At 42.1% G+C, this 107748-nt stretch overlaps 7 protein-coding genes across 13 annotated transcripts in view; 3 read left to right on the top strand and 4 right to left on the bottom strand.

The window, feature by feature from the left end:
* The window catches only part of necab1 (N-terminal EF-hand calcium binding protein 1), a 25700-nt gene extending 17905 nt beyond the window's left edge, over window positions 1-7795 (bottom strand). The window contains exons 1-5 of one of the 3 annotated variants that reach the window (XR_007034955.1): window positions 7653-7794; window positions 5250-5274; window positions 3161-3269; window positions 592-617; window positions 174-271 (exon numbers count right to left, since the gene is read on the bottom strand). Coding sequence is in view for 2 of the 3 variants with exons in the window: in XM_035183027.2 (XP_035038918.1) it covers window positions 174-271; window positions 592-617; window positions 3161-3269; window positions 5250-5274; window positions 7653-7739 (345 nt within the window). In the remaining variant the exon portion in view is untranslated. Of the gene's footprint in view, window positions 1-173; window positions 272-591; window positions 618-3160; window positions 3270-5249; window positions 5275-7652 lie in introns of all 3 variants that reach the window. The other 2 variants (XM_035183027.2, XM_035183028.2) reach the window with 2 other exon arrangements.
* A 3291-nt stretch (window positions 7796-11086) lies between these two features.
* Window positions 11087-22976, top strand: tmem64 (transmembrane protein 64). Its single transcript, XM_035183266.2, has 3 exons — window positions 11087-12550; window positions 18828-18983; window positions 19895-22976. The coding sequence occupies exons 1-3, from the start codon at window positions 11837-11839 to the stop codon at window positions 20084-20086; spliced, it is 1062 nt and encodes a 353-aa protein (XP_035039157.1). The 5' UTR covers window positions 11087-11836; the 3' UTR covers window positions 20087-22976.
* Window positions 22977-27700: 4724 nt separating this feature from the next.
* Window positions 27701-30332, bottom strand: tdp2b (tyrosyl-DNA phosphodiesterase 2b). The gene is made up of 7 exons (XM_035183753.2): window positions 30019-30332; window positions 29803-29927; window positions 29180-29329; window positions 28889-28980; window positions 28536-28654; window positions 28275-28445; window positions 27701-28194 (listed from the first exon to the last, which is right to left on the bottom strand). Exons 1-7 carry the CDS (start codon window positions 30163-30165, stop codon window positions 27913-27915), a joined length of 1086 nt encoding a protein of 361 aa, XP_035039644.1. The 5' UTR covers window positions 30166-30332; the 3' UTR covers window positions 27701-27912.
* Window positions 30333-30453: 121 nt separating this feature from the next.
* On the top strand, window positions 30454-31975 carry acot13 (acyl-CoA thioesterase 13). The gene is made up of 3 exons (XM_035183757.1): window positions 30454-30624; window positions 30788-30972; window positions 31533-31975. Exons 1-3 carry the CDS (start codon window positions 30541-30543, stop codon window positions 31690-31692), a joined length of 429 nt encoding a protein of 142 aa, XP_035039648.1. The 5' UTR covers window positions 30454-30540; the 3' UTR covers window positions 31693-31975.
* A 1-nt stretch (window position 31976) lies between these two features.
* c17h6orf62 (chromosome 17 C6orf62 homolog) lies at window positions 31977-36339 on the bottom strand. The gene is made up of 5 exons (XM_035183755.2): window positions 34680-36339; window positions 34349-34525; window positions 34136-34261; window positions 33451-33585; window positions 31977-33336 (listed from the first exon to the last, which is right to left on the bottom strand). Exons 1-5 carry the CDS (start codon window positions 34806-34808, stop codon window positions 33211-33213), a joined length of 693 nt encoding a protein of 230 aa, XP_035039646.1. The 5' UTR covers window positions 34809-36339; the 3' UTR covers window positions 31977-33210.
* Window positions 36340-36412: 73 nt separating this feature from the next.
* On the top strand, window positions 36413-40135 carry gmnn (geminin DNA replication inhibitor). The gene is made up of 7 exons (XM_035183754.2): window positions 36413-36560; window positions 36856-36929; window positions 37992-38093; window positions 38244-38397; window positions 38486-38568; window positions 38944-39054; window positions 39320-40135. The coding sequence occupies exons 2-7, from the start codon at window positions 36873-36875 to the stop codon at window positions 39488-39490; spliced, it is 678 nt and encodes a 225-aa protein (XP_035039645.2). The 5' UTR covers window positions 36413-36560; window positions 36856-36872; the 3' UTR covers window positions 39491-40135.
* Window positions 40136-40637: 502 nt separating this feature from the next.
* ripor2 (RHO family interacting cell polarization regulator 2) lies at window positions 40638-102793 on the bottom strand. 5 transcript variants are annotated; one of them, XM_035183749.2, is made up of 23 exons: window positions 102649-102793; window positions 65276-65396; window positions 61610-61765; window positions 61179-61257; window positions 60600-60623; window positions 60194-60247; window positions 51821-51970; window positions 50631-50694; window positions 50215-50258; window positions 49839-49964; window positions 49153-49301; window positions 48511-48640; window positions 47983-48126; window positions 46899-47642; window positions 46176-46360; window positions 45479-45641; window positions 45219-45351; window positions 44942-45103; window positions 44589-44762; window positions 43776-43978; window positions 43592-43675; window positions 43380-43470; window positions 40638-43088 (listed from the first exon to the last, which is right to left on the bottom strand). In XM_035183749.2, the coding sequence occupies exons 1-23, from the start codon at window positions 102707-102709 to the stop codon at window positions 42988-42990; spliced, it is 3342 nt and encodes a 1113-aa protein (XP_035039640.2). In that variant the 5' UTR covers window positions 102710-102793; the 3' UTR covers window positions 40638-42987. The 5 variants fall into 5 exon arrangements, with proteins under 5 accessions (XP_035039640.2, XP_035039641.1, XP_035039637.1 ...); XM_035183750.2 differs by having other exon boundaries at window positions 102645-102783; XM_035183746.2 differs by lacking the exon at window positions 102649-102793 and adding an exon at window positions 96868-97237.
* Window positions 102794-107748: the final 4955 nt, after the last annotated feature.

Raw genomic sequence — 107748 nt, 5'->3', positions numbered from 1 at the left:
AGAGACACACACACACACACACACACACACACACACACACACACACACACACAGGCACACACAATGCTGACAGGGTGTCCAATGTCCACCAAAGATAAATATCCATAACTACTTAAAGAATCTGTACCCTAATGACGTTGGTTCATCAGATTCTCTGCTTGTTCAAACCTTACCTTCTTGGTTTTGTCCATGGCCTTCAGTATGGATTTATTCAGGTCTTCTAAGGCGCCGAGGACGTTCTCATATTCACCGAGGTGCTGGGAGAAATACTCTTCACAGCGGCAGGACGGAAAAAAAGAGAGAAAGATTTTGTGAGTTAAGGAAGTCGGACAGGGCTTTAGGTGCTGTGTTGAAGCAGCATTAGTGTGACACCTCAGTGACACAGCCTGCAGGGGTTTGGTCACAGAGCATGTGACCACGTCTAACATGGTTCTTTCCTTATGCCGGGAAAATGTCAAATAGCATTTGAGTCTACGGGGCTGCCGACTGCAAGGTACAGCCACATAGATCAAGCAGAACAGAACAGCTTCCTATTCATAAAATTCAAAGTTTTTTTTATTATTATTTTATTTAGATACAGAGTCAACTTACCACAGAGTTCATCAGTGTCCACATTGCTGAAAGACAAAACATGAGAGATATTTAGATTAAAAAGGATTTATTAAACTACAACGGCCACTACAACTAAAACCATCTGAATCTGGATCTGGATTTTTTTTTCATCGAGATCCATGAATTATTCTCAGAGAAATCAAGGGAAATGTAAAAAAAAAAACATGTTAAGTAAATAGAAAAACTAAATCCTGAATTTCCCTCCTCATTCGGATCCACACCAAAATATACGTGGTACATCCCTGAACTATACCTCATCTTTCCTCCAAATTTTGTGGTAATCAGTTGTGTAGTTTTTGTGTAACGCCAATGAAAACATCCCCTCTTTGACAGAAGTAAAAACAGATGTATCCAAGGTTAACGGAGGCAACAGACTAATCTTTCTTCCCCCTGCAATTTTCTCTGTAGACTGTGATTTGGTAAATCAGTAAGTGATGACGAATGGGAGCAAGTAAAAATATGTCAGAAGAAATTAAGTTACATTTTCTGCCCTCAGAGGTGTGAGCCAGAGGCCAGACACCGAATTGTTCAACAGAAACCCCTGAGAATTTTTTTGCTGTTGTGATGAAGGTCTGTGTATGAGTGTGCTTCAGGGAGGAGGTCTCTCTGTGTGTGTGTGTGTGTGTGTGTGTGTGTGTGTGTGTGTGTGTGTGTGTGTGTGTGTGTCTGTGTGTCTGTGTGTGTGTGACTCTGGTGAATTACACTGGCTTTAACTCTATTCCACACAAGCTGCAGCTGTCGTTCACAAGAGGGTAAAGTGCTGCAGGGATCAATTGGTCCAAACAGGAGAAAACACTTAGAGCCACACGATGAGAAACCAGAACAGAAGAGGTAAAGCACAGGTTGGATATTAAACTGAGACTATGAAACTCTGACTTTTGTGTTGAAGGAAACTTGCATGTTTTGACATTATAAGATACATTATTTACTAATGGACCAAACATGGGTTAGAGATGCTTGCAAACTACACTAAACAGTAGCTACTACACATATTTAATTACTACACTAACGACACAAAGCTGTATTTGGCCTGAAAAGGTAAATAAAATGTAAAAACTGACTGTAGGTAAAATATAAATACATTCACAAGGCGTTTGCCTCTGAATTCTATCCAAGGCTTTTATCCAGAATCACATATCTCTCCATGACTTTGGAGACTTTATGTGTTTTCCCTGACAGTGATGCAGAGGTGAATTGAACACACTCAGAGTTTGACAGTTTGATTGAGAAATTGAAGAACGAGATTCTCAGGTTGTGTTGAATAAATATTCAAGTTTCTAACACCTTCAAGATATCTCCTCAACTAATGACAGAATTCTCATCTTCCTCTGCCATTTAATGAAAATAGCGCTAACATATCATGGTTTCAAATGTTCAGTCCTGCTCTGTCATTCTTCTAAATGTTGTTGGCTTTGCTGAAATGTATCCATTCTATATGTACCTGCGAGAGATTTTTTTCCAGAATAACAGACTATTCGTTTAATTTCTGTGGCCCCTCAGCTGATTTGTGTTGACCTGATCTAATCTCCCTGCCTCCTCTGTGTGGCTGTGAACAGGATCCAGCTGCTTAGTATCAAAGAGAGTCTTGAAGACTGACTACAGAACAAGGCTACACAAAGGGGCGCGATCAATATTCACACACACTTAATGGGACCTTGGATTCGAGTCAGATCTAATGCAAAGCACTGATGGTGCGAATTTGAAATTCCTCTTTGAGCCTCTTGATCAGAAGAGTAGGGACATGGAAATTAAAGTCACGTATTCTATAATTGATAAAGTGGGTATTAATAAAATATTATGCTTGCAAAGTAAAAATATTATGAAGAAAGAATCCAGTCTGGGCCACAGACCTGCTGCTGATGTAAATATAACCTACATCAACCACCACTTGATAAAATATCAAAATGTTGGGGAGTTAATAAGCAATAATAATAGTTTTAATATAAGTCTGTCTGAAATTCTTACGTGTAAGATCTAAAAATGTGCGACAGGTTGACAGGTGAACAGAGACATTTATTTGACATGAGTCTCCTGTGTCCTGCAGAGGGACAGACACACAGTCCACTGCCCACAATGCTTCACTTCACATCTTCTCATCACTGTCATCACTTCAACAATACTGAGCTTATGAATAAATAGAAAAGTCTCATCAGAGTGTAAGGCCCAGTTTCCTTTAAATATTTAATAATCAAGAGTCACTTTTGGGATGTTTGGGATTTTTCACATTATATTCTCTACAAGCATCCAACAGGATTTCTTATAACACTTAAGCCTGGTGAGTTTGTCCAGTTTGGTTTGAAAACATGTCAAGACTATTCTCATAGCAGACAAAAACTGAGCTGTGACGGACTCTAAGTAAATTATTATATTTAACAAATCTCTCTTTGGTTGGAGACAAATGAAGTCGTCACAGTGTTGACCTGAAATTTCAATCCATCAAAACAATGTTTCACTGTTTATGTAAGAGACACGGAAGCACATACACATATTATTGACCCCTCCTCCCTCACCCTTATCCCCAGATGAAGCACCACATCAACTGACTTACTCTGTGTTATGGGTATCGATCGTGTGGAAGAGCTCCTTCAGTTCGTCAGCTGTCAGGACTCCATCAGAGAAGTAGGACTTGAATTCGTCAAAGGAAAGCTTCCCATCGTCTGGGGACGGAGCAGAAAATGCAGCGTGTCAACAAGGTGTCAGGGCAGCTCAGTCAGGACGGCAGCAGCCGGTGAGGCCAAGTGACCAGTTTCTAAAATGTTCCTCATATGTATCACAGACAAATCCAGAAATGACAGGAACTGGAAGTCGGTAGCACGGACAAACTGGTACGATAACATATCGTTAGGAATGTTCAGTGAAGCTCCCGGCTCCACGAGTGTGTTTCCCATGTGTGATGTGAGGCGGTGATCTTTAAATTGTCACCGTTGACCTGCTCGGGAGGTGGTGCTCAGTATGAATGTCATGTCACTGTTGATGATGTGAGCATGAGCCCCTTTTGAAGGCTGTACAAAGGCACACACACACACACACGCAGACACACACATACACACACAGAGAGAGAGACACACACATAAATGGAAATAGAACGGTGACTCACAGTGAGCTCAGAAATAGTCTTGGAACAAACCTGACATATAAATATTGTTGTTTGCAAAACACGTAGAAAACAAAGATGTGTGATGGTTGTTTATTTTCCTGCGTGATGAGACCTGAAATCACTCACAGCGTGGGATATTTGAATTATGAAGCACGTCATGTCATGTGAATAATGAATTCTGTACGGCTATTTTTGGTCATTTATATCAACTATGTTCATAATCTGTGCTACTAGTGGGAGGACAGCTGTGTGACGTGTAATGGTGTCCGTTAACGTGCCAGTTTAAACCTAATCCCTGTTGCTGATCTCAGCAGGATAAATAGACTATATGTATTTCTATACAGGATCTAAAACCATAGCAGTGCAGTGGATGCAGTAAAACAAATAACTAGTTCTAATTTACGATTCCAGTTTTTATTCTATATTTCATTAAATAAAATGTAAATAAATCTTTTTCTCCAAGTATTTTGGCTTCATGTCAGGACAGTGGGAGAAAGTGGAGATACTAAATAATAAATATGAAGCTACAGCTCACATCTGGTTAACTTTCCTGAGCACAAGGACTTTAACAGGGGGAAATAGCAAACCTGGCTCTGTCTGGAGGTAAGAAAACCATCATCCACCAGCACCTCTGACAGCATCTCTGAACAGGAGGTGCTTTAGACACGTCTTTTACTCGTCTGTCTCATGCACACCTGACAGAACAGATACGCTTCTACTTTAACCATCCAGCTGTCAACATGATCCATCTCTTCTTCTTATGATCTAACTCTGGGAAAGCATGTTTCCCAAAATGTCAAATTATTCTCCTTTCTGCAGCAAAGAAATACGAAATGAATCCAGAATTTATTTTCATTTCAATGATGTATAATAGTTAATGTATTAGTTATCTCAATAAGTAGGTCGACTGCATGCGCCATTAGAACATTTGTGAATTATTAAAAATGTTATCACTGGAATTCAAAGGATTTTTATTTCATTCAACATTTCATAGTCTGAGTTATCTTCATAAATCAGACTTAGTAAATTAAAATGCAAGGCCTGTGTGCCATAAAAGCTGCAGATCCACAGTGTTATTTGACTTCCTCTCAGATTCTCTTCATCTGAGTATTTAGGTTGACAGGTTGGAGCAGGATGAATGGGTAGAAACTTGAATTCAGACTCCTGCTGTCTCTAGTTATCAACAAATATATTTATTTTTGTATGTTTACACTGCACAAGCAGAAGATAGCGAAGGTGAAACAACAGCAGAATCTGTGTTGAGCCTCCAGCTCTAAAACCTTGAAGTTGTTAAGTGTGGACTGCAGTGATAAAAGTGTCTAACTAGTAAAGACTCTTGAAGTCCGTCTTCATTTACACACTGATTGTGAGCCTCTGTGGGCATGGTCAGTTTCCTGTTTCCATGGAAACGGAAAGCGTATGGCCAGAGAGCCCTGATCAGAATTTCATTGAGGAACTTGTACATCTGATTTCACACACCAGAGTGAGGGCGTCGAAGGAAAACGCCAGAGACGCATGAGGGTGTTTGTGTGATATTTACCGTTTTTATCAGCTCGCCGTAAAATCTGTAACGAGAGGGAGAAGAAAGAGGACTGTCAGGTTTCCCATCATCAAAGTTCAGATAAGTGTGTGTTTGTGAGTGTGTGTAAGTGGGGATCATCGATCACACTCTCAGTGGGTCATTAAATTATTGATAGCGCTGCCCCACAGTCCAGACGAGATGAAAGTAAGAGTGGCAATGACCACATCAGCTTGAAAAGGTTCGAGCCACCGACCTCAAAATAGCATCTTCTCATCTCGTGTTGGCACTGAAGCAGAATCTGAGCAGAGTGTATTTACACATCATCCCCGCAGGCGGAATCTGACTATAATCCTCTATGTGCAAGATCTAAAATGTAAAATTGAAACCAAACACAAAGTGGTTCCCTCCTTGGACTCGGTCGACATGAGGATAAAGAAGCAAATTTAAAACTACACCCCCTGTTCTTTAGTACTCGGCTGATTCTCTAAATCTTTCCTGCCAATCACTTAATTTCTGTCCAACATCCTTACAGACCTGCTGCCTCTCTGTTCTCACTCATCTTTTATCCACATCTAACTCCCATCAGCAGTCAGTCGAATTCAGCACTGCTTCATTTATCTGTACGAGGCCACAGTGCAGAGCGGCTGTGTGAGGAGTGAATGAAGGCAGAGGAAAGAAGACACTGTAAACTGCAACGTGGAAACAATCAATTCTCATGTCTATGTCCCAAATCGAAACCGTCTTCATTCGTCTAGAACTGTGACGATCAATAGCTTAGTTGATCAACAAGTCTAATCAGCAGCGTTTTTCATGGTCACTGAAGTCAATTTTAAAGCAAAGATTACCAAGTATTTGATGATTCCAACTTTATTACTGTTATATATATTTTTTGTGTAGATTCAGGACTTTTTTCACTTTCTTTAACATTGTGAGATTGGGGCTGTTTTTCAACTTCCTCCTGGATTTACAATTGAGAATAATTCATGGATCTTATTGGACATAAAACCAGGCATGTTTAGGGGACAGATCTCTACAAGTGTGTAGAGCAGAGCTTAATACAAATCTGGATCTATCACATTTAATGTGGTTTCATAAGGGGACTGTTGGGTCTTGGCAGAGGTATGTGCTCTACTCTATTCATTTGGATATGATTTAATTCATGAGATTGTCTGAGGCTTGATGAGAATATGAATATTATTCACTGTGTCGCTGATGAGCTGCAGATTAATCAACAATGGAAATAAATGTTGTTTACAGCCCTCCAGCTCTCCAATTACTCATCTATACATCTACTTGCTCATGTACGTGTCACATTGATGATTCAGATAATAATAACACCGTCACTGCTTCGAACCCTGTACCGATTTGGTCTCATTTTCTTGTCTCATCCTGTTTAATCTTTTACATCCAATGAGAACAATTAATTAAACAAACCCAGAATAGGAATGGGTTTTTCCCCCCTCGAGTACATCCGCTAATGAAGTGGAACTCTGGCACCGAAACACCATCAAAATGATAAAGACACGGAGACACAACCTGTGGCAGGAGTAAAGACTATTTAGAGCCAGTGTGCAGAAACTCATACAGAGAGAAGTCAATAGATAACAGAATCCAGGCCGTCGACCAGCTCGTCTCTTAACATGACGGGGGTGTCACTCCCTGTCAGTCAGTTCCACATACGTCAACATCAGTGAGACGTTTGATGTGATCTATATATACGACTTCCTGCTCTCATATAAATCTCCCATGTGAGCATCCACCCGAGCCACAAACAGGTTCATAGTGAAGACACGGAATTTAATGACATAGAGCGGAGAAATGTGGGTTTAATATAATTAGGTGGCAGATAGGAACAAAGCAGTGCAATGAAACGGGGAGAGAGAGAGAGAGAGAGAGAGAGAGAGAGAGAGAGAGAGAGAGAATCACTTGAAGAAGATCACAAACTATAGTGATACATACATGGCATTAGATTTTAATAAATAAATCCACAACACGTTAAGGGAATATGAAAGTTTTAGCATTAGAGATTTAAAAAAGTCAACAATTACAGTAACTTGGTATTTGCTCCTGAACAACGACATATAAATGGATGACCAGGCTTTGAGAGCAAGAGGCTAAATTAAAGGTCAGGCTTGTCAAATTCATTCATCCCATAGGGAACTGTCTGTACCCTGCATACACAACAGGGTTCCACATGAACTCAGGTGATACAAAACCTCCAAGAAATAAATCACTGAAAGTTAAGCAAAAATGCATATTTTTCTCCAAATACAAAGAAAAATGCTTTCATGATAGTTTTACATTAATTTTTGTCCTGCTTTGATAAGCTGCGGATTATCACAAAATCTAAATGTAAGCAGCAGTAGTGAATATTAAAGTCATTATTTTTTCTCTAAGGATCATTAAACATGTTTTACTCACATCAATGAAAATCGACATCCCCTTCTTCAGCTCCAGCTGAGCGCAGGGCTCCTCGCACACAGACTGAACCTCCTCTGAACAATCCATCACCACAGATCAGGCTCCAGTAGTGAACTGCAGGGGAATGCGAGCGTCTCAGCCTCTTATCTGATCGCTGCCACCGGTCAGACACAGACACAGCGACCCCTAGCTGCTGTCAAACCAACAGCAATCACACACACACACACCCCACTCCCCAAGTATAGTCCCACCATTTAACCCTTAACTTCATGTATGTGATCATGGAAAATGGCTGTAATGTTGTCCCTTTAAATGTTAAACATGGTCTCATTATTCTGAGATCTGTCATTTTGCACTGGGCTCACGCAAACTGCCACTTCTCTCAACTAACTCTGAGATTCATGTGCTTTTATTTTGACAATATATTACCAGACTGCCTGACATATAAGCGACAGCCTGTTTCTGTTTTGTATTTGTCATTTGTCTGTTGATGTTGTGATGAGTCCAAACCTGTCCACCCCAGCATCCATCACTGAAATATGTTCTAATATTTCCCCAAATTTGAGTCACAAAAATAGTAAAATACAAAGAAAAGGAGGATGCATAGGCTCCTTTTCTTTGTATTTGATTATTTTTTATTATATTTTATACATTCACGTGTTCTCTTGTCTACCTCGTTTTGACTTTCTGCCGCTGCAACAAGTATCTTGTCTTAAAGATGTGATCTGGATAATTTTTTTTAAGTAAAAGAAAAAGACTTATAGCCATATGATAGTCTCTTAAAGGGATAGTTCTCCAAAAAAATGAAAATTCACTCAGTATCTACTCACCACTATGCCGATGGAGAGGTGGGTGAAGTGTTTGAGTCCACAAAACACTTTTGGAGTTTCAGGGGTAAATAGTGTTGCAGCCAAATCCAACACAATTGAAGTCAATGGCGACCACTCTTCAAACGTGTAAAAACAACAGAAAAAAAACATTAAATGCCTGCATACTGCTCCTGTTGTGTAATCCAAGTGTCCGTAAGCCCCGACATTCACATTCGACTCAAAACTGCGTCATTTACACCATGTTTTTAGGCTAAATCTCCCCTGTTATACTCTTCCTATTTAGTGCTGCAGTTCTCGTGAGAACTCGTGAGTTACTCATTCACAACTGCTGCAACTCGTCTCATGAGAACTCGCAATAGTCGAATTTAAATGTCAGGGCTTTCATAAAATGTTACGACAAAGCTGTGTGTATGATATTAATTAATATTTCAGTCCTCTGAGATTTTTTTGGAGCCTAATATGTAAACGCATTTAATCCTTTTCATTTCAGGAACACTTTAAGGAGGGAAACCAACAATACCCAACAGTGAAGATAAACGGAACTACGTGTTATTTTAACTGTTTTGCGAGTTGAAGAAGGAACTCTGGCATAATGTTAAATGTTTTTCTATTTTCAAAATGTCAATTTACCTCTGGAAAACACTGGAAACTGGAAAGTGTTAAAATCAACTCTGTGGGAGTTAATTAAACACTGCACTGGACTTGCTGTGTAGGATTCTCATTGACAACAAATGGTAAAACATATGTGGGAAAATTCACATTTTTACTTTGTAAATTGAATATCAAAATATATTCAAATAGAAACACAAATTAATCATTTCAGCTCATGTTGGTGTGGCCCAAATTTATGTTGAAAAAGTTTTTATTTTTATGAATCAACCCTGATAATTAATGTGACTATATATTAAATGTTTCCACATCGGTGCAGAGCAGCCATCATATAAATTAAAGACAACAAGATACTGGCTATTTGTAAAAACCTGTGTAACAGTTCCCTCTAGTGGATTGTTATGAGAGCACACAAAAATACTAATATCCAACATGAAGCTAAAGAAAATCGTTTTTAATGTGCGTAGATTGAAGGATATATTATCATCAACAGTCCAGGTCGTTAGTGAGAACGTTTTTCAGTGACAAACACTCATAATAGTGCTGCACAAAGTTTTTTTGGGGACTACTACCTTCCTTCACCCACAGCTGGGCGAGCCAGGGGCTGAGCAGTGGTAGCTGCATGAATGCACCGATTGTCTGCTTCACTCCCCTCATTATGAATTTATTTATGCCAAGCAAGGAGATTCTCTTCAGGCTACTGTAATATGCTCACAGAACCAGGCTACAGGAGAAGATCTATACGAGAAGATCAATATAAAATGCATCGGTTACTGGCAATTAATTTGAATATATACTGTGCGCTACATTGTTTTTAAATAAGACTTACCTGAATAAATAATGTCTATACAATTTTATTTAAAATGCTTGCACTTTAAAAAACAAAACAAGTTTTAAGGTAATTTATTTTTATGTATGCCTATACATTTAAATGAAAATGTATTTTTTTCCACTATATGACTGCAGTTGCTAGTTACATTGCAAGTAAAGATTATTATAATATATAATTGATTTAGGCTATAATTATCATTCTAATATAACATGGAGCCTGTTAAACAACACAACAAGATAAAAAGTCCATAAATTGAGCTTCAAGCCAAGTTACTGTAAAATGTACGGTCATGCTTTGGTAAAATGTTCTAATCCATATCGCACACATGACATTGTATTGACAAGTGGCAGCTAAAAAAAGAAAATCCTTAACATTCTTCATGAAGGGAGGATTCATTGGAGATTATTGTTGTATCTGACTGTGCTAGTTTCAGCTGTGTGCTCCACATAAACTGACAACAGAGTGTAGGGAAAATTCATGAGAAATCTGACAGACACTATTCTGCCTAATGAGTAACATCTGCCTAACTTTTAAAATAATTTTGTCGGTGATACTTTTGTTTTGTTGTGAGTATATGTACAGTGTGATATCTCTACATCTTACTTATGACTTGATTTGATTTGATTTGTTTATTTATTTCGAACCCTTAAAAAAAACATAAAATATATATGTAGAAAAGAAAACAAAGAAAGAACAAAACAACAATAAATAATAAACAGACTTTCAACGAGAGACGTACATGATGTCGAAAAGAAGTAGGGAGAAGCAACAGTACTTGTCCGGCCCTAACCTTAATCTAATGTGAATACCACTGTCACCATTATGCTGATTTAAGCATAATTTCTGAAAATATTTCCTCCTCTTAATTAACACAACTCATTATTGGCTCCTGAGCAACTGGATACAACCTCATTGTTAATTGATCATTTCTCAATAGCTGCTCTAAATACTTAAAGTGAAACAGTAAGAAGCTGACGTGATTGATCGCAGCATCACATGGTTGTGTAGTAGTTGTGTTTGCTTATGTGGCTGATGTGTGTTGTTCACAGACTTGATCCAAAACAAACAGGGTCTGTGGTGAACTCTCGCGATGGACCGCCGGGATCGCTGTGATTGGAGGAGGGGGGCGCGGCGGCGTGTCACGTGGCCCCGGGTTTACTTGGCATTCTGGGACACAAACAGTGGTCGAGGAGCCCGATCAGCGGCTTCCAGCGCGGAGGAGAGACGGCGAGAAGGAGCCACGACAGCCCGCCACCGGAGACCCGAGCAAGTGCGTCCTCACACCCGACCCCGCCGCTCTGTTGTCCGGGTGCACAGGAGCTGCAAGGTCCCGCTCGAGTCCGTGCATTGCAGCCGTGGAGTTTATCCACACGGAGAGCTAGTTAGCTAACGGGAGTAAGTTAGCCTCGCTGGGATTCATGCTAGTGGCTTGACGTTAGCTCCGTGTGGCTGCTGCTGCTGCTGCTGCTGCTGGAAAAAGTTTGTGTTTGTTTTGCTCCTGGTCTCAGTCCGGGGACGTGTCGGATTTGTTTGCCCTCGCAGCTCGTGTCCTGCTGTCCTGACCCCCGCCTCCATCATCTGTCCTGAAGCCGAGGAGGAGGAGGAGAGGAGGGGGGACAACAACTCTGAACATGGCGAGTTTCTCAGACAGAGGTGTTAAAAGTGGCTCTTTCAAGTGGTCGGACCGGCACGTAGCCCCGCGGGTGGACCCCAGATAAACACGGTTAAAGCGGACACCTCGTGTGATGGCCAAGGACAGTGACGGATTTCACGTGTGTGTCTCATTGCACAGTTGCAGAGTGAAGCCATCTCCAACATAAAGTTTGTGAAGACTGACTGAAACCTTTAACATCACAGCTGTCTCCAGGTGGGACCCTTCATCTGCTGCCCCCGGAGCTCCTCTGAGGGCCAACATGTCAGTGTCAGGGGCCACGACCGTGCAGCTGCTCACCAAGCTTGTGAAGCATGCAGTGGGCAAGGCTCAGATCCAGCTCAACCGCTGGCTGCAGAGGACTGCCACAGAGGACTGTGACAAAATCGACATCCTGATCTGCAGCGCCTTCGATGAGAGAGGAGCCGGAGTGGGGAAGTCGGACGGTGACCCGGAGGTGACCGGTGACCCTGGGGGGATGAGCTTCGCCGGTGGTGGGGGAGACTTCAGACACCCCTGCTGCATCACCACCTTCTGCTTCAAGGGGGCCCTGCTGGCGTGCATCCTGACCGCCGTGTGCTTCTCCTCGGTCGCCCTCGTGCGCCAATACCTCAAGGACCTCCTGCTCTGGGTGGAGAGCCTGGACAGCCTCGTCGGGGCCTTTCTCTTCATAGTTGGTTTGATTATTGTGTCGTTCCCATGCGGATGGGGATACATTGTTCTTAATGTGGCAGCTGGCTACCTCTACGGCTTTGTGCTGGGCATGGGACTGGTCATGGTGGGAGTGTTAATAGGGACCTTTGTGGCACACCTGGTCTGCAAGCGCTTACTGACTGACTGGGTGCTGAACAAGGTTGGGAACAGTGAACAGCTCAGTGCTGTCATACGAGTGGTGGAGGGAGGAAGTGGACTGAAAGTTGTGGCCTTAGCGAGACTCACCCCCATTCCCTTTGGGCTTCAAAATGCAGTTTTCTCGGTGAGTATGAAAAAACACCACAGTCAGCTGTTTCCTTTTCCCTTCAGAAGGACATTAGACAGTCTTTGCAGTGTCCATTATAAACTCATCCACTCACAGCAGTGGACCCGCCACGAGCAGAGCTCATTAACCTACTGGAGGACGGCTCAACAAATCACTCCCAGTCAAGATTCTGGATTTGATTTTAAAGAGAAATAATTTTCTTGCGGTTAGGCCAACCTGCCTCACAGGAAATCCGATGTAGCCAGAAGCGGGGTTACATGTGATACTTCCTGTATTGCCCGCAGAGGAAGGAACCCCATTTCACTTGTCGGCAGAGGAAGTGTTTCGATTAAAAATGAATCTATTGTCGCCTAAGGACATGAATTATTTTTTCAGTTTGAAGTATTGCTGTTTTATTGCATAATTTGGGTTTGCATATTTAGAGCAATTTTAGTTCAAAACTTGATGATTTTTACATAATCTTAAATGGTCAGCATTTTATTTTCATTCAAGTAAATTTGACCATGTGAACTACAGCAAACTGCAATTTTGTAGTTTCATTTATTTTTAATGGCTTGACTAATTAAAAAAATACACAAATCCGCCACAAAGTTAAAACTGTTTCTTTATATTGTTGCTGATTGGTGTAAAGCGGAGCAGTTCCAGGGTATCGCTCTCGGCTACATTTAACCTGAGGCCCTTGACATTCATGTGTGTCATGAATAATGTATACTGGCTGATTACCCTTCACAGTCAACTCATTGATACCTCACCTCTCACATGGAGTTGGAATTCCCATCATATATTTGTCTTATGTTAGCTTGTCCCATTAACAACAGTAAGAAGCTTGTTAAAGACTAAATAATGAAATAAAAAGACAAAAATTCACAAGAAAATAGGTGAAATAGCTTCTACAATGTTTTGGCTACGAACTCATAAAACCTGTACATTATTGTACATGACATATCTACATACATGTATATACAAATATTAGATCTGACAGGGCTTTCATGTCAGTCTAGATAAATACTCGCAGTTAAAATATGAGGCTGGTCAAATTTAACTTTCATCCAAAACTTTAAAATCACGACAATTTAACTAACATGGAAATGTGTCCAAGGATCAACTTGGTCAAAAAGTACAAAGTTCTGTTTATTTGAGTTAAGTTGGACTCTATCCTACGTAAATACCACACAGAACACACATTTTACAACCACTGACATGTCTGACAGCAACTGGATTAAAAGTCATCATCAAATTAATGATTTCTCAGGTTAATGGATTAATGATTTCTTCTCTTTATTTGAGGTTACATTTCTTTTACGCTGAGCTTCAGTTTTCTACATAATTCCATTGTCTATGCAAAAATGTTTGATGGGAAGGGATTTAAAATAGTGTGGAAGGAAAGCAGTTGCACAAACATGCAGAAGTGTGTGCAAAGTGGGGAACTTGAAAGGCATTCATAGCTCAAAGCGTGGAGGAGTTGATGCACAGGCCCGAGGCAGGAAAAGGAGATGACGTAAGTGTGCTTCACAAGCATAGTAATTGCATGCTGCAAAACCAGTTTTCTGGGGTGACTGATTTGTTAAGACATTTCTCGGCAGCTTGGAGATTCATTGGCTGCTCAGCTTTGGCTTTTGACAGCTCTGCACACACTCCCATAACCACGAGACAATAAACATTCCTTGAGTTGCATCATTTCTGCAATTTTTTATTTAATTCCAGTATATTTTAAATCCATAGTATCTAGAGGTTTTACTTTACTCCGTTATCTTGTTCCGTCCTCATCCACATACATTAGGAAGCAAAATATTATAAATATTTGTCTGTGTAAAGCAACCTAAAGCAACAATATCCCAGACAGTGTTGAGTGGCACAGACAGAAATTTGAAATAAATGTTTGTGATGCCCGCGGCCATCATGTTGACGTACCGCCCCAGAAGTACGCAGTAGTCCTTACTGCATTATTACTTCTACTACTTGATTACTTAATACACATGAGTCAGACTTCATCTATCTTCAAGAGCCCAACTACACACGTGTTAAGTTTAGGGACTGCATTTAGTATAAGTGTGAAATTATGATGGTGACATAATCTGTACACAAACACTCTGACTAGCTGCTAATTTACCGCCTCTGTGGTACATCCTGCTGTCTCCAGGATGCCATTATACCATGAGGACATGTCTGACTCTCAGACGCACGAGGTGGAAACAACATCAGCGCTGCTCTCGTACATTGTCTGTTTTACGTGATTATTACAGGCTTTGCACTGGAGTGGAGATGTTTTCTATTTTTGTTGATCAGTAATTGTGAATCACATTTGTGTGAGGAGAGATGACGCACCAAATTAATTGTGGTAAACAAACCACTAGCTTGATTAGCTGCCTTTTGCAAAATGTTTTTTGTCTTGTATTGTTATTAAGAGGGAATATAATGAATAAATATATTCCATACAGTACCACTCAAATTATATGTTAAAATCCAGTATTAGATATAATTGTTGGTGCATCACATGTTAATGGAACTGGATGTTCAGAATGATGATGATTAATAGTAGAGTGCTAACATGCAGTTTATGGGGTGAATAATAATATAAGAAATAGCCTTGGTTTTTTAAATTTACATTGAACATCACATGACAACACCTCAGATAAGTGAAAATAGTCATTTGGCAGCAGTGATATGAGATCATCCCAGAATCAGCTGACTGTGGGTGCAAGCAGCACCACAGGCACTTTGCCGTACGAGTACATTGTCTGAGTCACTGCTATCTGAGAAGCATCTTGGATTCCAATGCTACATGCATTAAATAGAAAGTCAAAGAAACTTGTTAAAAAAAGCATTTTCCCCCACAAGTTGTTTTTGGGCCACTGGGGATAGAACTGTGAATTAAATTTAGGATCATATTGCAGTTCCAAGATTGAAATACAAATGAATGATTCCTCTGTATTATTTCCACAGTGTGGGCAGCAGTTAAACTGTAAAAGAGATTTATTTTTTGGAAACAGGACTAACACGTCTAGCAGAGTTTTTTCCTTGCCTGAATGACTTAAACAGGCTCTGTTTGTCTTTGGTTTTTACCGCAGGCTCCGTGTTGGAACATAGCTCTGAGAGCAAAGGTTAAAATATCTATATAGTGTGACTCAGGGCTGAACATTGATCTTTCTGTTCCACTCTGTAAAAGTGTAAATGACTTGTCAAAGGAACAGACACGTTATGTAGCGCTGCCCAGCTGTTATCACCCTCACTGGCGTGATAGGTGCCACTCAATCACTCAGACTGTTAATTACAAGCTAATTTACTGTCTTATACAAATTGCTTTTGAGCTTTTCATGGTAATTATCTCCAGGGAAAAGCAAACACACACTTCATGGGAAATGATCCCAACTTCCAAAGTTTCTTGTTTGAATTTGTCATATTTCCGCTGGTGATTTGAAACTTGTGTGTGCACTTTGTCTGAGTTTGACTCATTGTGGAGTTTATAGATATGAAGGCATATCAAATGTTTGGTTCTTTTGTTGTGAGTCGATTAACTAATGTTGCTTTAAAATATCACGCATCAAATCCTGATTTCCACACCACATTTTGTGAAGATATTTTTTGGGCATTGTTGCCTTTTATAGATAGTGTAAGCGTGGAATAGGGAGAGTCTTGCGTCTATATAAGTGTGAAGTTAATCTAACAACAGCCTCAACACCACAGGATGTTTAGCCTGATACTGATAAGTTTAAAAAATAAAATATCATTTCACATTACACTTTTCAGAAGGTTCCTTTAAATATGTCATTTGCTACCAGGAAATGTCACATGCAGGATACTTTATAGTTAAAATAAACTTCTTGCTGTGTCCTTTCTGTTCCTCAATTTCCTGTAATGTATTGACCGTCATATACTCAGATACACGTGTCTCTGCAACAAACTGGTGTTTATTTTATTATACTAGATTGTTTATAACTAAACCGAAGATGGCTTATGTTGAAGAAACTCAACTTTTGAGCTGGAGTGGTAAACAGTAGAATGGTGCCCTCGCCAGAGAGTTTATTCAACTCCAGCAAGTTAATAATTTAAATCCCTCACTCTACCTGCCTCCTCTGCCACATTATCACTTCCTGGCTCAGAGGGTTCAGTTCGCACACCTTGTAATCCATCTCACCTGGAGTTTAATTATTTCGCCGAGCTGATATTGTATCTTTATGGTCTTAATTCCCCCACTATAATTGGTGAAACTAATCGTGGGCGAGTACTGGCTCAAAGTAGAGTTATGTGTTGTCTCTCTCTCTCTCTGCCCTTGGTGAGCACTTTCACGGTGAGGCCGTATTTCACTGTGCCCCCCACTTCCCTTTGCTGAAGTGGTCGATGCTACATTATGGCAGGTAACCTAAAACGACACAGATACTGCAGCAGTTAGCAAAACAAAGGGACAGCTCAGGAAAAAATATTTGTGAATCCTGTGAGGATGAGGTCTAAATATTCAGATCCCCACATGTATTTTATAAAACTGTAATTGGATAATAAAGGATGATTTTTATCTCATTGCAGCGTTATAACCTTTATGACTGCAGAGCCAACCTGGCTCCATTGCTCTACTGTTATAATAATGAGCTAACGAAGCAGTTGGGGAATTTATCATGTGATGAATTGCTTCGTAACTCCAGTCAAACATGTTTGTGCAGATTTACAAACTCCCTGTGTGTCTCGATTTAAAAAAAAAAAGGGGAAATGGCATCACAATAGCAAACCTGAAATTTACTAAGCAGTCAAGATACCCTACTTACTGTTTTGTTTACAAGCACAAACTTAGAGCTGCATCACTGCTGCTCTGAGTAAATCAGGTCAAGCCAAGGATGGGCTGTTTTTGCCCTTGTTTTTGCAGATTATCTTGAAACAGTGTTCAGAAACGAGCAGGAGGTTCAGTGGGAATTCTCTTGCGTGGTTATACAAATACCAACTCCTAGCCTTCCCATGCCGCAGCTGCTCCATGTCTTGGGTGGGATGAGACCTCAGAGGACATGTGTTTCACGACTCAAGGGTTGACGGCTCAGAGAAAGAGAATGCATTCCTTCTTTTTTTTTTTTTCTTGTGCATTTCTCACAGGCTCACATGCCGGGCCAAGAGATTGGCTGAAGGCGTTTTGACTGTGTTGACACAAAGTGTGGACACGTCAGTGTTAACGTTTCAAGTAGAAGTGACGGCTACATGATCACATTGGGGTTTAAAAATGCTTGTAGAGGAAAAACAACTAAAGATTAACCAGGTTTTGCTAATGTCAGTGTCCTGTGAGCTGTAAGTCAAGGTCTTATCAGTGCGTGTTGTGATAACAGGAGTGGAGGTTGGGTTTTATCACTGCGAGGAGACACTTGGATTGGATCTAGCATGAATGTTTTCTTGTCCTTTTGCCTCCGACATGCTGCTATCAGCCACAGCCTAGTCACAGTGCCAAGGTCACATCCTCACACAGCCGGCACAAACACGCATCAGCTTATGTCATCAGTTAATCAAGGGATCAAGGGTGACAGCGACGTATGCACTTGTTTGTATGTAGGTGGCTGTTTGGAGATATGAGATGATACGCTGAGCTGGATGTGTGACAGCTTGTCTTAGGGAATTAAACCAGAATCTGAGGATCTGTGTTTCAGATTGTTTGTGGTTAATTTGGCTGAAAATGAATGATTTTGTCACACAATTGTGTCAAATGGTTTAAAACGATTGTCACTGTCATCAGGAATACAAATATAATGCACCCAAGGAGTAGAGGCTGCCAAACATAAGTTAAAGATGAGGATGACCTGAACTAAGCCTGTGTTAACTCATTTACCCGGGATTCATTGCAGTAGTTAGCTCCGCCGAAGAGGTTATATCTTCGTCTGTGTTAGTTAGCAGGTGTGTGTCTGTGTGTGTATGTGTGTATGTATCTGCAGTTTGGTGCAGATCCAAATAAAAATCAATATCTAGTAATTTTAAATGTGTTTTTATAAATGAAAGTAGAAAGGTCCACAGTGGAGGACATGCCTCCCCCAACAGTCCCCTTAAATTCAATCAAGCTGCACCAGATTGCTCACACTCATAAACATCAGTTCCCTGAATGTGCCAGATTCTTTTATCATCAAGATCCATGAATTATTCCCTCCGAAATCCATGAAAATGTCAAAATGCTCGCAAAAGTCCTCAACCCTGATCCTAAATATGAATGTGTAATAGCTGACTGTCATGTTTGCATGTCAATCAAAGTGCTTAAATCATGTGATTTTATCTCAATTGTAAACCTGTTTGTTATCGCTGCTTCCGTCTCAAGATCACAGATGTGTCCTTGCCAAACTACCTGGTGGCTTCCTCTGTGGGTCTGTTGCCCACCCAGCTCCTCAACTCCTACCTGGGCACCACGCTCCGCACCATGGAGGACGTCATCGCTGAGCAGAGCATCAGCGGCTACTTTGTGTTCACCCTGCAGGTGAGTTGTTGCAGATAGAGTAAAGATAACAATATGCTGTAATACCTGTTCGACCGTTCTAAGAACAACATGTGAGCAGCATTGTTGTGTCAAACTGGTATGCTGTCACCGGGAAAAGATAAGGTGTTGATTGATCGGTGTATTTTCTTTGCTTCCTAATATACATAGATCATGTCAACCAATCCTCTCACACTGTGTCCCACTGTGCAAAACCCAGTGCAAAAGTTTCCTCCTTAAATATTTAGTTTACGTAAACTGCCAGAGTGCGAATTTTAAACACTATTAACTTGTGCAAACTATACCCACAATTCTATCTGGTTCCAAAGGTCAAGTTGTCACTGCATCCCCACCACCTGCTCAGCTTCATTTAACCCCCACAAGTGTTCAGGGAACAGGGAGGCTTCTCTGTGACGTTCAAAGGTCAAGGGTCTGCTCAAGGTATCAGTGTCTCATGCAGAACTGAACATGACATGACTTGTCCTCGGTCAATAGATTTTGAAAATTGAAAGGAAGGTTGCATGCTCAGTTTTTAACAGCTGATGATGTCACTGTAAACAACTAGTTTTCACATTTCGGGAAATACGCCTTTGTGGAACATTACCATCCCAGTGTCCTCTGGCTGCCTGCCAACTGCTCGCAGCTGAGAAATAGACCGGAACATAACCCCCTATTTATGGTAAATTAAGAATGTTACTCCTCAGTTTTTGTGCAGTTTAAACAAACAAGACACGAGGTCTCAGTGATTGAGCTTTAGAGAAGCTGGTAGCAAGAGAAGTGAATCTAATATTTTTGTCCTTATACCACAGGGATATTTATTGATGGAGCAAAATATTTGAAACACCTCAGAACATGAGGCAGGCCAGTTCACCACACCACACTGTGCTCAAAACATGAATTCCTGTCTTGTGCAGATTGTCATCAGCATCGGCCTGATGTTCTACGTCGTACACCGGGCTCAGGTAGAGCTCAACGCCGCCCTCGCCGCGTGCCAGATGGAGCTGAAGTCGTCCCACATGAACGGGTCCTCCACCAATCACAGCAGCTTCAGCTACTGCAGCAAGAGGGCGACAGCTGGAAGTGGAAACTGCGTTAATGTGGTGTGACCCTCAATTAACTACATGAGGTGGTAGCTCCTATGACTGAGCTGTAAGACGACAGATCTGAAGGGAGCCGTCTGAGACACGGCCCAAAACCCTGTTGGTGGTGGAGTGGTACATCTTCACCCATGTGAAGAAAACTCAAGTGTACGTATTCAGTCGGTACATCTTTTTTTTTTTGTATTGGGACCACGCGCCTTTGAAGAAAAGCTGTTGATGAAAATAGATTCAAGGTATATTATTGTGGGAATTTATTTTTAATTTGTATTATTTTCATCAAGGTACTTAACATTTACTGTTACAGGAGATGTCAATGAAATTAGGATTTTAAGAGAAATCAGCAGTGGCTGAATGAGTGAGTGAGTCATGTGAAAAAAAAAAAAACTGTTGGCATTAACTGCCTGCTAAAACTATGAATGTGCAATCTGGAGCTTTCTAGAGAACCAAGGAATTGTTTTCAGTGTCAAAAGAATGCCAACCTATGCACCTTTAACTCATACTACATCTGTTTTCATTTAATTTCAGGATATTTTAGGATTTGTCGACGTCCCGTGTTAATTTAGAATGATGTAAATAATAAGGGCATTAATAATATTTTTGTAAAAATTTGGCTTTTTAGTCCAGTTAATTTTGAAGTGTCTTATTTTTGGACTACGGCGCGGGGCGAGGAGCAGTGAGTCCTACAGGCCTCTCTGACTTGCTTATGACCACATCAGCTGAATTGGCCTCCCCCTGCCCGCAGATCATTTTAGCACTTCTGCAGTTTTGAGAAGCAGCAGCTGGAGAGGGGAGCAGAATTCACAGCAGGAAACTCAGGAACGGGTCTGGCAGGAAAGTGGAAATGCACAGTGCGAGCAGCTCCTCAGCAGCACAGCCACATGCTCGGCTGCAGAAACTGAGCATGTGGCTGTGCTTTCTTTTGAAAGGTTATGACTACCTTGGTTTTACATTCGCTTTTTTAAAATTTAATACATAGTTTTTGCTTAAGATAGTTTTGACAATGCTGTGCAATACATCAGTGATGAAGTGTGAATGTCATATATTACAGTGCTGAAACCAAACTAATCAGAGATGAAATGTCATGCATGACAAAATAACACACAGCTGTTTTTTGGGGGTTTTACTTACATAAGAGGAGTAAGCTTGATGAGATAAAGAGGCTGTTATTTTCTATGTGCCATAATTTGATAAAGTTTATTAGACATTGTAACACTGGCTCCACCTGAGCTGAGGCTGTGTGACTTATGACTTTATTTTATTACTTAATAATGTTGAAAATGATAGAAATGACCTGTGAAGAATCCTAATGTTTATTCTCTTGATGACACATCAACATACTCTCATCGTGCATATTCGTATGCACAGTCCACGACAACATTATTTTCATAAAGATAAGTTAAAGTGGGAAGGGGTTTGTTTGGTCAGGAGATGGAACATGGGTCTCAGAAGCTGACAATCAAACACTAAAGTGATGAATGTGATGATACTTTTTTATTTTTACATCAATTATTGTGATGCTGCTCCCCAGTCAAAATTTGATTGAGGAATATAAAGGGCTCCTATATGAAATATCCATTTTTATGTCCCTACATCGGTTCAAAATTCTTTTTTGTTTTGAATTTTTATGTTATGCATGTTGTTGTTTTTTTTTAAGTCAGAGTTAATGTTTGCCCACATTCCATGCTGTCGGTCTGAAAAGATGTCAAGTTATTCTCATGCTATATGTTGGTTGAAAGGGCCCCTTCCTGTCTGAATTTAGCAATAATGTTTGAAAGTCAAGAGCAAAAAAAAAAAATTTTTAATCAGATAGAAGTCCTACCAATAAGATCTTCAGCCAATTGTTGAGGAGTTGCCGTTCGCATCCAAAGTTCCAGACATATTTGTCAACTGCATTTGATTCGTTGGTCGATTCACGTTCCTCTGTAAGATTGAGTTTCAACATTCCCACGTTCCAATGTTCGACCTGCCTTTTACCTCCTCCTGCCTCTGACGGACATCTCTGCGTTGACTAAGACGTGGAAGTGAGACGCCACCTCTGAGATCAGAACAGCCTGTTCAGCTTCTCAACGCTTTGTTCGGAGAGTCACTTAGCCCGCTGATCACTTAATAATTGCGATCAACCTCCCACTCCTGTTACATGAAAATCTTGCTAATTGCACCTGAGCATTTTTCCAGCGTCCTACTTGAATTGAACGTTTACGGAGAGAGAGAGACGAGAGCATGTTTTTATGGCTGCGGGCTTCGTGAAATATACTCTCGTCTCCTCACTTTTAAAGGCATGGAAATTAGTTTAAATGGGAAAATATAAATGCACAAGGTTTTCATCTGACAGCAGTGGACTGTACCTACTCTCCAAATAAAGTGTGAATCGTGCAGCTGTTCCGCTCAGAAGTGGGAGAGAAGTGGACGTTACACCGTGTTTGATTCGAAAATATAAAAACGGGAAACTTGATCGGCCACCGCGGGCACGCTTCATAATATTTCAGCTTCTCGACCAGAAAAAAGATTTTGGAAAAACGAGCAGTTTTTACAGCAGAGGCTTTGGTTCTTTCTAGGTGGGCTCTATTTAACTTAGATCTAGTTATGCAACAACTGATTCCTGAGGGAAGTATATTTCATAGGCACCCACACAAGACCCTGAATCTGGGTCTGGGACGTAACTGCACACCTGTCCTCTTACAGGGGACTACAGTATGAGATCATGAACTTTAAAGGGTCCCGTTTGGTGCTATGAAATGCAATACTTCCCCATCTGTATCAAGTGCATTACACATATACTGTATTTTGTAATAGAGAGAATTTTACAGTGTATAAATATTGATATTTATCGCTGTACGATGCTTGTTCAGTGTTATTTATGAGAGAGAAAATAAAACCTGTCAGGCTTTGTTACAAAGTGTTTGGTCACGTTCTGTTTTTGTTTTTTTGCACCCATAAATAACATACTTTTCTACTATCAGGTCTGTTCTTAAAGGGGAATGCAAGTAATTTTACAAGTGGACTGAAGTTGACGTGAGACAATAAGTAACACTCAGCCTTCAAGGCTTAAAGAGACACGAGCTAAAAGTGTTTCAGACAGAAGCTGAAAGAGGAGCTGCAGCAATGGACACTGAGGGAAAGGGATGTTTTCTGAACATAGGAGCAAGTTAAACTTTTCAAGTAATAACCCACATTTAAATTATGAACATGAATATGAGCATAATAAGTCTCCTCTTAATGTTAAAGAATTACATTCTGCATCCTTTTTGACCATTCTTCCCCAAACCTCATGGATGACTAAATCTCCAGCTGAGGATACCTTATGTAATACTGAGTAAACCCATGTTCTTGCTAGCCTTTACTAGCATCTTTGTTATTTAAGATGGAAAAAGCCGCAAAACATAATTACCTCTGTGGGAAACTCAATCTTCCTTACACAAGTTAAGTTTCAGCTCGTCAGTATCTTTAAGCTGCCACACATTTCATAATCCTTTCCCCCTCACACCATAACCTCACCCCCAAATCCCAGCATACCTGGCTCCATCCCTCGTCCTTTCAAAGTGATGAGAAGACAAAATATTCTTGCTTAGAAGGTTTTTCCCTTACCTTGCAAACCTCTAAATAACTGTCAGCCCTCAAATATTCAGCAGAAGCAGCGGCGGCCGCACTGTAAAGCCAGAAATAACACTGGCTTCTGGGATAGTTTGTCGCCACGATTTTGAGTGAAGTTGTGATGGATGTGGCGGGGGTGATATAGAGTGGAGCGGCACTTACGCCTGCCCTTGCCCTTGCCTTTGACAAGCTATCTGTGCAGGGGGAGGTGGGAGTGTGTGTGGAGTGCTCCCCCCCCCAACACACACACACACAGTCATGTCTTCATGACTTCAGATGACATTACATAGACTTACATTGATTTCCTGGAGACATACTTGCATTTACCAAAGTGACTACTTGCCTAACCCTAATTACAACCCTAACCCTAACTAGGGCTACGTTGTCGCACTGAACGGGACCGAGCACACGCAACTCGGGACCAAATATGTCCGAGATACAGAACCTCATGTTTTGATGGCGTGTAATCAAACTTTGATGCCACGCCACGGTCACACCGTGTGATGAAATCATATATACCGAGGTAGTTTATATATCTTTATATCTTCTGTTTTTTTAGTTACTTTTTAGTTACTTTTGCACTTTTAGTTACTTTTTAGTTACTTTTGCACTTTTAGTTACTTTTGTACTTTTAGTTACTTTTCGTTACTTTGTTACTTTTCGTTACTTTTCGTTACTTTTCGTTAGTTTTAGTAAGTTTTCGTTACTTTTAGTTACTTCACGTTACGTTACGTTACGTTACGTTACGTTCGTTACCATACTTGACTTGAGGGCTCTGACTTGTTTCAAATTAAATTGCCTCAAAACGGTGACAACATTTAAATAAGTAGTCAAAAATTTCCAAATAGAATCTTCTTTTAACTGTTTCCCACAATCAAATACTGATGACTCTAATCCATCAATGTATCAAAGATGAGGCAGTAGAATATATGTCCTTACAAATTCTACTAATATCATCATATCATACCTATTATCTAATAGCAACAAGTAAAGTACATTTTTGTGTTTATATTAATTTGGTGAACTTTTTCAATGTGGACTTCTGATGTAGTTGTTGGGATGAGACAGAAGATATGATACATAAACATGTATTTATGATATATAGAGTGCTGTACCTGGACTGGCTGTAGACACCGGGGCAGTAGAAGAGAGCCGTCATAATACATTTTATTTAAAGGCACCTTTCACAGAACTCAAGGTCACCTTACAAGGCAGAGGTAAAAACACATCAAAAAGCGATGTATCAAAAAGATCACTAAAATTAACAAAGAAAAAGATGGGTTTTGAGACGGGATTTGAAAATGGAGAGAGAAACCCTAAACCCTAAACCTAACCTTGAGACATGTCCTCACCTAAAATGTAATAATTTACGTTATGAGGACTTGATTTTACCCAGAATGTAATTGTGAAAACAACATGAGCAATACCTTACAGACACACACACAATCTATCTGTCAAACAGTAACAGCTCAGACACCCCTTCCGTTTTATTGCATTGTCTGTTGAGCTGCAGCACAGATTCCGCCGCTGCTCTTTGCACAACACAGTCAGGCTGGGGTCATATCTGTGTCCAATCCATCATCATCCAACCCCGCCTCAAAGGACAAAGGGCCTCCCGCAGCCTCGCCGCCAGCGCACAGATACGTCCACGCACAGCCAAGAACATTCATTTTGACAGGCCTCAAATAAAAGCCTCAGCTCTCACTGAGGGCTACGCTTTTGGAAGGAAAGATCCAAAAATACATCTGTGAGGCTGTTGGTGCTTGAAAACCCATCTGAGAGGGAAATAATATATTTCATAAAAACAGGGTGAGTGAGACTATCTTGGAATACGTCCATTTAGCCGTCCAGAGGGAAACTTGTGGTGTGGATGTTTAAGGATTTGTGGAGGAGGGGGATGTGGATTGGCCTCTGGCACAGGGATCCAGCTCAAGACAGACGGATTGATCACATGACCACTTTCTTGGCCCAGACAGCTGTCGCCTCCATCTGCACCATCTCTGACCTGCTGCTGTGGAGTGAAACTGCTCAGTAAAAATAGTCGTGCACCTCTGGAGGAGCCTGGGAAGTTAAATGACTCTGATTTCTGCTGCTCGTCAAATCAACTTTTCAAACAGTCCATCAATAACACCTCAAATATTTCTAATGCAAAAGTAATACACTACTAATGACGATTTATTGCATACATTAATGCAGGATGTGTTTTTGTTGCTCACCACTGACAAATTATAATCAATGTAAGTTCATCTGATTGATGATCAGTTAATTACTTCAAATTTACAGATAGCCATTATAAAAAGACAATTTCGACCCATGCGTTTGATCATCCTCTAAAATCAAACTGGTGATCAGATATAAACGTCTGCATGTTGCTGTATGAAAAAAAAAACAGCTTCACACCTACATATTTTTTCTGTGGGTTAACATATATAAACTGATTGTCCATCCATTCATAAAGCCTTAACTTACCATGTAAACTCACAGTGCAAAATAATGTCCTTATTGTGCACATTTTAAGGGGACAAAATACAGAAATGAAGAAATATATCATGTTTTAATATGGGGTATAGGTTATGCATGAATACATATTGGGACAGTAATGCAGTCACAGATGCAGAAGTCATGAAAGTCCATTATTCTCTGCTGGTGTTTCTGAGAACTCTAAGGCATGATTTTATGTAGCAGCAGAAATATCTATAGATAAGGTGCAAAAGCTATTGTTATTTTTAAAACCGTCATATATGAGGCTGATGATATCAAGAGAAATATTTTCAAGCTGTGTCAGGTGGCCCAGTGCCTCCTGAACTCCAGAGAAGCATACACAGGAAGATGCCTTGAAAAGAAAGGGATGCTTACTCTTCAGATTGACATATTGCAACTCATTCAAGCTCTGCAGTTTCGTTCCATGTGTCCTTGCTGATCTGGAACCAGGGAGGGGGGGGGGCAGATAAGGGAGGGAGGGAGGGAGGGAGGGACTTTTGTGATGACGCCTGCTCCCACAGAACAGTCACATCTGTGTCCTCTCCTAAGGTCAGCTCTTCTTCACTCTGTGTAACTGTGCTGTAAAAACAAACAAACACGGTGCCGTCTACACGCAAAACAAACATAAAAACACCCTCTCAGACTTTAGGGGGTGTTCCAGAGAGGAGGGAGAACTGTTGACAGTGATGGCAGGGACAGTGAGGGGGAGGTTACATGTGGTTTGATGTATAACTCAGTTCTTCATAGATTGTCAAAATGTACGATATGGATTATAGGTGCTATTGAATAATTGCATAGAATAATCCTTCGAATTGGGTCTTTTTTCAAATCCGATATTTCCTGTTACGTAAGAAAATTGGTGGATATTACAAACAAATGAAGAGGTACAAAAGTTCAATTTATCAGGCTCAGGCTTATCTTTGTTTTTTATTTATTTTGTAGTTTGGCCTTTTTAAAAATGGCACTTTTCCAGCAAAAAAAACACCATGTAGGTGTGTGTATGTGTCTCTATATAAAATCTCTTATATATTATATATATAAATAAATAACTCTGTACTGCCCTCTAGTGGTGTTGATGCCAATATTACAGTGCTGCCAGTTTATATTACAATATAGATGTTGACATCAGTCATATTCACTCCTAAAATGTGACAGAAGCTTCCTGCTGCTACTAACTTTATTTTAAAATACAGACTATTTGATGAGTTGTAACAACAAAAATGTCACATGAATAATCATTTTCAGGCCAAACCTATAAAGTCCCTAAGGTGAATGGAAACTTTAACATTAATGGGCAAGCTGCAACTGTTGATGACGAGCATGTGATGTGAAGAAAAGCTCCAGAAAATTACATTTTGTAGAGGATTTGGATAAACAGGTGGATCCTGGATTTCCTTTCTTTGACATGGAAAGATGGGGCATTAGTCTTGCTGGAGGTAGAAACACTGAGCCCCCTTCTAGCGGACCTTGTGGTTGGATTGCACTGTCAAGGGTAAAGGCTGTCAATTTCATACTGAATAAAAAAGTTAATCTCAAATCACTGCAAACTTGTTTTTACATTTATTGGTCCTTTCTGCATTTATTTGCCCATTTTAAGTTCAGAAGATAAAACAATTCAAATCAAGCCATGAAATAATCAGGCAACCAGAGGTGAGAAAATTAAAGGAGAAACTGATTCTGTGTTTTCAACCCAGAGGCAATGCTGTGTCACTTTGAACAAAGCCAACTGGACAATGCACGTTTTAGCAATTTGTGCATTTCTACCCAGCAGAGAAGCTGCAGTAGATTCCCCAGTGATCACTAATGAAGCGTCCACAGTCCAGCTTCTCCAGGCCCACCAGGGCCATGTGGTCGGGGGCAAGACGTGGGACTCCATCCTTTGTTGCTGGGCGGAAGTAAACCCGGTCGAAGCGGCAACGGCTGATATAGGGAACAGTCTTGTTGTTGTTGGCTTTGGTGTCCCACGTGTAGCGGCAGTGCTCCTGTTTGCCCAGTCGCTCCCACACATCACACACACTGGAGGGCAGGCCCACCTTGGCCACCTGAGATGAAGCCGAGGACAAGGATTACTAAAGAAGTAAATAAAGGTGATTGCATGTGACTGGAGGGACAAATGACTAACCTCTGTGTCCCTCAGGTTTGTGTCCCCTCCAAACAGGACGGTGACATCGTCCGGTGCCTCCCTCATCCTCTGCATCACCACCCGCAGCTGCTTCATCCGCTCCGCTGAGTGGGCCTTACAGCTCTCAAAGTGAGACGTCATCAGACACAGCTTCTGGCCTTTGAAATCCACCTGATTTTCAAGGAAAAATATGTTTTTAAAAAAAAATTGGAGGTTAACAGAATTTTATCATTTGTAGTATTTGGACGACTGTGCACGAACTTGAGCTACAAGCAGATTCCTCATCATCTGCGTGGTGGGGTAAGTTACTGTCTCGCTCTCCACCAGTTTGACTCGTGACTTCTTCAGCATCATACCAGTAAAGTAACCTTCTTCACCACCTGGTCAGCACAAGGGAAGAGAAAGTGCAGCTTAAATGATCAAGTTTGTCCGCAGGTTATCTAATGTTTTTTCCCCCCAGTATAAAGACGTGTGGTTGATGCTGGGTATGTAGAAACTTTTACAGAATCCTGCACTAATTATCTGAGACATGGATCCTGCTGTTTTAAACTAAGTACCCTACACTGATCATCTGGTAATAAGAGCAAGTTCCTACATCATTGAAAATAATGTACCTTCAATGATCAGATAGCTGACGGCCCGTTTCTTCAAGTACTGGACGTAGGGAGGAATGAGCTCCTGTAGGAGAACCACATCAGGAGTGTATCTGCATGAAAAGAAAATTCAAAAGCTATCTGAGTTGATTATGTATCGCTGAGTCATACATTGCATCTCCAGGGATACGGCTCTGCGGCTGACCTTTGATATCAACACAATTATATAAGAACGCTTAACTGCCCCCCTCCAAACAATTTGAATATGAAGTGATGCCAATTAAATGTCAAAGTAAAGAAACACAGGCTCACAAGACTAAGAAGGAACACAGGCCTCTGGCGCGCTCCCCAAGGTTGTCTGTGTCCAGTCCGTCCACGTTCCAGGAGATCACTGACAGTTTACCATCATCTTCCTCGGACGGTTTGCGTGAGGAGGCTGGGCTGTCCTTGGTCAAATCTATGCTGCAGATTTTTCGGAGAGTGTTAGTTCCACAGTATGTCTGACAGCAGGTTTTAAATAAAAGGAATACAAATTTACAAAACAGCAGATATGGGCTTTTTACATATAGGCAAATACAAATACGACAGAAAGTACTACAAAGACAATTAGAATAGAAGACAGAAAATGAATCAAAACCAAAATAGGGAATATAACTGTCACGTTTTTCCTCCTTTGGTTCTTTTTTTAATTCGATAAACTTAATAATAATAAAAAGCCAGTTAAGTTCTGCAACTTCACAACAGAATCAAAGTCATTATTGTACAAATCAAAATATAGAATTACTTCTTTACTGTTGATTCCACTGTTATTGTTAGTTTTACACACATATGTCTATTTAATGAGACATTCAGGGACGTAATTCTCTGCTATGTTTAACTAAAGATGGTGGAACTAGGTGTGCAGAGATATACATGTCAGAAATGAGTGGGCTTACCATGGTTCTGCAGGTTTTCCTTCTACCTTCTTCCTCTTGGTTCCAGGACAGGAGTCTCTCTCTGGGAAATCTTCTTCCTCGAATATTCGCTCCATGTCCGCCTCAAAGAACGAGTTCAGCGCTTTCTGAGGGAGGAGATGAGAATAAATAGCCTCGATGAAATGAACTAGAGGCTAAAGTCCTCTGTTGATGGTGCAGCTAAGCTAACCACTGTACCTCCATCTCCCAGCCATTTATAGACAGGTAGGACTGCGCCGCGGCGCTGTCAGTTCCCGTTATGGCGGCAAATTCCTCGCAGAGACGACTCCTGCTTTCCTCCACGTTAGAAACGGACGGTTTGTCCGAGTCAGAAGCAGACGCCATGTTGCGTCGTTACCAATTTTAATCACAGAGGAAAAGTAAATATCATGCTGCTTGTTTCCTCTACCAGTTCTGTCAGGTGCACCCGCGAAAAGCGTCCGGGTCACGCTGCTAAATAGCTAGCTAAAGCAAACAAAAACTAGAACCTGGCAAATAACTACAACTTTACACTACGTGAATATTTACTAATAAATATTTCTACACATCGCCGTAGTTGATGCGCAGTTTATTTTAAATTTAAGCTAGCTAGCACATTAGCTTCAACTGGTCCAAACAAGAAGGGGCTCACGTTTCACCCGGACGGTGTATGGAACGCTGCAGTTTCCGGTTGGAAGTAAACAGAAGTTTGACATTGGCTGAATTTACCAGGAGTTAAATATGGCTTCACTGTCTTTAAACTCGATAAGACAATTAATGAGAGCAATGGTGGACACTCCGGGTTTCGACAAAGTGTTGAGCAAGGTAACGACGCACACTTCGCTTTAATGTCTTTCCTTCAGATGTGAGCATGTGAACCAAACCTGCTGCTCGCTGATTCCTGTTCTTCCAGTCTCTCTCTCTCTCTCTCTCTGTCTGTCTGTCTGTCTGTCTCTCACACACTTCGCTTCACGTGTGTTTTCCTCAGGTGGATATTTTGTCCGCCAGCCCTGGTAAGATGGTGTGCGAGATGCGGGTAGAGGAGGAGCACACCAACCGGGGCGGGACGCTGCACGGCGGGCTGACAGCCACCCTGGTCGATGTCATCTCCACCATGGCGATCATGCACAGTGAGAGGGGAGCACCGGGGGTCAGCGTGGACATGAACATAACGTGAGTCCATCGGTAAAAGCCATGATTAATCCCCTTTAAACCACGGTATCACCAGTGGGTTAACATACAGCGTCCATGGATGGATTTCTTGTCACCTGTAATTTACTTATTGGTTCTTAGAAATTCAAACTTTACCCAAAAATGTCATCCTGTAAATAAAATCCACACTGTGAAAAAGGTTTAACTGCTATTTGAAAGCCTTCTTCACACTGAATGTATTGATTCTAAAAAATACTATAATCTACATACGAAATACCCACCATGTGCAGAGTATTAATTCTAGTATTAACACTAATTATCATTCCTAAAAGCCCAGGAATAAAAGCTTATGATACGTCCTTAATTGTATCTACAGCTTTGTGCTTCGGTTTCTTATCTTCCATGTTTTCCCTGACCCCAGTAACCTGAAGATATGTGTGGTCTTGGCTTGTCATAAAACGTGTGATGTTGAATTTACCTCCCGGCTTGTATGTTCGCATTGTTGACCTTTACCTTCAGCTTCTTGACCCACCCATGTTGTTAAAGATTAACTTAATTAACTACGGCTCACTGTCTTACAGATACATGAATGGTGCCAAGATAGGAGAGGACGTCGTCATTACTGCTCAGGTTCTTAAGCAAGGACGGACGCTGGCGTTTGCCACCGTAGACCTCATCAACAAGGCCACTGGGAAGCCCATTGCACAAGGAAGACACACCAAGCACCTTGGCAGCAGCTAAACAGGCCCCAGTCTGAGCCATTTGTAATAATCACATTATCATATATGTACTGTCAAAACACGGGACTCAGAGTGAACTGTTTGCCTGTAAATAGTTTGAAAAAGTCACTAACTGTGTATAAAAAACAAGTGGTGAGTGAACTCCCTAATACCACCCACAGCTGGTTACAACTGTTGCTTATCTGTTATCAACAGTTACAGAGGAACCTTTAATATTGTGGTCGATTATGACGTTCTTACTGTATTCTTGATTCATGCACATGCAATAAAAGAAGTGGACAAGAGTTATGCTTTCAGAATTTGCACTGTATTGGGATATGCTCAGCAGTATTGATTTGAGATTCATCAACAGAAAAAAAAACAAAAGTTACACGCCTTATAATCTTTGAACTGAACACACTGAATCAACAATGAGCAAAATTATACGTGCTATGTACTTATTCTTTGACAAGCAAGCCTGCAAAACCCAATTTAAATGTGCATGGCAGGAAACATATTAATTTTACTAGGTCAAATTAAACTAAGATTCGTTAGCTTTCAGCAACTTTTGTTAGGTATGTTAAACATTAAATCTTACATCACATCTCAGTTTCTCACCAACCCACATCCCAAATAAAACAAAATGTTAAGTATCAGATTTCAGTAGCTTGAATAGTGCATGATCGGCCAGCTTGAACGTTGACAATGACCTTCATGTTTCACCTTTGTGTACAATGCCTTTCAAGTAACTTGAGATTTTAGCAAAGGCCTGCCTAGCGTGTTTCAGAGAAAAGCAAATGACACCAAAACATCTTTTTAAAGTCCAGCGGAAAAAAAGAACTAAGGCAGTTTATAAGAAGCAATTCCTACACCATATGATTTGACAAATATTGTTCATCTTGTTATCTTTGTGTATACAGGTGATTTAACACCAGTTCACACCTGTCCTTGGTCAAAAGATTGTGTAAAGTTGTTCTAGAAACCCCAATGACATTACAAACAAGCTTTAACAATCCTTTCTTATGACAACAAGGATATAAAACACGTCCATCTGAGAACCACCGTGAAGACCTGGGTATTGTTTGTTCCTGTTCTGATGCAACATAAAGAGTTCCTTCAATGACCGGTGCTGTTGACAGTGCGGCTCCAAGCGAACAACCAACCACTCAAAATCAATGTTCGTGCAGGTTCAAATAAACAAGAATGGATGAGTGAGTAGGAAGGGAATAAAGAGGGAGGAAAAACCAAACCAAAACGAAACAAAAAAAAATGGGGCAACCAACAAAAATGATGGCAGAGAGAAGAGGGGAAACGTTGGGACATGAGGGAGAAAAACAAGGATGGGAACTGAATCAGCCTCAGGCCAGGGAGGGGAGAACGAGTAGGTAACAAAAAAAGGGAAAAAAGGAGAGATCCAAGCACAAGTTCAAATCTTTTAAAAGGAAACGGGTGGAGATGAGTACATCAATTTGCTTCTGAAGGCTTAGGCAGGAGGAAGGGGAGGGGCTTTTCCCTATGTGGCTGGGTGGAGCTGGAAGCCTTAATCAGGCATGTATGGGCGGAGGTGATCCTCGATGTCTCCCACACCCCAGCAGGTCAGCTGGTCCTGGGGCAAGTACAGGCAGAGGCTGCACAACTTGAAAACTGTGGCCTTGGTTTTAGCAGTCTGCAACAGAGGTCGACAGAGAATGTTTGTGGTCAAGTGAGTTTGAAAGCGGTCCCAGGTTTCAGCCTTTTAAACCGGTTACATCTCAATTTCAATTTCAATTGACTCACTCACCTGTAAGTGCTGTCTATCCATGAAGAGAAATACAGACTGAGTTGGGTTGTTCATGACCATTCCAGCCTTGTCTTTCCGCCCCAGAGCATGCAAGCACTGCTTCTCATAGTCTCCATGATGAAATTCAAACTTGGCCTGTAGGTCGGAGGACAAAACGTGCAACAAAAAGAAAATACCGTTACGGCCAGATGAAGGCTGGTTGACCAGATATCAAATTAATCTGATGAAGCAATTTTTTGTTTTTGCACAATGTGTATTGGGTCTGATGTCAAAACACAAGTTATTTAAACAGACGGAACAAGGTTTTCAGTCCAAGAATAAGTGGATTAATGGTACTGCCACTCAATAGCTAACTTGTAGGACTGGTTTTTCAAAATATGTATCAAGATGACCACCTTGTCAGCTGTGCTGTTCTTTTGTTATCCTTGCTCAACCATTTTGTGCATGAAGGTTTAAATAAATAAAAAACTCAGTCAGTTGTTTTTGGGGCAGTTTGCTGACAGAAAAGTCTGATGGAAATTGATAAATGTCTGGACCAGTATAGGAAGAGAAAAAAATATGTATTGCCCTCACTACACAGCCTTAATCCAATAATACAACTTCATTGAGAACAACTGTTACATAAGAATCAAATCACAACAGACTTCAGACATCTGGGTAATCTGACAAAATGCCAAGTTCTGACCTGAACAGGCCTAAAGGGTTCGTCATCAGCCCCTTTCCATCTGGAAAACAGCAGACAGACAATCTTCTCAATGTCGTTGCGAGGCCAAAGGATGAAGTCCATCTCCTGTGTGCATCCTATCACATCCTGTGACGACATGGTAAAGACATACAATGTTATAACACGACTCAATTTAACTTCCAAGTATCCCACCCTGAGATGGCTCAGTCTTACCCTTCGCATTGACTGGTATCGGGGTGCGTGTAGTTGCACAACATCTTTTTGCAGGAGTTCTATTGAACTCTCGAGAGAGTAGTTGGAATCCCGCACACCTCGTAGGATGTTTTCCTCATAGTTGTTGGTCATCACTGGCACAACTTCAGCTACCTCAAAGAGGGCAGACTTCTTCTTCTGTAACGACAAAAAAACCCCCACAAACATTGAATATATTGTTTTGGCTTTGCCCAATGACAAAGACCAAGTTCCAAAGAGACATTTAAACATGTCATGAGCAAGTCTGAGGTTAGTTCAAGAATTACTGTAGGCTTCCACTTTGCCAACAAACCTTTTCCTTGAAAACGAAGGCTATATAAATCTTGAAGTCAAACTGATCAGCCAACGATTCCCTTTTCTTCCGAAGTTGAGCTCGAAGTCGATTTCTTGTTTGATTTCTTCGTGAAGTTGGGTCCCCCATGGTGAGATTTGGATGGCGATGCTCTCGTCTTGCGCAGAATATTTTGGCTACACTCTCTACTTTTGTATCTATACGTTGGATAAAGGATGGAGTTCGCTACCCTTTGCAGAAACAACCCATCAAACAACTCTTAGGTTTGATCTGTGAAATACCCAGTAACTACTAACTGAAAAAGGTCAACAAATCAGAAACGAGACTAAGTCATTTTTTAAATTTTTGTGTGAGTGTTAGGGCAGTGTTGAGGAGGGGAATGATCCACAAGCTAAAGACTACATCTCCTAATTACTTGATCAGAAATCCATGTTTTAAGACATGATTTTAAGCCGCGTGAGCTTTGTTTTCAACCTGCCACCGACAAGGGATTTAAACGAAACAGCAACTTAAAATTTGACTAACTCTTCTTCTGGAGAAAACAAATGAAATCAACAGAAACGGCTGCTACTATAAAAACCCATAGCGGCAGTATACACCTCTGCTAGTGACTTTGACGACTACAGAGACTAGCGAGCAGACAAATATTCTATTGTTTGGGTCATTTCAAAGTCTCTCATCCATGGCTGTCGTTGTGTGCGTTTCTCTGCGGAGACGTCGCTATGTGCGTGTTACAGGCGGATCGGGGACACGGACGAACATGGCAGGTAAATGCAGATGCCAGGAGACGCTGGCACCGGGTAACATCGAAGACTACTGCGAAGGTAACTTGACATTTCCTTTGACTTTCACTGCCACTCATTCGGCCCACGGCCCCGCGGTGCTGCCGCTGCTAGTAGTCATGGCGTGGGCGTATTTTTAGCACACTAGCTTAGGCGAGCTAGCAGGCCGACCTCGGCGTTCACTTCCGACACTAACTAGTAGTGAACCGACGATATAACTACATCTTATCTTCTGACTGACGGGCTGGATCGAGGCCTGTGCGTGTGTGTGGCGGTGGGGCTAAGCTAGCGTGCGGTCATCTTTCCACGCGTTTACATCTTCTCGTTGGCTTCAACGTGGCTGCCAGAGCTGTGGGAGTCTGGAGACCTGCGGGGGCTCGACGGACTAGCTGATTTCGCTTGTGCTCAACATTTTTTTTTTTTAGCTAGGTGCCAACATTGCCTGAGCCGTGCGTCGTCGACTACTTCACCAACCCCAAAAATAAAATCCAACCAGGGAACCGAGAAGCAAACCACACACACACTCACACCGCTTGAGAGGCTAAAGAGACGCTAGCTTGATCGAATCTGCCCGTTCCGTGTCCGGAGCTTCGTGGCGTTCGCTGCGCGTGTTGTCTTTCTCTCCCTTTTCTTCCGTCGTCACAACCCCCGACTCGCCCTGCCGCATGCCATGTCAAGATAAATCGACCGCCAGGCTGAAGTCCTCCGTTCTCTCAGTCGACGAGTGGCGCGTCCTGTCTCCCGGCGGCCCCATATTTCACTGCGTCTTCTTCCAACGTTGTGTTTTGCCGATCGCTTCTTCTCTTTGTGTGTGTGTGTGTGTGTGTGTGTGTGTTTTCGGGCAGCAGCTGACAGTGGGCTACAAGCTCGTCACTCCGCAGCCTCCCCAAAATGGCTGCGCGCACAACCAGGCGACTACAAAGATGTGACGTGTGTTGACATGTGACCGCACGAGGGTGAAAAAAAAACAACAGCCAGAAAAAAAAAACCGTCCTCGTGCTGCGTCACGTGACCGAATGGGCGTTATTTAAGCTGCTGGCGCGGGAGCCACAGACAAGAGAATCAGCTCGTACAGGAAGTGAATCGATTCGGATCGGCGGTAAGTCGGGTTAACGTGTTTATACGTTATTAAAACCGTATTTTACATTTATCAGCACGTTCTGCCCGTTTAAAGCTACCGTAGTTAGCTAACGCCGTGTTAGCGTTAGCCTAGCTTCCCTGGAACCAGTCTATTTGTAACCGTTTCTGGCTGTTCACTTATTTCGTACAAACATGGCGACTTCTTTACACGTCAACGAATTTAATACAACACACACGCACACAATATAATGATAAACGCTTTTTATTGATTCCATTGTTTGCTTTTAACGTTGTGTTTATATTGGCTTCCTCAGGTGTTTTGATAACAAACATGAGTGCGAGTGGAAAACTAAGACCCAGCCAGCAGAAGTCCAACGAGAACATAACGGTAAGTGACCAGTCGCACTTCGGTTCGAAATGCTCCCTTCAAAGTGTGCTAATGTTAGAGTTTAGGACTATAATCAACAAATTGAAGGTTATCATAGTGTGATTAATAACCAGTAGCTCTCTGTATCTGTAGGTGACACCAGCAAGTACTTGTAAATGTCCATATGATGAAATGACTGCTGAGCTAATTTAGCTGCCTGAGTTTCCTACTGGAACTTTGTCATGTCAGGTTATATTAACCTTGAAATGGAGTCATTGTTGGTGTCACCTGAGCATATCCTGCCAAGTCAAAGGACTCGGTGTGAAAATGACCCTTTGTACCACATTGACCTGCTCAGTGTCGCATGAGTGGTAATCTGAGACCATTCTCTGTGTGGCACTGAGTCACAGGATACTTGATTAGAGGGCTTTTGTATTATATATCAAGAACCATTTGGTCAATATCGATAAATGTGTCCTTTTTTTTTAAGTTTAAAGACCGTTGAGCTCCTGAATTAAGTTTATATTTAAAAGAATCTTTATGAACAGAGTGACAAATCTAAATGCATTTTAAAACGATGCATAGGCCCTAATTGATAATGAGGACACTTGGCTTCAATTTAGACAAAACTCGTAAGTATTTTAATTTCTATGTAACTGAATGTTGAATAGTTTCAGTCATTGTCTCCTCGGCTGACACTCATCAACAGATCACCCTTTACAGGCCTGAAACACTATAGCTGTGAAGGAGTGTTCAAACATTAACAAACTGATTATTGGCTACCCAGTAATGCTCCCTAAGGAGAAACTTTCCCACGGGGGTTGTTGAAAGACTTCAGGCCCTGCCCCTGTTCCCACACCTGTGGGTCTGTTTCACATGGCAGCAGTGTTGTCTAGCAGCTTCACTTATATCCTCTCCCATAGTGACAGTGTAACTGAGTAAAGAATTCGAAGTAATGTAAAACCCTAGTGAACGGAGGCTCTGAAAATGAGAACGCAGATTGTGCTTGTTTCCCATGAGACTCAGTCTTGAGTTTCGAGGTCATTTGGGGTAAGACTAATCAGTCACTGATTTTTCTTCCAGAGTTTTTTCACACCCTCCCATAAGGCAATGGGACCCACCAGACAATCCCTGCAGGTCCTTCAGCCCTCAGCTGTCAACAAAGATCTTGGGCGGTCAGCTCAGGTATTTATTGTCTTGTCACTGAAACTCATTGGATGTCTATTGTCCATGTTTTCATTGTTAGAGTTGGTATACCTTGTTCACTCGGTTGAACAAGTGATCTATAGCCACCTTCTGTTATACATTGTATAAAATTGCTTTTGTTCTCTTTAGGCAGGAAAGATCATTCCCAAAAGGAAACACTGGAGCGCAGAACAAACCCGAGGTCCAAAGAGGGTGAAGGTAGAAGTCAAATCCACACAAACAGAGGAAACTCGGTGTTTGACTGATGGCACGTCCACTGAAGCATATGAACTTATGGTCAAAGGTAGGTTTCATAATCCATACACAACGTATCACAAAATGGTTGTCATATAGAATTAGTTTATCTTGACCTTAAATCTCTGCTGTTATAGAGACTCCTCCCTCCACCTACTGGAAAGAGATAGCCGATGAGCGACGGAAGGCCTTGTACAATGTTCTACAGGAGAACGAGAAGGTGAGTTAATCACTAAGGGGCGGCTAATGTTTAGCTGTCGGTCGAGCTGTTCCCACGCTCCTGCTGGGTCGACCTCGGTTGGCTGTTGTCCAGCTGGCACTGAATGTTGAAGTAACTCTGCACCTAAACTTTAAAAATCTGTTCAACTTTAAAAGGCCTTGTACTGAAGGTGCCAATCCTGTTCAAATAAACTCAATTCCTACAAACTGATTCATAAAGGATTGAAGATTTAAAGCTGATCCCAGTACCATTTTACCAACAGCCTAATGTTTTAGTGAGAGATTACAGTGCCATAGTTTAAGATGCATTATATTTAAGCCTTATTGCCCCATGTGTCATCACGTCTAATGAGTTTCTTTTGTTTTCTTAAACCAGTTGCACAAAGACATCGAGACCAGAGATGTTCAGATAACACAACTGAAGAGTGAGAATGAAGAGCTGCAAGAGCTGGCACAACACGTCCAGTACATGGCTGATATGATCGAGGTATGCACACCGGCACTACTTGTTTGTTACCTACACTAAAACCTGTGACTTTTGTACACATTTTTAAATCCCATTTTGCTGGCCTGCTCTGAATTACAGTCTTCGTACACACAAATGGTTTTCTTGAGCTATGTTCTTTGATTATTTACACAAGATGATGTGTGCACATGTTCTGATATACAGGGGTTAACATTTAATATATGTATCAGTAAACATGGACGTCTTTGCACTTAATGTAAACTGAATGTATATCTTGTATTTTTAGAGGTTGACGGGAAAGTGCCCAGATAATCTAGAGGAACTGAAGGACATTGCTCTTGACGTGGCTGAGGAGGATGATGATGATGAAGACGACAGTGACGATGCCGACGAGAGTGAGGATGAATATTCAGATTACAGCGACGAGGAAGAAGACACGTCAGTGGAGCAGAATTAACTGACGCACCTCATGCTCTTGGACTTTGTCTTAATACATCATCCGATTTTGGCCAGAGTGACATCAATTTGAAGATGTTTGCTTTTCAGTGTAATTTATGTTCAGGCTGCATCGTTCTCGAAATGCATCATTTTAAATCGAAGGCTTTACGATTTTTAGGTTAAATTTGTACAATTCTTGGCCAAGAAGTGTTAACTTAGCCAGTATAGAACTTATTTTTTTTAATTTTTTTTTTTAAATGGAAGACATGATGACAAGTCAGTAGTAAAGCACAGGCTACAGTCTTTCAGTTAATTTAGTTTAATGTGACCGTTTCTATCTCAACAAAGGGGATCCTCACTATTCTGTAGCACACCAAATTTCTTGTGTTCCTTTGTCTCCTGGTGTGGAAGGTTTGCCCTGTTGAAGGTCAGCAACCTGTAGATGGCAAAATCACAATGAAACAGTAATGCCTGTGCTTTTCTTACTGATGTCTACTGTGAAAAGATTTATTTAAGAACAGTCATGCTACACTCACTGGTAGATGTGGCTTACTTTAAGCATGGCTTTAAGTGTTTTGGTTTACGCTGTAAAAAATTTTTGCAATGTTATGGTACAGCTGTGTACATAAAGCTTGTGTAGAATAAACACTTTTTTAAAAAAAAACTTTTTAAAAGACTCTTGTGACTTGGTGAAATGTTGAACTCCAAGTTAAGATGTGTGAGTACATGGTGCAGAGGTGATTGTGTAACCAGCAGCTCCAGTTCTGCTTTTAGTAAACAAACCTGACCAATGCACCATTATATAAATGGTTCCTACAACTACTTCTTTGGACACATTAAACATCTTCTGTACTTGGCAGTTAGAGCCCCAAAACTAATTTCCAGTGTTCCTTAAACCAGCACAATACTTTAACATTAAAAATCTTTAAAGCTAAGTGTATAAAATATTCAACTAAAGTGTCAAATTTATTTCTTGACTGAAATGTCAAACTAAACTCAACTGTTTTCCTGACTACTAAAAGGTTTGAGGAGGTGACAAAGGGTCTATAAACCTTTAGGCAACCATCCAACTGGCATACATTTACCATTCTTTGACAGTAGCATGTTTTGATATGACAGAATATAAGGAAAAGGTCCCCATAAGATTTAAGGAATCCACAATTTTGTTTCAATTATGCAAAAATAAAATTTATTGCAACTTTAGATGAGCAGAGTAAACGCTGCTGACCACAATGAAGAAGAGGATGCAACTAAATGGATGAGTACAGAAGCTACAGAGATGGATCAAGTTCAATTTTAGCAAGTGTACCAAGTTATTCTGATAATTAAACATGCACATTTTGCCAACTTGTATTTGTGGTGATTAGGAGTTGAACAGTAAAACTTTATCACTGGTCACCTGCAAGTTTGTAAAAAGAGAAAAAAAAGTAGACACTGAATGAGTAGCTGAATTAGATACTCGACCAAAATACTGTAACTGGACTTAAAACATGTTTTGTAAAAGGTTGTATAGAAAAAAAAAACAGTTTCAGCTTTTAGTAACAACTTCACACATTTACAGATTATAATACAAAAGAAAAAAAATACATTTCATAGAAATATTACCACTTGTTTTAAATCAGTATGGCTTCTGGACTGTGCAGTTAGAACCAAATGTAGTTAAATTCATATGTTATGGGTTTGTCGTATTTTTGAAAGTTGTGCTTCTAAAGTCTGAGCATTGTGGCCAAAATGCCAATGTCGTATTGAAAATACATTCTCCAAGATGAATTATGAGCGTTTCTTAAAGGACAATTTCAAAATTAATTCTTCCTTTGGTTACAGTAAGTCTAAGTCATAAAGTAACATTTCCTATATATAATGTCCCATTACGTCCGGGACCTTTTAGGGAAAAACAAATCTATAACGCTATTAGACTATTAGCAAATCTTAATCTTCTCCAAAATAATAATCCATATAATATAATTCTTTCAAAATAAACTCCAATTTAAGTTAAGCATGAGATCAGTTGCATGATAACACAGAGGCCTTTTTAAACCAACTGTCCTAGACCTGATCCAAAAGTCCAACATAAATATATACATAAAGTCACCTGCACGGTTACAGTAAAACTTCCAAAGCATATTAGAAATCCGAGGGGTAAATAATAAATAAGAGGTGAGAACAGATGTGCATTTTATCGTCTCACTGGACTCAGTAGTTCAGTTACAATGAGAAAAGCTGAACTCGGGTCAGTTGCAGAAGGACAAGACGACCCGAGACGCACCAAACACTTCATCCTGCAGCTTCTCATAGAAAAAGCTTCACTTCTCATCTCGCTTTTCGCTCACACGACGGATGAAGGTGCAGTTACCGAGAACAGAAACAACACCCACCCATCCATCCATCCCCTCCGTACAGTTACTGAGAAAGTGCGCTCTCATGCTCCGCAAACTGAATTTATTGCCCTCGAGTGGCTTCGTACCTGGTAGTAAAAAAAAAAAAAACATTTACAAAAAAGAGAGAATTCCTGCTCGACCACATCAAGGCTCAAATGGTCAAAAGGCCGACTTTTAACAAACGTCTTCTGGCGTCAGCTATGTACAGAAAAATTGCACTTGTTAGACTGCAGGTGTGAGAAAAACTCCAGGTTCACTCTCTCAGCAGTTTAGATCTGAGCTTCTTCCTTTTTTTATGTCTCCACTGATAAACACGACTTGAGGTTTTTAAATCTGCTCGACGCTCTTTCACCGCTTCACCTCACTTTCTCTCCAAAGCCACTCTCCACTCATTAACGGTCCTCGCCGCCACAAAACACACGAGAATCCCTGAAACTCAAAATGGAACGTACTAGAAAACAGAACCTAAAAATACACTTTGAATTACAACCATATATATATTACACCGGCTGTGTAAAATATGCCATATTTACATGCATTACAACAGTGCAAATCGTCCGAAAGCGCCGAAAAACATCTGTGATGCAAAAGCCACCAACTTAAACGTGTGATAAACAGTGATTATACAAAGGTCATAGTTAGAATATTGCTTGACACGACTGATGCTGCAACAGCCAAGACGAGAGTTAATCAGTGGGTGAGTGATACGTGTGTTGTGCGCGTTGGCGTGTGGTTTGTGTGAGGATGCACTGCTTCCAGTTTCCACAGCGTTCAGTGGCTTCGTGTCCCGTCAAAGCTGTGCTCAAGAGAAACCTCAACGTGACCAGTGTTCCTGGCTCAGAACGCAGGGGGGGAGGAAGGGGGTGAGTGAGGGGGTGTGCGGGAGTAAAGGTGGCGGAACAACGTTTGTGTGTGTGTGCAGGAGGGGTATAGGTTGTGTGTCTTGGTGGTTAAGACTGTTTGTTTGGTGTTAGTTCCTTGTAAGAGGCAGTATCAGTAAGAACAGTGATCGAATGCGGCGGGTTGGAGATCAATAAACTGATCAGTAAATGAACAGCCCTGTGAGGTGCAGCGTGGCGTGGAGCTGAGGGGGGCAGTGGTATCCTCAGATCTCTCGTCTTCTCCGTGGAGCTGTGGCTCAGAAGGCCGTGGTGACAGCGTTTCCTCGCCGTGTGCCCAGTCGGATCATTTCCCCCGGCATGGTGTCCAGCTGCTCGTATGCCAGCCGCCCCTCCTCACCTTGAACAAACACAATGTTGTCTATCAATAGTGTACAAAACACACACTACATCTCAGACTACAGTTATATTCTTGTGTTGTTTAATTAGGACTAAATATTTAATCTTTCGGTCACAATCATCATCTTTTACAATTTCAATCTCAAGGAAGCAGAAGTCACAAAATTTTGTGCACAAGAATTTGTCTTGGTACAACATTGTACAAGCTATATTTCCGAAATAACACAGATTTCTAAAACCATACCAACAGACAAAACAGAACATTTTGTCTTCCATAACTTTTTTAACTTACCAAATGTGAGTAGTGTTTCTATGGCGACGTGGCGAAGCTCCTCATCAGCTGAATCGCACAGTGCTACCACCGCCCTGATGCTCTCGACAGCCTGCAGGCAAAACGACAAGCTCTCTGAAGTTGGTACTCATCAAATACATACATCACATGAGGGTCTAGATAAACACCAGTATCCTCGCCATTGTCACTGGGAACAACAAGAGGCCACTGACCTGCAGGCGGCTGAGAGCTGAACAAGCCGCCCTCTGGCTCGGACCTCCGGCCTCTGACAGTGCCTGAGTGTAGCACTCCACAGCCTGTAAACACACACATATTCAGACCTGACATGCAGCATCGGTCATGACTCAGTGAACAGTGAGAACGGTGCACTTGCGGCCTCTCTTTAGCACCACTCACCCTGCTCCTGAAGTGGCCGTGTGACGCTCCTGAGGAGAGGTAGTCAGCTGCAACCTCGTTGACCTGAGCGTCGTCTGCGGTGAGCAGGGAGGCCAGGGCCCTCAGGGTGCTGTTTTTAGGCCACAGGGTCGACACCGGCACCACCTCCAGCTCCGCTAGACACCGAGAATAGTCCCCACTGCAGAGGGCCTCTGCAAACAACTCTGAGTGGGAGAGACACACATGTTAGAGACTATAAACGTGACTTGTAGAGCAACAAGCAGAGATGAGTCAGAAGCTGGTTTCTAATAATCATTATTAAGGTAACAAGGAATTTACGTGTGTTAATTTTAGCTATAAAAGAAGGGTGAGATCTTTTTTAGTTGTGGAATAGACGCATTTAATCAGCAGATCATTTGCACACAACCCATTTTCTGTTTATCTCGTCTAAGTGGAAGCATCTTCTGAGCTGTCACAATTTCAGAAAAGCTTGTGGTGATGATAAAGTTAATTTTGGAGCATGTACATTGACATGATGATATACATTTGAGAAAAACTTTGTGCTCTTTTGTAAGAAAATATAAATTCTTTGATGAAATCAGACGAGGAGCTGTATCTGCATGTATTATACAACGTCCTTTCAAATTCAGATTTATTTTACTGTCTAATAATTACTGTAATGCTTCGAAAAGCAACACGGAACCTCAACACTTCCTCAAACACGGTGTATCTTTTAGAAACATCAACATTTTTGTTAGAAGCTGCATATTCTTACTTAAATCATGTCTATTTCTATTCAGGTGAATAGTTACAGGTAGAGAAACTTTGGCTCACCTTCTCTGGCCAGGTGCAGCAGGTGCGTCTCCATGTCCTGAACCTCGTGTTGTGAGATGTAGCTGTGGAACTGAAACACGGTCAGGACGTCCTGGGACAGAGCAGAGGCGGGAGGGTCGTGTGACGTCACCAGGTCGCTCCTGTCAACCATCTCACCCACTACGACACCAATCACTGCAGAGGAGAAGAAAAGAAAATCAGAGTGTTTCATCTTTTATCTATTCTTAGCGACTGCAGTGATCTCATTTTCCCCCAGGAGTATATCTAAAATGGTTACTGACTCACTAACAACAGTTGGTATTGTAAGTAAAACCTGTGGTCTGACTGTAGAAAGGAAATAAGGATGCGCCGACCTGTGTCAGCGCTGTGTGGGTGCCTCTCCTGCAGCGCTGCCGTGTAGCGCTGGTTCATGTGTTTGAACACTCGGTCCAGTGTGGTGTGGAAAAGTCCCGCAGACCCGCTGCACTCCGACCACAGAGTCATCAGCTCGGGGCGCTCGGCGAGGCCCGGGAGGACTGAGAGAGGACGACGGAACACAAGGTCAGAGGCTGCAAACGCTGTGTGTGGTTTTATTTTTTACAACTCGAGTCTTCCAGTGAACCAGACGGGTTGTCACTGGTTGTCACGTACCATCAGCAGCAGATGTGATGGCTCCCAGTCTGTCCACACTGAGCTCTGCTAGTTCTTCTAACAGCTGAGTCTGTGCGGACAGTTTGATGAGCAGACTGCGACGCTGCCACACACCCGCCCCGTTTGTCAACAACTGTGGATAAATGAAAAATCAAAAGGGCACGGTGAACAAATGTGTGGTTTTACAGTGCGTATGGTTTATATGTTGCCAAAATGAAACATTTGAAAGATTTGATGCCAGGAGTGGGAAGCAGCTCTACCTGTATGAGGTGGTTACAGTACTGCAGGTGGATGACGATGGCCACGTCCAGGTTCTCGTTTCCTGTTGTCAGAGGCAGGGGGCTTCCCGCCACGCTGTTTCCGACCCCGGTGTCTTCTGTCAGGGCCTCGCTCAGGTGTCCTCTGGCTTCTGGATGCTGGCCCCTGAGAGGTAGATACACAGAGTCACCACCGAGGGGCAGCAGCACAGAACTAGGTGACATAAGTGACATAATGAAAAGGTCACAATAGAAACACTATTTACAGGTTATTTAGATTAACCAGTCTTTATTGACGTCTTTATGAAATGATATTACAAAATAAAAAAGTTTACATTGCCTGATTGGGGAATACACAGTGTGGACACAGGGTGTGCGTCGCTCCTCCAATGCTTTTCATTTTAAATCATTTTTCAATAACGTATGGCAATGATTTAAGAGTCTGTCTCATCAAACGCTAAAATACAAGAACATTATATTTCTGTTTTAGAGAAGAGCTGTATTTCTGTTTTGTAAGAACAAAAACCTTCAGATGTTTGTGCTATTTTTAACACATTACTTAAAAAAATCATGGTGTTTACGAGCAGTGCATTTGTTGACCGGAAACCAAGCATCAAAAGCTCAGATGTCCCACTTCAGCTCTCACATTGATTTTGTGATTATGTGATATCGTTTGTGTCTCTCTATGTCTCCCACTCACCCGATCCTCTCTCCATCGGCATCAAACAGCGGCGACCTCTGCGGGGGGAGGCTGAGGACGGCGTTATCGTCTCCCGTATCCTCGTCATCGAAGTCCGACGTGTTGAGGAAGTCGAAGCTCTCCAGGGCGCTCTCCACCGTCAGACTGAGGCTGGACGACCTGCTCCTGTGGCCCGGGAGACGACACTGCAGAGGGAATAGAGTTAATGATCATTTACTCTTTTGAGTCCATCACATAAACTGCAGATTGTTTCAGTTTTAGATTCTATAGGTTGATTTCATGCCGTTTGAATCAGAGCTAAACTCACAGAGAGAACTTTTTAGACAATCTTTCATTGTATGGAGAAATTTAGTACTGGGATTCAACCAGGAAAACATGGCACTCAAACAGGTAGTTCTCACTTTCTAATGTAAATTCATGATGATCAGTGTTTTTACTTCACTTATTCAAAATGTATGATCAGTTATTAGTAATTTTAAGGTATTCTCGATTACATAGTGGATATTTCTTTAATTTGCACTACATACAGAACTGGTTTGTACAAGCTGTTATATCTTAAAAAAAATCTTTCTTTTATCATGTCAGCATTTCTCTACATCATTGATGTAATATTGGAAAGTAGGATAGGTAAGAAGCATAAAATGTAACTAGTTATCGTTGTTGTTCATCTTCTGTAGGGTGTAAATGTAAAAAGCATTAAGGACATATCAATGGTTCAGTCACCTTGAGCAGGTCCTCCAGACGCATCACTTCCTGTTCCAGGTCCTGCAGCTCTCGGCAGCGGTGGGTCAGTGACTCCAGCCTCATCAGCAGGCTGTGGATGGCCTCCTCCAGGCTGCTCTCCAGGAACGCCCTGCTCCCCTCTCCAGCCCAGCTCAGGCTTCCCCCACCCTCGGCCGAGCTCCCGTTGGGGGGCACGATTTCAGAAGACGTCAGCCTCTTCACAAGCTGCCTGGTCAGGCTGCCCGCCTCCTCCGTGTCCAGTTCCACGGGTTTCAGTTCATCAGCGTGATCCAGGAAAACATCCTCTGGAGCCACCGTAGACAGGTGGCTGTCAGAACACAGGGACTGGGCAGCAGAACCACGGTTGGAGCCAGAGTTTCGCTGGGACTCGGTGCGTTCCCACTCTGAGTCCTCTGTCGCCTCAGCTTCATCACTGGCGAGGCTGCCGCTGGTGCCCCTGCTTCCTCTACTACCTGTATCACCATCTTCTTCATACTCCTCCTCCTCTTCCTCCACCAAATGCTCCTCTGCGATGGAGTCCTCTCTTGTCGGGAGGATTTGTGTGGGCGATGGTTCAGTTTCTGGAGGAGTGACGGTGATCTCCGGGTTGGACTGGCTGTGGGAGCTCGGGGCGGGGCTGGGGCTGGCCGTGGAACCAGAGGTGTCGGAGAAGGTAAAGGAGAGACGCTTGCATTCTGCCATGCCACAGCCGCCGTTCTCAAAGACATCATCTGGTAGAGTGGACTGAAAGAGGAGACAGGAGTGTAAATATGTGGAAGATAAAGACATGAAATGAGTGAAGTGGAAAAAGATTCTTTAACTTTTCTCTATTTTCATTCCCCGATCTGTGCAAACAAGATAGAATCGCAGGGAATCTTAGCAGAGAAGCACAACAAGAACACAGACAGTTGAATGCATGTCATGCAAGATAACATGCAAACAGCCCCGCATGGTGTCCCCACAAACAGGGACTGGTCTGTCCCAAGTGTGTGCACACCAGCAGGGGAGTTCATTCCTATCATGTCAACGAGTCAGGGGGCACACGAGTCAGGTTAGGGGGCTCAAGGGGCCACAGCACACTCACATAGACCTCCAGACTGGATTTGGGCCTTGGCCGAAGCGAGGCCAGGTCACCAAACGAGCGACTGCGCCTGAGCTTCTCTAGCAGGGTGTCTCGGAGCATGTGCAGGAAGGAGAAGCGCTGGCGCTCCACGGGATGTGGCCGCCACTTCTTTGCACAACACACGCAGGCAAGCGGGACGAGGTGTCGGGTGTTTGAGCGAGGGCAGGTGAGTGGGATACAGGAGGGATGAATGGGGGATAGCAGGGAAATGGGTGAGGGTTAGTCAGGAGAAGGGCTAAGCATCGTTTAAATTAGTGCATCAACAGGAAAAACTGAGCCACAATCACAATGTCCTAAAACCTCGGAGCAGGCAGTACTCAGATTTGTATGTGAGAATCTCACAATGTTGGAAAAACTAAAACAAACATCGTCCACAATCACAACAGTGATGCCAAAGGAGGTGTGTGTGTGTGTGTGTGTGTGTGTGTGTGTGTGTGTGTGTGTGTGTGTGTGTGTGTGTGTGTGTGTGTGTGTGTGTGTTGGACTCACAAAGAAGGAGGTGTCCTGGAAGGTGGGTGTCTCTGGCGTCCCCTGGCTGTAGATGGACACTCGTCTCTGCAGAGCTGTGGCTTTGCTGACGTTGCTGGACGACAGAGTCAGGTCCTCGACATCGAAGGGGCTGGAACAGGAGGGGGGGAACGGGAACAAGGCACTTAGTGTGATTGCATTATGATTCACCAACGAATAAGTGATGTCATTCATTTAGTGTTGTCACAGGGTAGGATTTGTTATTGTAGTCCCCGTGGTGACGCTAACATGTTTCTCCACTAGATGGCAGGAAACTACAAGTCATGTCAACACTCAATTAACTGCTACGCTACCAAAAGCTTTGACTTCGGGTTCTTTAGCAAACATGGACAACTGCGTAACAGACTGTTAGTTACAGACTCATTTAATTTCTGACGCCAGCAGGAGTGTTCAAACGCTCTTTAAATATACGTGAGCGACACTTTGTATTTATTTTTAGCACAATCTATTTACCCTTTACTCTATTTCTTCTCTGCTGAAAAATGCACCAGTTTTCCTTCATGGATTAACAAGTAACCATATATATGAAATGACAATTTAAAAAACAATCAACAGTGTTTTAAAACTGATGGCTGGCATTAAAAATCAGTAGAGTCTACTTACTACCACATGACCTCCAGGTTGAGTTTAATGGTGCCCAGGTCGTTGACGTCCACAGCCACCACCTGAGGCATGGCGGTGAACAGCTCCTTAGTCTCGCAGATCACACTGCCCACCAGCATGTGAGTGGCCAGGCCCTTCAGCTCCGTCACCTGATTGGACCACAAACCAAGTTCATCATCAAGTGAAAGTGCCTGGAAAACAATCTACCAAGCTCTTCTCACAAGGCCCAAGGCAGGCGATCGTAGAGGAATTGTTGTTTTGTGTATTGTCTTATATATCCTGTGCTTTCATCCTCCACTGCAGATAAGAAATGAGAAAGAGACGTGCATCTGCAGCAAATTGGTTTGGGATGAGGTTGCAGTGAAATCAAGAACAAATCTGTGCTGGGAACCATCATGAGTCAATCGCCTGAAGGATGCACACATAAAGAGAAAGACCGAAATCTGAGACATGAGTCAGTCCTTACGGCCGCAAATAATAAAGATAATAATCATATGTGAGAAAACTGATAACAGGGACTGAGGTGATCAATCAATTATCAGAAAAGTTGATGGATTTTCTGCAACGTAAATTATGGATTAATGAATAAAGTGTTTCAGCTCTATTGTGTAAAGAAAATAGCACATGTTGCATTAAAAAAAAATTATATTTCTTTTTTCTTATATTTATCTATCTGTATTCTGTACCTTGATGTTGATGAGGTCAGTGATAAGCGGCATGAAAACCATTTCATCTCCATCCCAGCTCTGTCTGGAGTTCACCTCAATCCTCCCCTTCAGCTTCCACCTCTGGCGACCGTAACGCATGAAGATCTAAAGGAAGGGAAGAGCAAAACTTTCATTGTCACCATAGCAAGAATGTCAAGCACCATTGCCCCATAAGATTACATTGTAGCCACTGCCACTATGGAAGAGACCCACTGGACCTGTTCCAAAGGTTTGGGTTAAGTAGTATTCATTTAGCCACATTTATAAGCCTAGGCCCCAGGTTTTGAAAATGCAGGAATTTCCCTTGAGGTTGTCATTAACATCACTGTGTGACATGTATAAAAGAACAACTTGCCTCATACTGGTCTCCAGGACAGAGTCTTGCAAAGCCAGCCAATCCTGTCAGGATGAGGAAGTAGATTTAAAAAGACGTTTGGACATGACAGGAGAAGACAACTGAGCCTCTTCAGTTTTTGTGTCACTTTAATGTTACGCTGGGTGATTGACAATAACACATGGCTTTTGATGGAGACACTTTCTGTTTTTTCCCTTCCCAGGATAAGCACTTCAGCACTTGTTCAGTGATGATCTTAAAAACAGAACATGCTCCATACGTAGGTAGTGTAGTGAATATAGTTCACTGTCAGCTCATCACCAAAACATTCTTGTGAATATAGTTTAATTAATGCTTCCTTTTCTCGAAATTATCATCATCTGTGAATACGCAAACTTAGCTGCAAGACTTTTGTTTTTGAAGACTTCTTATCTCACCTTTCATTTTGATATGAAACTCCCCGAGCAGGTTCTCCAGCTCACTCTCAAACGTGCTCATGTTCTGGAGAAGACAGACGGATAAGAGAGATTACATAAACAGCCATTTGTGACGAGGACAACAATAGTAATCAAGGTATCTCCAGGGACTTTGACAAATCCAGTCAACACGTCAGCGGAGGCAGGACGGCTGCTCTAAGCCCCGAGGACAGATGACGACGTGTGTGTGTGTGTTTTTGGTACTTACAGGCCATTCTGCAAATATGTGACTTTACATATTATTGTTTACAGATCAGTGTAAGCAGTAATCTGTGTCATTTAGTATAGTTTAAGTATATTGTGGGTTTTGTCAGCTGTTAGAAACTGTATATGAATGTATCTGTTACAATCTGACCTTAAAATATATATTTTCACTTCATTAGACTGTTAATTGCAGTAATATTGAGACCATATAAGTAGTGCTGGTGCTAAAAGTGCGACACCTAGTGGTCAGAGTTTAAAATAAGCAAATACAAATGAATATTCAATACTACAAATATTTGAATATTGCAAATTACATATCAGTATAAGTGAAACCATGATATTTTATACCAAGCATATCTCTACAGTTACTACACTATACAATAAACTATACAAAACAATGACTATAGAAATCAACATATTGTCTCTGTATAAATGGAAATAGATTTTGGAAAAACTGCATGATGATGTTTTTTATGATCAATGACAGGGCACAGATGAGGCTGGGGTTTTAAAGGCATCGATAAATTCACATCTGTCTTCTCCAATATTTCAGTGGATCCTCACTCCGTCTAAGTGTTGCAAAACTTAAACTTTCTTTTCCCTGGTGGATCCATCACAAATATAACCAAGACACTCACAGGCAAAATGTCGGTAATCAGTAAGTGTCATCGAAAAAACTATGAAAATGCATCACTTCTCTCGGAGGTCTGAAATATACAGTTAAATGTCAGTTTGTTGGTACAGACAGAAAACAATGTCACCCGTTATATCATAGGTTTAAAACGATACGTGTGTCAAAGGTCAGATAAATTCCACACACTTCCAAGCCTCCACCTCTCGCATGAAATCCCCACATATATAAGTAAACAAGCACGATGACTTGACTCATCGTGACTATTTCCCCTGCAGATCCTCACTGGTATTCCCCACACACTGCATGCCAGTACCTCGGTGTATTCCTTGTAGCGGCGGTTGACCTCAGCGATGCTCTCCTTGGTGCCTTTAGTGGAGGGAGAGGAGGAGAAGGCCTGCTTCATCCGGCTGGCACCGTCCCTCAGACGGCTCTGGATGCAGAACGCCTCGTACAGCTCGTCCACCTGAGAGCACACACACAAGAGTCCCAATGTGCACAAGGATGAGGATGCATTCTTAAATGTGCACACTTTCTTGTTCATTAGTACACACACAAACACGCAGAGGAGAGAGAGAGAGAGAGAGAGAGAGAGAGAGAGAGAGAGAGAGAGAGAGAAAACTTGTGCACTAATGAAAGGAAACAGATCTTTGAAGTTTCCATACATCAAAACATCCCTGGGCAGAAAGCAAACTCCCCAAAAACTTCCAACCGCCGCCTAAATTATTCTGGATGTGTTCACATCTCGCTGGGATTCGTTCAAGGACGCCCAGCGCGGCTTTAGGCTCGTGTAGCGTTCACTAACTCAGCGCTGATGTTACTTTTATTCACGGCTCCCGAACGAGACCAAAAATAGGCCCCGATGAAAATGAAGCTGATGAAATGTTCGAGAGGACGAGGCTCCAGTGTGACTGTGTGCATGTAGCAGAAAGGAGAGAAAAAGAAAACGGCAAGGAACAACGTGATAGACAGAGAGAAGAAAGTAATGGAGCATAAATGACAGGTATAGGAAAAAAGATAAACCTGATAAACTGAAGTGAAAGTGTCCTGAGCAGATACATCTGTTATCTGAGTGTTTAACTGCAGCCTCCACCGGCAGCCGCATGTACCCCCCCCAGTGAGACACTCCCAACGCGGAGGAATAACAGACGGACGGCGTTTAGTGTTCGTTTGGAGACGTCTGTCGGACTTCAGTCTGATCTGACCCAAACCCAGAGGGAGACGCAGCGACTAAACATCCTGCTTTCTCACTGAGGGCTGAAGCTTTGGAGAGAAATCATCAAGAGCGGATGATGATGTTGTAACCAGTAACAGTGCTGTTGAGTGCATTGGAAAGAAAATCTGATACGAATGATACGAACGGCCTAAAATGATGTAAATGTAAATCATCTTTGAGAAACAGTTATTTGACGTGTTGTTTGACTGCTGTGTTCTGCCAATGTCCCATCTACTAACACGGAGGAGGCAGGGTGCTGCAGTCAGCCACCAGGGGGCGATTAAGATTCTTTGGTTTCACTTTTTGAGCACCGTCATGTCATCCTATAGTAAGTTTTATATGTTTTTTTCACACCAAGTGTCAAAACAAACATTGTACAAAAACAGGAAATTATCAAACAGAACTTTAAATCTTTAAATCTATCAACGCAAAGTTACTCTCCTTCACGGAGGCAAGCAAGACTTGAGGAAACCTAAATACTGCTGAGTCACTCCAACTGGAAAAAAAACTGCAACCCATCAGCAGTACACTTTTTCTGGCTTCCTGAATTCACATATGATGGAAGTGGCAGCCGGGCAAAAAACAAAGCACCTCAGCTGAGCCTCATCAAAGGGAAATATTGCAGCCTGCCTGACGAGAGCGCTGAAATATTGATGCCTCACGCTCTTTACGGCGCTCATTAGGGAGAAGCGGGAGAAAGTGGGCTCCTGCCGTCCTAACAGCTTCTCTGAGTGTTTGTTTGTGTGTCTGAATCGAACACAGCCAGGATGTCTGGGAGAGTGAGTGTGTGTGTGACCATGTTTGTATGTGGAGAGCATGTTTTTGCTGTGGTGGGTGGTCACATGATGGTTTACTGTAAAAAGTGAAAGTGGTTTGCAGCGCACATCCTGTTTTTGTCCAGGAGGATGTAGCACCACCCGGGCTCATCCCAACAACTCCAACCAAGCAGCACCCTCCCGCACCCTCCACCCCGACAGGGACCCTGCCCTGTCTGCCTGTCTCTGGTATGTGGTGTATGTGGCTGCAGCAGCTGAGCTGAGGCAGCTCAAAAGCACTCTCTCCAACCACAACTGTTCTCCTCAGCTCTCTGACTGGTACAGAGCTGGTTTAGGAGCCGACATCTGAAAGCTTTAAAACACTAGAAAACAAAGGAAAACATGAGCAGTGGTGGTTGGTGATGAAATTAAAAGAAACACACATTTGTCCAAGTGAACTTTTGTGCACTAATTAATTCGAGAAATACACGTTATTCATTTGGAGAAAAGCTGCCCCTCTGTAACTGGTCCTTCACACACTGATGATTAGCGGCCGTTCTTCTCAGGCGATCTGTAATCGCATCATTATCAGCTGATTAAGCTTCATTTTTGTCCCCAATTACAATGGCCTCTCGCTGCCTTCAAGGAAACGTCCTTTTGAAGGTCAGCCAAGCTCCACTCCAGAGGACGGCCATCGGCATATTGCGTCGCCTCGGGCGCATTTCACCCCAGAAACAGGGGGAACGCAGCCAAAACACAAACAAAGGAAAAAGAGAAACCTGGACACAGGCAGATGGAGGAAATATGTATAGAAAAAAAAACTGTACACCTAATTAACAGAGGAGAGACGGGGAAAGGCAAGAAGCAGCAATAAATTGGGGCCGATGGTACAGTCAACATAATACACTCCTCTGGAGAGCCTAACGTATACCACTTCTAACTTATCTCTCAACTTAACCATGAGGTCGATGAGGTCTACTGGTCCGGACAAGGTGAGTGTCTATGCTGGAAACGGTCCAAATCAAGTACAAAAACAAGTATACACACACACACACCGACCTTTGTCTTGTCGTCTTCTATAAGTTTTTGAATCTGTGAAAAACTTCGGATTGATCCAACTAATCAAACAATAACAGAGGTTAAAATAATAGAGGTCTTCGATTGGTCCGAAAATCAATAAGCATAATTTAAAGAAAATGCCTGGATACAGCCTCTTCTGTGCCAATCCTTATTGGTTTTCTTAGTCAATAGACAAATAATTGTTAGTTGCAGCAAAGCTTAAATCTAAGTACACGTTTCTATTTCTATCCACAACCTTATCAACATACAGTAATAATAGATTTCTGTTGTGCTTGTTTAATGACCTACTTCATTACAAACTCCATCCTGGTTACTCAAACACATCTGACGCCTCTTTAAGCAGATGTGAACAGATATTAAATGTAAATATATTCTAAATTAGGTCGTCTTTTGGGCTCAGATGGAGTCCCTGTATTAATTATCCCTCCGTGGGATGACAAAACGTGCAAGACTCACACACCCAGACAGGGATTACGGCAGAGTCTTTATTTGGGAATCAATTATGCCCAGAATGAGGATTAATTCAATTTTCACATTTATCATGAGGAGTAAAAAATATATAGTTTAGCTCCATGTTTTTTTAAGTGCACCCTAAGCCTTTTAAAAATACTAAATAATAATATTTAGTGCTTTGACAGTCTGGTGGTTTTTTATTAAGAATTACTGGGAGTTTTAAAGGATTGTCTCTGTATCAACTGTACATCTGGATTTAAACTGTGGGATTTTTAATATGAGCAGAAAATCTTTAGGATTTGGCAGGAATCCTCTTAAGATATGGCCATTATATCACACACACACACACACACACACACACACACACACACACACACACACACACACACACACACACACACACACACACACACACACACACACACACACACACACACACACACACACACACACACACACACACACACACACAGAGAGATCCCTAGAGAGGGGCTTGTGTGTTTGATGCTGTTTGATGTGGCCCGCCTGTTTTAATCTGCTTATAATCACTCACCCCCTGGCAGAAAGTGTGTGTGTGTGTGTGTGTGTGTGTGTGTGTGTGTGTGTGTGTGTGTGTGTGTGTGTGTGTGTGTGGCAAGATTAACATTCTAGGGAAGAGAGGAAAGCAAAAAAACCCTGTAATAAAAAAATAATCACATGTGATGTATTCACACTCATTTCATGGTTAACACAGACACACACACACACAACTTCTCTTTCGGGTGAAGAGGATGTCTGGCAGCCTCTCTTCTCACTTTCCATTTCTTTGTCGCTTGTCTCTGTAATGACGCCCTGCTGATACTGGTAGCCAGACACACACACACACAGAGATACAAAAACACACAAACACACACAGCAGTGCCTATCCCGTGCAGGACATCATAGGTATCATCATAGACATCATGATATGGCGCCACCTGCTTCCACCATGTGTGCCAATTATGGCTCGGACATCTGCAGGCGGCTAGCAGCACAAACAGGAACAAAAGAGCAGGCAGATGTGAGTCTAACACACACACACACACTAACAACTTGCTGATGGACGATTGTTAAGTCATCCCTCACGGCAGCCGCCCAGCACAAAGAGACACGCCTGGGCCTGAGCACAAACACAATAAACACACACACACTTACTGTAGCTCACAACTGCTGAGACCCTGAATGTCCTCTCAAAAGCTGTTGATTGATTCACTGTGACGATCGGGTTTTAACTGTCCTGTTCCTGAGAGCGGATGAAGTGCATGTGCTGCTCTCTCACTAAATTAATGTATTTCTCACGTACTTAAGACAACAATCAATTCTGATCATCTTACGTTCATTTCCACACAAACAATCTCCATATCAGGTATTCTAGTTGTCCTGCACACAAGAGTCCATTGCCCATTTCCTGTATACGGCTCCACTGAGGCAGCAGCTTTTTATCTCTGAAGTGCTCATCACTCTGGCTGCAGAAATATAAAGGTGATGAGGGCTCCCTCTTTCCTCTACAAAGGCCGATCAGCACACAAAGAATCTACTTCCCTCCGCGTGTTCTTGCTGATATGGCAGGGCCACAATTAGTGTGCTGAAAGCTTTATAATGCTGAATGCGCTGAAAGCCTTACAATGCTAACGTAACCCGACCTTATTGTGTTTTTGAGGCAGATATTGATATTTGAGATCACTTGGATTTGTGTTTATTATGCTTGTGGCTAAATGCAAACTGAGCAGAACATTTAACAGCTTGTCATTGCTCTGGTGAATAAACTGAGAGTAATGGTGACTTGGTTTTTAATAAACAAGAAGTTAATTACTGGCTGACATATACTGCAATATAAAACAAGTCGGTATCACCCATAGACTGTAAATAAAAATGGACGACACAGTTACACTTCCTCCCACTATCCAGAAAGGAAGTTAAAATATCCCGAGTACGAACGCTGGCATCTTGAGCATTTGGAGCATCAATGTCCTGCCATATACTCGCTCGACCAATCATGAGCCGGTCTTAGCTGTCACTCATGTTTCACCCTTTTATTGCATCAAATAATGAACTAAAGACACCTGGACATACTCTACATTAATGTGATAACAACTACAAAATGAAACCATCTTTGAGAAATAATAATGAATTTTGCCATTTACTTTTTTAGTTTGATTCATGTCCCATACACTAACATGGAGGAGACAGGATTAATGACCTATGCTGCAGCCAGCCACCAGGTGGCGATCAAAGACAGATCTGCGTCACTTTAGGTGAGCTGTCATGTCATCAGCTGACCTGAGTAATTTCACAGTCTAGTTCGACATAACTCATTGTATAACCCACACACACAACAGGAAGGTATGTGGCACACGTTGAAAGTAACTGTAGATTGCATAACTGGAACAGGAACATGAATTATTAAAACTATCACAGACCTACTGTACAGCATCAGTTCCCAACGACAACGACTCTATGTAACGATGAAGCCTATCTGTGTGTGTGTGTGTGTGTGTGTGTGTGTGTGTGTGTGTGTGTGTGTGTGTGTGAGAGAGTTAATTTCCTGGCCTCAATGCTTTTGTGGTCGACAGATTCTCTTAGCTGGACATTCTACATTCGATATCTATCTGCTGATGCTGATATTTGGAAAATGGACCTGTCCTCTGAGTGTGTGTGTGTGTGTGTGTGTGTGTGTGTGTGTGTGTGTGTGTGTGTGTGTGTGTGTGTGTGTGTGTGTGTGTGTGTGTGTGTGTAGCCAATAGCTGTTTACGAGGCAAACCGATACATCAAGGTCTGCCATTGGACTTGGCTCTGTTTTAGCATTTCCTCTGCCCTATTTGAATCCATACTTAATTGAAATTTTGCTTAAAATAAGATGTTAATCAAACATTTTCAATTTGTACAAAACCTGATGCTGCATTAAACGAATTGTACTTGACTACAAAACTGCTTCCTGCATTAAAATAACAGTCAAACAACATCCTGAGTGCAAAGGACCTCCAGGGATAAAACTACATCTGATCAATCCAAATTAAGACAAAGCCTTTGTGAAGTCGGTCCTTAATCAAATCAAAGATTAAAGCATTTTTAAAACGACTTTTATCCACAATAAATAACCTGCACCAAGTTGGATTTAAAATGAGCAGTGGTATATATTTAGAATTAAAGAACACAGCAAGGTCTAGATTTAACTTCCTTTTTCAGTTGTGCTTTGACTTTTGAGGCTTTTTACCTTTTCTGGTGAGACAAATCAGTCGCCGCTTCACTATTTCAAATATTAACACTGCATTCAAATCTATTTTTGTGTCGAGGTGGAGAGAACAGAGAAGCTTCAGAGCCTTGTTGGATGTTAAAGAGAAAAGCTCCTGTGACAACCTCACGGTGCAGAACGAGCGCTGAATCTGCCCGTGTGCGTTTTTCTCCGCTTTGACTTTAACAACAAAGACACACTAACCCAAGTTTCTAAGACCACCTCATCTATTTTAAAATGACTCGTCAGACCTTCTTTCCTGTGATCCCTCCATCATTTCCTCTCCCCGTGTTCATCTTGAAGCACCCTGTTAATTGCTCCTCACTGTAGCCTAGTAACTGCCCTGACCTAGTTTCACTGTTGCCATCAAACCCTTCAGAAACGCTCTTGAGCCACGAACATGACCACGGTTTGTCTCTTTGTCTCCTGTCGTACTGTGAACGTGTTTGTGTTTGTTTGTGAGACGCCTCATGGTGAGTTATGATTGCGTGTGTCAGGACGCAGGTGAACATAATGGGTTAACACCAACCAATAGATGTCTCCCCTGAGCTCCTCAGGAGTTCAAAGGCTCCGTCTTAAGAGGTAACCATGGTTACCTTTGGAGCGGCGCTGTTGTTTGGGGCGGGTGTGTTCTGATTGCCTGCTGTCGCGACCGAGTTGACGCACAGCGAGGGTGGCCATTACTGGACTACAAAAAGAGGGGGGTGGGTGGGTGGAAGCAAAGTCACAGAGCCTCGCAGCGGATCAATGTCCCCCAACTGGCAACCTGGAGAAGACTACAAAAGAGGATGTAGGGGGAGAAGTTTCCTTACCTGGCAACTGTGGTGGGGATTTTTTTGACTCAACCTGTTGGAAATGTCCATAAAACATCAACACATGAGCCTGAGAAGAGCTGGAGCACCACAGTAACCTGGCAGAGAAAATCCTTCCTGGAGCCAAATTAAAAGAGTCAATCAAGTGTGGTACAGTCGTGGAACTGAAACCCGCAGGACGAGGAAAACTTAAGTAGACAAATAATGACTCCTAATTTATTAGAACGGGAAGATAAATGAATAGGTTTCATTTTGGGACATGTGCTTTTTAGTTTTTCCTGCTGAGAGTTAGATAAGAAGACTTGAAAACAATGTGAACATGAAATACAAAGCATGAGAAAATGTAGTGGGGCAGATGTTTACATGTAGTGGAGTAAAAGTGAGATGTACCCGAAAAAAATATCTACTTACGTAAAAATGCATACAGATACGTGTAAAATGTACTTAAGTAGAGTAAGTTGTAACTGAGTAAATGTACTTCATTATTAATGTATATTTATGGTACATGGACTGCATACAGTGGGTTTCTCGTCGTATCGACCGCTCTAAGTGCTTTACACTACAAATCACAGGAGCCGAGGATCAAACCGCCAACGATCTGATTCGTGGAAAACCCTCTCTACCCCATGTACCACAGATGGCCGTCTTAACTAAGCAAAGCTAACCAGCTTGTGATCCATATTTGCTGCGTAGATACAAGAGGAATCAACGTTCTCATTAAATTCTTGTATTATATTTCTAAAAATGTGACACTACTGATTCAAAAGAGGTGGAAATATGCACCGGTCCTGTTTGTCTTGAGCGACTGTGTGAATGGCAGAGATGTGGAGAGGCTTTGTGAAGGAAGGTATTGAGATGAAACATCTTCAAGAGGGTCACACATCTTCAAGAGGCTCACACACACACACACACACACACACACACACACACACACACACACACACACACACACACACACACACACACACACACACACACACACACACACACACACACACACACACACACACACACACACACACACACGAAATACATCAGACCGCAGACTCAGTATCTGAAAGACTAAAAAAATATGAACGTTCTCTTATCGCACACACACAGACACACACACAACAGTGTTTACCTTGCTCATGTGAAACTCCAGACGTCTCATGTATCTCTCAATGGTTTTGATTTGCTGCAAAAGACAGACACAAGGTTTAGTGCTGCTGTCGAGCAAGTGGCTTCATGTGCTTTACAGCTGTAAAAATAATGATTTGTTTGTCCGCACTATAGAATATAACGAGGCACAGTTTGAAATACCAACTCTCCTGCCGGCCCATCAACCACTTCTCCCTCTTTGATCACTTTTTCCTACATTATTCCTCAATCCCTTCAGCCCCTCACTTCATTTCCTTCCTCCCTCCTTTATTCTGCCTTCAGCTGTTTTTACTCCCTCCTTTCAACTCTTCCTTTTACATCAAAGATTCCCCAACACATACCAAACTCAGTGGCTGTTACAGTAGAGACCCTCCCCTCCGTCAACTCACCTTGTCAAGATCGTACAGCACTCCCTGAAGAGGAGAGAAACACACACACACACACAGTTAGCACAGGATGACAGCACAGGCTGCGTAAGTAATGCAAAGCAGACTACAGTTGTCGGGCATCAAGAATAGATCCTATTAAACGCTCTTTTCAGTGATTCTGTATGCGCACAGTACGTGTGATCACAAAAGTGATGTCGGCTGCAGAAACATTTGCTCCAGCTACACTCACAAACTCATTATAGCTGCTATAGTTGTTTGCAATTGTAACATTTCTCCATGGAGCCTTTTTTTCCTGTGACCTTTTGAGATGAGACTTAGTGAGAACATATCGTATCAGACAATTATTACAAGTTTCTAAATTTAAATAGTGTTCAAGTCAACAATGTAGTTGTAATTTCCACTGAGAAATTCAGTTTGAAGCTTAAAAAAGCAGAATACTATCGGTTATTGGATGTGTCATTTGTCGGGTTCTACACTGGCGTTCTATTGCAATCTATTCTATTCTCCGCTTTTCTATTCTACAGCTGAAAGCCTGAAAGACATGATGTTAGTGTAACTGAAGGTTCTGCAGTTTCTCACCAGGCGAGAGTTCCTCTTCATGTCCTTCATCAGAGACATGAGTTTGTCCAGCTCTGTTTGATGCACTTCCAGATACTCACTGCAGAGCAGAAACAAGGAAACACTTAGTGTCTAATGCAAATGCATTGTTTACTGATTCTTCTACCAATAATTTGTTTTAAATAATAAATTTATTGCTTTGTCGTGTCAATTAAGTTGAAAAATGTCCATGATAATTTCCGGCAGTCCGGCTTAAACACAGTTAAGTTGCTTTGTGCAGTTGTGTAAATATATGGAGCAGGAAATGTCAACAGCCTACAGCTGTATTTAGAAACTATAATTATTAACATGTATGAATTGAATCTGTTTACGCATGGATACTCTGGTATTGTTATTCTTATGAGGAGTGCGAGTTGACAGTGTCAGTGTACATCAGTATATGAGTTACTCACTCCAGGCCTTGTTTGAGCGCAGTGTAAACCTCCTCCAGCCTTTTGGGCTGCGGGTCTCTGGAGCTGCTTCCTCCCTTGTGTCCGGACAGGTGAGGCTTCTTGGGTTTGGACTGAGGCTTCTTCTGCACAGCGGAGTTCCCCATGAAGGAGTTACACCTGCACAAACACACACCCACACAACAGTGAGTGTGATGGATGGTCCACACAGGGCTTGTGTTTTCTTTTGTGAAACACGCAGGATTATTTTCTGTTTGCTGTGCAATGACTTTGTATACATAGGTTTAAAAAAATCTCATAGAAAGGGGGAGAAAGGATCTTGGTCTGAACATCCAGTTTAGATGTAATTTCTATAAACAGATTCTGCATGCGAATATAGAGAATATAAACTGTTTGTCTAGAGAATTTATAGACAAACAGTTTGTGTGGAGCAAAGAGGTGGAACACATTGATCGAAATGCATTTGCTATCGGCTTTTTAATTTATTTGCATTTATATGTAGATAACTGTTAATAGAGATGAGCCAAAATGTCACCTGGACCTAAAACACTTACAAAAAGTGTAGCTGTTTGTGTTTTGTCAGGAGAAATATGTGACTTGTGTGATAAAAAAAAAAACTAGTGGGGCTGTAAACAGTGTCCGACAAATGAAGACTGAGTGTCACAGATATCTGCCGTCTACACCCAAAGTCCCCAAATATTGGCCGTTGCCCCCAGATGCTCGTATTTCCGCAGTATTTCACATAGATTATAACAATTATAACAATAATTTAGCCTTAGATGAAACGTCCGTATAATTTTATAACATCCTTGTGAGCGTGCCCTTAATGTGTCAGTCTCAGAGTGACTGTATCTCATTTGACAGATGGAGCGTGTCTGTCCACACCAACATAACTCAGTCGCACAGGACTGACACGTTTAGCCTATATTTTATACAATCGCTCAAACTCCCAGCGTCACCCTCCGAGGTGAAGATCCTCATCAGTCACAGGACTGTGCTAAAGTGTGCACACATATCTGCAAGCACGTGAAAACACTCTCAGAGTTTGACCTGTATAAGGCTGACGTGACCTGTGCGAGCTTGTGTCGGGCTGCAGTGTTCTGCTGGAGTGAACGCACAAACACACACAGAGGTTCTCTCTCTCTCTCTCTCTCTCTCTCTCTCTCTCTCTCTCTCTCCTCTCTCTCTCTCTCTCTCTCTCTCTCTCTCTCTCTCTCTCTCTCTCTCTCTCTCTCTCTCTCTCTCTCTCTCTCTCTCTCTCTCTCTCTCTCTCCCAGCGATAAATGACATTCAAGTGTTCTTCAGTCTCTTCCGATATTTACAAACGTGTAGGACTTAAACGAGCAACTATTTTCATTATTGATAAATCTTCTGATCGTCTTTTCCAATCGATTAATCGTTTAGCCTACGAAACATCAGAAAACCGAGCCCAATATTCATGTCAAATTCACATCAATATAAAAAGCATTAAATTCCTATTCCTGTATTTTAAGATATATGAATATTCTGTTCTGTTAATATCAACTAGTTAATTATCTGACAAATCATTGCAGCTCTACACATGTGCAAACCTGATGTACCCATATGGTAATTTTTCAATACGCTCATATTTGTTTTCCAAGTAGGACTGTAAATGATGATTATTTTCTTCAATTAATGATTTGAGATAAATCGCAAAACCCAGAAAATGTCAAACAGTCTTCAGATGTAAGTTGCTAAAATCAGCCTCGCATTTGGCATTTTTTATTGATACACTAAAAGTGATTCAAAGACTATGAGCATTTTTAACTGAGAACCAATTAATGGTTTCAACACCTCACAAGGCTTTCCCTCTTCACAGCATTCCTATTTTAGGTCACCATCATCATCATCGCCCATGCAGATTTCAGCTGTTAAAAGCATCACAGATTTAGCTGACGAATTCCATTTTTTCCCCGAGACTTAATGAAACGATCCCGGAGTCGTCTCGGGGACGTGGCCGCGGCCGACTCCAGCGCTCGACAAGTTGGAACGTGCCACGTCTTCGCTTCACGCCAGCAGCACAAGTGAAGCTAAGCTGCCACAAATGTAGGCCAACACTGAATCAGAGCGCCGCGTAGCCTTGGGGTCACGCAAGCTGTGGTGCAGTAGGGTCTCTTGGCAGGGACACACACAGAGAAACACACATATGCATACATGCTAACACAATTCCATACTGACTTATAATTGTGGATTTGCACACAAACTACAAAATCCGCAGTATGCATGCATGCGTAAATGCAGATGAAACATGCACATGGGTACACACTTGGAGGGTCTAAGCTGAGGTCTAAAACACACACACACACACACACACACACACACACACACACACACACACACACACACACACACACACACACACACACACACACACACACACACACACACACACACACACACACACACACACACACACACACACACGAGTGGCCTCAGAAGCCGTATCTCTGCAGCGCTCCACCTCACTCATTATCAGAATGCTGTCAGTCGCCCCCACACCCGAGTCGTTCCAACCAATTACCCCATTCAGCGTCTGAGCCGAGAGTAAAGAGGGGAACAAGTGTCTTCAAATAGGTTCTCGCAGCAGGACCAGAGCTGCTGAAGAGAACCAGGCGGCGACAGACGAAAGCCTCAGATCCCAAACGAGATATTTCCAGGACGTGAATGTGTCTTTGTCTCGTGATAATGGAGTGAGAGCCGTCACAGATGAGTCAAAGAGGGAAGAACGCAGATAAAACTTGCGGCTACAGATGAAATGATCAGGAAAGTGAACTTGTTGTAAGACTGAGCAAAGTTCCTTCATGGGATCTTAGGATATCGAATTAGAAACGTGTCTTTCTTCGTGACTGAAGCCTGTTTTCAGTGGATGTGTAAGAAGAGCAAACAGCTAAATACACCGTCACGCGCACAAAAAGGTTTAGCGGGATTTAATTCAGTTTGATTCTTGTTGTGTGTAGCGCAGCCATATTTTTGGAGGCGCGTATTGAGTCACCAGCTATTATGAAAGCAGTGAATGACTGACGGTGAAATCACCATGGTTACCGCTTTCACATCAGAAGATTTCACATGTCATCCGAGGACGGGTCACAAGTTCTTTAGAAACTAAAATAAAGATGAACTGCGATACGACACTAAATAAGTGAAACAGCCCTTTTAGAATACCAATGAAAAAATGACTTCCCCTTAATGCTGCTATATTAAGTAGAATGGGGATCTTTTGTGTTTTCTAAAGCAGAGGTTCTCCATTTTTTTTCTCAGCCAAGGACTCCTCTACAAGATAGACAATACTCCAGGGATCCCTCATGTATACGTCTCAGCCTTTTTTTTCACACTTATAATTAGTAATGTGAAAGAACAACATGAGAGAAATGTCTTAGAAAGATAATAGATACGTATTAAAGGATAACTCCTCCATGTCGTGCAATGAATGAATCTGGAAACTTTTCACGGACCTCCTGGCACTGACAGGGGTCCGCAGTCCCCCACTTGAGAACCACTGTCCTGAAGAGCTTTACACTTGAATAAATACTGTGTTTGAGGATATGATACTGAAACAACTTTCCTCGTTAACACTCTGAACTCAGCTGTTATTGCAGAAATGAGTCACAGTTGACTATATATCAACAGCTTTTCGAGGTTTCTGCTCACCGTGAGCGCCGTTCTTGTAGCGTGCTGAAGCCGGCGAAGGACTGACTCCGGATTATGCCATTGGGCCCACCGGGGGAGTGGGTGCCGGCCGCCATGATCTCTGGGATGTGGGACGCCACACCTAGAGAACAGAAACACACAAACAGATCTGTTACATACATGGACAATATTTAAACAAGGAGTGAAGGACTGGGGTCGGACACACATCATGTTATGAACTTTATTTACACCCGAAACATGTCAAAACAGAGGGTGACTGGAGCTTAGTGAGCATTGTTGTGCAATGCGGCACAAAGTAGGTACTGTTAGTGATGCTCGCCATGTGCGATGTGGACAAGCAGCATTCAGAGCCTGCGCGGACATGTCTCAACTCCTCTGGTTTATCTTTCACCACTCAAACATACTTCCACTGTTACTGTTTCAGATTCTCCCGCCTCCGGCAGGTTTCACACAACATGACCTGTGTAACTTTACATGAAGTGTGGTGTGCGTCAATGCACCCGACTGACAGCTGTTTAAAAGCCAGAGATGTGTCACAAGCAGAATTACCTACACACAAAGGCCATTCTTGCCATTTAGATTTTGAAATGTAATAAATTCCATAAAAGCCAATCCAAACCATCCTTGGTCTGAGTTATCTAATCAGCCTCTCTTTTAGTTACGACATCTTTTATCAGTGTATATTTAGCAGCAGCAGTCTGTCAGATTTCAACCTTTTCTTTTTTTTAAAGTTGAAGATGCAACATGACTCACGTGGGCACTTTGGGGAAGAAGCTGAAAATAGCCGGAGAAAGGTCCATCTACAGCTTTCAGATAACGTTTTAACAGAGACCAAGTGCCCAGTGGGGAGAGTCCACTCACATAACTCAATCACAGACTGGACCAGTGTGAGGAGATTGTGTCCAGATCAGGATACAAGTGTATCTGTAGTGCTGCAGTAATCTCTGGACTCAGGTTACCTTCAATAATAAGCATGGTTTCCCACCAGTGGGAAACCATGTGTTCAGCCACACACTGAACACATGAACTTAACAATGAATTCAAAGTCCACTTTCATCATTCCCGTGTTTGGTTGGTGTTTAAATTTAAGTCTGTTTCCTTATCAATGCGTGTTTGACCTTAAACTGAACCTTACCCTCAGCCTAAGGCCTCAATCATACTCCTTTACAGACTTGCGTGTGGTTAACTGCGGACACAGACTTGTAGTTTCTATTACACGTCTTTCTAGTCGAGCTCTTGTAGTTTAGTGGCCACGCGGAAAGCAGCAAATTGGAGGGTACACGTTCACCCACACAGAGCCTCACAAACACTCTCTGATGACAGGATTCACGTTACGCTCGCGTACTCGTGCTTAACCCTCAACAGTAATGGAAATGGGTCCCGGGCCACTGGCAAAGTTCCTGCAGAGCCGCAACGCAACCCATTAAACTACTGATCATGTGCACCATGGGCCACCAAATACAAAAACACACCAACCAAGGTCAGACGTGGCCCCCATGACACCGGCTCAGCTGACTAACATGCTGACCTCTGTGGCGATAGCGTGACGACCGTAAAAGCTGTAGAGAAAAACAAAGAGTAATTTCTGTCTTTTTAATCTGTGTAGCTTCACAACTGAGCTTCATGAAAAGTATGGTAACGTTGAAATATAGAGAGGAGAGATGAAGACGGATGAAACTTTAGTAACAAGCAGAGGAAATCAGCCTGTGACACCTCAGTGTTCAGCTCCTACCAGTTACACAACAAACAAAGTGACAAGTGACAAAACACTGCACATTTGTTTCTCTTCACGTGTGTCATTCTGTTCGAGAGGCCCGTGTTTTTTTTCCACTCGTCCATCCGTCTTGCTGTCTCCTGAGGACAGACTCTCTCTGTGTGGGGGGGGCTGGGTGGCTCGTGTCATCATACAAATGCAAGCATGTACACACACACACACACACACACACACACACACACACACACACACACACACACACACACACACACACACACACACACACACACACACACACACACACACACACACACACACACACACACAAAGATTACTGCAAGTGATTGAACCAGCAACCTGATCCCCTCCCCCTTTGGTTTCTGTGACCGACACAAAGACCCGACACGGGACACGAGGAAAGACTAGCTCCAGGTTCAGTGATGGGGGACAATGGGACAGTGAGACTGATACTGTTCAGGCTATTTATAGCAGCGAGCTCGCTTTAACACTGAGGACCTTGATGGCTATGACTCAGAGATAGAAAAATGATATATCTTGTTTGGTTATAAAGCCTAGTGTTTTATGAATGAGACAATATATATAAAAAATAGGGGCCTGACCCATTATCGATTGGCGGATAAACATCGGCCATATATGTATTTACGCCCACATTTGCTGATATGAAAACTTATTTGACAGTAAAATAATGCCATTACATAATTTATGTTATATTATTTATGAATAATTTTTAAGTAAACTTTTCTGAATCAAACTTCTGTATTATTGGTTGTATTTCTTCTTATTTATGATGAAGTTTATGGTTAAACTGTAAAAATATCAGGCCTCAATTACATTTTTTTGACATAACACCAGTGACCTGCACCCATTGGACGGTAGTAACTGTCGATCACTCGCAAACGCAAACCATGCTTTATCCTCTATTTTACTCTACATAGGATCATTATTTACAAAACGAATATGCTGCATTGAAGAAAACTTGAAGCTAGAGATTGAAACCATAAACCCCTCGTGAAAATGTTTACCGTTATAAATCAAGTCAGAACTTGGGTCTTTTATATTTCACGGATTTCCATAGAAACGTACGTTTTTCAACCTGTGGAGTTAGTCCCCTACTGGTCATTCGAGAGAATACAGGTTTCAGGATTGGCTTCACTTTGCAGAAGCTGAGTCTGTGTCCATTTGTATGTCCAGTCTATGGAGTAAGTAAATGAGCTTTTGACTTTATTAAAAACTTTTTAAACTGAAAAAAATGATCTAGACAACAGAAATTTATCCAATCACACGATGAGGACAGATCATGAAATACAACAACTATACTGAGCACAAAGTGTAACAGCATCATCCCGACTGGCAGCGGGTAAAGGTTTTTTTACAGGAGGGCAGCTATTTGTTCTAATGCTCTGAAGCACTTTAGTCCATTTCAGTCTGTGGATGTTGAGCAGCACAGTTCTCTGCCCGGCCTTGTTTGTCTCTGTGACTTTCTGACTCACTCTCCTAAAAGAGGAGCAGTGGGAGGAAAATGATGGTACATTTTGTTACCTAATGTTCACTCAGGAAGGACACCGCGCTTCCCGAAGATTCAGACGAAGCAAAACAAGGGAGAACGAGAAGATGTGGACACTGAATAAAAAAAATGTAGGACAATGATAGCAGATGGTTTAAGCTGCTCGGTTTCAAGTCCCTTCACTAACTCGATGTTCCCAAACGGTAACAGCAGTTAGTTCTGCCTGTGATGAAGACTCGGGGGAATAACACTAGAACAGCATATTGTCACCGGAGAGTAGATGTAGAAAATAGCTTCATATTTACCTCAGAGTTACACTTTGTGCTCAGTAAACTCCAGGTGGACGCTGTGTCTGAAACTCACTGTTTATTTACTCACTACATTCATTTTCAGAGACTCACTCATACACGACTGGATAAATGTGGCTCTTTATAAAAGTATAATCCTATCGTCTCTTCTCACATATCAAATGTGACAATGTTGCTTTATGAAATTGTGTTTGAACAAATTGATACATTTCAGGACGAATTGATTTCAAAATGACATTTGTTGCCTCTTCTTTTGTTTTATGTGATATGTTTGATTTCTCCAAACATTCCTTCCCCTGAGCTTTTCTCTTCAGAGACTGACTCACTTTCTTATACTTTTCCTCATGTTGTTTGGTTTACTCACCAAAGTCTCATTTTCTCTTCGCATTTTTAGAACAAACCAACAAACAATTTAGAGGTGGTGATTGACAATCAGTTCACATCTGTGTTTATGATGCCAAAAATAAGATTTCTGTAGACACATCTGCAATAACCTACATTATATACATTTTTTACGGGTTTAGGTTTTTGATTACTTGACATTTTACTGTTAATAAAGAGAGTCCAGAATGCTGATCTATTGGAGCAAATAGACAATGCACATTTTTTAATCACCTCCACCAAGGAGGTTATGTTTGCTGTTTGTTTGTCTGTTATTGAGAAGGATTACGCAACATGGATGACGACTAAAAACATTCAATCTATGTAGCTCTCACACAAACCAGATTCAGATGGACAGGTACACAGACTAATGAGCAAAAGACAAGTTCTCACTCGACAGAGAGAATATATATATATGGAAATAATAAAAACTAAATAATATCAGACTTACATATATCAACCATCAGCCTGCTCTCTCAATATATCTGCATCAGAACCTCACGTTAGTCAGCCACAGTTAAGAGGCACTTTCTTTTCCCATGAAAAGCGATGAAAGCCGTTCACTCTTGTTGATTTTCCTCACTACGTTTGCAGCATCACATGAGGAGACAGGTTATATAACAAATCATGAGTCGCTCTCTGAGCTTCTCGTCTGTTATATGCTCCTGCACAAAACACCAAAACACTCAAAATACACTCATTGTGCCAACTTCACTCTCCTCTTTTATACAGGAGTCTCACCCCAAACCAACCCACCCAAACACACACACACCCAAACACACACACAATTAACTCTTGAATAGTCCTTAGAGTGTGTGTGCGCGAGTGTGTATTTATGTGTAAAAACCAGTGTCAGCCCACAGTGCATGTTAACAACAGGAGCCTAATTCTTAATGCCTGTATAAATTAGCCTCACCATGGCAACAGCAGACTAGTAAGTATGTTACGTAAAACAACGGTTATGAGCCAACTGCTAGAAGTAGGACACACGCCCTCATGTTACAGGGGCCGAGGCTTTAAAAGCACCAATCCGTCATTTGGGGGAAAAAAAACTGTTTTTTTACTTGGATCTTTCGCAGATGTTGTTTTAAATGTGTCCGCAACTTCATGAAAAGAGTCCTTAAGCTTTTTATTTGAATCTCGTATTTAATTTGACAGGGAGTGCAGTTAAAAATAGAAAAGAAATTAAAGAATAAACGCAGGGCCGGAGATGTAAGACAGGAGAAAGTGTGTGGGATGGAGAAGTCTGGTTACACGACACAAACGTTCACTACGTTTACATGGACACCAATATTCAGATATTAACCTGATTAGGACAAAAGCCTGAATAAGACACTGCCATTTAACACCACTTTCTGATGACCTTAACCCAAATAAAGTCGTTGTCAGAATAAGAAATAATCCAATTAAGACATGTGGAGTATTCTGACCTTAGTTGCATTATATCTTAATCGGATTTTAACGTCCAATTTGAGTTTTCCCTGCATTGACGGCAGGTACAAACTGCTTGACGACACATGTCCTGGCTGTAAAGAAGATGGAAACGTAAAAAAGATCTTTTGCAAAATGAAATACAAATCACCCAAAATGTTGTGTGGTAGCATCGTAAATAATTTCAGGTTGGGGTTTTAAAACTGGCAAAATAACGTTGGATGTAATAATCAAATGGAATGGAATATTCTGTTAGCAACTCATGTAAACACCATAATCGAAATAATCTTTTTCTGATTTTATTCAAATATCTTATTCTGAATTTAGGTCAATAGTCAGAATATTGGCGTCCATGTAAACGAAGTCAGTGAGAGTTCTGTTGGAACACAACAAATCCCAGAGATTATAGTCATGATCCACTGTCTATATATGACTGGAAATAAGAATATTTTCCATTACACTCTGCAGGTTGCAAGCTCGTGCCTGAAAGCTCCTCTGTTATCCCTCGTGCTGACAGGCTTTGTGTCCATGCTTGTGTGAACTGGTTCAGTGATGAACGTAGCCGCTTGGGCAGCTCCAAACTGGGATAAAACTGGCATCTGGCTGCCATCCCTCAGCCAGAACACACAATATTGTCTCTTCCAGTCTTTTTGTTTTCCCATAATCCTGTTCAAAACAAAAATCAAGAGGGTGAGACTGACTGACTGACTCACTGACTGACTGACTGAGAGCTTGTTTTCTTACTGGAACACAGCAGCTTGTTATGAACTTCTCAAATGTCTCGACCACAGTCAAAGAGCTAAGGTGCATTTAACGTGCTCACACTGCGCTGCCAAACGACGCATGTAAATGAAACGTTCCCTCAAATATCCCCTCAGAGTGAACAAGTTAAGATCCAAGAGTCGCAGTGAGACATCCTGAAAGTTTCAATATAATCCCAAACCTGCATAAAATTAAATTTGAGCTGAAAGGGAGAATGTTTTAATCCCAGTCTCATCACACTTTATTAACCTGTTGACCACATTGGAAAGAACCAGTTTCACATCCAAACGTGGTGCCTGCAGAACACACACACACACACACACACACACACACACACACACACACACACACACACACACACACACACACACACACACACACACACACACACACACACACACACACACACACACACACACACACACACACACACACACACACAGGAGCGTAATCGCAAGCTCCAGAATGATGTGCATACAAATCTACAGTAATATACAGAAGAATATTACTTCTTAACTGAATCCAGGATGTGGCCATTTATAGCTACTTTGACAAGACAAAATGATTTCAGGAACCCAGAGCCTCATTATCCTCAGGGCAGAGGAGAAGTGCAAGTTCCTCCTGAGGAAGAAGTATTTTTTTCATCTTCACCAAGAGGCCTCTCAGAAGTGCTAAAACGCAGCAGGGAAACTGTTTGAGGACGACAGCACACAGCAGGAAAAAATGCCAATGTCACCTTGTGAGGAGGTGATGAAACACGTGGTTCAGGTGTTTCAGAGTTTCACAAAAACATCATCAACATGCACACGTGGGCTCATTCGGACATTATACGGATGTTTTACTAGGAGGCAGGTAGGAACATTTCTGGAAAGTGTCAGAAGCAACTCACTTGGCCATTTGAGTTTTCAAAAACAGCCCCTCTGGCAAATTCCAGAAAAATGTCAAGAGTTCAGTGCAATTGTGAAAGCAGCTTAAGTGAGAAATCGGAGCTAATATAAACAATATTTTTATATTCAGGATCAATCAAATTACTTCATGTGTGAGGTGTTATTGTTGATGAACCCAGAGAGAATTACACCAGACTCTGCGTCTTCCAAGTTGGCAGTAAATCTCTCCTGTTTTGGCTCACTTTCACCACTGTCGTCTTTGGCTGGATACGTTTTTATTCATAAAGCTGTGAAAACCACACTATCTGCTTAGCAACTGACAGACACAGTTAGCGAATAGCTTGTGAACAAAGCAGAGCATTAAACACCAAAATGCAGATCAAACGAAGAGTGTAGATTTGATTTATAGTCATCGGACGGCCAGATAATCCGAATGTTTCTTCGTAAAAGCCATGTATGATAACATGTTAGCCACATCACCTTAAAGAAGGTATTAGCACATCAGTATAGTGTTTATCACTTGTTTGTCTAAAAATAAATCTGTTAAGCAGATTTAAGGTTTTTTCTTAAACTTGAAATAGGAAGTCAACTTAAGTCTCTGTGAAATAATCCCCGAAAACTTTCACCTTAAATCACCAGCCCTCACAAGTGTAAGCTAATCTCCCTCTGGTTACTAGGTAGTAAAATGTACACACACAGGAAGATGTTGTAAATAACCCAACCCGGTGACATTCAGGAATTCAAAAGCTTTGAACATGAGAACAGAGGCGCTGTTATGGCTAAAGTCAGCTCTGCTCCGTCACCTGTAGGATGATAGATAATGAGTTACAAGGTTCTGGTTCCAGGAATCCCAACACATAGACAAAACACACAAAGGGAACAATGTGCCGCGCAGATATTTCAACACGTCCTGTGTGATGCTGGTATGCAGTGAGAATTACCTCAGGTACAAAAGGAATCAAAGGCTCGGTCAGTAGTCCTCCCTGAAGACGGGAACAATGCCTCTTTACAATCGTCCCTGTGAATGGTCAACGTGGAGGAAAATTCCCGAAGGAGCACAAACGTTTGACAAAAACAACAAACCTGACACGCGGCAAAGACACAGTAACAGAGTCAGCTCAGATTAAAAAAACAGTCTGGACCCAGATTTGATGTTTGCTTATCAAACGAACTGAGGATATCTATTAATCGCAACAACAAAAAAAAACTGTCAAAGTTTGTTGAGCCCAAAATACCGTCTCTTTAGGGAATAATTAATTTTGGGGGGAAATCCTCCTATTCGCTTTGTTACTGAGTCATCTCGGTTTCATCATCCGGTTTCACCCTGTTCTTACAGCATCAAATAAAGTAAAACCAAACTTAATATAAAAATGAGCTTGAGCATACATCAGTTTGATAGTTTGGGCGTGACTCTGGGGGGGCTTCACTTTTGGAGAGCTGTCATGTCATCCATGTTCAGATAGGGAATATGGTTAAAGCTAGATCTTTCCTCCTGTTTCTGGTCTCCAGCTTAGCTACACTAGCTGCTAGCTGTAGTTGAACGCACAAAAGAGAAGGTGGGATCGATTGAAGACAGCAAATACATATATTTACCGGAATATCAAACTATTCCTTTCAATGAGAAGAATTTTCTTATCAACAGCAAAGACAGAAAAGTAAATGAAAGTGTTTTGACACAGCTCCCTGTTAATCAGGAACCTTCTCTGACCCAAAATAATCATGTTGCCTGACACACTGACCCAAATTATCAGAGCCTCCTGATCTCCCCTATCCTGCCATGGGGAATTAAAAATAAACAAACAAAAGACAAAAACAGAATCAGCTGATTAACATTTCAGTCATCTGATGAAGTTAAACTGTTTATCATCAGACAGACAGGAAAGTGGATGTGGTGCAGTGGGGACGTGACTGCTGTGCGAGTGCCAAAGCGTGGGAATCGAACAAAGTCGCCTGTGTTTCTGTGTGTGTGTGTGTGTGTGTGTGTGTGTGTGTGTGTGTGTGTGTGTGTGTGTGTGTGTGTGTGTGTGTGTGTGTGTGTGTGTGTGTGCGTGCGTGTGTGAGAGAGAGAGAGAGAGAGGCCAGTGCAGCTCCATCAGATGAAAATTGAGACAGGTCAGAAATATTTCACCAAGCTGCAGAAATAAACCTGAAGTGATGTCCTAATCTAATCATAAATAATAATTAATGTATCACCTCAATCAGTGCAAGTAATAGTATCTACTCTTATATTAATCTTTTTAGCCCCTAACAAGAACCAAAGGTCATTTCTCTACACCTCACTGACCTTTTCTTCAAAGGCACTGACCTCTCTCTCCCCCCTGCTGTGTGTATGTGTAGTGTGCTCAGATTTCCTTGTATATCGTTAACATGCGTTTACAGTCGCTCTATTCCAATTATAGGTCATCGGTATCCTCGTGAGACCGAGCATGCAGGAGAAATTAAGGCCAGGCTATAGAGTCGCATTTAAATGTACGGATGACCAGATGAACTGAGGCGTGTCTGGACTGAAGTTACACTCAGACAGCTGCCGCTGACATTTCAACAGTGGAGAGCAGCGTGTAATCACTCGTGAGAACTGTGAGACACGGCCCTAAAATGCACAATCCAGATTAATGGACTCAGATTATATTCATGACATACATTATTAGACAGTACAGTGGAAAGACACGGCGGGAGGGAGACAGGGGATTAAACCAGAAGCTCGCGATGCGTCTCCTGCTGACTTGGCGTCCACACACTGACGACAAAGTCATTAAACGCTGCAGTCGACTCAAGCAATGTCATGACAACATCATCACAAGCACAAGAAACATCCTTGTTTACTTTGAGCTACTGATGAAGATCTCTCATGTAGAGAGTGGGACATCAATACAAGTCAATTTACTCTCCATTTCCCCACAATGATCCACTCACAAAATTAAATCATATCCAAAGAGTAATATCAAACACAGTCCGGCAATCACATGCACTGATGCCCCCACCTACATTAAAACCTGTGGACTTGTTTTTTCTCATGTAACTTGTCAAACTGATTCCAAACACTGACACCATAATATTCTATGTTGTGTTTTCTCATCACGACACTGACTCAAGTGACATGATGCTGCTTCTGTGCCGATTACATATGTTGTAGAATATTTCTGTTGAAGTTTATTGAGTAAATTCTATGGAGTGTCGCTTTAACATTCACTGAAAATCCTTGTTTTTGCTGACTTCCCCTGGTCCAGCTACTGACCTGGCTGCAGTGATTCAGAGGTGTACTCCAAGACACTGTGACTTCACTGGTGGGCGAGGTTACAAGTGCAATCTGACCGCACTGACTGGGGATGCTTGCCTTGGTCATATGTGAAACAGACGTCAACATTGTCAACTCGACAGGGCAGAATCTCAGCCTAAAGTTAAATAAGTTAATTTCCTACCATTGCATACATACAATTGTGAATTATTCCTATTCAGATGTTTGTTATACATGCAGGCGAATGACATAATCACCATGTGAGAGCACGACAATTAACATTTTGTACGATCAAATATCTTCGGGCGGCTCACCAACAAAACAGGGTAGCAAATTATTTTATGTAAATCAAATCTCACCGACAACGTGTTTAACTATTAACTCAGGGTGGTTTTCCCTCAGTGACTAAAAGGTATTAAGAATTCCAACTTCGATTGACCATTTTCCCATCTTCCCTCTTAACAGTGTCCCCTGCATATTCCTCTAACACATGTCTGACTGGCATTAGTACTCTGTGCATTTGGGTCAGCATTAGAAACACATTCCCACTTGCTCCACTTCTTGGACTTGCCCACTGTGTGCGACTCGGAGAGTGACCACCTATGCTGCAGCGCTGGAATGCAGTTGGCATACAAACGGGATTACATCGGTTCTTTCAGCTCCATTTGTTATTTTGAGCAGGGAAAGACAACATTCTTTTCACTGATAGCTGCTACTGTGATAACACAGGCTCAGAGTTTTGTAAAGCTGTGGGAAAAACATTCGGCAACAAGAGACAAAATTCACGAGCACAATGTATCAGCTGGGAAGGTGGCAGGAAAGGGAGGTGAGCTCCTGGGCCCCTAGGACGCAGAGGTGAATTTGGCAACTGGGAAATAACTAATTACAAAACCAAGATGGGCCAAGAGGATGTCACTGTTTATATTAGAGAGACTCAAAAGGTTTAAAGGGCACAAAGTGTATGAGAAACTGACCCTATTGACCATATTTGAATTCAGGAAAAAGCGATTAACGCTACAATTGTATACGATTTGGCATGACAGCAGCCAGATAAACGTACTATGGCTACATCCATGATCCACGCTTCTCGTCATATGTTTCTGATGCTTTCTGTTTATGTTCAATCTACAGCACATCCATAAATGCACACTCTCACTCACCAGCAATGCTTTAAACACTGAGTGTGTGATTTACAAACAGAAGTCAATCCTCCTCCAGCCTCGGCTAAACCATTACCACACTGTTAACAACAGAATTACTATTCTCAGAGTGGTTGAACGAAGTGAAAAATGACAGCAGGAAAAAAAAAGGCTGAAAAAAATAAATAAAACGAAACTAGGGCTGCGAGCACTCGCGATCTCGGGACCCGCGGGGGAGAGCGAACACGGACCGCGTCACTTCCTGCGTCCGTCACGCGGCATTCACTAGGGAACACCTACCATTCATTTCGCACAGCTGCTTTTGCACATCTGATGCATGGAAGTCGTATTTTACAATCCATTACTGGTGAGAAAGAGAAATGTGTACAATACTAACTAGCAGTTAGCTAGCTAGCTTCTTTTCTGGCTAGCTAACCATAGCTAGATCAACAAATTAAAAAACAGTATATACTTAATAGACTGATTGATATGCATTTGAAAATATGCTTTTGCTATTCTTTATCCAAAGTGTTAGTGTAGCTGGTCACAATCAAGATTGGTTAAAGCAGACGGAATGTCTGTGTTTTAGGGGATTTTGCCACACCCATTTTGAAGTACTCCAGAATATGTACATTTTAAATCAGGCCTGACGCGCCTGCAAAGTTTGGTGAGCACTGTCGGTGCTCGGGCCCTAAAAAGACAGAAAAATGCGCCTCCACATTGTTCCTGGAATGACTTCTTCCCAGAACAGAAATTCACTGCAGTGTGCAATTGTTCCTTTTCTCCCTAAACTGTAGTTTCACAGTTTAGTATTTCCGCTAACTGTGGAGATTATCATGGTGAGTAAAGACTCAGCAGGGAGCGAGGGCACAGAGAAGATATGAAGATATGAACTTGGGAGGCATAACACTGGAAATTAAACGATACACCGAAGTTGCACAAAGATATGACGACACTCACGACTCAAACGCTCAACCGATTAAGAATTATTTTGGATTTGGGAATTCTTGCGATTCAATAGGAAACAAAAAAAAAATTGACTCATACAGGGACTTGAGGAAAAACTGTGACAGAAACCAGAGTGATTCAGACCCTGACAGAGAAAACAGGCCAGTGTGGACATTGATAGTACAGATAAGCTGTAATCCAGACACCGTGATGCATCCATTGTGCCGTTCACCAGCCCGACCTCTCTACTCACACTACTGCTCACATACAACAGTAGAAATCATTTGGTCCCCTTTTATTAATGACTTTAATCTGCAGCATGAAATAGAGGTGGATGAGGGGGAGAGGGTGGATGACATGCAAAAAGGTCAAGAGCCTTTCAAAGACGCACAATGTCCTCGGTGTGCTGCAGCCTTATGCTTCATCATGAGTTCCTCTCCATATACTGAATATTCATTATTTTCTTTCTACCTGCAAAGATCTGTAACTGAATCACTTAAAGCACAAATTATCATTTTAAGTGAATGACAAACTCTCCTTAATCAGGGATCAGGTGAATCTTGTGCAACATTATTCAAGCGTGCAGCAAACAAATCATTTTTAGGATGAAAAGCTTTTTATCTGTGTTCTCCTGTATTTTTCTAATTGCTGCCTCATTCACTGTTAATAATGGAGAGGGTGGAAATGGATCTACAACGACTAACAGCTAATGCCTTTTTTTATGTAATTTTTATGAGTGCAACTGGATTTTAATTTGCACTGACCTTTTCCTGATAAAGAAAGTCAGAAAGGGTCAGAAACATGAGAAAGGCTGCAGAATTAAATTGGCTACTCTTTTCATTTAGTGTTGATTATCTATAAAAAGGTCAGAAACTGAGAGAGATTTTGAAAGTGGGTTTAAGAATTGAAGCAAAATATTTAGATGTTAGTCACTGACAATTTTGTAATCAATGAAAGATATAACCATATCCACTGTATTTTTCAGTTATGGTGGTTCCAAAAACAGAATCGTCAAACTGGTCGGCAGAAACGTTCAAAGACATATTTCGCTGCTGTACAAAGAGTGAGCAGTCATCCTCACAACGACTGGCCTCAGGACAAAAGAGCGGTGTCATCCTCTCCTTCCCTCCTCCTCGATTCATCCGTCATCACACAGCTGTGTGTCACAGCCACCCCGAGGCAGCTGGGTAATGGGAACACCCACCTCCTGGTGCCTTGACTTTGTGGCAACAAAAAAAACCCAGGTCCTATAAAAGATGCAAAGGTGCCTGAGACCAAATGCGAACACGGCGCAGAAAGTGGATAAGATGAAGAGTCTGCACTAGCACAGAAGAAAGAGTGAGAGACAACAGAGAAAACTAACGGGAGGGAAGACAAGTGAAGCGCTGACACTTTCTGAGCGATTCATCACAGAAGTGAAGAGATGTTGACAGCACACCTACAATTTTTTACCAATCATACCAAAGAACTGTCAGGACGGCTGGAGCCAGATGTGTCACACACCACAAATTATCATCTGTGTGTTGTCCTGTAGCTGGTAAACAAATAAACAGACATAAACCTGCCATGACACACAGACGTGAACCAATCACGTCTCCTCCAGCTGCAGGACCCTGCTGAGGGAGCAAATACCAAAACAGACAGATTATCAGCTTAGGAGCCTAAAACGCTTATTGCAATAGAACACTGCTGCCGCCCCCAGCTGCCCAAGCCAGAGGTGTGCGTGCATGTGTATGTGTGTGTGTGTGTGGGGGTCAAATATCATGTGTCGCACATGACGACTACAGCATAGCATGTTCCATGTGGTGCATGTGTCCCCTCAGAGCAGAGGATTAATGTGGAGCACCTCCAACACCACACACACACACACATACACACACACACCAAGAATGCCATGCTGATCTGCTCAGAGACAACGGGAGGAGGGGTGAGGAGGGGTTCAAACGCCCTTCCATAAATTCTCTGTCTGTATCTATGGAGAAGAGGGAGAGAGAGGAAGAGACTGGAGGAAGAACCAGAGGTGGATGGAAGAAGGGAGGAAAAGAGGAGAGTAAAATAATAAAGATGGAAAACACAAGAGTAGACCTTCCACACACACATATTGTGGACAGCCTAACCACAACCTTATCCCTAACATTAACCAGGAGCTCAGACATGACATTTTGCGACGTTAAGACTGTGCTTTGGCCCCATTAGGTCTGCTTGTTCTGACATAGTTAAGTGTTTATGCTGGAAAGGGTCCAGAAGAGGTACCAAAAACGAGTGCGCACACGCACGCACGCACACACACACATTAGTTCATTAGCAGCAAATAACTGTTGCGGTTATCATTTTTCACACATCACTGCTTCTTACTCATGCTGCCAGAGGAAAAAAAACACACAAATACACACACACTTAGTCTCAACTTTGCACAAGCATGTAGGTGTGTGTGTGTATGTGTGTGTTTGTATTTTCTGGATGTGCTGTGATATAACCGGCAGCAGCCTACATACACTCGTACACAGCAGCTGTCTGAGCCATGGTCTGTGGTAAAGCAGCACTGACACTCATGGATTGCGCTACGTGAAAAGTCAAGTGATCATCAAAGTCAGTGGGGTTCATCCTCTGAGGGCCATGAACGTCTGAAAACATTTCATGGCGTTTCATAAGATTTCAGTCTGGACCAAAATGGCGGCTTGACATTCCCTAAAAACCATCTCCTCTCTCCCCTCCCAACCTCCATTCCTCCAGCTGGTCGTCTCACTGTTCAAACCCTCCCTGCCTCTGCGGCCCCTCCCTCCACATTCCACTTAACCCCAGTGTAAGAGCCCCGGCCCACCTTCTTGACACCACAGATTCCCAACAAACATAAAAACACCTCCCACCCACCCCTGGGGAAGCGGTGATTGCAGGGTAGGGCATGTTGAGACAGGCGGATAAGGCCAGACCATCATCTTGAGGCCAGATAACCTCCCGTCTCAGAGCAGACGGCGTGGCCCCTCACTCTGACGCGGCCGTCTCTGCACCACAAACGATGAATCACTCTGACCGAGCAGACTTTGAACGAGCTCGAGGAGGTGTGAAAAGTTGAAAAGTAGCCGTTTCTAAAATAAAACCCCTTTGTATGCTCTGTGACAGGCCTGTAAAAAAACCCAACTGTCTTTTACATCTGTGAACAGAATGACACAATTTCCCCGCAGGGAAGTTTCATCAAAGATCCAGAAGCAGATCAACCTCTTGTCAGTTATTGGTTGTATCAAAGCGGCTTCGCAGACGCAGAACGAGGGGTCGAGTTAAATTTGGAAATCTGGATCGTGGAAACTCAGCGGGGGATTTTGACTTTATTATTTAAGTCATCCGTGTCATTAAACCCTGACAGAGCATCCAGAGCAGCAAAAAGCCTCCGACTGAAATCATTTCTTTTCGGCGTCCCAGCAGAGCACTCAAACTTTCTGCAGCCTACACGCCTTATGAAATAACTATCAGCTGTGAAAACTGTAAGGAGCAGACACTCCTCCTGGAAGAATGTGAGGCCGACATTTCCCCCCCCCCCCGAAACCGCACATGTGCTTCGAGATGGAAAAACATGTGTATAAATGCATGCAACCTACACACATAGCCACCCACACACACACGCCTGCAATATTACTGAGAGCAGCAGCTGAGTGTTTCTGAGGAAAGGAAAAGGTCAAGTGCTCCCATGTGAGACGTTGATAGACTTTTAAGTTCTTATCATGGCTGCGAGCACAATTCACTTCCAGGTCGTGTTCCTCCTCCTTTTATTGGTTTGTTATTCACATGGCCTTCATAATCTACTTCCACTGAATTATGTCATTGGATTTACAGGTATTTGGTGATAACTGGTCACAAATTGGCCAAATTGAATTTGTTGTTTCAGTCCGGACCGCGGGTGGATCGATGTGAGCAGTGCTGCTAAAGCCGGACTGAAAAGTCACACAATGTTCATGAGACATTTTTCAATAACACTTTCTAAACTATGTCTTTGAATATTATTTGATCTAATTAACCAAAATCAGACAGTATCAGCAGGACAAAGTGATTCTTCTACAGAAACATTGGAGTTTCTGTTCAAATAGGTTGTAAAGTTAAAGTCAAATGAACCACTGGATATTGGATGATTGCTAATATTGTTGTCATGGGGTCAAATCTGAAGAAATTCCAGTTTCTGTGCTGATTATCATCTGTAATATAATATCCTGACGTCAGCTGATAAATCACAGGCTGCTCTATTTGTGCCAAACATTCTCCTGCTCCACTGTTTCAAATGGGAAGATGTGGTACTTTGTTTGTCTCACATGATCGTATAATTATATCTGGATAAAAATATCTGTTTGGAGAAAACAAGAGATTTGAGAACATCAACTTATTTAACACTGGAAAATTGTCAGTTTATCAGCTCATAGACAAAACGCTTAACCGTGAAAATGATCAGTAAAAGACTTGAATGTCAGGAGAGTGCATACCTCCTCCAAGGTCCAACAGTCCTCTCAAATTCAATCAAGCCACCAAATCTAACACACAGAGAGATATCAGTCCTCTAAATATGTTTTTTTCCATCAAGATCCATTGACAATTTCCTGTAAAAAAAGGTCCCATCTCACAATGTCAAATAAATGTATCAAAAAAATCCCTGGATCCACAACAAAAGTGAAGGAGCTCTTTCTTGGCCTATGTCCCATCCTTCCACCACGTTTCAAGAAAATCTGTTCAGTAGCTTTTGCGTAATCCTCCTGAGACGAAACCAACTACCTCAACGGTCAGGGACCTCCTTAGTGGTCAAATGAGTTCAGGTGATGTTGACATTAATTATAAATAAAGAAAAACCACATCCACTTAACGTCAGCTCTGCAGTGTTGTGCTTTTTGTGTTGTGTTTTAGTAAATTTGGGGGAAAACCCAACAAAACAAGATCAAGCCTCTGAGTTTCCTCCAAACCACACAGTCATAATTTCTGTAATGAGTCTTTGGAGAGAGAAAGAGGAGGAAATGAGTGTGTGTGTGTGAGCGTGTACTAGTCTCTGTTTGTGTGGGACAGAGAAAGTGAAAGACTGAGAGGGAGAAAAGAGTGTGGGAGCAGATGCAGGGAATGAAAAGCCGGCTCTGGGTAAAGTGGAGAGCAGGTGACGGGGAGCTTGTGTGTGAGAGTCTGGGAACAGACGCTGGTCTTGCATCCCTGCAGCCCGTCTCGGCTTGGCACAGGCCGCGCTACCTCCTCGTCTCCAGCCCCCCTCAAAACATCTTAACCACGGCCCAAACAGGCTGGCAGCGAGGCAAAGCACTTCCACTTAACCATATCAAAGTCAGGCTGGCGCGGAACTGAAAGAGCATTCTGCCCTGAATAAAAAAAACTCCTTCTTTTCACTTCTCCCCCCTTCTGAAGCAGCATGAGCAGCCGGGAGGAAAGCCGCACTGCAAGCTGCATATTTATTTGCTGTTTTTGTTGTTATTTTGAAAGTGCTGTGGAATTGGCAGAGAATAAAGGACCTGATTTCTTGGGGGAGACTTGTTTTTGATGGAGGACATGCAGCGGAAGAGAGCATGTGTAGCTGGGCTGGCAGGGTTTTAAAAAAAAGGAGATCTCAAACCATCACTTTTCTCCAGGTAGGTTCCTGTGGTTGTTTTTTTCAAAGCCCAGAAAAGAAGAAGTGATCTGCAGACCATCTGGCACGAGGAACGGTCTCCTGTCAAGGCTGCTCACTTCAGACAGTTTGATTTCACTGCTGCTGTGTTTATCTGCTCTGGTTCAGCTGGCACCTCCACTGTAGCTGAGACCTGATGCCCTTTGACCCCTAAACAAACCTGGAGGGCCTTTTTTAAAAAAAATTGTTGTATCCCTGACCTGGTTCTCTCACTTTTCGCATGCATGCAGCATCACAAGTGCGTGTGTGTCTCAACAGGGAAGTACACACTCACACGCACGGATGCACACGCGCGCACACACTGACAGGAGCTGCACAATAACATTTTCTCCCATTCAAACTTGCATCACGTGTCTCCTGCAAAAACACAGAAACGACTTGAATGGCAGAGATTGCTCACAGCACAGCATCAATCAGGAGGGACGCACTCAAACACTCCTCGTGTGGACTGAGTTGCAAATATCAAATCTTTATCTTTTTATAGTTTTATTGCAGCTTTTGAGCTCCACTACTTTATGTTCAGGATATTAAATTATGCAAAGATCACCCTCGTGCAACTTATACAGTTAAGTGCGTGATCCTGTGCTATCTGTGAGATTTATGCCATCAAAACTCGACTTTAAAGTCAAATTGTTGGTGTTTCTGTGGGTTTCTCCTCCATTCAGTTGCATCCCCGGTGAAACCAGTTCACGCGTGGCTCAGATCCACTAACCCACTGCCCCCGGAGAACAAGCTTTTCCTCCCCTACACAGCCTGGAGATACGAGTCCCTCCCTGGATGAAGCGCACCACAGTCTCCACACCTCTCCAGCTCGTTTGCATTGACCGTGTTCAGCTCACCGGGCCCGGGTTAAACTCACCTCTCCAAAACTTCACTCCAGCGGCTCCTCAGCGGCGCCTCAGCCCTTCTACCTGCGCCGCTCCATCCGTGCGTAAAAGGGGGGGAAAAGTGCGCTCGCTGCTCTTCAATGTGCAAGTAAATAAATTAAAAAGAACAGAAACTCTCAGTTCCGGAGATGATGAACCGATCGCCCAAAACGAGCACCGGCTGCTGGTCGTTAGTTCCCCCGCTCCGAGCCTCCGAGCAGCGGATCGTCCTCCACAACAGACACTGGCTCCACTCTCACTGCCTCCGGTTTGTGTTTGCTGCGCTCCTCCCGAACAATGGCGAAGCCAATGGAAGGCTGCGGGTGTTACAGGGGGGGGGCGGGGTCACTCTGTTTTTGTTGAGCCCCCCCACCTCATCCTCAACTCTCTCTTGTGTGAGTGGTGGGTTTGCGTGTGCACGTGGATGGCCGTGAACGAGCCCTGAGAACACGACTTAAGCTTGTGGAGGGTCCTGACTCTCTTTGTCTCTCCGAAAAAAAAAAAAAACATCACATAAGCTATATTCTTGCATAAGATGTTACTATCTGCACCGATTGTGTTTCTCCTACAGAAATACTGAATCAAAATAAAGTAAAACATGTATTTTAGGTTCGCACAGTCTGAAATACAATAGTCCCCTTGTTAAACCACATTTAAATTCACTGGATCCAGATTTTTAGTTTTGGATTTGCAGAAAATTATTCTCCGAGGAAATCTGTGAAAATGTTGCAAAACACTCACAACGTTACAGAAAGCGACAAAAACCTTCCTGGATCTGTGATTTGATCCGGATCGGCACCAAAATTGAATGGCTTGGCCCACATGGAAATCAGTGCAGTGGTTTTTGTGTAATCCTGCTGACAAATAAAGGCAGGTGAGGTAATAAACTAAAATTAAAACAAGTGTCTGACTGTATTACCTTTAAATATCCTTCTATTTATAAAGATGTTTATCTAAGTGGTGTGAAGAGCTATTAGAACCTGACATCAAAGCTCTTCGAGGATGAATAAACACTCAAGAATGGCACTCGGAGCTCATATCACTGCCTGGGCCCAACAGTCCGCTCATATTCAATCAAAATGCACCACCAGGATCCAGAATAGATCTCACAACATTAAAGAAAGTGGAAGACGTGTCTCTGCCCGTTTATCCGGATCCACACTTAATTTGATTATTTCTTGCCCCACATCACATTCTTCCACCAGGAACATTGTTTCTGCAGTTAGTGCTGTTTTTCTGCGGTCAGACAAACAATAGTCAATAGTAGAATGTAAACTCAACTTGAGGCGACTCAAACCCTCAACTTGTATAAAAAAAATGCTGAAAAAAAAAATACTGAACTGAAAATACAGATATGACATGACCTCAGTCTCCGCTGCTCACACATACATTGTGAGTTGTGCTGCTCCGGGCGTTAGCTGGTTTTTCTCTGCTCTACAAGTTCCGCCTGAGAGGTGAATCCCCGCCTGAGCAGCAGATTTAACCAGCTGTCACCTCATGTCTCTGATATTTGTCTCTGTATGTGGACAGCATTGTGCCATTTTTAGAACTAATACATTAATACATATATTTTCAGCTCTGTAGGTTTTAATTCACCTCTTTTACATTCACTTGGACAATTAACCCAACTTTTAAAATGAGTTGAACTTTGACACCTGAGCTCATTCTGCTACAAGAACCTGTACACAGAAAATAAAAGTTTTACTCTGACTTGTTCACGTACTGACAGGATGTGAAAACGACGGCGTGATTACGCGCCTTAACAACAACAGTGGCTTTTTCCAATCCGTTCGCCTCAAGTGGGTTTACAGCGATTGCTTTTCCCTGGAAGGAAGCGACAAACAAATTGAATTATACGCGGGGGGAACCATGAAAAAGACAAACGCCTCCGTCTTCAGAGCCGCAAACGGCTGGAAACACACAGGTGCTGCCCTCAGAGCGCTGCGGGAGAACACATTTCTGCAGGGCGGCTTATGAAGAGTGGCTCGTCTTGAAGTGGCCCTGCCAGCATAATTGGCCTCCATAAGTGGATATGCTGTTCCGCTGAGTCCATACAAATCCAATTCAGCTCGGCCTTCCACGAAGCAAAGGGAGCAGAAAATGGCTTGTCCCTTTTAATCCATCAGTTTGGTAGTAGTAGAGGAAGGGATTTCATAATGACTTGCTGATATGATTAATCTTGTAGTGAGCGTTTGGGGATTTTCATGCAGTCACCCCTGGCTCTGATGTGTGGCTACATAGCATGAAAAATGTGGTCCTTTTTTCACTTTTTCACCAAAAAATGATTTATTTTAGAATTGAGACCACCTCAATTGAAATACCAATATAGACTTTGTCCTTAGAGGGTTGTCTGTGAGGAAAAAAAATGCAAATAACGTAACAGCTATACAGCGACACCTGCACTGAGTGGGAAGAAATGGCTTCAGTTCTGTTGGGATATACAAGAGGTGGAAGGATGGAAAGAGTCAAAGCTGAGGAAACTCCACTGGTTCCGAATATTTTGCCAAAGGTCAAAAATATACCTTCACGTTCGATTGAGAAAGAACAACAGTTTAACCAGTGTTGAAAAATCTTGCAATGTTAAAGAAAGTGAAACTAAAATTCCTGGATCCGCCCAAAACTGTAACGGGTTCTTTCCTGCCCCAAACGGCGTCCTTCCACAATGTGGTGTGGAAATGCATTCTGCTGTTTTTGTGTAACCTTGCTACAAACAGACATACACACTAACCAACAAATAAATCGACAGGGATGAAAACATAACATCCTTGGACACCCTATTAGACCTATGGTGCCTTTTTTCACTACTTCAGGCTATGATTGGTCCACTCGTGGTTCAGTTCTTCTCCGTAGAGTCAAACTTGAATGTTTTATGATGAAATGAAACATTCAGTGAACTCTGTAGGCTTTACATAAGCCCCTCAGCTAACTTTAAAACACACACACACACACACACACACACACACGCACACACCCACGCACACACTTACGTGCACACCCACGCACACTCCTCTTTCTTCCTACTAGACTCTCAGCTGCTGAACAGCTCAGCCTGTAATTATGCCTGTCATCAACAGCCCCTGACTAGCGGCTATATTTACTGGGGAACCTGCGTGCACATATACACTCCCTGCACACAAACACACACACGTAAAGTGATGACTATCCACACAGGACAGTATAACACACACACACACACACACACACACACACACACACACACACACACACACACACACACACACACACACACACACACACACACATGCATGCACATACAACTATTTATAGATGTTCCCAATCAAAATCACAGGTAATTTCGCATTGAGTTCTCAATAATTTTCTCAGGTATAATTTCACTCTGGCTCGCCCTCTGTGTCCCGAAAGAAGTTACACTCTATATTTTTACTAACATCCTCCTTTCTCACTCACCTGCTTTCAGTTCAAAGAAATTCCCAATGAGATGAAAGGAAAAGTGACTTTCATGTAATTCAATAAATGTTTGCATTATGATATTTCTTACAGCAATTTGAGGTAGAAATTCTATTATCAAAGAAACTCTACAGTACTTGCAAACTGTTGTTGTCATCTGTAACCAAGAACACAAAGGCAAATTAATAATATTATTTAACAACACCCGCTCTTATGTAATAACTGCAACGTTTAACCATTTTAATACGTGTTCGGTAATTTAAAAATATCAAGTCAACTCCAAAAACCCTGTTTTCCTTTCCTAAGAAACAAAGAATAAAACGTCACATGTCAGAGAAGATTTTTGACAGAAGTTATGAATGAAACCAACTCCCACTGACCTCCCAGCAGTGCGCTTCTTTTTCCTCCACACCAGCAACAACTGCAGTTGGTCGCCACCATCGACCTCCGGCTCCACATGTGGCGCAGCATTTAAACCTCTTCTGCCGCTCACTCAATCTCCAATCTCCAAGTCTAAGCATTTACAGAATCCCCTTCATCCAAGCGCTTTACTTTTTTACTCCTTTTCTCTTTTTGTTTTCACTCCACATTTTCCCTCTCTGCGTGGCTGTCAACGTCTGACCACTAAACCAGGGTGAGTCAGAAAGGCCACATGACTGGAGGGCAGGGAGGTCAAGGCTAAGGGATGTATAGGCACAGCTGACGATGTGTGTGCGTGTGTATGTGTGTATGTGTGTGTGTGTGTGTGTGTGTGTGTGCGTGTGCGTGCGAGGGGGGGCATCAGAGTGAGAGTTTGTGGCTCTAAAATATCAGAGGAACATGCCGAGTGCCGCCTCTTCTCAAGTTACTAGCCCTGTTAAGTTTGCCTCATTGTTGGACTTAGCCTGAATCCAACTTAAACATTAAGAAACACTTTGTGAACATTCACTTTTTCAAGTGTGGAGGTGTATTGCTTCTTAAATGATGATAAAAGCTTCTAGTTGCACATTGTCCTGCGTGTCTCTGACTCAGAGGTGAACCAATTACAGGCTGTGCCTGCCTCTGTGCTGAAGCTGTGCTTTGGTCCGTAATGACAGGTTCCTTTTGCAGGGAGAGAGGAGCTTTGACGCACATCATAGACCTGCAGACTGCAGGTGTCTGGCAAATGCTAATATATCATTTCACTCTTCATTACACACAGGAACTTAAAAACGCAATATATATTTATAAGTATTTAGCTTCTAAGTTTTTATAAAATTTGTTTCTGGCTACAGTGATAGATTAAAGCTGCACTAACCAATATCTTACAACAAAAAAATCTATGCAATATGAAAATATGATTAAATGCCTTGTTTCTTAGAATCTAAATCAATAAAATCAAGAGTAACCCATTTGTGACCTGCTGCACGATAAACTCAGCTCCTTCCACCAGGTGACCTCTCTATGAAGAGTCATGGGTGGTCTGTTACGTCCTTATTCTGAACAGGATGACCTCATTGTGAGAGAGGTTCTAAACCACTCAGTGTAAACCTTGCACGCCCAGTGTTGCCAGCAGCACAGACTGCCATGGTAACGACGCGGGAACAGTAAAGGAAAGGTTAGCAGGACTGTCATCGTAGACACGAGCCACATGTAAACATCTGTGACCAGAAAAACTGAGACGTGTTAACACTTAAGGCTAAAACCTGTCTGCAAAGACAGAATTAAAGAAATAAAGATTTCTTCTCTTGCGTCATCTGGATTACTGAATGTTGCGCCATTAAAAATTCACCTCTTCCTCTTTTTTTCTTCCCTCCGGTTCTTTCTCTCCTTTTCAGTGAAAGCTGCAGAAAATAATAATAGTTGAAGTCTTTTTGGCTGAAGTAGGTCAGTGGGGCCAACTGTCAGAAGCAGGAAAGAGAGATGCGGAGCAGCCAGCTACCGTAGGTCCCCTCGGGTCGGAGCTATTCCCAACACAGAGACGCACAAACTACACTACTACACTGTGTGTGTGTGTTGCACCGCTGTGGACAGAGACGTCATATGTGGTCAGACAGTAGAGGTGGATGTGTGGGCGGACTGTCAGTGTATTAACGTTCAAGATGCAAGACAACACTTGTGTGCGCGTGAGAGGTTAAGAGGGGGATGTGTCACTGCATGTGTTTGTATGTGTGTGTGTCTTATAGCAGGGCAAATGGATTAAGTCAGTTTTAGATCATTCTCCAAGATCTGGCAGTGACCTCTTTGTCTCTAACACTGTTCATCCTGTCCTACATGTCCACTGCTGCTCTGATATCAGATTTACACGTCCACTGACAGACATTATCACCCTCAAAATCGCAACAACGTCACTGGCGAGCCCGTTTCCGACCGACAGAGAGACGAGGGGCCAGCTACTGTATCTGCGTGGCATAAAAGTTGAGCTCAAGTTGACAGACAGCAATAAACATTGACTAAATTATCGCCGAGCCAGACCACCACACTGCTGCACTGAAGTGTTCAGCTGCAGGGAGAGCTGTTTAAGAGCTTGGTATAATCACGGCACATATTTGAACCGCAGCTCATACACTGAAAAGAGCAGAGTCGTGTTCAGCGATGAAAGGACTTTCACCTGGGAAATACCCTTACGTTAAACCTCAGTGTAGGTGTTTGATCTAGAAGTTGTTATTAAGGAGAGTAAATATCAAACCAAGAGAGAGGTTTCCCTCAAACGCTCTGAGCTGTGTGTCTGAGCAAATAATCTTGGTGGCTGAAAAAACAAATAAATATACTATAATATATTACATTAACTTAAATGTATCCTTACTAAATTTTACATCTTTGTGGGTTTTGAAGTTTATAAGACTCGACAAGGCCAGACTTAATAAAATGCCACTATTTAGGTGCTTGTAAATATTGTTGACATGAGAAAAAAACGTTCATGATTTGACTGAATCACGTTGCTCCATCTTAACTTAATGAACGAATGTCTCAGCCAGTAAAGGCCTCATTCCTGTAAACATGTCGCTAACAGCAATAGCTAATCAAAAGCAAACGTCTAAACAGAAAGTCAACATGTGCCTCATATACTGTGAGATAACTTCCTATATTGAATATCTATAGAAAATCCTTTACAAACACAGGGCATTACTTATTTGTACATGCTAACATACAGAAATGCCATTTAGTCTAATATTATTGACATAACATTTTGTAATATGGGGAGAGGTATCGTGTATTCTGTTTGAAATGCAGCTTTACATCTTAAAAATGTATTTCTTGTTCAACTATGAGTGAAAGGTCAGACAGTATTTTACACTTCAGTCTAAAGAGGTCATATGCTACCTATCTAACATGTTATTAATTGCTATTAACATCCATATAATGATGTGATATATGTTGTTTTAGTCAGTTTGAGAAACATCCACTGCAATTTGAAAATGCTTCAAACCTGGGATCAAGTTTCCTTCTTATAATTAATTAGAACATTTTTGAAATGCATTATTATTATTATCAAAAGTCCCTGAAAAGCTGACGATATTGCAATTTTCAACCTTTTCAGTGTCTTTAATACATTTCGATCTTAGTTAAACAGTTTTCTCGTACACCTGCAGTAGCCCATATGTAAACATGTAAAGTCATCATGATTCTCTGTGCAGATAAATAATTTCCCTCCCAGCTTTCCAGTCGGTAAAGCAGGACTGTGATCCTGAGCCTCTGTGGGCACCATGTCGGCTCAGACGAGGATACAGTTTCCTGGGGTTCGCCACGCAAGACATGTACAGACAAGAGACTGGGAGAGAAATTGAGACTGAGAGGATTTGTGAAATCTGACCTGGCTTCTAATCTTGCAGCCTTTTACTTGAGTATCTCAGGCTAATGCCCTGTTTGAGGGTGCGTGGTGCAGGTACATGTCCCTGTTTCACCCTCCAGGCGAGAGTTGAAAGCTTGTTCTGTAGAATTGAGACAGACATCAGCATGATAATATAATGAGGTCTCCCCAGAGCTCATATTTGAGTGTGTGATTTGATTAAAATGTACTTAAAGTGAAATAGAGATGTAACTGTGTGGCGGCAGTGTTCAAACTCCCACATTAATCCTTTCTCTTTAGCTAGCATGAGCATTTTAGCTTAGAATTGGTGTTAATTGAATTGTGCTCAAACCAGTCAGATGTCAGTTAAGTTTCCATTTAAATGGGTAATTGGTCACCAAACGTGTCATTTACAGCTCCATATATCTCTGAGTATCAATTCTGGTAGGCTAGCAAAACAAATGCTGTTTACTTTTAATAACTTTAACAAGTGTCACGCCTCTTATGTCACTAAAATGTGTTGTATTTGGTGTACACTGCTTATAATGTTGTGTTTCTCTCTAAATTTTAAGGTGTCAACCTTAATATGTTATGATTTGGCACTTAATTCAGTAGTTTTTTGCCATGTATTTTGTGAAGCAATACAAATAAAGTTATTATTATTTTTGTTAGTACTATTATTATTATTATTATTATTATAAATGCCTTATGAGACATGGGTTATATAGCTTAGCTATTAACCACAGGTTGTACAACTTAAATTTCCAGAATTTTCTTTTTCTACTAGTTGTTGCAAGAAAAAGTTCCTGTTCAAAATGTGGTGTCTCCTTTAACATAAGCCTACACCCTGTGTCAAGCCTTTACATATTCAGGTTTATTTCCTCTCTCTTTAACATCTCTGGTGTTGTTAAGCTGAGAACATTAAAGAAAAGCTGAGCGGCAAAGTCTGGCGTGACGCCTTAAAAAGTGAGGTGAGGTGAAAACACTACATCAAAGCTTTAATCACATCCAGGAATAGTGTCACCTCGCACAGTTACACAAAACCTCTCTAGGAATTATTCAAATACGCACCTAAACATAGTCTCAATGGATTAAAAACGTTCTCAAAATCTGCGGAAGGATCTGAGCAGAAACTCCCACATAATCTAAGTGATTGACATGTCATCGCACAGCAGTTAGTGTTCAAAAAGCAAACCAAAAAAAACCAAACAATGGCTGTTGAGCCCAGCAATTAGTGGTTTTGTCATGTAATTGTCAGTCGGGGGGAGTGGAAATGCATCCTATTGCTCAAGGGACAGGAACAATATGAGACATTCCAGCATGAGAGCAGATAAACACTCTTATCAGATGACAGGGAATCAGTCCAGTTTAACATGTGAAAATGCAAAGCAGAGACATGCAACGCTTCTAAAAGTGTCTCAAGGCCGACCTGTCAACCAAAGAGCTATTTCGTATCTGAGTCTAAATATAATTCAAGGTGCTGCGAGGAATTCTGACAGTATTAACGACCGGGGCATTTCCTGGAGCTCCTCGCTTGTAACTCAAAGCTGCTCTTTATGCTTTCGGACCTGACCCAGTAAGGCAAACACTGGTTTATTTGGACACCAAACACAGACCCTGTTTGACCATCGATCTCATTTTCAACTGTATTTTTACTGTCATTAAAGCCTCACTCCTGCAGCTCTCCTCTGAGGCACACTAGTCTCTTGTCCTTTGCTTCGCACGCTGCTCGCTACTTCTCCCGCCGACCACGTGGTTAAACTAGCAGACAAAAATCAGCCTCTTTGATTTACTCATGAGGGGGAAGAGGGAGTTAAAGAAGCCATTGTGTTTAATTTGATCTGTTTTTCCATTTCATTTGGTTCGGCCATTTCATTTTCTGTGGAATCTTTTGAGATTGTGTGCATGTGTGGTAAAGTGTGAGCACAAGGGAAGAAAGCAGAGTTTTGTTTGTGCTAATGTGTGTATAACTACTTAAGGGCTTTGACTGTGTATTCTGTGTGTAAAACCATTCAGGTGAGGAGGGGGTTCGTGCAGAGGTTGTATTGCAGGGACTTATGGGTAATCATCAGGGGCGGGCTGAGACTTGCAAAGAGCTGAGACCCTCTGAGTTAAGACAAAAGCTATCTGTGGCAAACAGATTGTCGATAGCCATAAAATGCAAGTGAACAATTAGTGTCAAACATCTCAATTCAATTCCATTTTTGTGATTTTCATATGTTCACACTCTCTTATACAACTGGACTCTAAGTCTATGACCTCGAAGCTTGTGAAAATCTTCCAAAAACCCCTTGAATAACTCCCAAATGTATGTCAGTCACAGCTGCCTGGTGAGCCCAGTGACCTTAAAAGACTAAATGCTCATCTGCATCAAAGCATCCTTAAACGGACATTTGACCCAAATAACAAAAGCAAACAGTCCCATTCCTAATCTCACCCTCTAAACCTTGTTTGGTTCTCCAACAGGCAAAAATAGCTTTCAATGGGCTCAAAACCAAATACTAACCAGTACCTATATGAACTGCTGAAAAAAATGTGAGATGTGGTTCAGAAGAACGGAACCAGAAAACCTTCCTCCAGGATGAACTCCAAATTTATTCCACAATATAAAACAGCATGCAAACATAAAACTCAGTGAGCCACCTGATAAGGCTGCCATGGCTGTGAGATGTGTGCAGAAACAGCCCAGCATGTCTTATCGCCGCTGAGCATGCGCCACCAATTCTATCCCATTAGAACCTATTGTCACTGTGAATGCAGAGCTGACAGCTAATGCGTCTGATCTGCTCCCTTTTAACTCTGAGGTCAGGCCACATGAAGGTTATGCTTATAGTCGTGGAAATATAAAGTGTTGTTATTGTTTCGTGGCCTCTAGCTTTTAACGTTGCACTCAATATTTTATTCTGTGCATTTCACAGCTGTTTTTGCACTGCCACACACTCACCACAAACACGAACATTATTGCATGACATAACATCAGTGATTTTAAACTTTGCTTGCATCTTAGCATGAAAAAAGGAATGGCAATGTCACATGGTCAGTCCAACACTTTGGTCCAGATTAATTGTTGATCACTGTTCAAGCTGATTTGCATGAAATGTGGTAAGAAATTCATGTGCCACTCAGGAGGTATTGTGATACCTTTGATTGTCTGACTTGCATCTAGCACCACCATGAGGTCAAAACTTTAATTTGTGCGATATTTTGGTTTATGACTAAATCCTAAAAACAAGCAAATATTAGCAAGTTAATAAACACGGTAAACGTTATATCTACTAAAAAACAGCATGGTAGCATTGTGAACATAATAGCATGCTGACGTTAGTATTAGCTAGTCGCTAACATGCGGACTGACCCCTAAATGAAACCCTGTTACAGGTTACATGTCAATAAAATGTTGTTCAATCTAATGTTGTTTAATTTGAATATCTGGCTTTGAATCTAGCTTCTGTACTTGAAATGGAATCAGTTCAACACTGAATTCTAATCTTGTGGAGAGAGCAGCTCAAAGATTTGCATTTCCACTAATAATGATGATTTAGAAAGAAAATAGGCCAGTGGTTGTAATTATTCAACACAGAATACACAGTTGAATTTCCATGACTGATCCAAAGAGCTAATTAGAACATAAAATATACGTGATCCATATTCTGCAACCTTCAGCTGTGTCTATGAATAAACACACTGTTGCCTGCCGGCCAGCCTATATGCTTGGATCCGTGCGCTGTGATTGGCTGGTTTGTGGCAGAGAATCATCTGGTTGTGTGGCCCCTGGATGTGTTGTTTCGAACATCACGTCTCAGTCAGAAGTGGGTCAGTGGAGGCATTAACATACATTACACACCAAATGATGCAATACGAGGGAATATCCTCCTGCTGTCCACTCGTCATGTGAGGAGCTGCTGCGGAGCAATGAAAGCCTGAGTGGAGCTTAGACGTTTACTGCATGTTAAAATGTATTAATACCACGGTGCTGTAATGTGCACAGTGCAAGCAGATGAAGTGCAATTAGGTGGTGTGCAATTTAAAGGAATATTTGACATTTTTACACAGTAATAAATAATAAGAAACCAAGCCATTTCAGAAATGTTATAGTATAATGTTTTGGGCATTTTATGACGGATTATGCACTATTTCTTGGGGGACTATTTATTTTATTTTTTCAGTTAGTTTGACACTTAGATTTTTCTACAGATTAAACAAAAAATATTTGAACACAAAAAATTGTGAGCTTTACTTTATATATATACTATACTGTACTATTATAAGTTACTGTCCTCCAGTTTCCTCCTATTTTCAGTGTTTATGCTATAGGATTATCTTACTGGCTACTGGCTGTTTAAGTTTGGATTCATCCTGCACGAGAGTGTTTTTTCTTCTATTTAAATCTACTGCCAGACAGCAGATAAGTTTATTACCTAAAATGGACGCGGCTATGACTCAGGAGGTAGAGCGGGTCGTCCACTATCTAGAGGGTCAGCAGTTTGATCCCAGTATCGTGAAAAGGTGTCTTCAGGGGAGATACTGAACCTCAAATTGCCAATGATGGCTGTGCTGACAGTCTGTGAGATGTGTGATAGCGAAAGTGCTGCACATAGTTGCACTGTATCAATGTGTGTGTGTGTGAATGGGTGAATGACAAACCTGTTCTATAAAAGGGCTTTGAGTGGTCATCAAGACTAGAAAAGCTCGATATAAATACAAACCATTTACCATTGAACAAAATGTCAAACTACTCCCTAACATTGAGGAACCTTGAAACACAAATGACACAGAAGGACATGTGCTGAGCCATGAAGCATTAGAATATAATTCTGGTCAGAGACAAACTAATTAAAAGATATTGTACATTTACCCTTTTTCTACCTGTTTTCTTCTACCTGTAAATAATCACCTGCTGACTGATGCTACTGCTCATTATTCCTCCTGGGAACAACTGACCACAGGTTCGGATTACAGCTGGTTTTTAAAATAACAAACACCCAGGCACTAAGTACATGTTGAAAAGGTTTTTCTCTTGTGCCGCATAATACTTGGTTAAAAACATGTGCCTGTTACACAAGAACGCCCACACTGCCGAGGGCATGGCTCTTCTCGGTTTCTAAAAAGGGTAAAAGTTGAAAAACTGATATTCAAACCGTGCACATGCAGAGCTGCTGCAAAAAAGGGGAACTGGAGACAGAAGGCGTGAAGACCTCATCCCAAGGATCCATCACACTGACTGATTATTACGATCACTGAGTGTATCAATACTGCATAATGACTTACACTATAGGAGCATATATTTCTATCTTACTCTACAATAAGTTAAATCATTTGCTGGTGATTTTTCTTTCTCATCAGTGTGTGTCGGAGCCAACTCAAACATACATCATCAAGCCCACCTACACGGCTGAGCAGATCCCTCTAGGCCACAACCATCACTTTCACTCACTCCTCAACCCTGAGCACAACCACGACTCATGAACCAACCAGTCTGACCGCTCTGTAATCCTCGAGCAGCTGCTCTATGCCCAGCAGCCCACCTGTAAACCCACGCCTGCTCTCACACTCCACAGCTGACCCTTGGCGAGCTTACCGTCCTCCTGGAACACATCCTCCGCCTCCTCCTGCATCCTCTCATCCAGGTCATCCTCTACAATGTCGGTCATAGCCATCACTATTCCTGTTCTTCCACTGGTTCTCTCCCCCTCGACTCCCTCAGCCGACTAACTGGAGCTTCAGAGAGGGCGAACCTGGCTGTAAAATTGAATCGGTTTGGCCTCTTCGCTCCAGGAGACAGTCCGATCACCAGCAGGCTCCTCGCTCGAGCAGGAGAGGACCGGACTGAGCCGAGCTTCAGCTCCCTGCACTAGGATGTGTGTGAGTGTAAATGTGCCAGAAGAAGAAGTGTGTGTCTGTGTGTGTGGGTGAGAGAGAGGACTCCCAGCCACTTTCATTAAGTTTCAGCAGCAGTGCAGATTTCATAACATCCTGTGTAAAGCTGAAGTGAGAATGTGCCGTTCGGAGAGCACTTGTATGAGTAGGTGTCCGCATGTGTGTGTACAGTATGGGGAGGGTCATTATGCGAGTGTGCTTGTATGAGTGTTTCTGCATGTGTGTGTGCAGGTCCATAACACACAGCATGGCAATGAGTCAGCTGGAGCGCCTGGTGATTAACAGCAATAATTAGATTTTGTATTTTGAGTCAGCAAGGACATGTAAAAAGGGTGTGAAAATGTGTGTGTGTGTGAGTGTGTGTGAGTCTGTGTGTGTGTGTGTGGCATGAGAGATGTGAGCTTGGCTCTACTTGTCATTCCTTCACAGCTCACTAGGAATCATGGGACCACACTGATTGCTCCCTCTATTTTTTCCACTTGGCCCACATCAAGGAGGCCTCGGCGTCACAGATAACGTCTGATATCTCCATGGTGCTGCTCAGGATGCAGTGAATAAACACACTAACCTACCTAATCACATAAAGAGAGTTTTTCCTTTTTAGTCACACAGCTCAGCATCTGTGTTTCTATTACCTAAACACAAACAGCTTTGCACACTGTTTGACATTCCTTTAACTCTTATTCTTAGGTTAATTTAGCTACATACATATATCAATGTTATTTTACAGGATTTTATACATGTTAGTACATTTCCATAATTTTTGTGCTTTAAAAAACAAATGTGGAAACATACTGCGTCCAGCCGTCATCCTTGTTTGGTAAAAATAAATAAATGTGTAATGACAAACTTTCAAGCCAAGCATTCACAGGGAGATTCTACTTTTTGACTATGAAATTGTTTCTTAATCCAGCTTTCTAAGATGTTAGCAACAACCTCAGGAGGCCCACTTACTACTCTCTCTCTCTCTCTCAAGCATTTCATGTCCAGTCCTCAATCACTAACTAGTCAGGAAAAGATTAATCAAAAACCAAAAATCAAAAAAAGCAGACTGACAGATTTGTTCTTCCTCCTTTTGACACCAGACCTCCATCTGTCTTCTCTGTGCACTTTCTCTGACTCACATCCCATTTAGGCAAACCAATTCCCAACCAAAATAGAAACTAGGCCTCAAGTCAATTCATTAACACTTTTCCCTCAGACTTCCTCTCCCCTGCCGCCGTCTCCCTTTAAGGCTGCAGCTCAAGGGAGCGAAGCTGAAGACAAACTCATTTTCACTGCGACTCGTCCAGACAATGCAGATACATCACATTTATCAGGAGGTGGGATGTGGCTCTAAAAACACGTGAAAAACATTCACCCCGGACTGAAAGGTGTTTTGAGCAGTTTAACATCTGTCATGAAATAATTAATCTACGTTATTGCAGAGAATGAGGCGAGAAACCTAATTTTTGTTAGGTGTTTGCTTATATTGGTTTGACAGAGAGTCTTTGCATGGTATTTTGAGGTCAGTCTAAAACAGGAACTGAAACTATGACTATTGCTAAAACTGGAAGCAAAACTGCTTCAAAGAATAAACTTGGACCTGCTTCGGGAAAAAGATAAAGCAGCAAAAAGGTTAATATGATTGCACCATGTTCCAAAACAAACTGTTGCTTCTAAACATGAATAATGGTAAAAACATTTGCATGTATAATAATGCATGTGTGCATAACATGTGTGCATTAGCTGGAATTGTTCCCCTCCAAGCACAAACAGTTCATTTCTGTGAGCCTACATGGAGAAAAGTGTAGTAACTTGCAGGCGAGGCAACCTGCACGACCCTATATCAGCAATATGCCCTTCAAGCAACTTGATTGGTTACTGCAACTCCTGCTGAGAAGGAGATTTGAAACCGAGACAAAGACACTTAGTTGTTCAACAGAACAAACAGAAAAAACTCCAACAACAGATTAATTGATAAAGAAAACAATGATTGCAATCCTAATTAAGCAAATCCATTAACTTGAACGACTGTAAAGAAACCTTTGAGGTTAACCCCTGGTATGACCCTTGGAGCGACCCCTGAAATACTGCCCTAATGGTGGCAAGCGTAACAACCTTCGTCTTAATAATAAACGGTCTGCACTGGCAGCACCGCACCAGACGTTTGTCGCCTTGGTAACAATAAAAAATACACAGTTCAGCTTATGGAAAGGTCTTACTTTGGTTATGTTTGGGCACAAAACCATTTGTTTAGGTTTAAGCTTAAAATGGCTTAAAAGTACATTTGTTGCCATGGCAATAATAAAACTTGGTTTAAGGTTGTGGAACAGTCACGTGTCAATGAAATAACATAAGACTGGTCTCACATAAGAAACAAACAGCGGTCGTTTGCGTTAAAGTCAATCTACTGATGCAGGCTTTGTCGCCTGACTTTACTACTCCAGTCATAATTACTGTGGCCACTAGAGGTCGCCCAACAAGAAAACCTAACTATGGGGGTCGTGATAAGCAGCTGCACCAACGAATAACGACGAATAAAGTATGGATGAAAATATAGTTCAGAGGTTTTCACTGATTCAAAATGAGCGTTGATCAAAGGGAAGGAGCAACAGGAAACATATAAAGTGGAGTAATAAACTGTACAAAAGAACAATTTGAACCAAACAGAAGTGAAATATTTCCTGCAAATTTTAGCTCTGACTTGCAAACAGAGCTACAATAAAGATGCTTAGAATTCGTGCTGGAACAGCTATAATTAATGATCGCAATCTGGTGGCTCGCAGCAGACAGCAGGGACATTTTGACTTTAGTGATCTGATCCTCGAAACAAGATGCTGTGAGAGAGAGTCACTGCAGGGCCACAAGCAAGCAAACACAGAGCACAATGATACAGGCAGAGCAAAGCCAACCAATGCAGATACGTCCCACTCCCATCTGTTCACTGCTTTCACTGTCACATGCTCTGGTGACTGTATCACGATTTATGTGCAAAGTTATGTTATTCGCAGTAAAACTAGACTGGAAGCAGTTGTGGACATTTCTCAAATCAAGTATTTCCAGACATTTCTCCAACTTCTTCCCCTCAGCAGCCGCTTTTGACCAGGAGCTGCTTGACAAGCAGCCGGGGAGAACGGGGTCACGTTCGGGCTGCGTTTACCGTGCTGCATTTCAATGACTGGGTACATTGTTGTCAACAGTGGAGAAAACCCCCTGCTTTGGGAAATGCAAACGCATGCTGCTGGGATGCTAACACACAATGCCTTGCGCGCGCACACACACAAACACACACACGTCCATATAGTAATACTTCACATTCACACACAATGTCACCAAAGCACAACACATGCAAACTGACACGTACACACACACACACACACGTTTGTTACTCCTGCACTGCAAAGAGCAGCACAATCAGACCCGCTCGGTACAATGGTGTTGTTTGAATGGGGTCAAACAATGGAGCTCTTTGGCATCTGAATCGAGCCAGATGATGAGTATCCCAGGAGGCTGAATAGGCGGCTTCAGCCTCCTACACACTCGCTCCTCTGGCCCTGACAATATGCATCAGTGTGCCGCCCGCTACTGTAGACGAAAATATCAGTCATTAGCATGGGAGCAGCAACTCATCCGCATCCAGGCTAATTCTATGGTGCTAGCTAATTTGCAATCGTGCAGCCTCTTGCACGGATGCTCCAGTTGCCGTAAAGCGGCTACGAGAAAACTAGAGAAAGTCATTAGCATCAGACGATTGAAATCCTGCATTTGAAACTTCATTGTCCTGGAATATACACAAGCACCAATTTACACAAAACATGAAATCGAGTTAACTCCTTGCAGTTTAGTGTCACAGCTAATTCAGTTTTACATGTAATCACGAGACCCAGATTCCAAGTTTTATGTTTGTCAGATGACTTGGTTTAGAAAAGAGTAAAACATGCAGTGTATGTATGAACATTATGCATCAAAACAATAATGTAATAATGTTTATGACAAGATTTGGATCACTTTCATTCATTTCTGTATTCCAGGGCTGAAGACACCATAGAGGTCACTGAGTTCATGTCCTTGTTTTTTTAGGCCTTCAGCTACACAGAAAGTGTTAATATTTAGTTTTATAGGGTAAAGGGTAATTTCTGATAACAATTTCATTTCTTCCAGTTTAAATGAGGTTCAGATTAATAATAATTAGATTTATCATTTTGAAAACATTTTTTAGAGAGACTTTTCTATTCCTTTCTAAGGTTTCCAATGCATAATATAAGCCTTTTCAGTTAAGAACTGCAGAATGTACATTACATTTAATTTAGCTGATGCTCTGTATCTGTATGTAAATGTATTTGCAGGAACAATCAATCAAGCATACAAACCTGAATAAAGAGAGTTGAACATACACAACATGCACAAGATATTGCTGCTACACAAAAAGCCAATACGCGACTCATGTGGAAACTGAATTTCCGACTACAGGGAACTTCTGCTCCTCAGCTCAGAGATATCAGATGAGACAAACCATGACACAAGAGGTCTGAAAGGAAAGAGGGCAGAAAAAATGTCCCTGTGGAAAATGGTGCATGGACTTGTCCTCCAGTCAACACACTGGAAGACACATGAAAAAGAAAGGCGAGTGAGAAGAGACCTGTTTGGACATTGTCTCTCTCTCTTACCATTCCCCCTGCACTCTCCTCCCTCCATCCAGGCCACTGTCTCTTCCCCCCCCCCTCACTCTAAGAAAGATGACAAAATGGGATGATTGTGAAGGGGTGCCTGGTTACCCTGGTAACAATAATGAGGGCATTGCGTGGTAAATCCAATTTGCCATGGCACTCTCTGACTCGAGGTGCGTGGTGATGGGTGGTGTGGGGGTGTGTGTGTGTGTGTGTGTGTGTGTGTGTGTGTGTGTGTGTGTGTGTGTGTGTGTGTGTGTGTGTGTGTGTGTGTGTGTGTGACAAGCAACCTGGGAGTCAAGTGTCTGATGGAAGACATCCACAATGTACGGTGACCAACCTCTCACGTACTTATGCAAGTAGACACACACACACATACAAACACACACACACACACACACACACACACACACGCACCCGCACACGCGCACAGACACACACACACGCACACACACACACACACACACACACACACACACACACACACACACACACACACACACACACACATTGGATTTTGATGCTATTTTACCAAAACCTGGAACAGCACAGAATAATCTGTCATAATAAGTGGGTAGAACAAATAAAAGTTGAATAAAACAAAGTGCAAACACTGCAAACTGCTTAAAATGCTTCATAAATACCCAGAGTCAGAAGTAACTAATCAGATTATTGTGCAAACAAGAGTGCACCAGAATGTATGAACTCACAAATGAGCCCTGTACAGTTCACACTTCCCAGTTACTCATTTGCATCCACTGGAAACTGAGCTCCACCCGGACCAGCATACAGCTTGTGATTGTTTGAATAAACAAACTGGTACGTATACCTACTGTAAGCATATCGATATCTTTTCATCTTTATATGGTTGTAAATCCTGACTCTGCGGTGCATTTTGTCAATGGATAATCCAAGCGGACGCCTCCTTGTCGGTGTGAAGCCTCCAACTCCCTCTGTGCTGCCACCAATGTCTAATTTTGAGCTCTGTCCCTGTCACTCCCTGCCGCTATTGTAATTTGTCTTTTTCCGTTCCACAATCGGATCCCTTTCTCTTTCTCTTGCTCATGAACTCTTTGACTTTCTGTCTCCGTCCCCATTGTGTGCATCGGACAATAGCGGCAATACAGCTGCTGCACACCAGCTGTGCAGACTGGCACCGCGGAGACGGTCGTGCCCATGTTGTGGCCATGTGGTGCGCTGATGCTCCCGGGTTCACCTGGAGGGACGGGAGCTGAGGCACTCATCCGAATGAATCAGACCATGGCCTTATCTGGTCATTTGTCTATGTCACACTGATGTACTCAAGACTATGTGGAGGATGAGCCCATAGAAACAGCTTAATTTGAGGATTCGCTTGCCAATGCTTTGTCCCATTCAGCAAATGACAAGCTTTTTATGTCAGGAGCTTTTTGCATTTGCTCAAAAAATGAAAAACACAAGATCGAGAGAGTGTGATGGATGTAGCCCATTAAACCGTTAGCCTGCCGAGCTAACTAGCTTACAGCAATCAAACATTTCTCCCAAACCAATAAGCAACATATTGGTGCTACTTTGGATCAGGAAACAGGTCATATTCAAAATAAACACACTTTCACAATGAACTAGCACATTCAGTGTGTGAAACCTGTTCTTAATGCTAATTCTAGCAGCCGCCTGATTTGGGTAACTCTTCCCCGCCCCAGCACTTCCTCCTCAGATTTAATCAGTGTTATCATTGATTCTTGTTCTATTCTGTACCCTCAGGGGTCTTTAGCCCCTGGTCCTCCTGCTCTAAGCTTTCCATGTACGAACATGGAAGAGCAGGAAGGTCCCCGGTCATACCCCCAAGTAGAAGTTAGAGAAATCATGAAATCATTGGTAATATTTAATAAATAAAATAAAGAATAAAATCAGCCTATATTTGATGAATGACTTAACTGGTAATATCTTCTCCATGGTTCAAACTGTAAGTCTTAAAGCTGAAGCCATCAAGTGCCTGTTTAAGCCCCCTTTTTTAAAACGAGTCATCTGGACACAGCAAGCTTCTTACAGTTAAAAATCAACAATTGTCCATTCAGCCACAAGTCTACTTCATTTTAAAACATCCCATAATTTTACAATGATGCAGTACTCACACTTAGTCGAAATGCTGCTCATTCACTTTGAATTAAGTGAATTAGCCAAACTAAATTGTGGTTTTGTTGCATTGCGTCGCTCGCACCCTGGCACCAGCCAATCAAATCAGGCTCATGCAAAAGAGGAGACAGAGGCAGCTGGTTAACCTGTTGTGTTTATCTGGGGTGGGTTTTATTTACTGTTTACTTCTTTTTAGCAATGTATTGATAACTAGCATGACATGTAGCACCAGCAATCATTGGTGGCAGCGAACAGTTAGTAAATACTTAAAAACCTTCACATGTCACAACCATCTGATGCAGATTTCTGACAGTTGTTTATCGCACTACAGCTATAAGCAGATCACAAGTAGGCTACTACATAATCTTAGGCTATTTTTGACAAAGAGCTATCTTCCTAAAGGGGATATCCAGAAACCAGACAAGAAGGATTGCAGCAGGGTGGGGCCGCAGGGTAGCAAGAGCTGTCAAAACCACAGTTTCCTCTCCCACGCCACCCAACACATCAGTGTGTCCTCTAGCTTACATTACAGCCCACACCTGCCGGCTGCAAAATGGGGAAGTCGACTTTCAAAACCAGAAAAACATTGGAAACTTATGCAATGTGCTCTAGATGGACGGTGATATCCACGGTTATTGCTTGCATTTTGAGCTGTAAAACCTGTCGTCAACAGGTATGTGCACACTTAAAAACACAAAGACTTCATTCAGTAAATTAAGTCAGCAGGGGGGGGGGGGATGCATTCATAGATTTAAACAAATTCAACCAAGTGAACAGGAAGGGAGGATTTCACCACTTCTGAGAAATAGGGTGGGGACCTGGAAGAAAGGTTGGGCAACAGTGTGTAAAATAACGTTTCATGCACATTGCAGCTGCAATTCTCTAAAAGTAAACCAGACACGAGGGTTGTCACAGTTAAAGATCGACATTAAAGGGGTTCACTCAGAGTTGCAGGACGACAACAACAAAGCCGGTCTCTGTGTTACACATGCAGCTTTTCTGCCCTGATGGTCAGAGGAACAGGGGAAGTGGGAGCAGCGCTGGAAACTGTAGTGACAGCTCATCATCGTGCATGAGGGAATAAAAATAAATAAATAAATAAAAATAAAAGAATGACTACAAATCGCTGCATGTGTGTATGTAAGAGTGTGTTTTTCCCCCCGTGTAGCTTTGCATCAAGTCACTGCAGAGTGATGACATCTGGCGTGACTACACATCTGTCCTTCTCCCAGTAGGACTGAGATGTGCCAACCGCACATGACCCACATACATTTACATTTCTTACTATTTGTTCCTGCTGGATTTCTTATATTTAAAACCAGTCACAACCAATCCAAATATTTAATACCAATGCTAACAGCAATTGATCATCACACTCAGATATAAACAACAAACAAATATGTTATATGCTGATGATGATATGGTTGATCAGTGATGCTGGAAACCATTTAGAATACATTTTGAAGTGCACAGATGCCTGAACTTCAACACCAAAATGATACATATCTAAATATACCTCATATTGATGAATATATAGATGTCCTGACATTTAGGGTGAAAATTTCTGGATCCATCATTTCATTCTTTTTTCATAAACAACCCTGCGTCAAAACACCCACATCTGCTAAACAGCACATCCCTTCCTCTTGTGATTTAACAACTTAATTTCAGATTTTAGAAAGTTCCTCCAAAGCCAGATGACTTTATACAACTGTTTTTACAGGCCGACTCCCAATGACAAGCCTGTTTATGTGTGTGTAAAATAGGTGGATTGCCCTTTAAAAAAATAAACCAAACCTCTCCATGGCACAGCAGCTTTAAATATATGAATAAAATACTCTTCTGATGTAAGACTCAAGTGAAAGATTTCTCTTTATTAAACAAGACCATTAAGGTTTGATATCCATCCCTATTGGTCACAGCAAATATATTCAAATTTATTTTAAAGAAATATACTTCAGCTGAGAGAAGGAGAGAGAAACAGAGACTCTCCAACAAAACCAGAGAGTTGAATCGAGGCGTTCATTCTGGTTCATCAGCATTTGAATGTTTCTTGTCATGTGTGAAGCCAGCATGGGTTTAACCAAGGCCAGCAACAGACACACACACACACACACACACACACACACACACACACACACACACACACACACACACACACACACACACACACACACACACACACACACACACACACACACACACACACACACACACACAATTATCTCAGTCTGGCATCCCTCTGTGGGGAATGGACACTCAATAAAGCCACATCCTGGCCTCCATGAAAACCCAGGAGTTCTACTGAGAAGCACAAAGAAGAAGCTGGCAGCCCGGTCCAAGCCCAGTGACATGGGAACCATGAGCTCATGAGCTTGTGTTGCTCCACACTCAGACGATGCCAAATCTTCCAGCTTTGACCCTGAGACCCTGAAACTGGCATAAAGTTTGACTGGTCAGTTTTATGCTATTCAGCAAGAACTTTTCTCTTTGTGTCTCAATGAAAAGATTGAACTGATGCGATGGTGGGAGGCTGTTTTGTTGTCTGTGCTGTGTGTGTGTGTGTGTGTCTCGAGTCTTTGATAGCAGCATCTCTGAAAACCCAACAGAAACTGAATGAGGATCTGGCAACAAGACTATAAATCCTGAGATGAGAACCTGGACCTCCTGTGAGAGAGGAGAGAGACAAAGCCAGCGGATGTCGAATAAAAAGGAAAACGGACACTGGCTCAAATTCTCTTATCGATATACATCCAGTTTTGTCACAAGGGCTCTAACTAATTCATCCTGCTGCAGTGAGACATTTGAAATAAATCCTTCCAGGGGAAAATGAAACTGCATTCATCACAGCGGCGCTTTGGACTGCGCTGGGTCTTGTTATTGTGAAGTAGCTTTCAACGTGATTTCTTTTTTCTTTCAAACGTTGTGCTTTGTGAGTCATCAGCGAGGTGCTCAGAGCACGACAAGGTCGTCCTTTACTTTCATCGCCTCTGCATTGTACCATTAACACCAACAGCATGATCTTTCATTCTTTTTGCTGGTTCGATCAAACAGAGAGGTCAGAGGTCAGGCTCGGTTCAACCTCTATCTTACTCAGTGGAAGGATATTGATTCTCAGCTGTCTCCACATCAAGTGCTTTTCCATCATTTTCTTTCCATTTTCATAATTTTCTATTTTCTATATTTGTAAATCGATAAGAACAAAATGGGCCGGGGAAACAGACTCAGTCCAAAAAAACTCTCCAGTGTAGAGAATTAAAATAGAAAAAAACATCAGATCTCTGTTGAGTGATGAAGCGATTGTAAAAGATGAAACAAACATGAATGTCATATATGCATCATATTCTCCACGTCGTTTTCTATCATTTGGGATTCAAGTGGCGCTCTGTTACAGTGATCACGCCTTGTCGCTGCCCCCTCTTCTTCTGTGATGGATTAATGGAACCTGACAAGACTATTAGCTCCAACAATTAGTTATCTTGACGTGCCCGAGTCTAAGTGTTAGTAGCAGTAACAGGAAAGGATGGAAATGTGGATGAATGCACCATGTATGCTGAATTTCGGGAAGTTCGGTTAAAATAAACATTATAGATGGAAAATTGACTATTGACTCATGATTGACAGCAGAGACTGACTCACTATAGGTTAAGCGTGTTAATGGGCGGCAATACAGCTGCTGCACACCAGCTGCAGTCTGGCACCGCGGTGACGGTAGTGCCCATGTTGTGGCCATGTGGTGCCCTGATGCTCTCGCTCCAAATGCGCAGGATGGCAAAGTTCATATCTGGGATATTTTGGCTTCATTTCTGAATAGTGGG

Source organism: Hippoglossus stenolepis, chromosome 17 (assembly GCF_022539355.2).
Source record: "Hippoglossus stenolepis isolate QCI-W04-F060 chromosome 17, HSTE1.2, whole genome shotgun sequence".
Classification (NCBI taxonomy): Eukaryota; Metazoa; Chordata; class Actinopteri; order Pleuronectiformes; family Pleuronectidae; genus Hippoglossus; species Hippoglossus stenolepis.
This window is presented reverse-complemented; position numbering and strand designations above follow the sequence as displayed.

What these genes read in the sequence shown, in the direction of transcription:
- tmem64 (XM_035183266.2), top strand. Translation starts at nt 11,837, where the DNA reads ATGTCAGTGTCAGGGGCCACGACCGTGCAGCTGCTCACCAAGCTTGTG. An exon ending in TTCAAAATGCAGTTTTCTCG is followed by an intron (nt 12,551 to 18,827) that starts GTGAGTATGAAA and finishes TTCCGTCTCAAG; the next exon opens with ATCACAGATGTGTCCTTGCC. An exon ending in ACTTTGTGTTCACCCTGCAG is followed by an intron (nt 18,984 to 19,894) that starts GTGAGTTGTTGC and finishes TGTCTTGTGCAG; the next exon opens with ATTGTCATCAGCATCGGCCT.
- tdp2b (XM_035183753.2), bottom strand. Translation starts at nt 30,165, where the DNA reads ATGGCGTCTGCTTCTGACTCGGACAAACCGTCCGTTTCTAACGTGGAG. An exon ending in TAAATGGCTGGGAGATGGAG is followed by an intron (nt 29,928 to 30,018) that starts GTACAGTGGTTA and finishes CTCCTCCCTCAG; the next exon opens with AAAGCGCTGAACTCGTTCTT. An exon ending in GGAATCTGCTTGTAGCTCAA is followed by an intron (nt 28,446 to 28,535) that starts GTTCGTGCACAG and finishes CTTGAAAATCAG; the next exon opens with GTGGATTTCAAAGGCCAGAA.
- acot13 (XM_035183757.1), top strand. Translation starts at nt 30,541, where the DNA reads ATGGCTTCACTGTCTTTAAACTCGATAAGACAATTAATGAGAGCAATG. An exon ending in TCGACAAAGTGTTGAGCAAG is followed by an intron (nt 30,625 to 30,787) that starts GTAACGACGCAC and finishes TGTTTTCCTCAG; the next exon opens with GTGGATATTTTGTCCGCCAG. An exon ending in AGCGTGGACATGAACATAAC is followed by an intron (nt 30,973 to 31,532) that starts GTGAGTCCATCG and finishes ACTGTCTTACAG; the next exon opens with ATACATGAATGGTGCCAAGA.
- c17h6orf62 (XM_035183755.2), bottom strand. Translation starts at nt 34,808, where the DNA reads ATGGGGGACCCAACTTCACGAAGAAATCAAACAAGAAATCGACTTCGA. An exon ending in CCTTCGTTTTCAAGGAAAAG is followed by an intron (nt 34,526 to 34,679) that starts GTTTGTTGGCAA and finishes TTGTCGTTACAG; the next exon opens with AAGAAGAAGTCTGCCCTCTT. An exon ending in TGGATAGACAGCACTTACAG is followed by an intron (nt 33,337 to 33,450) that starts GTGAGTGAGTCA and finishes CCTCTGTTGCAG; the next exon opens with ACTGCTAAAACCAAGGCCAC.
- gmnn (XM_035183754.2), top strand. Translation starts at nt 36,873, where the DNA reads ATGAGTGCGAGTGGAAAACTAAGACCCAGCCAGCAGAAGTCCAACGAG. An exon ending in ATCTTGGGCGGTCAGCTCAG is followed by an intron (nt 38,094 to 38,243) that starts GTATTTATTGTC and finishes TGTTCTCTTTAG; the next exon opens with GCAGGAAAGATCATTCCCAA. An exon ending in ACATGGCTGATATGATCGAG is followed by an intron (nt 39,055 to 39,319) that starts GTATGCACACCG and finishes TTGTATTTTTAG; the next exon opens with AGGTTGACGGGAAAGTGCCC.
- ripor2 (XM_035183746.2), bottom strand. Translation starts at nt 96,946, where the DNA reads ATGGCTATGACCGACATTGTAGAGGATGACCTGGATGAGAGGATGCAG. An exon ending in TGAAGAGGAACTCTCGCCTG is followed by an intron (nt 60,624 to 61,178) that starts GTGAGAAACTGC and finishes TCTCCTCTTCAG; the next exon opens with GGAGTGCTGTACGATCTTGA. An exon ending in TGGAGTTTCACATGAGCAAG is followed by an intron (nt 51,971 to 60,193) that starts GTAAACACTGTT and finishes GTGTGCTCTCAG; the next exon opens with GTGGACGAGCTGTACGAGGC.